Here is a 121,896-nt window from a genome sequence, read left to right as displayed (position 1 = left end):
TTCGTTTATTTTTCATTAAGAATCAGTAAAGTATGGCAGCATAGCTTGTTGACATTCCTTCTCTGCAGAGAGTGTTGGTGGGCTCCAGAAGAAAATCAGTTTAGTACCTCTAAAATTTTAGGAACATCATTGTTTCATAATTATATTGTGAACTTGCTCATCACTTAGAACCCTAACGGGTCCCCTTTCATCCTGGATTTACTTCTCCTGTGTTACAACCCTGCACCTCTCCATCTTTGTGTGCATTCTCTTTTGAGAAATTTCTTATAGCTGCCATTAGGTATGGTAATGCTGACACAGATAGCAAAACATCATCAATAAAAGCGACAGATGTTGCTGTTTCCAGGATTCTTCACCAGAGACAGTGTATGGCATGTATCACAGACTGGCCACAAGCAGGGAGAGAAGACTATATCTTACCATCTTTTTAATCAATCCATTGCAAAATATAGACATACAAAAGGCCAAACTGGCATATATAAAAATACAAATAATACACACACACATATATATATATATATAAATATACATAATAATCCACATTTGGTGAACATGTGCTTCTCTGTACATCCGTAGAACTGGATAGACATCCGTACAACTGGATTCTGATTAATGACAATGGGACTTGAAGTTCTACGACTGCCTAAGCTGCTGCATAAATCATTTATTGCATATTCCTTTCTATTGCAGAAATTATACTGCTGTCAAAATCATTCCCATGTATTCATAATGGTTCAGAGCTATCCCAGCTCTGTATTAACTAAAAGAGAATCCTCATGCACAGGAGGAGCTATATCAAAGAACTGTTATGGTAACAGACCCAGCAATAGGCATAAATGTAAAACAGATGTATATAGTTGCATTGGTTTATGCTTCAAGAATCAGTTGCCCACAAAGTCAGTACACTCAAAGAATGAGGTCTTCCGACTAGTTTGTGAATGGGTACAGGTTAAGTGAAAGATGCAGAAGACCAAATCTTTGCATATTCATGAATATATGGAGCACTCTCATGTCCCTTCCAACAATGTTCTGCTGTAAAGAAACAGAATATTTTGGAGCAAAAATGTGAATACTGCAAACTCATGCGAAATGCAAAAGTTATACTGCTTTTAAATATGCTACAGCAGAATATTAAGCATTAGGGGCATGGAAGAATTAATAGACAATTCAAAAAGAATATAGAAGGTTTTCCTGCCAAGGGTAGATTTATTTTCTGGAAAGGTTGATGACGGTAAACAGTCCTTCCTTTGACTGAGTAGCTTGAGAAGGCCAAGACCATTTGGGGTATTGTTTGGTGCCACCGTGCATTATTCCTCTTGATGCGGCTCTGGAAAACTGTGCAGATCTTCGCCTATAAACTCACTCACTGAAAGAGAGAGTGAAAGACAGGAGATTAAAAACCTCTGTGCCAATATAACAGTGCTGTTATCCCAAGTAGGCTCTTTGTCAGCAGGAAACTGATTTAGTTATTAATAGTTCAAAGTAGTTTTGTCTAGATCAGGAAAACAAAATCTCTCTAATTTACAGGCAGCCCAGAAACCAAGGTATTTATAAAGAGCAACAACATGTATTTGATTCTGTATTTTAAGCAAATGTATAGGATCTGTTATTCAAAGCTTATTCTACAAAGTTCCAAAATACATGAATGCCATTTCCCTACTTAAGCAAGCAATTCTAACAAATTTACCTTGTACTTGATGGGAACTAAATTGTATACATTCATTTTGGTTACAAAACTTTCCAATTGGGTTTAAATGCTTAAATGTTTATGTAGTAGCCTAAAGGAATAGTGATCCAAATTACAGTCTCTTTATCCCCCCCACTCATTCCACATAATAGATGTATGTTGTTTGGTGACATCTAGCTATTGTTAAGATTTATCTATACTGCTGCTATTGCAACTTACAGAGTGTAAGGTAACCCAGTTATTAGGATTAAGTTACAACTGCACCACAGTTGCACAAAATTGGATGCAGCTGTTGTTCAACTTGAATCTAACATGCTCCTTGAACTTTTGTAAAGTTAAGCTTGGCACTTTTGAGTCTGTCCTGTCTCCTGTTCTGAATTGCACACAAATATACTGACAGAAGGAAACCCCGAAGCTACTGCCACTTTCAGTCTGGTGGTAATTCAAAGATATCTAATGCGGCCTGCAAAGTGGCCTGCAAAGTGCAAAGTGGGCTTGAACCTAAAGAATCACGTATAGACGTAATTTTTAAGCAGAGCATCAATAACTACCACATTCAGGCTGTGCCCATTAACATATTGGATGCAATTGGCCATCACAGTTCTCCCTAAAAGTGCCTTAGCCCTCAAAGGCTTAAACAGCTGAGAACGCTATATGCTAAATTGCACCAGTGCAGTTGCCCGTAATGGGGCTATTTGCTCATTCTTTATGCCATAGATAGATGCAGCATGACACCCCCTCTTGCACTGATTTTTCCCTTTTTGCTTGTTCAAGAATTCTTCTGTCCAGGAATCAGTCTTCTGCTGTCTTCAGCCTGGATGCTACGTGCTGATGACTATATTATGTGTTATAACAGACCTCAGAGAACATTGCTGACCTGGGCTTTTAATTAAGTGAATAGTTATTTTATTAACTCTATTATAGTGCAGAAAATCAATTATCTATCTGTGATAGTATTAACATAATATCTAGCAGGTATTTGCTTAAGTTATAGCATGTATAATCTTTGTATGAATATGTCTGCGTTGTATAAATAAAGGATAATAATTAGTGATGGGCGAATTTATTCGCCAGACGCGAATTCGCGGCGAATTTGCGCGATTCGCCGCCAGCGAATAAATTCGCGAAACTCCCGCGAAAATTCGCGGAAAAAATTCGCTGGCGTCAAAAAAATTTTTTTCGGAAAACGTGCGCCGGCGTCAAAAACGGGCGCCGGCGTCAAAAACGAGACGCCGGCGCCGTTTCGCGAATTCGCCCATCACTAATAATAATTATAAACGTACCTTCTTCCAGTGTGATCCCCTGGATAGGTATGGGATGAAATGTTCTTTCAAACTCTTGCCCATCCTCTTTTGCCTTGTCTTTTTCTGTGCTGTTTGTTGACTTTGGGTAATCTTTGGAAAGCTGGTTGAAACAGGCATCACCCTCTTTCTTGTTTGGAGATAAGGCATGAGTACCATCTCGATTCAGCTCTGAACTTTGATTAGGATTGATGGATATAGAAGGGGATGAAGGGGATGAGAAGGGAGAAGGATGTGAAGAGGGACAGAGGGAAGTGAGTGAAGAAGCTCGACAAGAGGATAAGTTATGGAAAGTAGGAGCAAATGCTTGGGGTGGAGATGCCTCTTCTGACGGGGGCAAACCTGGAGATGCAGCTGCAAATACTGTCTGAACTACTGCTCTGCCTTTCTGTACCTGTAAATTTAAGTGATTGGTTTGGTGATCTGGGATAGAGTTTGAAGGAAACTGTTGGACTGGAGTGCACTGATCTACTCTGCTCACTATTGGAATAGTAGAAGACTCAACAGTTTGTGTTGGGCCCAACCTCTCCCCATCACCCAAAGTGGTATAAGACGGAGGGGCACAGGCTGTAAAGGGTTGATAAGTGGATGAGAAAGGATGGGCAGTGGTATCAAATTCTAAGGCTGGAAGGTTTGGAGAGGCTGAGTAATCTTCCTGTGACACAGCAAGTCTTTCATTCAATTTGCTGGGTTGAGTTAAGTGGGGTAACAAAGGACCCCCAAATGTAGAGCCACATGCAGAATGGGATGAACAGGGTTGTGGAGACCAAGGAACAGGACTGGGAGGGAGAGCAGGATTGGAGTTAGAGTGGAAAGGCAATGACAGTGACACATCACACCCATTCTCAGGATATGATGGAGGACATTTAAAATCTGTAGGTACCGGAGGATCAAAATAGCATCCCATGAAAGAGCTGCTGCCAACTGCACAGTCTGAGTCACCTGGATAAAAATGCTCTGAATGTGGAGATGTGTAATATGGTGAGACCTCCATAGGGGTATCCCCCAAGTTAGATTGCAATGGAGGCAAAAAGGAAGTGCTAAGTTCCATCTGCCCTGAATCTACTGAAAGGTGACATGAATTAGTCAGAGAGGAAGAGGGGAACCTGTGTAGAGCTAATTCCGGCAATGTCTCTGCCTTAAAAATAACTGAAAGCATTTAAGGAAAAGAGTAAAAGGGGGATGAATATGACAGAGGGAAAAGTTTTAGAAGACAAAAATTAATAATGTGATCACAAAAATATACAAATAAAGATACAGGTTATGTGCAGTACTGTGTGAGATCAATACTGTGTTTTTGAGCATATGTGAAAATGTAAACCAATGCAGCAACCAGGAGCTACCAGGGATCATTTAATTCAGCATCATCTTTTAGTTCAGTTAGAAAAGGGAAAACAAATGGTTACAACACTGCTGAGCCAATTTGCACCAATAATAATAATTGACCGGTTACTATTGTTTAATGCAACTCTAACTAGATTTGCAAAGAAAATGAGCCCTACTGATTATGACAAGCTCGGTTTATGTTTGGTTTACATCCCTTTGTTATGAATAAAAGTAGAGAGCATGCACTGTTTTGTATTATGTTCCATGTGTTCCATAGTTTATATAGTTATTCCATAAATATATATATAGTTATTCCATCAAATTCAGTTATTCCCCCAGGTCATTCATTTTTACATGATGTCTGATTCAGAGGAAGGCAGAATGACCATCACTAGATCACCATAATAATAGGAGGTATTATTAGTAACTCTGTATTTTCTCACTTTGTAATGAGGCACCCAACCCTTTCTCTAATAAACAGTTTAGTGTACCCGCACTTTAGGAAAGTTATTTCACAGCTGAACGGTCCTCCCCCCCCCACACCCCATATTTTGCACATCATTTACATGCACAAGTTACGGAGCATCAGGAGCCACAGTCTACATAATGGCCCTGTCCTTGCCAGATTTCTGATCCAGCTCCAGTGCACAGACCAGCAACCCAGACCAAGGGGCCACTAAATTCGAGTGAAGGATTCGAAGTAAAAAAACTTCGAATTTCGAAGTATTTTTTGGGCTACTTCGACCATCGAATGGGCTACTTCGACCTTCAACTACGACTTCGAATCGAAGGATTCGAAGTAAAAATCGTTTGACTATTCGACCATTCGATAGTCGAAGTACTGTCTCTTTAAAAAAAATTCGACCCCCTAGTTCGGCAGATAAAAGCTACCAAAGTCAATGTTAGCCTATGGGGAAGGTCCCCATAGGCTTGCCTAAGTTTTTTTCATCGAAGGATATTCCTAAGATCGTTGGATTTAAATCCTTCGAATCGTTCGATCGAAGGAATAATCCTTCGATCGTACAATCGCAGAATTTGCGCTAAATCCTTCGACTTCGATATTCGAACTCGAAGGATTTCAATTCCTAGTCGAATACCCTCGATATTCGACCCATAGTGAATCAGCCCCTAAATGACCCCTTGTATGTGAAGAATATAAAAAACGAAGCAATAAGGAAATGTGTATACGATTTAAGGTATCGTATGGTAAATAGATTTTACAGCTCTACTTGAAGGAAAATAAATCATAAAATGCACAATCAGTGATAGATAATCTGCTATAATGTATGGGTTACTGGGAATTCATTAGCACCCTTCTATATTTTGTGGCATTACTGCACTAATATCAGTTGAAAGCAATGCGTAAAGTTGCTTATTATTCCACCCATAAACTAGGTTGCACTGTGGTACAGGCATTTGAAGCAGTATATGCGTCTTGGGGCAGTTTCCTACTTGGCTTTTAGTGAAGGGAACATGTGTGCTCTTAACTGTTTGTCAACATTTCAGTTCTTGATTAAAATCTTGGTGGGACCCACTCTGATTAGGTATAGCAAAAGACACTTTGTACTCACTGGGTAAGTATCGAAAACTCTGCATGGGACTCCTCTTCCTGCGCCCATTAGAGATGTAAAAATAGACTTGCAAAGGTCGTGTTATCTCCTTATTACAGTATTCCGGAACTTGCACGGACAACAAGGACTGTAAATAAACACATTAGAGTATACCAGTTATTATATTATAGCTATTTTTTCCCTGCATGTTAAATAAAGAACGGTGCTAATATCCTATTGCAAGAGGGTTAGTGGCACCCTGTCCACTGAGCTAAAAGCAGCCAACAGGAAACAAACAAGCATTTCTGTAACTGCCAAGCAAATGACAAAACAAATTAAAGGCATTTCGTTTTAAAATGGTAGAGAATCAGCTAAAGTATATTATATATGGTGGTTTATTTTGCTCTATAGTAGGAATGCAAGCACACTTTTTTTTCTATAGATCCCCTTGAACCAAAACAGTGTCCCTAGTAATTGTTAAACCAGCAAAGGTGCTACACAGATGTACATTTACCTCATTGCTCTTTAGTCTGTTAACCTTTGCTTCTTCTTCCCATTGTAACTTTCCATCTATTGACAGTAAAGGAAAAACATAATCACACATAATCTGCATCTAAAAGTTCATGCATATCTTTTTTTGTCTTTCATACAATTTGGAGGCGACGCTGGGTCTAAGAACCATTGGACCTTTGCAATCAGATGTGTAAAAAATATATATTTTTGCTATAATGTTTTATATTTCTGCCCAGGGACAAAATGTACGGTATCACCCAGATACACAGGCATAAACAATTAGGTGGCCAGTTAAAAACTAAATTCTGTTCTAAAATTATTATGTTATTAGCCAAACTATGTCACTTATACTGTAGCATAGTAACTTACCTGGACCTTTTTCTAGGAAGTTAACCTTAGAGTCAGAAAGAAAGTTGGAGCCACAGATCAACAGTTCTTCCCGGCCATTCACTGAGCATGCACTAAGACTGTAGTTCTCCACCTGGGGGAGCTCCTGGGCTGAGCGCTGGGCTGAGAATGAGAGAAAAACTGCATGAACACAAGGGCACATTATTTACATTTACTATACAGTGCCCCAGTTAGGCAGTACAGAGACAGACAAATTACCCAGGACTCAGTTCTGTATAAAATTAAACCAAAGTACTACAATAGAGGGCACACATATACAAATAAATTTAGATATATACAAAATGCTATAAAAGGTGCAAACAGCCCAAAAGTACCCCCCATACAGAGTATTTACATATTGTGGGCACACTCAAATACATTTAAAACACAAGGTGGTATCACAAAGAAAAATGACTTTATATAAAGGCAATACACAGTATATCGAACAAAGAAATGGTTTGTCATAAACATATGTGCATAAATGGATCAATTCAATCCTATTAGATAACAATACATACCACCCAAATGTGTATCCAAGGCAGAAAAAGCAACAAGAAGCAGATACATTTGGCAATGTATCATCGTAATAGTCTTTGTCAAGGGGAATTCTGATGTGCAAAAGGATTATCAAAGGTATAAATACCCTATTAGATTGAATGCCAAACCTCTGTATTCAGTTGTGCATTATACTTCCGGGTCACGTCCACCTAGTGATGTTAGTGAACATGTCGTCACAAACCCGTAAGTATAATGTGCCTTTGCTAAAGAATCAGTTATTCCCATTTACTCTTTAAAGGAGAAGAACTAGGCCAGAAATGTTGTACATTATGTTTTGGACTTCTGTACCAGCCTAAGGCAACCACAGCCCTTAAGCAGCAAAGATCTGTGTCTCTAAAGTTGCCCCAATAACTCCCATCTTCTGCTATTAGTTACTGAGCTCAGGGACTGACTTGAAATATACAGTACACATACACTATAAATGTCACAATAGAAGGCTGATTAGTAATTAATACAGATAATTACTATATGGCAGCACAGAAATCAGAGCAACTAATACCAGAATTTAATCAGCCTTGTAGCATCAGCTTATACTACAATCTCATTTTCTGCTTGATAATTTGCAATGACCCCTAAGCTCAGCTGCTTAGAGCCCACTGAGCATGTGAGTGTCGCCAGACACTTTCCAAGATGGTGACCCCTGCGACAAGTTTAAAGTTCTGGATCATTGCTGCTATATTAATTTTAAGGGTTTAGTTCTCCTTTAATGCCCAGTAAATCCTGTTCTGTACAATCAAAAGCATATTTGTCTGCAGGCATAATGGAGCTTTAACGCTGACAACACAGAATATGCCCTCCAAGGTTTACTTACAGCATTCTATAGGTATGGAGGCCACCTGCAATGAAATTCCTTTGCCAGCTCCTTGTGGAACATGTACCCGAAACACAAGTTTGACCCGGGTGTTCTTCCGACCGATGTCTGTTTCCCCTTTTCTAAGCTCAATGTCAGAATTTCGAAGCTTCAGGATACCAGCACAGTCTATACTGAATCAACAACACACAATTATCCATCCTTTGTCCTAATAACGTTTATTACCAAATTAATGCTATACACATATCTTCCCAAAATTATCATATATATGCTGTCTATACTTTTGAGAAATTTCTAAGGGCTAATGGAGGCATGCATTGCTCAAAAATTTTTCCTGTGCGCAAATGTAATTTTTAGAGCCTGCCACTGCATTTATAAAATCCGCCAATTTTTTACATTTATTACATTTTCCCCATTAAACTGAAAATGAAGGAAAAAATGTTACACCTATCTCTCTTATATCATAGTTTTTTATGCCTGAAGGATGAGCATGCACATTTTCAGTTATTCTAGTCCATAATAATTTTTTGCAGAAGGAGAAAGGCTAACATTAAGTTGTGGGATATACTTAGCAGGTTGCACTGTATTTGCCACTAACAAATGATGACCCCATTTTACCTAGAACAGTTGATGTGATTAATCTATGAGAATGTTAATCCCCAATGGCTAGAAATACTCCCAGGCCAAACAAGGATTGACTTTACATTCGGGCTGATTCATTAATGCTCGAGCCTAAGAATCCTGATGTCTAATGTGGCTTCCTTATCCTTTTGGTAGTACCCGCATAGTGGGCAAATCAGCAACTAGGTCTGTTATTCATGCAGAAGGGACAAATGCATCTTTTATGCTTTTACAACCAATGGCTGTAGGTCAGTATAAGGTGAAGTTTATTTTTGCAGCAAGGAAAGAGAGGGGGCAGCTAATCATTTAGAAAAGTCTGTTAGTGAAGTGTAAGAGCATACTGGTTTTGTCCTAACTAATCTGTTCTAATGACAATGCTGAAGATTTACACAGGTATTGGATATGTTATCTGGAAACCCGTTATCTGGAACACTACGAATTACAGGAAGGCTGGCTCCCATAAACTGCATTTTATCCAAATAATCCAAATGTTTAAAAATGATATCCTGTTTCTCTGTAATAATAAAACAGTAGCTTGTACTTGATCCAAACTAAGATATAATTAATCCTTATTGGAAGCAGAACCAGCCTATTGGGTTTATTTAATGTTTACATGATTTTCTAGTAGACTTAAAGTGTGAAAATCCAAATTATGGAAAGATCTCTTATTCAGAAAGCCCCAGGACAATCTGGATAACTGGTCTCATACCTATACTGGTTTTCTCTTGTTCCTTTATGACACTGCTCATTGCCAACTACACATGGGCAAACTAAACCTTTTTAGGTCCCACGCAATTGTTCTGCATGAAAATATACAATACAACATCCTGCTTACTTGGCACACATGTTGTTCTCAGGGAGAAGCGACATCTCTAGTACTTTGGTACTTCCCACCAGAGCTTCGTAACTTGGCGTTGCCACCATTTTACCAGTGATTCTGTGAACCTGGTAAAATGCATGGGGTCTGAGGTTGCGTTCATCTGACGTGCCAATAAACATTTGAAGCGTAATTGGTTTCTCGTGATATCCTGAGAGCTGGGGGAACAGTAAGGGAGAGGAGTTAATAACCAGTGTCCAACAGAAAAAAAAGATGAGTTACAAATTTTCCATTAACATCCATAGTTAGAAAAACCATTACATTAATATCCCCTGTCATTAGCTATTACCCAGCTGATAACTAAGTGCAAATATGCTGGCCAGTTGTAACCACAATACAAATGCTCTTCATGTTCACCCTTTCTGCAGAAAAGTGGGATCACAGAAGAAAATAATTGAGAAAGTGAGTAACATACAGCAGAAATGTATACGACACAAAACAAAGAAAATTATTATTTCTCTGTTGATCTTTTACCACAGTTAGACTCTTAGTGCATTCTATTTTGCTCCACTTACAGAGTAAATTATACCATATACAGAATCCTCCTCAACACAGACCTGCCACAATATATGTTAAAGGAGAACTAAAGCTTAGCTAAAGAAATAAGGCAAAAATGTTGTTCCTCATCTTAATGTGTGCTGATTCAATACACATGCTCTGTGCTGCTGTCACCTACTGATCTTAGGGCAACCTCCTTTTCTGCTTGATGTTTTATCATGACTCCTCAGTTAGTTTTTCAACCGCTGCTCTATGCCCATTGAGCATGTGCATCCTGCAGACACTCCCAACAAAATCCAAGATGGGAAACTCCTGTGACAACTTTGAATGCCTAAAAATCATTACTACAATATAGATCCTGAACCTCTACTGCAGTGACTTCTGGGTTAATGCTGACTGTTCATTTTCTAGGATGATTATTGGCCTTTCTGAGGTTAATGACGTCCATTTTCTACTGTGGTTAGTAGTATTTTTGGTTAATGCTGATTCTATGATTACTAGCATATTTGAGGTGCAAATAGCAGTGGTGTTGCTGAAGTACAAATAACTAGCAAAACACAGTCCGTCAGCAATCAAAATGTCACATTTGTACCAACTATGGATCTAAGTAAAAATAACACCATTCCTTATCACAAAACTTTTTCCAGGTTGGTTGCTACTTTTTCCACTTGGACTGAGTTATTGTTAATAACTATGGAATACAAAAATGGCTTTGCTTTAAAGTGGGTGAAGCTTATTATTGTGTGCAGGTCTTATTTTCTTGCCACTAAATGAGGTGTAGATTATATCCCTCCACTTTGTATAACCCAATTCAACCCACTGCTTAGGGATCAGCGGTTACTATACCAACCAGGTGACTAGAGAGAGAAAGGGGGCCAATGGGGCAGAAGGCACCAAAAGTAAGCATGAATGCCAAACCCCCGTGAACGATGTCAATGAGCAGCGCTAGAGAAACCCAGAATCTAGGAGAGAGACACTGTGTACTGATGGAAGTAGAGCGGCCCAGAGTTTGTGGAATGAGAGAGAGGGCTGGTAGCCAAAGTGTTGGTAATGCTACAGTGGGTTGCAAGGAGGGAGACCTGAGGCTGCTAGGAGAGCAGAGGCTTGTTGAATAAAAGTAAGTAAGTAATTGTGCAATAGTTTAAAAAATATGCCAAAATATATTTTGTAGTTAGATAAGGTAGAGTTAAAGTGATAGGATGAGTTAACCTGCTTTTTATTTGCAGCTGACATTGTGCTTTGACTTCATGGGAGGCTGTTGAAGATGTTGTGAACTGATATGATGTGTCAGATAAGAGTAGGGCGTAAATGTTATTTCAATATCATGTAAAAGGAAAAGGAAAATGGTGATTAAGAGAAGAAATTTGAATTGTAGAGATATGATAGATAGGATAAAGCAGTAAGATGATGATAGATGGAGAAAATGTGACACGTAAGTGGATGAGAGATAGTTACAAGGACGTATCTGATTTCCAAAGGGGCAGAGTGAAAGGAGGTCAAATTTATTTTCAAGGGCTGGTTTACCTTTACGTAAACTTGTAGTATGTTATAGAATGGCAAATTCTAAACAGCTTTTCAATTGGTCTTCAGTTTTTGAATAATTTGCTGTCTTCTAACTTTTTCCAGCTTTCAAATGGGGGTCACTGACCCCATATAAAATGACAAAAATGCACTGTAAGGCTACAGTTGTATTGCTATTGCTACTATTAATCATGCATTTATCTATTTAGGCCCTCTGCTATTCATATTCCAGTCTATTATTCAGGGTAATCTGGATTTCAAAAAAATTAAAATTGCAGATTTCAAAAATTGAAATTCAGAGCTGCTAAATAAAAAGCTAAATAACTCAAAAACCACAAATAATACAAAATAAATCACTCTCTACGCCATACTACAAGTTAACTCAAAGGTGAACAACCCCTTTAATTTGAAATGTATATAGTTAGGCAATATTCAAGTTACCCAGCAGGTGGCACCAACCCTAAAGGGTTGGTCTGTAGAGAGTTTCCTACAGGAGTCTATATAAGGGAGTGCAGAAGCCAGGAACTTCCCCTTTGACTTAAGGTCATCAGCAGGCAGTACAGACTTGCACAGAACCAGACCAGGTGGGATGATGTACCTTGTTAGGGCTAGAAACTTAGTGGGATAATTATGTCACCTTACTCTAGGGGGCCTATTTATTAAACGGATACTGTCATGGGGAAAAACATTTTTTTCAAAATGAATCAGTTAATAGAGCTGCTCCAGCAGAATTCTGCACTGAAATCCATTTCTCAAAATAGCAAACAGATTTTTTTTTTATTCAATTTTGAAATCTGACATGGGGCTAGACATGATATCACCCCCTTCCTTTTTCCCCCCAGCAGCCAAACAAAAGAACAATGGGAAGGTAACCAGATAACAGCTCCCTAACACAAGATAACAGCTGCCTGGTAGATCTAAGAACAACACTCAATAGTAAAAACCCATGTCCCACTGAGACACATTCAGTTACATTGAGAAGGAAAAACAGCAGCCTGCCAGAAAGCATTTCTCTTCTTAAGTGCAAGGCACAAGTCACACGACCAGGGGCAGATTTCAAAATTGAATATAAAAAAATCTGTTTGCTCTTTTGAGAAATGGATTTCAGTACAGAATTCTGCTGGAGCGGCACTATTAACTGATTCGTTTTGAAAAATTTTTTTTTCCCTTGACAGTATCTCTTTAAAGTGGACCTGTCACCCAGACACAAAAATCTGTATAATAAAAGTCCTTTTCAAATTAAACATGAAATCCAATTTCTATTTTTTAATAAAGCATTCATAGCTGTTGTAAGCTCATTTAAAAATCTCAGCTGTCAATCAAATATTGTCGCCACTCCTCTATGCCCGTGGCATAGAGGCGGGGCAGACAATTACTTTCCATTCAGCACTTTCTAGATGTCACTGCTCTCCCCACATTCCCCCGTTCTCTTAACCATTTAATTGTGTAGCCAGGGCATGGGGATGGACATCGGGTCTCCCATTCTGGTGCACAAACAAGATTCTGAGATGATACAAGGCTTGTCTTAATAACAGTGTCTACAAAATGGCTGCTGCCTGTTTGCTATCATTTTGAAATCCCAGACTGAAGGATGCAAGATTCAAATAATTGATATAGTGTAATTAAAGTTCATTTTGCTTGACTAATGTGATAAAATAGGAATTTGAATAATTTTTTTGGGTGACGGGTCCCCTTTAAGCCTCAAATTTTGCTGGTAGAGTTTTTAAGTGGGAAAAATTTAACATTTTTAACGTGAAAAAAACCCCTAGAATTCTTCAAGATTTATTATTCTCCAAGCTGCTAAAAATACTAATCTGAAAATACTCCAGTTAAAACTTGTCAAAGTCGTGTAAAAGTCAATGGCAGATGTACTTTTTAAAATTTTTAGATGTTTTTTGCCTTCAAGGAGACATTTTGTGCAAAAAATAAGAATGTACCAGTGCTTTATACTCATTTAGATATAGATAGATATAGTGCTTAAAAAAGTAGTGTTTCAGGCTGATTTATTGAATATTTCTGCAAAAACCCTAATAAACCCTCCCTTCCACTTTCTGCTCCCTGAATTCCCAGGCTGTGCAGGGGAGCCGGCAGCGGAACCAATCAGCAGCTAGCAGGACCTGATAGGGAACTGAAGTCTGTCTGTGCTTGTGTGACTGCAGAGCTGTGATTGGCTGTCCCCCTCCTACTGTGCTTCTGGCAGGGACCGTTAGGACTCGCCCATCCCTCATTTGAAACACAGACAGGGACCAGAGAACATCCATAGGGATGTTCAATAAAGGGGCTATTTTTAAAGATAATAATGTTTAGCACCATGTAAAAGCAACACCATATATTACTCATAATTGCCTACGAAATTAGGGTTTTTTCATTTATCCTATACTGTATGTCTCCTTTCAAGATTTTCAAGGGGTTTGGGTTGATTGGTATAGTTGAACAATTTTGTCGAGACTTTTCCCGCGTGTCCAATTTGGGATGGCAGTTGAATTTTTATTTTTAGAATAATGAGAAAAATTTGAGTTTTAATGAATACCCCCTAGGAGTGAGAGATAGCCAGGTTACCCAGCAAGGACAACCTGATGTCCCAAAGGAATGAGTGTTTTGTGGTAGAGCCCTGGGCCAGTTAAGAAACTGGAGCACTTAGGAATAGGTTACTGGATACCTAGGGAGTTGTACTGGGATGACTTGGGAAACTCATGCACTCATTCTGGACATAACTGAGAAAAAGGGGGAACATATTACTGAGAGAGTAAGGCTAATGGTACTCTGCTGTTGTCATGCTCTAATACTGATGCCCAAGAACAGTGCCAGAATTAGGGGTAGGCAGAAGAGACATGTGCCTAGGGCATACCTCTCAACTATCCCGTTTTTCATGGGACAGTCCCGATTTTGACAGCTCAACCCGCTGTCCCGGGTTTGTTACCAAATTTCCCAACTTTCACTTTGATCTCCTGCATTGAACAGCCAGAAAAAGATACAAAGTTTCTAACTTAATTGGCTTTTGACAGAGAGCCCAGAATATGCAGCAGTTGCACTTAAGATACTTTTGAAACAATCTAAGATAAGCAGGTCTCTTGGGGAAACTGGCTTGCAGCTTATAGGGCAATTCACCTTCATTAACAAAACTGTAATAGCTGAAAAAAACACAGAAATGCTAGGGTGCAATGGTGGTGGTGGAGGAGAAACATACTGTACCTCTTTTGTCACCTACCCCAAGTCCAGGGCCTTGTCCCAACTACCTCTGACTCTCATTCCCACCGCTAGTTAAGGTGCACATGTGAGCGCACAGGGGGTGGCCAGAGGGCTCAATGACCCAGACAACCTGTATTACATTATTAGAGCAGCACAATTTATTTGTTAGTCACTAATCACTATAAGCCTTGTTGACAATATATTTCACCAGGGTATTCTTATTCACCCCACTGCTTGAATTTGTCAGTTTTCAAAGTGAACGGAATGTTAGTTTGGATACTCAACCTACAGTTTAAAACATGTTTATGAACAGTTACTCTGTTATGAATGTAACAGGACTACATGTAGCTGGCAAGGCCTTTACTCAAGGGGGCTGCACCAACTTTTCCAGCTCTCCAACAGTTACTAGGGGTGGCAAAAAGACTGAAAGCCAGTGTTGGACTGGGATGCCAGGGGCCCACCAGAAAACCTTAGACTGTGGGCCCACTTTCCAAACTCTTATTCCGCCTCTCCTCACTCAACCTCTTTATTCTCCTAGTCTTTTATATCTACTTACTATATTCTTCCATTATTAAGCATTTGTCCCATAAATAAATAGGGAATGACCATGAAATAGGCTAAATGGTTAGAAGCAAGAGGGCCGACTGACACCTGGGCCCACCGGGAGTTTTCCTGGTATCCCGGTGGGCCAGTCCGACACTGCTGAAAGCCGCCTCAGGTGGCAATATGACCAGGATCAACCTTGCCTTTTCTGTAGAAATTAGACATGTCACTAAATAAAGCAATGTATCAAGGCAGACTTTATGGAATAGCTTCTGACAGGTGTAGCAAGGACAGACCGCATTTACTGCATTAACACAACTGCAATTATGAAAATTTCACTCATTAGTAGATTGACTCATTTAAAGAGACTGCCTTTTAATAAGTGAAAGTCATAATCTAATTTATTATGCCATCCTAAAATATGTGTGCTCTTATATATCAGTGCAACGAAACACTCAACCAGTCAGTTCCAAACATAGGAAAAACTGCCAGTTCCAGTACATTTATTTCCTGGAATGTTGTCCTACACACATGTACGTACCACAGATCATCACATAGACATTCTGATATCCAACCACATAAATTTATAAATGTACAGAACTGGGGCAAGTGGGTATACATAATTTATAATTATTTACTTTGTACTGTATCTCTACCTCACAGAGACACACACAAACTTCAGACACAAAATGCAGTTCTGTGCTCATATGGAAGATAAACTGCCAAGCATAGCTCCAGGCCTCTATTAAAAGCTCAGAATGTGTTTATATGGAAGGAGGGGAGGGACTGGGCTGCTTTCACTGCATACTTCCTACTCCTTTGTGTCTCTACCATTCCGATATCTCTGTCCCAGATTCTTTATAAATCTTCTTTTGCCTTTTTTGTACTCTTAATGATCAGTTCATCCTTGATTAAACTGCAGGGCCTCTGGTAGGGTGAAGGTAATAGGACAGGGAACAGGCACAAGAAGAAAGGACAGTCACGGGTACAAGGGACTATAAATGTCCCTCCAGGACACAGTTTTATAAAGTAGGAGCGTGGGAAAGAAAAGAGGAGATGGAAACAGCTGGGAATCATCTAGTCACACAGTGATCGAAGCATCAATGTGACATCTCCTTGGTTGAAATACAGTTATCTAGCTGGCCGCCATGCAACCCTCACTGTCTGATGTGGCTTCTTAGCCCTCTCTTTGCTTTATGGCATCCAGCTGACCAGAAGTTTTATTTTTTTATTTTTTTTAGAGAAGAACATCTGCCCATACCATCAAATAAACAGCACACGTAGAAACAAGAATGTGCCTAAAAAAAAATTCTCCATTCTACCCCCTACCCTTTAAAATCCTAGTTATTTTTTTTGTTATTTTCATTTTTAGGTCTGTGTAATTGCCTCAACGCCTTAACATATGAATTCTTCTTTTAATGTTTTAGTGAGTTTACTGGGAGTTTATTCCATGTGTTTATAACTTTTAAAGTAAAGCAGTGCTTTTTTATGTTACACATCAGTCTTCCTCAATTTATTGCAAAACTGTCAGCCTTTTCTATATTTCTGTCATAACATAATTTGTGCAGATGATCGCATAATATGCTAAAACCGGGTATAATGTACTGCCCTACACATCATGAAAAATAGGCGTGTTGTGTAGGTATGTGCATATTTAACTAAATGTTAAGTAAAAGCAGGCGCAGACACTAATTTCTGGCCATAAGAATAAGATCACTAAAATTCTTCTGTGCAGTTGGTCATTTTTTCAAGTAGAGTTTTTTTTAGGGACAAAAAGTCCAAACCAGGGACTTATACAGGAAATCAGGGGCAAATAATAGCTATGTTTAGAAAATTATTATTGCAAGTTGACAAATGAGTGGAATTGGGCATGATTTGACCATCCATGCTCTGGGCCAAATGGTAGTGAGTCAATGGCAGTAGACTGGTGCTTAAAGAGGACTGATGGATGAGGAACTCATAAAGATTCACTTCTTGAGCCCAAAAAGCTGCAGTCTTGGTCTAGAGGGACTGAGGAAGCAGCTTTTGTCAATCTTGCATCAATCTTGGAATAATTTGTTGTACAGTGAGAAGTTTGTCACAGCAGGGACTCTTTCTGACACAGTCATTTTTTTCACCATTGCAGGGATTTTGATGTAGCAAAGCCAGGAGTTTGGGCAGGCATCATTTGCAGAAAACAGACTATGAAATATTAAATGTAATGGTGTAATTTAATGAAAACCATTTTGCCATTGCACAAATGAAATACAGTTTTTGGGAATCAAGGCACATGTCACCTTAAGAAATAATTCCAAATCCTATTTTATAATGTTAGTCAAGGAAAATAAACGTCACTTACACTATAAGCATTGTTTAAATATTGTTTTTTTAGTCTTGGAATTCACAATCACATTATGCAGGCAGGTGCCATTTTGTGGACATGTTTCTTAATATTATAGTAAGTATATTAAGTTTGGATGATGCCAAATCTTGTTTATTTGCCAGAATGGGGCATCTGATGTACATGCCCATGCACTGGCCACATAATAAGATTGTGAGGAGAGAGGGGACGGGATCAGGTCAGTGACACCTAGGAATTGCAGAAAGGAAAGTGAAAGTAAATGCCTGCCCCACCTATGTGATTGACAGCTGAGACTTTTAAGTTTTCTTGTGTGTGGGTGACAGGTCCCTTTTAAAATATTTAGCTACCTTAAAGGTTAAAAATAACATTATTTTTGCACAAAGAATTTTCCACCATTATGGAGGGATTAAAAATGTCTACTGTGAAATATTACCCTCACCCCAGACCCCCAATGAGCAGATCCTAAGAAGGGTGCAACTAATTATAATTGTACAATGCATGCAATGCTAAATTGCAGCATAACCATCTTCTAGAATACAAGGAGAACCATTTTAATATTCCCTGACTTTAACCAACTGATGTTGTTGGCAAAAACACCTAATTACATCATATGCAATTTCCTGCCAATTATTTTTTTGTACTAACCTCTTACTATACCACAATGAAAAGGATGCCAAAAATGTCAACGCTAGTTTTTTAAGAACAAAATTATTAATATAACTGGAGTAAATTATTGTGCTGCAGTTTATTCATATCATACCATTACAAAAGGGGAGCTAGGGGCAACAGAGGCGGAGCAATTCTGTGTAGGGTGTGTGTGAAAAGACATCTTTATTGAAGTTAAATGCCTAAGTACAAGTTACACAGGTAAAATTGGTAATTAAGACAAGTGTGTTTAATATGCAGCTTTTGGTATTTTAATTATCATGTGGTTATAAAGAGCCAACATATTCTAATGGCCAGTACAACAGAAAGGTCTCTACATGATATGATGATATATATAATGATATATATCTATATCTATATATATATATATAAACATCCACAAACCAGTGCACTCTTAACCCAATAGCCAACCGCCTGGGTGCCGGTCAAAGAAAGATAGTATCCATACAAAAAAGCGTGCGGCTTTTTTGTATGGATATATATATATATATATATATATATATATATATATATGTGTATATATATATATATATATATATATATATATATATGTATATATATATATATATATATACAGTGCTACGCAATATGTTGGCGCTATATAAATACATGTTAATAATAATAATAATAATATTTAAATATATATATATATATATATATATATATATATATATATATATATATACATATAAATGATGAAGGATGAGCACACTCATTTTATCAAGATCCCCAGGTGGGACCGAAATGTCGAATTCAATGCTGTGTTATAAATAAACACCTCGTTCACAAGATTTAAATGAGTGTGCTGATCCTTCATCATTCTGCATTTAACACATTGATCGTGCACCTCATTCCTCATAAGGAATTGTGTGCGGACACCACCACTGTTATACTTTTTTGTGATACAATGGGTGTTTATTGGACACCATGGGGTTGTGCTTATATTACTACAGTTAACTCATTATGTGCATGTGGGCAGAACCTATGCCTATGACCTTAAATAGGATGTGATGTCATTGTAACCATTTATGTTTGAAAAAGAAGCGGGAGCTTCAAAACATTGCATATTCTTGCTTGGTAAAAACCTTTTTGTTACATTAAGCAAGTTGTCTGGACTTTTTTTGTTCGATATATAATTTGTCCATGTTTTGGACTAAGTCACGGACTGGGATCACACTCCACTCCACTTTGTACAAAAATATATATATATATATATATATATATATATATATATATATATATATAGCAAGAAAAAAACTAGCACTCTCAGGTCTTAGCATTGAGTATAAAAGTCAACGTTTCGGCAAACACTCAAGCCTTTCTTGGTAGTTTATGTGTTACTTGAACAGTTAAAGGAACAGTAACACCAAAAAATTTAAGTGTTTTAAAGTAATGAAAATATCATGTACTGTTTCCCTGCACTGGTAAAACTGATGTTTGCTTCAGAAACACTACTATAGTTCATATAAACAAGCTGCTGTGGAGTAATGGCGGAAATTGAAAAACGGCTATATGGCACAGGTTAACTAATGGATAACAGATAACACCATTAGACAGACAGAGCTTATCTGCTATCTGCTGTGTAACCTGAGCTTTTTCTCCTTTAAATGGCTGCCCCCATTGCTACACAGCAGCTTATTTATATAAACAATAGTAGTGTTTCTTAAGCAAACACAGCAGTTTTACCAGTGCAGGGCAACACTGCATTATATTTTCATTACTTTATAACACTTTTATTTTTTGACGTTACTGTTCCTTTAAGACAGAAAACTGTGACTTTTGAGATCTATAATGCACTTTTTGCAAAAGTTGTAATCAAATTTGTCATGACTATTATGGTTTTTAAACATGCAATTTAATTAAGTATGCTCCACATTCTTTTTGTACATGAATATAACACCATTGCTGCAAAAATAAATGTAGTTAAGGAAAATGGTGCTGTTTTTGGGACACCTCTACCAGTGCATTTATTTTAAGTCCCGCTGATAGATAAATATGGTTAGTGGCCCTCCAGGCTCACCTGTGAATTCACAATGCAACATGGCATGGAGAGTTTTATCCCTAATATCTATTGAGGGCAGACTGGGAGGGAAAGTCAAGAGCCCTAAATAGGCACCAAGCTGCATCAACCCCACCCGGATTCTAGCCCAGTTGCCTGGTTGGCTAAAGGCCAACAATAAGGCCCTTTATTCACATGGAATTAAGACATGCACATTTTGGAGTAGTATATGTGATAATAATATCTGAGCTATGAAACAAATCATCCATAAAGTGATTAATTAGTTAAAGCAACAAAGTATGAAAGCACCCTGCAGATGGGCAGAGATATTTGCTGTGGATGCTCTCTCTAGTTAAAATAGAAACATATGGACAAGGTTCATAAACAACAGGATGAACCAGAAACCATTTCACAGTCAGTGATGAAAACAACTCCATACAATGGCATCTTTCTAGCTGCCAGAAGCAAAATATTAATAGCCTTTACAGTGCTTTAGTCCTTCAGCCAGCCAATTTTGGAAACTAACCTGAAGCCCTTATATACAGTATATATAATAATCGGTGTATATGTCCCTATGATGTCCCTGTATTAAAGTTAGTATCATTAGCAGAATTCCAGATGGTGTGACTAGATCTGTACAATGACACAGAGCACTTCTGTGAGCACTGTCATAGCTGTGATTCCCCCAGAGAAAATAGCTGCTATCAACACATCCCATATTGCATTGGCCTGAACTGTTTCCTTGCCAAGCTTTAGCAACAGCTGTGATACTGAAAGCTGCCTATGCCTGAGCTTGGTCACTACTTGTATGTGATAGTACAGCCACCTTGTACAAAAAAAAAGGTATTGCAAACTGAGAACTGCAAGAACAGGCAGACTCCATATGCACATGCTCTCTATGGGTTGAGTTTTTGAAATGGTTATGGTTGAATGTAATAATAATCTGTAACGGAAAATATATTTGCAATGTGAAAAGCTATGCTTTTGCGTGAACAAATTTTCCTTTGTGTGAATTTAATATATGTTTTGCTACCCTGGAAATTGTTTAGCAACCTCTAAACCGACAGTGGAAGAAGATTTGCGAATTTTCTGCAGCAAGTGTAATAAAAGTTCGTACTGAGAAAGTTATGTTTGCCCCAAAAGATTACAACACCTTCAAGCACTTCTTAAAAGTGTGCAATTAACATTTACAATGCAATAACTGTTTAAGGAAGAATATTTAATTGCCAAATGGAATTTTTTTTTCTTCTTATTTGTGAAAACTGGTTTTCTCTTTGCGACTTTTATTACATTCCCCCATAAGTGCTTTAGCACTAGCATCTGGGGTCATAGTAAATCACCCACCTTTCAATCTTAGTCATAAACATGACAGGACTGCTGCCGAAGTGTAGGGACAGTGTTGCCATCCTTTAGAAAAGTCTGAGCCCTAAAGTGGCCCTGTAGGTACCTAGTATAAGTCTAATGGAGTCAATACACAAACCTAGGTATAACTAATGAGGGCTACAGGAGGAGTTAATAAACAAAATAATTAAGGACATTGGTGTCTGTATATTCCCAGTGAAGAGGTCAAAATACAGCCATATATGAAAACCACCACCACATATAAAGAGCCAGAAATGAATTACAGGACACTACACAAACAAAAAAGTGGATATGTTAAATAAAACACTTTCTTATTATGGTAATGTATAATACTATTATTTCCCTTTTCTTTCTGTTTAGAGTAACATATTGCTTTCCTGTAACATTTTCACTTATTTGTTTTTCAGCCCATCCCTCCCCCACTAAAAAAAGGAAATGGTTTAGATATTTCATGGGCCTTCAAGCATGACAGGCAGTATTGCACAAGACATGATAAATACACATGGCTTAAATGCACAACAATACTGTATTTACACACACAGATACTTGCATGTAGCTTACTGCTCTAGCACTTGAGTCAGGGGTCTTACTACTTACACCCCTAAGATTTGTAGTCTTTTAAGAAAAAAGCTCAGTATTTTTTTTTTTTTAAAGTAACAGCATTATAAAAAAAGTAAAAAAAAAAGAAAGAATGGGGGAGGCACATGGGCGCAGCTGACCAGGGAAGATGCACCTGTAAAAGCTCCGCTCCCAGCCCGCTCTAATAAGCAATAATTAGTGGAGTAACCTGCCCGGATCGCAGCATTGAAGCAGCGGGCATGGCACAATGGGACCCCCGTCCGGGAAAAAAAAGCAGCAGCCACAAACGCCGCCATGTTTCAGTGCCACGTGGTGGAGAACTCACAGCTGCCATCTTTGTCCCCTTGAGCAGAGCACAGCTCCGACGTAGCAGGTGAGCAATGCAGACACGCAAGCAGCGTTACAAGCAGGACAGAAACTGTTTAAAACTGAGCTCACAGCAGCAGTAAACAAGTTTGCATGCCACATTCTAGATAGGGGACAGAGTAGATCAGTTAGCGAACAAGGCGGACTCCCATGCAACGGCCCTACAGGAGGATCACAAGCAGCTGACTCAACACCTGGCCCAAATACTGTAGCCTGAAAACACAATAGAAGATCTAGAAATTAGATTGCAAAGGGGCAATTTAAGAGCAAGGGGAGTCCCAGAAACAGTGACTGATATAAGTATCTAGCTTAATGAAGGAGGTATTACTTCAGCTTCTCCCAGACTTGCCATCGGAACACCTCCACATAGAAAGGATCCACCGGGCTCTGGGGCGACCCTGAAACCCTAACTTCCCAAGAGACATTGTCTTAAATGAGAACTAAACCCTAAAAATAAATATGGCTATAAATGCCATATTTTATATACTGAACTGATTGCATCAGCCTAAAGTTTCAGCTTGTTAATAGCAGCAATGATCCAGGACTTCAAACTTGTCACAGTGGGTCACCATCTTGGAAAGTGCCTGCGACACTCACATGCTCAGTGGGCTCTGAGCAGCTGTTGAGAAGCTAAGCTTAGGGCTCGTCACAAATGATCAAGTGGAAAATGAGGTTGGTCTGTAATATAAGATGATGCTACAGGGCTGATTATTACATTCTGATGCTAATTGCACTGGTTTCTGTGCTGCCATGTAGTAATCACAATCAGCCTTAAATTGTGACATTTCTATTCTATGTGTACTGTATATTGTGTACTGTATATTGTGAGTGGGTCCCTTAGCTCAGTAAGTTACAGCAGCACAGAGCATGTGCAGTGAATCATCAGAAAAGAAGATGGGGAGCTACTGGGACATCTTTGGAGACAAAAATCTTTACTGCTAAAGGACTGTGGTTGCATTGGGCTGGTACAGAAGCACAAACTATAATGTACAACATTTCTAGTTTACTTCTTTAGTTTAACTTTAGTTCTCCTTTAAAATTACACCATGTAGAGGTTAAAGACTATGCACTACGAGCGGCGCGCACAACCAATAAGGACAATTTGCCATATAGACTACAGCTATATGCTGAGGTCGCACCAACAACTCTGCAAAGGAGAAGGCTTATGAAGCCGGGCACCACTCTCCTGATACAGCAAAAAGTGAGATACCGAAGGAGATTCCCGTTCTCCCTGATATTCACTTGGGAAGGACGGCAACACACCATTACTACAAAAGAGGCAGGACTGATGCTCCTAGAAAGCTTTAGGACCAACCCCCGATGGAAAACCGCTCACCATCTAATTTGCCTCTACCAGACCCGGATTCCACCTGAATAAAGACAACAATGGAGAGTCCAATGTACAGTCCTCGCAATAACACCATATTTAAACATCAAAAAGCAGGAAAGGGACATTGCTGACCCACGAGAGCTCCCTTGTTATACCCCCCACCAGAAGGAGAACACAACTAAAGAGAGATTTAAAATACAATCCCAGCTAGAAACAGAACTAGCCAACCTAGAGCAAATCAATAGAGCATCTCTTTCAATTGACAAAAGGAGAAAAATAGAGGAAATAAGACAAAAGATAAAAGTATGCCAAATATAAAAAGCAGAGAAGGCAATTCGTAGGACCAAATATACCTTATATAAATATGCAAATAAACCTGACAAAATGCTAGCAAACCTACTCAAGACTGACAGAAACAACAATAAAATTCATAAGATCAGGTTAAATAATGGTCAGCTATCCACCAATCCAGATAAAAAATAGAAACATTTACAAAATGTTACAAACAATTATATTCAACTAAAGAGAAACCTAAAGAGCTAGACTACTACCTAAAAAAATATTCCCCAGGACCCCTCACCCCAGAGATAGTTAATGGATAAAGATGTAACATATGAGGAAATAGAGGAAGCAATTAAGAGGCTAAAATTAGGCAAAGCATCAGGGCCAGGTGGCTTTACCTCACTCTATTATAACCACTCACTCTATTATAACCACTAACCTCAACACAACTCATGCAGAAATATAAGCCACCCCACAGGCATATAGGACTACACAACTATTAAACTATGCAAGAAGGAAAGCTAAGTGCTGCGAACATAATACCATAACAACATCTAACTTTGAAACAATATGCAGGTAGATGCCACTGGCTCCAGGTGCAATGAGCTTTACATACAAAATACTTAATCAAAAGCTACCTAACAACGCTAAACTGGACTACATGCTCAAGAGGGAAAGAGATCTGGGGTTAACTTTAACAACAAACTATGGTCCCAGCGTAGCCTAATAGCCAACCGAGGAAGTACCTGTGTCACTAACAGGAAAATATTGATAAAAGTGATACATAGAACTTAACTGGTTCTGGCTCGGCTAAATAAAATATACCCCTCATGCGATCCACACTGCTTCAGAGGATGCAATGAAGAAGGCACAATGCTCCACATATGGTGGAATTTCAAAATAGCTTCTGCTTTTTGGGACTCTGTATGCCACTAGCTGTCAAAAGTACTACACACTCCAGTCAAGAAAGAACCCCTGGTCATACTGCTAGGGTGGAAACGTCATAAATCTACAAACTCAGCACATAGGCTATGACAGCATATTCTAATGGCGGCTAGACTTATCATTGCAAGCCACTGGAAAAAAGCCACCCTCCCCCTGACAACGCTGAAAGCCAAAATAATCAATATAGCAACCAACAAAAAAACGTATCTATATGCTACAAAATGACATGGAAGCATATGACAAAATTTGGCTTCCCTGGCTAGCCCATAAAAATGTTCCACTGCTCTTCCCCGCCACTACTGCAGGATTGGTGAATTGGAGGTGTGCGGTAGGAATCTAAAATCATTGAATCTAAAACCACTGCTCTTCCCCGCCATGCATGAATAAGTCCCTCGTTCAATCAGTGTGAACCCGATGTTAGAATACACATTGATATATATACTCCTAGCTAGACAAAACGAGAATTAAACCCAGCTACCGCTTTATCAGAGGCGATCCTGGCCTCTCCGCCGCCTGAAGCAGCAGCAGTTGCTGCTGCCCCCCCTCCCCCGGAAATTCGCTCTTAAAGTACCAGGAGCAGCATTTTTGCTGCCCCTGGTACCTAGTGGGGCGCTGCCGCCTGAGGCAACAGCCTCAACTCACCTCATTGGCGAAGCACCCCTGCGCTTTATAATGTTCTATTTTTGAATTTAGCCTTTTTTGTTTCTTTTCTCTTTTTTCTTGACTTTTTTCCTCTTACTCCAAGTCTCCATTTAGCAATATTCTGTGATGTAATAGGTACAGAAAAATTTATTTTCTTAACATACTTTTTGTGGAGCTTGATTTCCATGTAAAAGACATTTCAGTTTAAAAAAAAAGAAAGAAAGAATGACAGCTGACTGTGTATATACAACATTCATTTTTTGCATGTTCTCCATCCATTTTTTTGCATGTTCTCAATTCATTTTAGAACATTTGGATATGCTAATACCACAGATGTCTCTGAGTGCCACTGTCATAACTACCAAGGAAGTTTCTTCTGCAGTATGTGGGTTTGTAAGATCTTTGGTAACCTGCAGGTTTGTGCTCTGGAGGAGCTTTGTGGAGCCGCAAGTATCTGTTGCAGAGGGATTACTGGTCACTCACTATTAAGTACAGAGCGGGCCCAAAAAAATGTTTATGGAAGGGGTCTGGGCCCTGAAGTTATGGTAGCTCTGGGTGCATTAGAAAGCAATAAAGTGTTATCCTGGTAATCCTTTGTGTGCATTAATTAAATTATATAAAGCTTTTTATACACATTTACAAAATTAAACAACATTATTTTTACCTTAACTACGGGATGTCCCCCTGGAGAAGCCTTCACAGCTCCCCTACTTCCCTCTGTTTCATAATGAGCGCGGTGATGGGTTCGTGGTTGCATCTCTACCCTCAGCTCCAAACCTTCAAATTGGCTAGGCAGAGGCCAATCCAAAGGGGGAAGAGAGGAGGACCTAAGAGAGAGAATCAGATGTCAGGTATTTGCATCCTTCTCTGAAGACACAAAGTTGTAAGTGAATTATTATTTCATAATGATTTAGCCAACAATGTATGGGATGTATTCTATACATTTTATAAGATTACACTGTTCACCTTCTGTCCAGAACACACAATAGCCAATTTCTTATCTTAACATTTATCCACACTCATTAACACTTAATTACCTGAATATTGGACTTTGCCCTCCAACCCTAGCTTTTGACCATGCCAAAGCTGAAGGAACAGCTAGATAATCCATTCCTGCATTTTCTTTCCTGTTTTGATGGAAGACACCAGTGGCCTCCTCGGATAACAATGTTCCTGGAGGAGAGGATTTTACAGGACTTGTAGATTCCTCAGGTCTAACTGGGGCCACAGTCTGTTCTGCTGAGGTTCTCCTGGCCTTTTGTGGGATGTTATCTCCTCTCTCAGTAGATGGGGTTGGCATTGGTTGCTGGTTATCACAAGGCTTAGGCGAAACATCTCTTTCTATTGCATTATTATCTTCACCAACACTGCCCCTTCGAGAGTGGGCTGGCGAAGTAGACCCAGTTAGTTGCATAACCTCTTCATTAGAATTTGAATATCTCCTTTTTCCACAGGGAGATGTAGGTCTGGACACCTGGGCATGTGGGTATGGCAAGAGCAACTCTTCTCGTGGTGTAGGTGAGGGTCCTGAAACAGAACCTATTGACCAAAAATCATCACTTTGCCCACCCCATGGTTTTGGAGAACCCCTTGGAGATCCAAGTGGAGAAGCCAAAGTGAAACGTGAGGCAGCCTCATTTAGTTCTCTCTCAACCTCCTCACACATCTGTCCCAGAGAATCACAAGATGAGGCTTCAGAGGACAAAAAACTCCATGAAGAATGGCTACTTGCTGGACTTGGGCTCAAGAAGGATTCACGGTAACCAAATGGATCTGGAGGAAGGAAAAGCTGATCCCGAGGGGGTCTATCATCCCAAATGTCTCTCCTGCCTTGCTCCTCTGATTCCCCATCACTGTTTCCTGGGGAGTCACTAGTAATGCGTATACTGGGACACTCTATAAAACGTGACCCCCCTAGAGGAATAAAACGTGATGGCTGGCTGACATATGTCCCATTGAGATCTTGTTCAGAGGCGCGTCTTGGAGGTGGAGAGTGCATGCCAGCCCTAGATATACATCCAAGTCCCCCTCCATCTCCTCCAGCATTAAGGGTTACTGTAGAGTCAGAGGTAATGTCATGGCTTAAGGAAGGCTCATCAGATTCTTGATCTGCTGTGAAACAAAGGGGAAATATTTCTGAATGCCTGTTAACCATTTATGACAAATCAGTGTTTTTTGACACACAAGAATAATCAGCAAGCAATTAATCATAATGAGGCTTAAGGGACATCGGCAGTGAGGTTCAACAACCTAAACACTGTACAAAATAACTGTTCCTTCAAGCTCCTTACGGGAGGGAATCTGACCATATATAGACAAATTCCGTAGGCTTCAAATGGGACTAAAGTCATTCCACAAAAACTATGGGAAAACTTAGCCATTAGGTTTTCTGCCCTCACTGATCAATTGTGATAAAATGCAATCCTAGTTTTATAAACAATCTCCTATAAACACAGTGCAATGTATTTTAACGTCCCACTGGAGTTCTAAAGTTGTTGTGAGACAAAAAAACTAATAAAGCCTAAATATATCTTGAAAAATGGAGAACTATGTATAAAAATCATAAATTCTGTTTACAGATAAATATATAAATCCAGAAAGCTCCAAATTGTAGGAAGGCCAAGTCAGTTTTAAACAATTCTAATTTTAAAAAAGTATTTTCTTTTTTTTCTCTGTAATAAAGAAATACTATAGTATCATGTACTTGATCCTAACTAAGCTGCATGGATCATATTGATGGCAAATAAGTCCTCTTTGGTTTATTTCATGTTTAAATTATATTTGTTAATGTTAAGGTATGGTGATCCAAATGATGGGAAAAAATCCCTATCCAAAAAAAACTCAGGTCCCAATCATTGTACAGAATAAATCCCATACCTCTATAGGTGAATATTACAAAACTCTTTCATATATGAGCAGCTATAACTTTATTATTATAGATATTACTAATGCAATAATATTAGTATTTCTATATACATTTTTAATATATTTCACAGTTAAGTACTACAAAATAAATAATATAGATATGACTTAACAAGAGTTAAAGGAACAGTAACACCAACTGTCCTAAAGTAATGAAAACATAATAGATTGTTATGCTGTGAAGCCATGGAGGCAGCCATTCAAAGCTGAAAAAAGGAGAAAAGGCACAGGATTCCAGATAAGCTGAGTACTGCTTCAGTATTTGGTATGTACTATGTATCCTGTGCTTGATTGGCTGCCCCCATGGCTACACAGCAGCTTGTTTACTATAGTTGTGTTTCAGAAGCAAACACACCAATTTTACCAGTGCAGCACAAAGGAGGTTCATGTTACATCTCACAGTAGATACTTGCCATGGGGCAGTAAAATACAGATCAGTTGTAAGACCAGACTGAATACCATGCCCAATTGCAGGCCCGGACTGGCAATCTGTGGGTTCTGGCAAATGCCAGAGGGGCTGCTATAAGGTCCCATAGAAAGTCAGTATTTAGTGGGCTGGTGGGGGCTGTTTGGGCCTCAATGTGGGCTGATTGGGCCTCTGTGTACCTGAAATGCCCGGGCCTATTTTAATTCTCAGTCCGGACCTGCCCAATTGACATTGTAGTAAATAATTATTATATATTTTAATGTGGGCATATCGGGGAGAGATCCGCTCATTAGGCAATGTCGGGCTGATCCAATCTATGGCCACCTTTAACCAATTTTTTTCAGCCAAACTTTACATCTTCCATATAGTCAACTTTCTGACCTCATCCATTTAAATAAAGTCACATTGCTTACAAATACAAAAACCTGAATATCCTATAAAAACTATATTCTAAACTAAAACACTGCCTTAGAGGTTCATTTTAAAATTAAAGGTAGCAAAAGAGGTAAAGATTTCCCAAAGTTTACAACAGCTGGGGTTATGAATTGGCCCATCTATGACTGCTGCACCATATATGGGATAATGTAGCCTCTAATGTCAAATACAAGGATGTTAGAAGTCACTAAGGTGTTCTGTGACCATATAAAGGAAGAAGGACAAGTGCTTTTCATACAGGTCGTACAGGAGGTATATTTTCTTTTACAATACACAAGGTTTTCTGGTAAAAATTATAAGTTTGTTCAAGAGTTGGAATATTCTAGATAGATGTATATATGTCTGCAACAGTATTTGCATAAAAGCTAACAATAAATGTAGAAATTAGAAATGTGATTAACAATCACTAAAAAGGTTGATCTTGCAACGGTTAACCTGACAATACATACAGTATGTATTTTGATGACCAATTCTATAACTTAACTGTAATTAAAATATGCGATACACAAATATCTTAACTCTTATGTGCTCCTGAATATGTCCACAAAACCTGGTCTGTATATTATAAATATGTTTGAAGGATGTACATATATGTTTAAAACGACTAATGCAGAGACACCTACCACAAAAGCATTTTTGTTCTTAAACAAGCCCTGGCCAGAAGATATAATATATAAAAAAAAATAAGCCCAGTACCAGTGGGCAGCAAGGCAAGCAAGCTAAATTAGTCAAAAGAGGAAGGTAGTCCTGAGATATTTTGGTACCAGTTGGAGAGCAAGAAATTTCACATGAGCCATTGGTGATGCAGGCAAGTGGCGATGCCGATGGAGGATGTATAGCAAGAAAATGATCTTCTTAGTCAGGGAACAATGACCCGAGAGAAGCAGGAAAATGTGATGTGCTAGAGCAGTGATCCCCAACCAATAGCTCGTTAGCAACGTGTTGCTCTCCAACCCCTTGGATGTTGCTCCCAGTGGCCTCAAAGCAGGAGCTAATTTTTGAATTCCAGTCTTGGAGGCAAGTTTTGGTTTGGGATGCACTGAATCCACTATTTTGGATTCGAACCGAATACGAACCTTATTTGCATATGCAAATTAGTGGTGGGAAGGGGGAAACATTTTTTACTTCCTTGTTTTGTGACAAAAAGTCATGCGATTACCCTCCCCACCCCTAATTTACATATGCAAATTTAGGATTATGATTCAGTTTGGCCGGGCAGAAGGATTCAGCCGAATCCAAATCCTGATGAAAAAGGCCGAATCCTGGCTATATCCCGAAACGAATCCTGGATTTGGTGCATCTTTAGTTTTGATTAAGGGAGTTGCTCCCGAAACGCGTCAGGTGTTGTTGGTTTGTAACCTGTTCCAATAAACCACCTCTTCTATTTACCGGAGTGCCGCCTTTCCATCCTTTTGCATAAACATCCCTAGTTTTGGTTGTATAAAAACCATGTGTACTGCCAAACAAAGCCTTAACGTAGGTTGACAATCCACATATGCGCTACCAAATGGCCAATCACAGCACTTATTTGGCACCCCAAGAACATTTTTCATGCTTGTGTTGCTCCCCAACTCATTTTTCTTCTAAATGTTGCTCACAGGTTCAAAAGGTTGGGGATCCCTGTGCTAGAGCAAAAGCAAGCAAGCAAGAGCACTATGCTAATGCTGAGCAACAAGCAAGAGCACTATGGTAATGCTGAGCAACAAGCAAGAGCACTATGCTAATATTGAGCAACAAGCAAGAGCACTATGCTAACATTGAGCAACAAGCAAGAGCACTATGCTAATATTGAGCAACAAGCAAGAGCACTATGCTAATATTGAGCAACAAGCAAGAGCACTATGCTAACATTGAGCAACAAGCAAGAGCACTATGCTAATATTGAGCAACAAGCAAGAGCACTATGCTAATATTGAGCAACAAGCAAGAGCACTATGCTAACATTGAGCAACAAGCAAGAGCACTATGCTAACATTGAGCAACAAGCAAGAGCACTATGCTAATATTGAGCAACAAGCAAGAGCACTATGCTAACATTGAGCAACAAGCAAGAGCACTATGCTAATGCTGAGCAACAAGCAAGAGCACTATGCTAATATTGAGCAACAAGCAAGAGCACTATGCTAATATTGAGCAACAAGCAAGAGCACTATGCTAACATTGAGCAACAAGCAAGAGCACTATGCTAATATTGAGCAACAAGCAAGAGCACTATGCTAATGTTGAGCAACAAGCAAGAGCACTATGCTAATATTGAGCAACAAGCAAGAGCACTATGCTAACATTGAGCAACAAGCAAGAGCACTATGCTAATATTGAGCAACAAGCAAGAGCACTATGCTAACATTGAGCAACAAGCAAGAGCACTATGCTAATATTGAGCAACAAGCAAGAGCACTATGCTAATATTGAGCAACAAGCAAGAGCACTATGCTAATATTGAGCAACAAGCAAGAGCACTATGCTAATGTTGAGCAACAAGCAAGAGCACTATGCTAATATTGAGCAACAAGCAAGAGCACTATGCTAACATTGAGCAACAAGCAAGAGCACTATGCTAATATTGAGCAACAAGCAAGAGCACTATGCTAATATTGAGCAACAAGCAAGAGCACTATGCTAACATTGAGCAACAAGCAAGAGCACTATGCTAATATTGAGCAACAAGCAAGAGCACTATGCTAATATTGAGCAACAAGCAAGAGCACTATGCTAACATTGAGCAACAAGCAAGAGCACTATGCTAACATTGAGCAACAAGCAAGAGCACTATGCTAATATTGAGCAACAAGCAAGAGCACTATGCTAACATTGAGCAACAAGCAAGAGCACTATGCTAATGCTGAGCAACAAGCAAGAGCACTATGCTAATATTGAGCAACAAGCAAGAGCACTATGCTAATATTGAGCAACAAGCAAGAGCACTATGCTAACATTGAGCAACAAGCAAGAGCACTATGCTAATATTGAGCAACAAGCAAGAGCACTATGCTAATATTGAGCAACAAGCAAGAGCACTATGCTAATGTTGAGCAACAAGCAAGAGCACTATGCTAATATTGAGCAACAAGCAAGAGCACTATGGTAATATTGAGCAACAAGCAAGAGCACTATGCTAACATTGAGCAACAAGCAAGAGCGCTATGCTAACATTGAGCAACAAGCAAGAGCACTATGCTAATATTGAGCAACAAGCAAGAGCACTATGCTAACATTGAGCAACAAGCAAGAGCACTATGCTAATATTGAGCAACAAGCAAGAGCACTATGCTAATATTGAGCAACAAGCAAGAGCACTATGCTAACATTGAGCAACAAGCAAGAGCACTATGCTAATATTGAGCAACAAGCAAGAGCACTATGCTAATATTGAGCAACAAGCAAGAGCACTATGCTAATGTTGAGCAACAAGCAAGAGCACTATGGTAATATTGAGCAACAAGCAAGAGCACTATGCTAATGTTGAAATAAGCAACCATACTATACCAGTGGAAGATTAGACAGGAGTTTATCTGTTTTGTTCCTCCAATCAGAACACATTAATCATTAATTTTTGTGTATTCACACAGTAGACTCTTTTAATTGTACTCTTGCATGTCCCTCTGTGTTTATGGATGCACATTCTTTTGGAACACTGTTCCAAGACACACAACAGTACTACAATCCTTCCTTATGTTGCTCCCAAATCTTCAACAGTGTGATCTATTCTCTGTGCTTAATGTTTGATGGTGGCATCAAAAAAGAAAATGTCATGCTTCCTAGCGAGGATAAGGGGGGAAGCCAGGGCAGTTTGTGGTTATGGCAGAGCCTTGGGTCTGTGTGTCCCTATCTCACCTCACTAAAAGATTTTCCTGCATTCTCAGTCCCTAATCAGAAGTTATTCTCCACGCTGCTGCAGGCAGTGCTGGCACATTCCATGTTCAAGAGCTAACTTTCTGGCACAACTCCACAGTCTTTCTGCCTAGTACTGCAGCTTCTGTATGGGGGAGCCCCACTAAATTCAGGGACAGTGTCAGTCCTTCCTAGTTGCTCCCTCCTAAACACAGCTTTAGGTTAAGTAAGGACACGAGAAGGAGTGCCACACGGGGCTGATTCTCTGCCTGCAAATAACCCCAGGCTGAGACTTATTCTAACTGCTGGCCTCCACTCACTCTCACTACTGTGTCTGCACTCACGCACCTGTCTATGTGTACAGATACAAATAAATGCAAATCAGATGATCCGCTGGCCTCCACTCACTCCTGTGTCTGCAATCACAGGCACTACGTTGGCCTGGAAGCAGACAATCGGATTTCAGCACGAAAATGCGAGGGCAAGCACTTTTTATGCAAATGTAATTAATGTAAAAGATCATACCTGTGTGGTACTAGCCTTAGGCTCAAAGTTCAAAGACCTCTGCACTACAACCTGAATACCAGGCAAGATTCTGTTTTTCCCTTTTGCTGCTCTTCCTCTTTCCTTCTGCTTATCATGATATTTTCCAGACATTCAAAGCAGGGGAGAGAAAGCAGTCAGAAGAAGACAAAGGAAAATCAAACTAAGTACAACACAGCTAGGAAACCATCATACTGGCTGCTACTGCTAAGACCCTGGTGATGCTGATTCTCTTGTCATGTGCACACACTGGAAATCAGCAGCAGTCAGTGTGCAATGGACCTCTATGGGTCAGTTTATCTGCATTCTATATTCCATGTCTTCACTGCCTTCCTCATTTTCTGGAGGAGAAAGTATGGGGAGGAATGTACATTTGTAATATCCAAAGGTTATGATAGCCATACTGAACTATCTTCAGAAATAATATTACTTCTATTACTGGAAATTCTGAGGTTAATATAGTTGATCAATTTTCTGCAGTGATTAGTGGAAAAATGTTGAATGCTCAATAGATGTGGAAGCGCAAATGCTCTATAGGGATGTGAGCATCATATCGGAAAACTTAAAACTGTGAGAGAACAGTGACTGTGTTGAAATAAAAAAAAAAATACTAGTGTAAGAGATGGGCGACTCCATGTTCCTTCGGTATAACACTTAAAGTGTACCCACTATATTGATGAACTTTATCAGTCCTTTTATGGGTCGTTAGAACTAAAGTAACTAATTAAGATTCTCGCATCTAATAAATTATATATATAAGTATTTTGCATTGATTATTGCTCATACTGCAATGAAGCAATGCAGTGTAATAAGGGCTCTTACGGACGAGTGTTTGAAGCTGCGCTCCCCTGCGTTCTGTTTTTATGCGTTCAGCCGCAGGGGAGCGCAGGAGTAGACGCATTCAGTTTTTTTCAATGGGGCTGTACTCACACAGGCGCATGTAGACACCGAATGCAGGTTGAGACGCAACATGTTGCATTTTACCTGCGTTTGTCGCCTACATGCGCCTGTGTGAGTGCAGCCCCATTGAAAATAACTGAATGCGTCTACACGCATAAAAAAGGAATGCAGGGGAGCACAGCTTCAAATGCTCATCGAGCCCTAAATCACACAAGTTAATTACATAATTGGTACATTTATATTACTATAGTGTGTTCACTAAGCAATGTATAGGACAAAGACTATATTTTGCTTGTTTTTTTTTTTCTCTTGCCTGATAATTATGTAATTGTGTCATTCTGTGTAACGTTAATTACACATTTTCTCCAATCATACTGGCATCTCTAGGGAAATGCAATGCCCTTGTGCCATCATCTACAGAGGAACTCTGGCTTTTCTGGCGTTAATATAATGTTTTAAACCTTTTTCTGCAGTAGTCTTATTGGCATGTCTAAGGTTAATACAATGATGTGAATCCATTTTCTGAAGTGATCTTAATAGCAGGTCTTGCATTAATATGAAGCCTTTTCTAGGGTTAATGCATGTTAACACATTTTCCACCATATGTAATAAAGGCACAGAGATTGTCCAGGTCCTGTAACCCATAGAAATCAATACAATATTTTCATTTAAAGGAACAGTAACACCAAAAAATGAAAGTGTTTAAAAGCAATTAAAATAGAATGTACTCTTGCCCTGCTATTATGTGCTTGCATTAGAAAAAGACTGCTATAGTTTATATAAATAAACTGCTGTGTAGCCATAGGGGCTGCCATTTAAGCTGAAAAAGGAGAAAAGGCATAGGCTATTTAGCATATAACAGATAAGTACTATAATAGCATACAATAGTTTACTACAGAGTGCATCTGTTATCTGCTATGTGACCTGTGCCTCAAATGCGGGCGATGCTCAACTATAACTGACAGGTTGTTGTAGCGTCGGGTCCAAGCTGCTGGTCCCCCTGCCAGGAAACCACTTATAACTCCAAGAGTGTTTCTTGGAGTACATTATATTTTAATCACTTTAAAATGCTTTAAATTAGAAGACAGACATCGCACTGAATTTACCCACATAACTTATGTTAAGAGGAATATTGATATTGCTTGATATTACTATTTTCTGAATCTGGACAACAAATCAGAAGTGTTAAGATATTACCTATATAATAAACAAAAGCCATGAATATCTTGTAAATTATATCCTTATAAACGGTGATTTCTGTCATTAGTTATAAATAGTGAGTTCTGATGTCATTTCTGTCACATGACTCGCTAAACTTGTGAATTATAATAAATAAAGTACCCCCAGTTGCAAAATATGAGGATATTAGAAGTTACCTCAGAGTTCCATGACCTGTTCATGGTCATGAAACTCCTCGGTAACTTATAATATCCTTATATTTAACAAGAGGGGGTACTTTATTCACTATATATTATAGCATAAACAATATACAGTATATAGAGGGGATTATAGGTGTGAACAGTGCAGGAGTTTGCAGCCTGAATCTTAGTTGTGTACAATGCAGGGGTCAGTTAATTTCTGTACTGATACCAAATCTTACACAAGCTAAGCAGTCACAGCAGCCAGATTTTCATGTGGAGGGCCAGGGCATTTAAAAGTGATTACAATATAATGTACTGTTTCCCTGCAGTTGTACAACTAGTGTGTTTGCTTCAGAAAGACTACTCGTTTATATACAGATGCTGCTGTTTATCCATGGAGATGGATATGAAAAAATAATGAAAGGAGACCACCTTTCCATAATTCCAATACACCTGTATGACATTCTGTATAGTGTAGGGGTCCCAGCAAGATGGTCTAAACTTGGTCTCAGACATGCTGAGGCTGTAAATGAAATTAAACACTGTGGCATAGGGTAAATTGGACAGGGTATGGCTTTTTCCATACCTATAAGGTTGTTGCTAGTATGTTGGTACACTGGTTACTATGAACCTACATATGTTGCATTATGGAGTGAAATGGACAGGGACAGAGATGGAATTGGTTTGTTTGCCTTAAATGGGTCAATATTTCATCTATTACATACTGTATATGCAGCCTGTAGAATCATATAATTAACATACAGTGGCGTAACTACAGCAGACCCTGCGGCTGCAGGGGGCCCAATAAGTATAGGGGCCCCATGAGGCCCTAATTCATATACAATATCAATAAATATTGGAAAAACAGGTCAATCTCTAGACATTATATGGGCCTTAAAAATACTGCTGTGGGGCCCAGTGATTTCTACTTATGCCACTTCAACATATTTTTTGATGCATGGCTGAGGCATACTACAACCTCATCCCTTCAATAGCAGCCACAAATGAAATCCAGTGCTGCATGGCACGGCTAAAAGAGCAGTGCACAGTTAGCATTATGTTAAAGCCTGGGGGTTTTGTGGGGTATTAAAATCAATCAAATTGGTCGGACAGCTTTGGGTTTCCCACATAGGGAGCTGGGGGCGCAAGGACCCAGGGTGCCCGCGCTGAGAGCGCCATGACCTTTATTGCAAGCACAAATCGTTTTTCCTTACAGACAATATGCAACTCGTGGGATCCCTCCCAGTTTCCCCATCAGCTCTATAAAGTTATCCAGAAGTTCAGGGACATGTGCACCTAATTACACCCCCACCCCAAAGCTTCACTACGCCAGTTGAAATCAATGCCTCCATGGCAACGCTCGCCTGCCAAACCTCAGAGGGACTAACTTGTACCACATGTTTTGGGAAGATCTAAATAAGAATGATATTCTAAACAAGCAGTAAGGAAAGAGGGTGGGAAGAGGGAGGATGTGAGCCGAGAGAGGTGGGGAAAGAAAAACTTGGGAGAGAAAATGAGAAGGGAAAAAAAGAGACAGAGGGAGAGATGGGAGGGTGAATTGTTTATAGGAAAGAAATAATTGAAGCAGGTTAACTGTTTCCCTGCTGCGGTGGGTTTAAGCTGTCTTGTTGCAGTTATAGTCACCATACAGTACTTTCTGAATGGAGGGTTTTATATATATATCACCTAACTTGTGGCCAATGTTCCAATTTCTTTTCAGCTATGTGTGCAAAAAAAATATTTTGTGTGCACATTTTAAACTTGTGTGCGCATTTTTAAAAACTGTATGCACAGGTCAAAATAAATGCAAAATATTGTGTTTTCACACAAAATTCTTTGTGCACACCACAATTTATTGTGGTCTCAAAATTTATGTTTAGAGAGAACATTGCCTGCAGCCCACCTGCCACTGCCCAGAGGTACAGCTGCCTGCCTGCAGCACACTCCCCTGAAATCCTAGTTGGTTTGCTCCTCTGATTGTAAAGGGCAGTTCTTAGCTAAACACCGAAGAAAGAAAGGGGAGGTAGATCAACTGAAGGGGGTACAGAGTGTTGAAACATTATCCGCTTCTTGAGTGCTAGGGCTGCCATCTTTTATATAGAAAAAAACATTTGGAGTAAAATACAAAACAATATACTAAAGGTTTTACTGTATAAAGAGCTGTGGCTGCTGTGACTGTTGCGTTGGCCTGTTCGCCAGGTTTCAGCCTAGGTGTACGGGGCTGTACATCTGTAATAAAAGGTGTTCATTTGCAGTGGGAGTGGTTTGGGGTGTCTGTGCCATCACTTAATAGAGTATGTACTCTGACCCTGTTCAGGCTATGGCCCTAGTAATGTAACTGTTTGCAAAGCAACTGAATGTCCAAATGCACATTTCTGCTTATACTCTACTGTAGGAGTAATATGATATTCATGTGTGATTTACTGGAACTTTACTTTTTCGTCTCTGTACACAGAGTTAATACATGCAGCAGACAAGCAGCACAGGCAGGTCTGTGTCCCAGCATCCGGATCTTTAGAGTCATGGATTTTACATTAACAGAGCAGGCGCTTATTTATTTTCTGTGACCCACCACTATATCTGTTTTTTTGGTCCCAGTAGACACCTCCTGACATTTTTATTCCTAGCAAAACTATTGTTGTCATAAAGTAGCTTTGTGTTATTTTAAGACTGATTGGTTTTTTTCCTCTTGCACATCACTAAGCCCTTTTGACTGCATTTGTAAGCATGTGTGGTTTATTTATAATTTCATAACCTTGGATATTTTACAGATCTAAGATGCCAAAAATGTATTGCCCAGTTTGTAATCCAAGTAGTATGGGCCTTTTATAGCAGACTATCCTTCTCCCAGCAAATGTATAAATAGAATTTTAAAGAAGCTTCTCCTCCCTAGTCCGGCTGTAAAAACTCAAACTCTTCATGATCTTTGGCCTTGTAAGACCATTATTCTTGCCAAGCATTTTGGAGCGTCCTGTGTAAAGTCTCTACCACCTCTACTGGAAAGCTGGTCCATGAGATTAGTATTATTTATGCAGAAAGGCTTTGGTGCTTAAAACTACAGCCTCTTCCTCACTGTCTGAAATATGTCACCTGCACAATCTCTTAATCTCTCTGACAGATAATGTTAGTTTTACACATGCTTGGCTGCAGACTGGCCAAATTAGGATTCCTTTCTTGTGCAAATCTAAGCAATTCCTTACACATAGACTTTGTATGTAATAAAAAAGTTTAAAAATTATGCATTCTCTGTCCTAAAATCCAGCAGTCCAGTGTCACATATTAACTCACCATTTGCGTGCAGGGTGCCTCTTGGATAAGTGGTCTCAGAATCTTCTTCACCAAAAATCAGACGAAAATCCAGCTCACCATCCTGACATACTGCAGCCCCCATGGGGACAGAGACGTGGTCAGTAAAGAAAATATGTAAAAAAAAAAATGGATGGATTTGAAAAGATGCAGAAAAAGAGTAAGAGGAGAATGGAGGGTAAAGTTCAGTGGGAGAAGTTATTAAAGTACAAAATGAAACTTTAAGGTAGCACTAAACAGTAAAATTAAAGGAAAGAAGGATTTAATTGAGAGGAAGAAAGAGAATGATAGGAAGTTATGGATTAAATAATAAAGGCTAGAACACATATAAAGAAAGAAGAAGACCAGTGCCAGGGGATTCAGCTAAAGTGGATTAGTGGAGAGACAAACGAGGCTCAGAACGAGGGGATGGGGAAAGTGAAGAGGAGGAATGGAAACAAGTTACTATATATGCTGAAGAAGTAAAAATATATACAGGCACGCAGACAGGGGGGATTCCTCTAGCAAATCCTAGAATCCCCACACCCCTGCTGCTTTTCACTTCCCCACACAGCTCTGTTCTATGCATTCCTTCACTCAGAATTCTTTTCCTTCTGCCTTTTTAATGGGAAACTTATAGTTTTCTTTTTTTTTTGTTCAAGGGCAGGGAAAACCCAAAAAAAGAAGAAAGGAACTTTTCCAGCACCTCCCCCTGACATTTCCAATTGGCTGGACACCATCCTGACATCATTCCAAACTTTTTTCCTACTTCTGTCCTCTACTCTTTGTAAAAATACAGTATGTCACTGGCAGGGAGGGAGTTTTTTGTATCCCCCTCATTTTATTGTGTGTGTATAAAAGAACCATGGATTGGATAGGCCTAAACGTGATTGGCTGGGGAGACATGGGTCTGTTCTTTTAACCTAGTAAATTAATTACGAGTCATGGATGCTAGACATTAACCATTCGATCATTGCAAATACAAATTTAGCATAAATAAGCACACATTTAAAATTGTATATACAGACACAGCTGCAGCTACCAGTCCTTGCAACATACTGTATATTTTTTCTATGAATTGCTTCTTGAAAGGTTCTACACCTAGGCAGAGATTACCAAGATGAGCATTTTGCACCTTTTTATAATTTTTCCCCTAATAAACATTTAGTCACTAGTGTACTAGCAGGAGGAGAATATGGGTGAAATATCTGTTGAGTTTCCACTATTTAATGACAGCTACAGCACTTGTCACACCATATCTGAAGCTTTCCATCGGTTGATGAAGGTAAGTTTTTTTAGTATAGCACTAGTTGTAGGGCTTGAACATGACATACATAAATTCCATTGAGTATTTGTGGGGTTTATACTTTTTGCATACAGATATTCACAATACTGGTAAATAATAATGTAAGTAACCATACTACGTTTTTGGCGAGCAGTGAGTATCCTTTCTCTTTTGTCACTAGCTGACGAGTTTAAGAAGCAGTAGCTGCAAACTGCCCTTGTTGGTGCCTGGGTGGGGTCATACGGACTCATTTACCAAGAAGGTTAGCAAAACACATTTTCTGGCCAGACATCTTTTAAGGCAGGTCTAGAGAAACTTGGCAGGACTGTGTGAAGACAGCTCATTGTAGTGCACATTGTTTGGTGCTGCCTTTCTCACGAACCTCATGTTTGGCAAGATATGTATTGAGTGTGTTCTTTCATAGGCCCTTAAGTGTCTTTTCATTGATTGATATGCAGCTTTCTCTCTGAGTATTTTATGGCCTTCTTCCACCAAAGCAGTATGAGTGTTACATCTAGTAGTAATAGTCAGTATCATATTGGGTTACCAGGGGTCTGCAAGAGACCTCACCCAACGGGCCCAAGCATGCCAGTAAGATCACTGCAAAAATGTATAATGACTCCATTAATCTCACATGTGCCAGTCAACTCACTGCATAAATATGCAATGAGCATATTAATCCTAGATATAGAACCCAGAACAGTAGCAGGCAGTCAGCAGGGTCCAGTCAGGGCCCACTGGGATTTTTCCCAGTGGACCATTCTGACCATGGTAACAGTTTCAGTGAGTTTGCTGTATCCCTGGCTGCTGAAACCTTTGTTGCTGTAAAAGAATCTGGAGAAACAGAATTACAAATGTATGCTAGTTTGCCTTGTGTGGGAAATCAGTTGTAGTTTAGGTTGACATTTCTTGCCCATTTACTGTACATCGCATCACTGCTGAGGAGCAGCAGGCACATAAATACTAACTTGTATTAAAGGAGAAGGAAAGGCACTCTTTACTTGGGGGTGCCAAAAGTAAGGCACCCCTAGGTGATTATATATACTAACCTCACACCCCTGGCTGGTGCTCCTATCAGCAGAAAATTTCCAGCGCAAAAAGTGAACTTTAACGAAAAGTTGGCTATTTAGTTCTGCCCCAGGAAAATTAAAGAAAGAAAGAAGAAGAAGGAAGCTAATTGCTCCGGGGGGCTCGCTGGAAGAACCCTGGACCGGTGCAGTTTTCTCCTAATAGGAGCACCGGCCCGGGGTATGAGGTAAGTATATATAATCACTTGGGGGTGCCTACCTTTTGGCAGCCTGACATTCTTTGAACCATTAACATAATTTAACTCATTTAAAAAAAGGCATTGCGTAGCCGTAGCAGTAATATTTGGGCACTTTAGTGAAATGATCTGCAACTTGGTCTATACTACTGCCTGTGTGCCGAAGGTGTTAGTAATAGACAAGTACTGGCGTGTAGTGAAGTGCTGCTTTATTCTACTGTACTGGCATGTCAGTATGCTTATTGCCCCTTCAACCCTAAAGAAGTATGCGAGAGGGGCACATCACTACGTGTCTATTGCCAACAGTATAGACCAAGTGCCAGATAATTTCACTAATGTGCCCAAATATTACTGCTACGGCAACGTGATTCCTTATTGCACTGTGCTGGGGGGCCACATTATTATTAATTTCATGACGGAGGCTGAGGGCCGGTGTAAATTTGAAAATGGGCCGCAATTGGCCCCCGGGCCTGACTTTGGACATGCCTGTTATATGGTATATATGAATGATGTATGTATATAAAGTAGCATTTTATCCAACGTTTCGAGTACAGAATAGATATAGACAAATACAAGAGGTCCTCTGTACTCAACCCATTATAAATATATATAAGACACTGATGTATTTTGTGCATACAGCTAATAAAAAATGCCTTACCCTTTAAGTATAATATGTTTGTCCATATATTGCAATATATTTAAGATGGCCAACTACGTCAAAGTCATCCCATATCTGGCCAGTCCTACGCTCAATCTTCACAGGGACTAAGTTTTACCTGCAAACTTACTTGTTGCTTTCAAGGTTAAAACTCCCAAACATGGTTTCCCTTTTATTGGCAACCTCTGGGATCGCCTGACTATAGCTGGGATGGGTGGGAGCTACAACATGGAGCTGGCCACTGCTCCTGTATAAACTATAACACACAAGGGAAAGTTGTGCTCACCACTAATTTTTAAAACCATTAGGCGGGGGTGCAATGAGGCTGTGACCACAGAATACATATAGACAAATACAAGAGGTCCTCTGCACTCAACCCATTATCAATATATTTAAGATAATCCCTGTTTTGTTTAAAGGGTAAGGCATTTTTAGTAGCAGTATGCACAAAATGTCTCTGTCTTAAATATATTGATAATGGGTTGAGTGCAGAGGACCTCTTGAATGTGTCTCTCTCTCTCTCTACCTATCTATCCCATCCCGCGATGTGCGTTAGTAAAAAAAAAACGTTTTAAAAAAAAGGGCCGGTAACCATCTTCTGTTGCTTCATATTGTCTTCGGGTCTCAATGCTGATTTGCGCATGGGTATTTGAAGCCAATTCCTGACTTGGCCCAACTGCACATGCTCCAGCAAGCTTTGTGTTGACAAAGAGATCCAAAGACAATAAAAAGTGACCGGGAACGCCACTGCGTAATAATGCACATTGTGGGGAGGGAGAGGGGAGGTGGGCAATGCCAGGAAATTTAAGGGGGGTTTTTGGTACAGGAGGATTTAGTTCTCCTTTAATACATTATAAGACTGCTAACAGAAGCAACAGGGTGAGTTCTGAAATGTATAGGTCTCAATTTTCTCAAATTCAGCCAAATGCTTGAAAAATGATAGGAGGGTGTTTCTCAGTACAGTATGGTGTTGGAAAGGGGAGATGAAGTTATGTGGTCAAACGTGGGTCACAACCCCAGGTTGGCATGGGTGATGATAAAAAAGATGCCACAACAAAAAATGAAGAGAATATTAACTAATTAATTATTTAAAAATTATTTCTGCTTGTCCCTTCTTATGTGCAGAAGCTTCACAATAACAAAGCAAGCATTTACAAATATTGTGCAGATAATTGGTCATTATACATCGATTAGAAACACTGCTTTGTATGAGCCAGGTCTGATACTGTGTGTTACATTACACTGAACCCTAGCTCTGTCAGCACTTGCCCTGATAATCAGTAGTTGCTGACCACACACAACATGAGTCAAAGCCACTATTCAATTACAATGTATTTTTCTGAATTTCTACCTAGGAGTATAGTGGTGTTGGCTTTTTAGCAGTCTGGCTGGCTCTGCTACCTACTGGCACAGAAATGGAGTAAGGGATGTGGGAATCCCATACACATTCTTCAGTGAGTGATGAGGTGACAATCCTCTAATAGAAGGGAGTGTACTCTCAGAAAACTGGCAAGAAACAGCGAGACAAGCCTCAGACAGCGGTGCATGTGTGATTAACTAGTTCACAGCAATGTACTGTAGGCAGCAGGGTTTGGGCTAAAATTATATATACAGGTATGGGATCTGTTATCTGGAAACCAGAATTACAGGAAGGCTTCTCCCATAGACTCAATTTTAAGAAAATATTTGCATTTTTAAAAAACGATTTTCTTTTTTTACTGAAATAGTAAAACAGTACCCCTATCCAAAAAGCTCTGAATTATAAACCCATCTCCCATGTTAAGATTTTTTTGTCTGTAGTAAGACTTTGTTCTTGATGATAACTACACTGCATACATACATACATACATACTGAAAAACATTTCTATTGAGTTTATTTCATGTTTACATTTTTTTAAGTTTTTTTTCTTGGTTTTTGTTAAAAGTCAGGAGCCAAGGATTGCGTATTACAGGTCCCATACTTGGAATCCACTGTTACATTGTAATTAAATAACAGGCTAATAATGGTAAATTATTTATGTATAGCAAAGTATAGAGCAGGTGCATTGCCTGTCACCCGGTACTTTTCCTACAACCAGTGACGTGCCCACAGTATGGAGGGAGGGAAGTGTATAATAAACACAGTCACGGGATGTGTAATGATTACATGTAATGATTACACTGAGGGTGTAGGAAAGTCTGTAAGGCGGAACTGAACTATCCTGAATGGCATGGTAGGGTAAACAACTGTATAGTTGCCCTTCTGCCCTACCCTCACCTCTCTTCCTCTCGTGAGGAATGTGCCATTTCCTCCCACAACCAGCACATGATATAGAGGAGATGGACTTTCCATGAGCGGAAACAGGGAGAAAATTAGCAAACGTCTGGCACTGACACAGGGCTTACCTACTGTATATAGAGTCCAACTATTCATTTACTATAATAATAAATTATCATATGCACATACACTTTATTTACAGTGCATAGTCACCTTACTTATAATGTCCACTACAGTATAAATGATACACTCAAAAGAACCACAGTACAAATCAGGCAGCCTTCATGTTGTTAAGAACTCAACTGGACAAATAAATTATTATTGCTAATATTATGTTTTATAGCCTGCAGTGCTTTACACGGAGTCTACCTTTTATGTCATATCATTTACATAATTTACTTCGAAAGTAAGAAGTTCAGCGAGACATAAAAATGTTGGCCTGCCTATCTTGGTGTGCTCTGTATAAAAACCTTTCTTTTGTCCATTTACTTAGTTAGCCCTTAGTTAATCCTTGTGAGCTTGAGGGCATTGGGATTCAATGGGAATATTTAATTAGGACCCTATAAGGCTCACTGACATTAAAAAAGGAGCAAACAGCCATCTCTGCTTCAGTTTACACCTTACTTCTCACTAAGGGGCACATTTACTAAGCTCGAGTGAAGGATTCGAATGAAAAAAACTTTGAATTTCGAAGTATTTTTTTGGGTACTTCGACCATCGAATAGGCTACTTCGACTTTGATTCGAACGATTCGAACTAAAAATCATTCAATTATTCGACCATTCTATAGTCGAAGTACCGTCTCTTTAAAAAATACTTCGACTACATACTTCGGTAGTTTAAACCTACCGAGGTTCAATGTTAGCCTATGGGGACCTTCCCCAGCAATTTTCGAGGTTTTTTTTTTTTTTGATCGAAAAAAAAACGTTCGATCTATCGATTAAAATCCTTCGAATCGTTCCATTCGAAAGATTTTTATTCAATCCATCGACCAAAGTATTTGCACTTAAATCCTTTGAATTCGATATTCGAATTTGACGGTTTTTACTTCGAGGGTCAAATTCGAGGGTTTATTAACCCTCGAAATTCGACCCTTGAAAAATTGCCCCCTTAGTGTCCTTGATGAATTCACCACTCATTGTATTAATCAGTAATGTACAGTATTTATTAAAAGTGGCTTAATGTGGCACTTGGAGTTGGACGCCCACTGTGATGCTCCCTATTTTGCCAGTTATTCAGATGTGCAGGGAACACCAGCAGACACAGGGTACTACAAAGCCCTATAATAATGCCTAATGTCTGTCTTATGCAGATAGTGTAGGCCTACATTGTGGCCATAGCACTTGTACATTGGACCCTGCTCCGAGAGCATAAGGTGCAGGTTGCACACAAACCCCCTGCCTCGAGTGTGCAATAAATGTACACTTAGAGGCTTGCGGCAGAGATAAATAACACCATATTCATTTACCCCATCATTTTTCTTGGTCTGATTTTTTCTTGGACAAGATCAATCTAAATTTGGAAGCATTACATTCCTGTTTTCTGCGATTCCTTTTCATAAATGATTTCCAAAACAACAGTTTTAAGGAGGGAGATTGTTTGTGTACACTGATTTGACACAACACCATAGAGTTAAGTGGAATCAGCCAAGCTGTCAGTTTTTGCTGGATCAGTGGAAAGTTACAAAAGTATCCAATTCATATTTTCCTTCCATCCCTGTAAATTTATGGGCAGAGCTCTATGCAATGCAAACTGTCCAGGAAAATTAGAACAACCATAATACTGGTGTAACCCGTACCTATAATATATATATATATATATATATATATATATATATATATATATATATATATATATATATATATATATTTATATATATATATATATATATATATGCACGTCATCTCTGACTACCTGCACATCTTAGATCTCAGTTAATCCCAAGGATCCAAGCTCCACATTTTTAGATCTCTTGGTTCCATTATATAAAATAAGCATGCCTAACTAGGCTCAGTTTAAAACCCTCATAACAACTATTAAGGGTTTACCAAGCACTTCAGAGGCTCAAGTGTGTAATTTACCAAAGCTAAAATAATTTTACTAAAAAAGTAGCAAAGATTCAAAATAAAGCAAGGTGCAACCAGTCAGCAATTACCTTTGATTGATCAACCATACGATCACGATGAAGGCTGAAGTTTTATTGGTATGCCGTACAAATACACAGTAAACAACGCCTAAACCTTCGCTCACAAAATATATTGATAAGGAACAGCTGTCTATTTAGTCATGATATGAGTTTGGGTGGCCCTTTATGAAAATTTGCACTGGACAGGAGGAGGTGCAAACACAAACAATGTGCCTTGTAGACATAAACTTTTTTTTGCTATTTGGCCCATGTAATTACAAATTCTAATCCACTAATACAAGGATTTATTTGTTAAGTATTTTGAAAAGATTAAACAAAATAGAATTTAGCGTTCCTGAGATACTGTAAAATGTTACTTTAATTTTTGTTGTGTGTGATTATTGACATAGAGACCAGTGCTACTGGGGTAGATTCCCCTTCATATTTTAGTTCAGAAGAAGGTCAAATGCAGAACAAGTTCGTTCAGTATTTGACCTTCTTCTGAACTAAAATATGAAGGGGAACAGTTAGTGATATAGCTACTTAAAGCATCATCTGTATAGCTGGTTGTGTGTACTAAAGGTGTGGGTGCCAAGAGATTACAAAAGTGATCCCAGACAGAATATATGGAACACCAGCAGAGACATTCTCATTGTTGGAATAATATCTAGAAAGACTCTGGAGAAGCAAAATGAACTTTAATTACACTTTATAAATTATTTGAATCTTGTTTCCTTCAGTCTGGGAATTCATAATTATAAAAAGTAGGCAGGAGCCATTTTGTGGACAGCGTTATTAAGACAAGTCTTGCATCATCTCAGAATCTTGTTTGTGCACCAGAATGGGGGACCTGATGTCCATCCCCATGCCCTGACTACACAATTAAACGGTAAAGAGAACGGGGGAGTGTGTGGAGAGCAGTGACATCTAGGAAGTGCTGAATGGAAAGTGAAAGTAATTGTCTGCCCCGCCTCTATGCCACTGGCATGGAGGAGGGGCAGACAATGTTTGATTGACAGCTGGGATTTTTAAATGAGCTTACAACAGCTATGAACGATTTAATAAAAAATAGAAATTGGATTTCATGTTTAATTTGAAAAGGACTTTTATTAAACAAATTTTTGTGTCTGGATGACAGGTCCACTTAAGGACAGCAGAGGTTTCAGACAGAATAAGCAAAGTATATATGCCTAGTTTCAGTACCTTGAGCAGAGCGTAAAGGTAGAAAAAAGTGAGCAAAAGGTGACAAGACAGCTCTTCGTAGAAGGCTAGATGAGAAGTACGCAGACTGATAGACCATGCCTACTATTTTTGTTTGCTTTACAATTTTCTATTAAAAATTTATTTATATAGAGGGACAGAAATACACCACCATTAATAAACAAATACAGTTCCTAATATCCAAGCTTATACCAAATCCTCCCACTTTTATGTTAGTCTTTTAATTGGTATTGCACACAAAAGACTTTGAAACTAAATAAGTACTAAGAGGTACTATGCTACTGTACGTGATCACTTTTCGACCTTAATTCTTCATCATTGCGCTTAGTATATAGCAAAAGTCATTAGGATATTATGAAACCTAAATTTTCCCATTAGGAATATAAAAAGATTCTGTGATACAATTGACAATTATAGGATCTGACCTATAACTATTGAGGAATTAGACCCTGCAACAGCTGGGAGCAGCTACAATAAGCAACTGCAATATATGTTCATGGAATGTCTTGTTCTCAAAGATTACAGCCCAATGATGTTGCTGTGCTGTGGGACCCAATAACTAGTAATTCTACTGCTATGAAGGTGTTCATATAATTCAATATAAATTCTTAATTATTCTTAGATATCATGTATATTTAACAACAATTACTACTGTGTCTGTGCAATGGCTGTAAATCTATGTATAGGAAATAGCATTTCAACATCAGTTTAGTGTTTCCCAATCCACTGAAACGTCATTAAAATTCTTCCTGTAGGGCAGCAATGAACTTACTACAGGCCTACAGATTTTTGTGGCATCAGTTAAAGCTAAGATCTAGTTATAACTGCTTGTTTTATTTATAATCTGATTGCAACAGGGCAAAGTGACTGGACCAGGAAGGGAAATGAAAGTTCTCATCCTTGAATGCAGAAATATAGAAAATGTTTAGAAATTTTTCAGAGAATCTCTTACAAACGGATGATTCATGTTGTTCCTCATTATAGATTTGCAGCTGATATCTCAAATGTACTTGACATTTCAGCATTAACCACTTCCAAGTACAATTCTATCTTATTTAGTAGAAGATCTAGATTTTTTTGTTGCAATGAGATCACCATAGGGTCAGGCCCCAGTAATGGTTATAACCTCTGTGCCCCCGTAGTTACCTCTAGCTTTTAGACTGTTCATTAGTTTGAACTTGGTTGCTCTGTGGAATCTTCACATGACACAAAGCCAGACATCCCATAATAAAACAGGTTTTCAGTTTCAAACAATTTATCTTCTAATAAGAGCCACTAAATTTTTCTCATAATCTGTTTCATGTGCTTAATCTATATTTGTCCTTTTGCTCTAAATTGTGGGGGTAGTGACACATCTATTGACTTTTATAAAGGAATAGTAAACCAAAATTAAAGTATATAATATACTGTTGCCCTGCACTGGTTAAACTGTTGTGTTTGCTTGAAAAACACTAATATAGTTTAAGATTATGTGTAGCCATGGGCCAGATGTCACAGTTTATAAAGAAGAAGGAAAGCTACCGAAGCAGTTTATTGCCAATAGATTAGCAACAATAGTGCAAGCTAAAACACTATATTTATTCTGCAGAATGCTTTACCATATCTGAGTAAACAACTCAAAAGCTCTCTCTATCTGTTTAGGATAGCAGCTGCCATATTAGCTTGGTGTGACATCACTTTCTGCCTCAGTCTCTCCCTGCTGCTCAAAGCTCTGGGCTCGGATTACAGCAGGGAGGGGAGGCAGGGAGCGGGAGGGGGAGAGAGGAGCAAACTGAGCATGCCCAAGCCCTAGCCCTGGAGGTTTATGCTGAAAACAGGAAGTCTGATACAGAAGTCCATGTGTACACAATAGAAGTTAAGAAATGTGGTATTTCTTTTGACAGAGAACTCAGAGCGGCATTAATTTGAGGGTTTACTGGTGTATTTATATAGACCTTTCTGATGAAGCTTACTTAGTTTTAACCTTTCCTTCTCCTTTAACAGTAGAATGCTGTTAAACTGTAGAATACAATGGGTTTAGATTCATGTATAATAACTAAATCAAGTGATCCAAATTCTGAAAAGAAGGTCTCTTATTCAGAACACCCCAGGTCTCAAGCACTCCAGATGCTATTTATTTATTTATTTATAAGGAAAAAGTACCACACTCACGAGAGCTCCTTAAACAAAAACTGTGTTTTATTTACAGAAATGTCAAGGTTTCCAACACAATCTGTGCTCTTCCTCAGAGACAAGCCAACCAACAGACCACCACCCTACCAAAAACTTATATATACTGGTTAAACTGGTGTGTTTGCTTCAAAAACACTATGATACAAGATGATGTGTAGCCATGAGTAGTGATGGGTGAATTTGCGGCGTTTCGCTTCGCCGAAAAATTCGCGAAACGGCGCCGGCGTCTCGTTTTTGACGCCGGCACCCGTTTTTGACGCAGCGAATTTTCGCGGGCGTTTCGCGAAACGCGCAAATTCGCCGCGAATTTGCGCCTGGCGAATAAATTCGCCCATCACTAGCCATGAGGCAGATGGCACAGGTTTAACAGTAGAATGCTTTTAAACTGTAGAATACAATGGGTTTAGATTCCTGTGTAAGAACTAAACCCATTGTATTCTGCAGATTCTATTTGTTATGTGATCTGCTGTGTAACCTGGGCCTTTTCTCTTTTTTCAGACTGAATATTAAACTCATGGCAACACAGGAGCTTATTTATATACAATGTAAACTATAGCAGTGTTTCGGAAGCAAACACCTTTTACCAGTGCCGAGCAACAGTACATTATACAGGTAAGGGACCTGTTATCCAGAATGCTCGGGACCTGGGGTTTTCTAGATAACAGATCTTTCTGTAATTTGGATCTTCATACCTTAAAGGGATACTGTCATGGGAAAAATTTTTTTTTCAAAATGAATCAGTTAATAGTGCTGCTCCAACAGAATTCTGCACTGAAGAGCAAACATATTTTTTTATATTCAGTTTTGAAATCTGACATGGGGCTAGACATATTGTCAATTTCCCAGCTGCCCCAAGTCATGTGACGTGCTCTGATAAACTTCAATCACTTTTTACTGCTGTACTGCAAGTTGGAGTGATATCACCCCCCTCCCTTTTCTTCCCCAGCAGCCAAACAAAAGAACAATGGGAAGGTAACCAGATAGCAGCTCCCTAACACAAGATAACAGCTGCCTGGTAGATCTAAGAACAACACTCAATAGTAAAAACCCATGTCTCACTGAGACACATTCAGTTACATTGAGAAGGAAAAACAGCAGCCTGCCAGAAAGCATTTCTCTCCTAAAGTGCAGGCACAAGTCACATGACCAGGGGCAGCTGGGAAATTGACAAAATGTCTAGCCCCATGTCAGATTTCAAAATTGAATATGAAAAAATCTGTTTGCTCTTTTGAGAAATGTATTTCAGTGCAGAATTCTGCTGGAGTAGCACTATTAACTGATGCGTTTTGAAAAAAAAACATGTTTTCCGGTGACAGTATCCCTTTAAGTCTACTAGACTTAGAAGTCTATTATCTTGCACCTCCAGCAAAGGAAGCATAGTGCATCTATCTGCTGGATAAAATCCTGGATGCAGTTATCAAAATGTATATAGTAACAACAAAACTACTACACTCACAGGACTATTATTATATTTATATTATAATTTATTTATTTAAACCAATCCAATGTTTTGGTCTCCTCTGAGACCTTTTTCATAGTTACAGACTATTAGCAGAACAAACATAAATACCCCCCACCATTGGAATTGGAGCCAAAACACCATATGTGGTTGCCATGGCAATCCCAATACACAACACAAACATGAGAAACTGTAATTCCCCACAGTCAACATAAAAATCAAACAGTGCTGACGGTCACTATACTTAAAAAAAAAATAGATAAGTGAAGCAACTAATTTAAAGGCACACAGGGTCAATGCAAGTAAGCTGCCTTGCGTGTTTATTGCGAAATGCAACGTTTTGGGGTCACCCCCCTTTCTCAGGGAGTGACCCCTAAACGTTGCATTTCGCAATAAACACGCATGGCAGCTTGCTTGCATTGACCCTGTGATCCTTTGGATTCATTTTACTAAGACTATTTGTGAGGCGGCCGATCCTCTACCTTTGTGCACCATGTATCGTTCTTACTAATTAGCAGAGGGTGTGCGGGAGCCAAAGTTGAATTACTGAAGCAACTAATTCAAGCCACATGGGCCACCTTGTGCAAATCAAAAATGCATTTAACTTCTAGTTTCAAGAGATTCAAGTCTCTGTTACCACCCCTTCTTGGGAGGGGGGGGTGAACAATGATCATGTGCCTGAATTGTGGAAGAGAATGTTGGGGTGTCAGGAAATGCTTTGATACAGGTGGCTTGTTTCAATCTTTTTTATATGTAGTAGCTGTTTTGCCAACATATGTTAGACTGCAATTGATACAACATACTGGTATACTGGTACATGTCTTAAATATATTGATAATTGGTTGAGTGCAGAGGACCTCTTGTATTTGTGGTCACAGCCTCATTGCACCCCCGCTTAATGTTTTTAAAAATTAGTGGTGAGCACAACTTTTCCCTTATAATTTATAAAGGAGCAGTGGCCAGCTCCATGTTGTAGCTCCCACCTTTCCCAGCTATAGTCAAGTGAACCCACACTGGTGGCCAATAAAAGGGCAGCCAAGTCTGGGAGTTTTACTTTGAAAGCAGCAAGTAAATTGCGGGTAAAATTTAGTGCCTTTGTTAAATGTATAATGAAGCAATTGAATTCTTAATGAATCAGATGAAAATTGAGCATAGGATTGGCCACACCAGGGATGACTTTGACGTAGTTGGCCAGCTTAAATATATTGCAATATATGGACAAACAATCCTTGTTTTGTTTAAAGGGTAAGGCATTTTCAGCAACTTAAGGCAAAAAATGTTTCAGTGTCCAATGTTCAATGAACCATCAGCCTTTCTCAAAGAACAAAAAGTGTAACAAACGCCCACATTAATATCCCATTGGGTGGAAACCCACAGTGACGTAAGGAGAGTGAAAAAGGTGTAAAATGTATAGACATGAGAAGCACCACCCCCTCTCATTCCTTACTTAAGGTTGTATCCCTGAACCTTTATAAGTGGAAGTAAAAACCACCTTTGATGTAGTTCAAGAAATATGGTTTGATACTTAAAGGTAAAAAAGTAGCAAGTAAGCCCCTATCTTAACTTTGTAAATACTGTAAGTGAAACCTTCCCACATGAAAAACTTGGGAGAGAACACCATGTGTGGAAATAGTAGCTATTACACAAGTGAAGAATAGGGGTTACCACACAAATAAAGAAAAAGAAAGTGATAAGATAAAACAGGAAAAAGGAAAAGTAATAACCACTTTAGTAACAAGGCCATTTAAAACTAAAGATTTACAAGGCACGATAAAGGGTAGTCTCAGGTTGTGCCATTGTGTTAGCACACAAGTTTGGTAACTGGATAATTAATGGTTGCGGCTGGAGAGTCTGTTATAATAACACCCAGGGTAATGAACAGCTCTCCTGGCCTACACACCCAAAGTAGGTGCACATAGAATGCAGGGCCATAAATACAGGTAGAGTTAGTAACCCTGTCTGCATCACTGCGATTATAGGGTATAGAATAAATGTAGGGGATTGGTTTGTGTGAGTGGTACCCGCACCATATATAAATAGGGGACCCAGACCAAATCACCATTCCAAATATGTCCCCAATGCCAGCCGCGGCTAGTGTGGCTTTTACATTAGGCAGTGTGTCTTGTATAATAGATCAGTATTCACAAAATTATAGCCAGCCTGGCAGAAAGTGCTGCACAACTCTCAAGACTTCAATGCAATATGACAATCGGATGGACCAAGTGGAAGAAAAAAGGGGAAAGTCATAAACAGTTAGAGAGACCTGCTAATTAAAGACCAGAATCACCAGACAAAATTTTGCCCATATGCAACTACACCTTTAAAGGGATACTGTCATGGGAAAAAAATTTTTTTTTAAAAAATGAATCAGTTAATAGTGCTGATCCTGCAGAATTCTGCACTGAAATCCATTTCTCAAAAGAGCAAACAGATTTTTTTATATTCAATTTTGAAATCTGACATGGGGCTAGACATTTTGTCAATTTCCCAGCTGTCCCAAGTCATGTGACTTGTGCTCTGATAAACTTCAATCACTCTTTACAGCTGTACTGCAAGTTAGAGTGATATCACCCCCCACCAGCAGCCTAACAACAGAACAATGGGAAAGTTACCAGATAGCAGCTCCCTAACACAAGATAACAGCTGCCTGCTAAAGTGCAGACACAAGTCACATGACCAGGAGCAGCTGGGAAATTGACAATATGTCTAGCCCCATGTCAGATTTCAAAACTGAATATAAAAAAATCTGTTTGCTCTTTTGAGAAATGGATTTCAGTGCAAAATTCTGCTGGAGTAGCACTATTAACTGATTCGTTTTGAAAAAAACATGTTTTCCGATGACAAGTTCGGCTTTTCCTTCCACGTCCCGTCCAGACGTTAATCGTGCAACTATAACTTTCTTAAGGAAGGACCAAGACCAAGCCCAAGCAGCAATTTACTGCAAAGTACCATTATTGTGTGAATAAAAGTACTTTGCAGTAAATTACTACTTGGGCTTGGTCCTTCCTTAAGAATGTTATAGTTACTTTTTATCACCATTTTTTGATGAAATGATGGACTGTTAATTGCAAGCAGGAAGTAGGGATGGGTGAATCTGTGCCGTTACCGCAAAATTTGCAAAACGGCGAAAAAATCTTGAAACGCATTGACGTCAATGGGTGTCAAAATAATTTTGACACAAATGACAATTTTTCTACGCGTGACTTTTTGGTCCAAATGCAGTAAAGTCAATAGGCGTTGGCATGATTTTGCCGCACAACAATTTTTGTGACGCGGTGGATTTTTTGTCATCGAATTGTTTCCACAGTTTCACGAATTTGTTTGCTTATGGTGAAACATGGAAATTCGCAACGAATTAGTGTCTGCCGAATTTATTCACCCATCACTAGCAGGAAGCACTTTGCAGTCTTTTTATAGTCTTCTCCATTTTAAGATCCTCCTTTAGTTAATTATAGAAGCCCATGGTTGTTGAGTGACGGCCTAGGTTTGGAGTTTTAAAGATTTTATTTAGCTATTTTTTCATAAATGATCCACTCTGGTGTCCACACTAGTGGTGTTTAATATATATATATTAATATATTATGAATTTCCCCTTCTGGAGCAGAATAACAGAGCATTTCTGTTACCATATAACACTTATTCATCTCAACATTTTATATTAAAAATATGTTAAAAATGCTTTTACATCCAAAATGCACACTGGAAGTTTTACTGAACATTTTTGTGGAGAGAATTGTATGTGATTTTCCCTCTCCCCTTCCTTTCCAAGAACTTGCGCCTTTAAAGTGGAGAAAACTGGTTGCTTTCTATGTTTATTCTTTGTGGCAATTTTAACAGTAAATTTTTCTCTAAATGTAGACTCTCTGGTTTTGTAACAGGGTCAAGCAAAGCAAGTATCTGCAGTTTTCAAATTTGAATAGCCTCCAATATTGGTAGAGCTTTAAGTATTGCCATAGGGTTCAAATTTGCATTTGATTTTTGGTGGCACTGGCACCCTGCAGTCACATCTCTGTGCTCTATGTTATTTGCACCCAAATTTATGTTAATACCCACCATTGAACAACAATGAAATTCTCAGAATTAGGCAGAACAGTGAGTAAGATCAGGGGTAATGGCCTAAGGGATAACAGGCTAGGAACAAAGCAGGATCCCGCACACCCAACAGATACAGAACAGATTTGCATCGCACTCCGCATTGAAATAAATTTTTGAAGATTTCTCACAGTCCTGTGTGCCGTTGGAATTCCTTTGCTGTACTAAGGGATAACAGGGCGTAGCTAGAGGCATTAGTTTGGCCAAGCTTGGCCAAGGCACTTTTAATATAATATCTCTGGATTGGTGGCTCAGCAGCATATGAAAAATAGCAGAGATATGTCCAAGGAAAAATGCATAACTGGAATGTGCATTGTTAGCTTACAAACCTTCAAAAGTTCCCAGAAAATTTGGAGATAAGAGGAGTAGTTGTAGAAGTTGCAGTTGGGACTTTTAAGGTAATGCTGGGTAGTAAATACATTTATAAATAAATGTTCTGCATTCTCCCATAATAAACAATTTCACTAGATTTGAAATGGGACCGTAATTTCAGTTGTGAAGGTGCATCGAAGTAGTGTTGAATAAAACAACTCTATGTAAGTGTGTTGGGTGTCCATGATCAGAGATAGGCATGAGAAATGGGCAGTCACATCATCAATGCAACTAGTGTCTCAAAAACAACACAGTACAACAAGACACATCAGGCTCTTCTTTTTTTCAAAAGGCTTTTGTAAACATTTATATAAAGTGTACAGAAAACATATTTTTTTGTGTGCACAAATGTCCTCAAAAGTATTTTGACTAGAATATCATCATATGGAAGTTTATTCAGATAAAATTTAAAAAAAGGTTAAATATAACAGATGATTAATACTGACATTTTAATAAGTCTGGGGCAAAAACTGTTTTCAATCTATGCTCCTAAAAAGACTTTAACAACCATTTGGAATATTTTATTCATCTGTTTTAAGCACCAATTGTAGCTGAGCTCATATTACACTGAAAATACTGGAACAATTAAACAATGTCCGGCAGGAATCTTACATAATTAATGATGGGTTTTAGGAACGAAAGATAATTACTCATAATTAAGCCTTAAAAAAATTATTTCAATAAAAGAAGAATGCCTTGGAGAATAAAGACAGGGGTGACTGGAAGTCAAATATTCCACTAACATTAGTTGGACGAATACAGTATATTCCTTTTACTGACCCTGGAGGCATGGCTTTAGCTGTAAATCACAGCTTAACAGATATTATTTCAATACAGTATAAAGGAAACATTTTCAATACAATCATTGAACCATAGGATTCCATGATTCCATATTAGCTTTATATAGCAGATCATATCAACGAATACTAAAAGCTTTATACAGGGATAAATAAAACATACTTTTATCCCATTCCATTATAGGATGGGGCGTGTTAAAGGGGTTCACCTTCCACACAATTTTTCAGTTCAGTTGTTTTCAGATTGTTCCCCAGAAATAAAGACTTATTTCAATTTCTCTCCATTATTTATTTTTTACGGTTTCTCCGAAATCTAAGTTTAAAGTTTAAAGGGATACTGTCATGGGAAAAAAAAAAAATTTCAAAATGAATCAGTTAATAGTGCTGCTCCAGCAGAATTCTGAACTGAAATCCATTTCTCAAAAGAGCAAACAGATTTTTTTATATTAAATTTTGAAATCTGACATGGGGCTAGACATATTGTCAATTTCCCAGCTGCCCCTGGTCATGTGACTTGTGCTCTGATAAACTTCAATCACTCTTTACTGCTGTACTGCAAGTTGGAGTGATATCACCCCCTCCCTTTTCCCCCCAGCAGCCAAACAAAAGAACAATGGGAAGGTAACCAGATAACAGCTCCCTAACACAAGATAAAAGCTGCCTGGTAGATCTAAGAACAGCACTCAATAGTAAAAACCCATGTCCCACTGAGACACATTCAGTTACATTGAGAAGGAAAAACAGCAGCCTGCCAGAAAGCATTTCTCTCCTGAAGTGCAGGCACACGTCACATGACTTGGGGCAGCTGGGAAATTGACAAAATGTCTAGCCCCATGTCAGATTTTAAAATCAAATATAAAAAAATCTGTTTGCTCATTTGAGAAATGGATTTCAGCGCAGAATTCTGCTGGAACAGCACTATTAACTGATTCATTTTGAAAAAATTTTTTTTCCCATGACAGTATCCCTTTAATGTTCCTTTCTCTGGTGTTTGAGTCTGGCACCATTTTGCAACATTTAGTTGATCATTTCTCAGCAGCATCTCTTGAGGATTATCAACTATTGTATCAATTCTATCAGCTGCCTGAAATGAAACTCAGGGATTCTGCTCAGCAGGGACAAAGATAAGAAATTGATCAACTAAGTGTATCGATTTAGAATAGCTTACATCGTCGGCGACCCCCCTCCTCCCAGAGCTGCTTTAGAAGGTGAAAAATGACACTTATATTAGAAAAACTGTGGCACATAGAAAATATTAAGTAATTGAAAAAAGTCGTTATTTCTGGTGATCTATCTGAAAACAACTAGTTGTTTGAACCTCATTAACAACCATAAATGAAATTACTTATCAAGCAGATTTTAACATAGTTACTATTATTGCTACTTAATGGACACTTATTCTATACATGTGTTTAAACATGCCAAATAAGGTCATCAGTTATTACCTGGCCTGCATACAAACAATAGGTTACATCAGCCAAAAAATGTACAATGTAAGTTAATAAATATGATAGGTCTGCTCCTGTGTCTCTTGCCATTGTTTATAAAGGAACAAGAAAGTCACTCTGTTGGATTGGTAGAAAATGTCTTGCTCTCCTCTAATGTCCCTCCAAGTTTTCCAAGCTCTATTGACTCATTACGACTCCTCTGCCTAAAGGCTTGGGACACTTTCTTGAAGCTAGAGACCTCAGAAGCGGTTCCTTCAAAGAGCTTAGCCATGAATCCCATCCCTGCAGTTCTGATAAAGGAGCCACCAGCATATGCATACAGTACTGGGTTTACACTACTGCTGAGGAAGGCCAATGCTGTAACATTGGGTCGGGCTGTACGTGCTGCATCTATCAATTTCTGTGCCGTGAGGCCTGTAGTAAGTGCTCCAGTTACCTGTATGATATTCACCACATGGTAAGGAAGCCAAAACAAGCAAAAGGTTGCAACAATTAGGGTAACCAAGCGGTTTGTCTTATGCTTGCTCTGAAACTTTGCAGTACGTAAACGCAGGCAAATGTAAAGGTAACAGAAAACAATTATAGTGAATGGGATTACAAACCCTACCATAGTCTCAAATAGATACTGGAATACTATGTGCTTGGGACTTTTGTGGAATGGCATGCAGATGAACCTGGTGTGAATTGTCACCACAGTGCGATAAATTGGCATGGGAATAGAACAAAGAAACGCTGACAGCCATATTACCAGAACTATACCTCTCACTGATTTCTTTGTTCTCATAAGCTGAGAGGTAAAAGGTTTAGCAACAGCTAGAAAACGATCCATGCTCATAAAAGATATTAGCCAAATGCTTGCATACATGCTCAGACAGCCGATGTAATGGCACATTTTGCAAATAATTTCCCCAAACACCCAATTGCCATTGTTTAAAAAATTAAGGAAGAATGGTGCTGTGAGGATTACAACCATATCCGCTATTGCCAGATGCAAAATAAGAATACAAGTCACAGTGTGTTTCTTCATGCGTGTCAGCACGGTCCAGATAATGAAGGCATTGCCTGGGAAACCAATGATGAAAGCCAAAGAGAGGATGGCAATTCCAAGACGCTGTGAGGATCCAGACGCTGACATTGGACGCTGAGTGGCATTTACAAAACTGGAATTGATAGTCGACATCAGGTAATCCACTGTGTACTGTATATTAAACAAGAGAAACTATTTTAAGAGCTGGAATCATTACCAAAGAGAGGATTATTCTATATATAAATATGTTTTTTCTCTTCTTTTTGAGACAAATGCAATTCTTTTCAATATAGATCAACTGATTTACTAACCTAGGTGGTAAATTTCACAAGTGCAGTTGCCAGTAGCCACTAATCGACTATTTGTTTTGATTTTTCCACTTTCGATATCAATCTTGCACCTAGGGTAATAAATCAGCCCTAAAATGCTTTAATAAATATATTTCTGCAACATTGTATCCTTGTATCAAAAATGGGTCTCCATGGTATTTTAGTAACATTGTAACATAGAAAGTTAGGTTGAAAAAAGACACACGTCCATCAAGTTCAACCCTTTAACTTTTATTTAACCTGCCTAAAGCTGGCCATAGACGCAAAGATCCGATCGTACGAATCGTGGATTCGTACGATTTTCGGACCATGTGTGGAAAGTCCCGACATTTTTCGTCCGTCGGAGATCGGTCGTTTGGTCGATCGGACAGGTTAAAAAATTTCTGGCGCCTGCCGATAATATCTCTGCATGTATTGCCGATCGTACGATTTTCAGTGGGAGACTGTCACTAGTGTTGTCAGGCATAAGTATCGTACGATTGCTGTCAGGGGCAGAACATTGGGTGATCTGTTCTATTTGATCGGAATGGTAAAGACTTTGATCTGAATGGTTAGTGGAGGGTCGGGAGATGGGAAAGTCCGATTGTACGTTACGATCGGATCTTTGCGTCTATGGCCAGCTTAACTCCCAGTTGATCCAGAGGAAGGCAAAAAACCCCATCTGAAGCCTCTCCAATTTGCCTTAGAGGGGGAAAAATTCCTTCCTGACTCCAAAATGGTAATCGGACTAGTCCCTGGATCAACTTGGACTATGAGCTATTTCCCAAAACCCTGTATTCCCTTACTTGCTAAAAACCCATCCAACCCCTTCTTAAAGCTATCTAATGTATCAGCCTGTACAACTGATTCAGGGAGACAATTCCACATCTTCACAGCTCTCACTGTAAAAAACCCCTTCAGAATATTTAGGTGGAACCTCTTTTCTTCTAAATGGAATGGGTGAACTCATGTCAGCTGGAAAGACCTACTGGTAAATAAAGCATTAGAGAGATTATTATATGATCCCCTTATATATTTATGCATAGTTATCATATCTCCCCTTAAATGCCTCTACTCCAACGTGAACATCCCAAATTTGGCCAGTCTTTCTTTATAGCTAAGATTTTCCATACCTTTTACCAGCTTAGTTGCCCTTCTCTGTGCCCTCTCTAATACAATAATGTCCTGTTTGAGTGATGGAGACCAAAACTGTACGGCATATTCTAGATGGGGCCTTACCAGTGCTCTATACAGTAGAAGAATGAACCCTTCCTGCCGTGAATCAATGCCCCCTTTAATACAGCTCAAGACCTTATTTGCCCTTGATGCTGCTGACTGGCATTGCTTGCTAAAGCCAAGTTTATCATCTACAAGGACTCCAAGGTCATTTTCCATAATGGATTTGCCTAGTGCAGTCCCATTAAGGATATTTTTACATCCCAGGTGCATGACTTTACATTTATCAACATTGAATCTCATTTGCCACTTAGCTGCCCAGATTGCCAGTTTGTCAAGATCATGTTGCAAGGATGCCACATCCTGGATGGAATTAATTGGGCTGGATAGTTTTGTGTCATCTGCAAACACTGATACATTACTTATGCAATCCCCTAAGTCATTAATAAACATTAATAAACAAGTTAAATAAAAGTGGACCCAATACTGAGCCCTGGGGGACCCCACTAAGAACCTTACTCCAAGTGGAGAATGTACCATTAACAACCTCCCTCTGTACCCGATCCTGTAGCCAGTTTCCTATCCATGTGCAAACAACTTCATTAAGCCCAACAGACCTTAGTTTAGAAAGCAGTCGTTTGTGGGGCACAGTATCAAACACTTTGGCAAAATGCAAATAGATCACATCTACTGCCCCCCCCCACACTGTCCAGCATCTTACTTACCTCATCATAAAAAGAATAGTTTCGCCATATCTACAACTTCATCAGGGGAATTGGATTCAATGTTGATAAATGTAAAGTCATGCACCTGGGATGTAAACATATCCAAGCTACTTATAGCCTTAATAGGACTTAACTAGGCAAATTCATAATGCAAAGGGACCTTGGAGTCCTTGTAGATAATAAACTTGGCTGTAGCAAGCAATGCCAGTCAGCAGCATCAAGGGCAAATAAGGTCTTGAGCTGCATTAAAAGAGGCATATACAGTATTTGTGGGAGGAGGGGGTCATTCTTCCACTTTATGGAGCACTAGTAAGGCCCCATCTAAAATATGCTGTACAGTTTTGGTCTCCATCACTAAACAGGACCTTATTGAATTATAGAGGGTACAGAGAAGGGCAACTAAGTTGGTAAAAGGTATGGAAAATCTTAGCTATGAGGAAAGACTGACCAAATTGGGTATGTTCACGCTGGAGCAGAGGTGCTTAAGGGGTGATATGATAACTATGTATTAATATATTAGGGGATTATATAATAATGCTTTATTTACAAGTAGGTTTTTTGAGCTGACGCAAGGTCATCCATTTCGATTAGAAGAAAGGAGGTTCCGCCTAAATATTTGGAAGGGGTTTTTTACAGTGAGAGCTGTGAAGGTGTGGAATTCTCTCCCTGAATCAGTTGTACAGGCTGATACATTAGATAGCTTTAAGAAGGGGTTGTATGGCTTTTTAGCAAGTGAGGGAATACAGGGTTATGGAAGATAGCTCATAGTATAAATTGATCCAGGGAACTAGTTTGAATGCCATCTTGGAGTCAGGAAGGATTTTTTTCCCCTCTAAGGCAAATTGGAAAGGCTTCAGATGGGTTTTTTTCCTTCCTCTGCATCAACTGGCAGTTAGGCAGGTCATATATAGACACATGAGTTAAAAGGTTTAACTTGATGGATGTGTGTCTTTTTCAACCTAACTTACTATGTTACTATGAAATAATGCCAAATGTTCTGAATTACATGTAAGTTAGGGGTAGTTTATATGCCATGCATGTGCTGACCCTCCGGTGTGCGGTGCTGCATACAGTATGAATCTGAGGTTCAAGTGCAGCCAATGATTTTCAAGGCAAAATGCAAAATTCATGTTGCTTTTTTGTACCATATTAGAAAAGAAATATAATGGTACAAAAAAGTATTTACATTAGGGATGCACCGAATCCACTATTTGGGATTCGGCTGAATCCCCGATTCCTTGGTGAAAGATTCGGCCAAACCGAATCCTAATTTGCATATGCAAGTTAGGGGCAGAAAAGGAAAAAGTGGAAAAAATTCTTCTTTTGTGACGAAAAGGTATGTGATTTCCCTACCCGCCCCTAATTTACATATGCAAATTAGAATTCAGAATTGGTCAGGCACAAGCCAGGCACAAGGATTCGTCCGAATCTGAATCCTGCTGATTCGGCATCCCTAATTTACATATTTATGTATGCTTTGTAAATAAAATCAGCAGTGTGTTGTATCATTTTATAAGTGTAAGTTGAATGGAAAAAAAACTTACCACTTCAGTCATGATTCTGTTCTTCTGTCTGAATGGGCTTGCTCTTGTCCTACAAGTGAATGAGACCTGCTAGTGGATGAATTTCTAGACATAAAAAAAAATCTTATACATCAGTTTGCACAAGCGTTTTGGCAGGATGTTACATAAATATATATTCTGTATTTTACAGTACTTTAAAAGCTTCCTGTCTTCATGACACAATTAAACCGTCCCTGTTGCGTAAGTGACAATACTAACACTTAGTATCCTGGCCCCTCCGCTGCTTGAGGCAGCTGGCTGCTGCCACCCTCTCCCCTGCACACTCAGCTTACTGCCCTGGAGGGGGTTGAGGTGGGTCCATAATGTTGGCAGAGGGGTCCAGGAGGCTAGCGCAGAGAGCACAACTGAAAACTGGAAATTTGGCTTTTAAAGTTACATCAGCTGCATTTTTGATGCTCCTGGTAACTAGTGGTGTCGCTGCCGCCCGAGGCGAGTTTCTCAACTTGCCTCATTGGCGCAGTTTCCCTGTGCCCACAAAACCCTTTGCTCAATTCCACACAAAGTTAGAGTGCTCACCTGTTACCAATAGACCTTTTCAGGTGCCAGGTGCTAAGCAGTCTATAAGACCCCCTGCTCAGGGTCAAAATATCATAGAAGTCCAAAGAAACTGTAGCACACTGGTCCAATATATAGTGCAAAGAAAGTGCTTTTATTGGCTCAAAGTATTTCTATTTCCCGGAGAAAGCGAGGAAATGGGAGGTCACCAGAAGGAGGGGTTTAAGGGTATATTGAAACACACCTCTGATATGTACATAAAACAACTGGATATAAACAATTCATTGATTAAAAGTCCTTTTGTCTCCATCGAGATAGAGAGTAAAGTCCATGAGTGTATTAAAAGTCCATAAATTACATATATATGAAAAAAGTGCAGAAAACAATTTATTTGTATCATTTTATTACACAAATTCAGATCAACTCAAAGTGCTTCTTCTAAAGTTAAAAAGATTTTTTACAATATTGAATGAATGAACTGAGACACAAATGAAGTACCTCTACTGCATACTTTACCCATTTGCTCTCTCTAGTATTCCTCAAGTTATGCAGCTGATGGTACCCGCACTAAATCAAGTAAACAGACCATGCTTCCTGAGCAGAGTGAAATATGTTTTTCAAGTTCAATAGTTCGCTGTCCATAAATCAGCCTGATGTTTTGTTGTTATTTTGCAAAAAACTCTGAAAAATGTTTCAGAAGGTTTAGAAAACAGAATGCAGGGATTCATTGCATTGGCACAGATTGATTTAAAAATTGTATTGTTACTGTTCTCAATTTATTCCTATAAAGCAAGAACTACCCTTTGTGGACAGATTGATTTAAAATTATATTAAATTGTTACTGTTCTTAATTTATTCCTATTAAGCAAGAACTACCCTTTGTGGACAGAAGTAAAGAAGTTAATAGGAATGAAGATAAAGCCATTTAAAAACTATAAGACTGTGGGAACAGAAGCTGCATTTAATGAAAACAAACACTATAATAAATGTTGTAAAAAAGCAATCCAGAAGGCAAAGATAGAAAATGAGGAGCTCATTGCTGCAGAGGCTAAGACTAACCCCAAACATTTTTAAGTATATTAATAGTAAAAAGATACCGGTTGAGAGTTGTAACAGATACTGAAAAGGCAAATAGGCTAAATCAGTTCTTTTCTTTAGTGTATACAATAGAGAGTCCCCGGACCCACATCATAGCTGCACTGTTGGCTCACATCAGACTGTGGCTGAATCTGGATTTGGTACATAAAATTGTATTAAATATGAATGTGAACAAGGCACCAGGGAGAGATGGAATAGACCGCAGGGTACTAAGAGAGCTTAGTTTGGTTTTAGACTGGATTTTCTTAGACTTGCTTTCATCTGGTATGGTACCTATGGATTGTAGAAAAGATGATATAATTCCTATGTTTAAAAATGTATTAGGATTAGTGAGGAGTAAAAATTTTCACCAGATTTCGACACATTTTCGCACATCAAAAAAAAAAATTGCCGCCCATTGACTTTAATGCATTTGGCAAATTTTCTGCAGTTCTTGTAAATTTTTGGTGAAGTGAAATGGGTCAGATTCACCCATTACTAATTAGGATCACAGCCTGGCAATTATGGGCCAGTAAGTTTGACATCAGTGGTGGGCAAATTATTTGAAGGGATCACATTCAAAATTGTGTTCTGGTGAATGGCATTATGAGCAGTAATCAGCATGGCTTTATGAAGGATAGGTCATGTCAGACAAGTTTGATTGCTTTTTAGGATAAAGTAAGTAAGATGCTGGACAGCGGGGGCGGTACATATGATCTATTTGGATTTTGCCAAAGCATTTGATACAGTGTCCCGCAAAAGACTGCTTTCTAATGAGGCTTAATGAGGACATTTGCACATGGATAGGAAACTGGTTACATGAGCAAGTACAGAGGGTGGTAGTAAATGGTACATTCTCTTTTTGGAGTAAGGTTCTTAGTGGGGTCCCTCATTGCTCTTTATTGGGTGCACTTTTATTTAACATGTTCATTAATAACTTAAGGGAGGATATTGAAAGTAATGTATCAGATGACACAAAACAATGCAGCCCAATTCATTTCATTCAGGATGCGGCATCCTTGCAGCAGGATCTTGACAAACAAAAAGTTATGCACCTATGCAAGCCACTTGTACCGATAATGGGACTCCACTAGGCATATTCATGAAAAAGAACCTCCTTGTAGATAATAAACTTGGCTTTAGCAACCAATGCCAGTCAGCAGCTTCAAGGGCAAACAAATTCTTGCTCTGTATTAAAAGGGGCATAGATTCATGGGAGGAGGGGGTTATTCTTCCACTTTACAGAGAGTGCTGGTAAGCCCTCATCTGGAATATGCCATAAACTATGGATAAATATATAAGGGGATCATATAATATTATCTCCAATGCTTTATTCACCAGTAGGTCCTTCCAGCTGACATGCTGGCACCCATTCCGATTAGAAGAACTGAGGTTCCAGATATTCCAGGCATTATCTCATTATCAGTCGTACAGGCTGTTGCATTAGGTACCTTTAAGAAAGGGTTGGATGTCTTTTTAGCAAGTGAGGGAATACAGGGTTATGGGAGATAGCTAACTAGCAGTTAGGCATGTTTTATATAGACTTAAAAGGTTGAACTAAATGGATGTGTGTCTTTGTTCAACCTAACTTACTATGTTAATATGTGTGAAACAGGATATCTCTGCCCACCTTAACTGTTGAAAAAAATCTAAATTTCACACCAATTACCAAACACTTTAAAGATATACTGACACCAGAAATTAAACCTTTTTTACATATATTATAACATTGCCTTTGCATGCTATTTGTAATTTTGCCATTAGTCTTTTTGTCTGATGCTTTTACATTATCCATTTGAACCCCCCTGTCCCTCTAGGAGGGGGCAGTTATATTTGTACAACAGTAGTCCTTTAGCATTAGAAACTCTGACAGGTTGAGAAGTGACAGTCAGGGTGGCAAAACAGTCAAGTTTAGGAACTTCAAGTAACAGTCACTTACAAAGCAGTCCTATCAGTGAAAATGATCAACATGACTTTGATATTTCAAGGGGCAGATTCACTAAGGTTCAAATGTTAAATGTGAATTCAAATTTTTTTTTGTCAAAACTCACAAATTCAAATTTAAAAGCACCAACTAGAATTTGAATTTGAATGTAAGATCTCAACCCTAGAAACAGTTCTAATTTAAATATTCTCCACCTAAAACCTGCCGAGTTCATGTAGAATTCAATGGCAGAGGTCCCTTGAACTACTTGAAGATGTCAATAGTAGTGATGAGCCAATATTTTGCCAAGTTTTGCACAGAAAATGACGCTCCATAGACTCCAATTTTTAAAAAAAATCTAGATTCGAATTAGATTCGAGTTTTTGGGTTGGGACTATTGGATCTAATTTTAGATATTCAAATTTTTTCATAAATGAAAATCGATTCAAATTGTAAACAAAATCTGATTTATAAGAGTTTTAGAAAAATTCACATTACTCTGACCTTTGATAAATAACCACCTAAATGTACATTCATATTTGAAGAGTAGTTTTTAGTGTCAGAACTTTAAAATGATGAGACATACACCGGCCCCGATTTATGATGGCCATACACAGGCCTATAAAGCTGGAGATTTGGGCTGGGTTGACAGTTTATTGGCCCATGTATGGGGACATATGACAGGCATGCACAACCGATGTCTGGTCATATATCAGTCATATTTGATTAGGACCACATAAGCTCATTGAGGGCCAAGGGCCAAACGATCACACCAGCCGGATATCGATGCCAAACAAGTGGATCTTTAAGGGGCCTGCTTATTTAGAGTAAAATAAACTTTAATTTTTTGAGATTTATTAAACTCCAAAGCTGCTAAAACTCCAAAAATACTCCAGCTAAAACCTGAAATCATGTCAATGGCAGATGTCCCTTTAACAATTTGAAGATGTTTCTTGCCTTTATGATCTTCGAGGGTTCGCTAATCTGAAAATGTTGTGTTTTTCAGCCATCAAATTGGAAATTAGACTTTATGCAAGATTTTGTCGCAACTTTTTCCCACATGTGCTTTTTTGTTCTGATTTATTGGTAAATTAAGGAGATGCAGTTTGGGAGTTTGGTCTAATTTTAATATAGAGAGAAAAAGTTGAGTTTTAGTAAATACCCCCTGTGTGTATGGCCAGTGTCACATCTGTTATCCTAAAACTCAGAACAATCCCCAAGGTCTTGGCTCATGCTTCTGCCATTAACAACTGACTTTCGCTTTGGGAGGAGCCCTGCGCTACTCTGATGCCACCAGGTCTTATTTTTTTTCACTTGAATTTTTATTATTTTTTGGATTACAAATAGAAAAGAACAAAGATCACTATACACAGCGATTAAAAGAAAATAGGAAAAAAACCCAAAAACAAATAAACAGGTAAATGGGGGGGGGGGGGTGATAGTACATAGGAGGGATAAAGGGAATGGGGAAATAAGAGGAGGGGGATCTCTCCAGACAGTAGGTTGATTGATTCTTCTGGCTGCTTTTGTTTTTGTCTTTATTTATATTACTTCTACTAGTCCAAGTGTTTAAAATTCCATTCCTTCCCCAGTTGCTGGAGAGTTTGAATTTTGATGGAAGATAGTTTGCTCTTCGCTATTTGATATTTCAAAATGTAAGGTTGCCACCAGGTCTTAAAGCGAGATGACCAAAGGGGATTTCCTGGGCAGACAAGTGAACCATAACTTATACAGGAAGGACAGGAAACAGAGAGTGCAGTTGTGGAACAGGCAGGGACAGTACTAATCAGATCACTATTTAGAGTTTAGGCAGTGATACAGCAAGGTCAAAACAGGCAAAGGTCAGGAACAGAAAATCAGACAAGAATCACAACCAGGAACTATGGAACATAGTTGTATATTTATCAAAAAGTGAAGTTAGAAAACTCCACAGTCCTCTGGAGTGAAATACCAGCACTGATGAATGCACCTTTCAAAATCCTATAGAAATAAATGGAGAGTGGCGGAATTTCACTCTAGAGGAGTGATAAATATCCCCCATTGACTTACATTGGGCAATGAGTAGTGGGTTTTATAGCCAGACTAATGGCTTACACAGATCACATGTCTCCAGATTGACAACAGGTGAAACAAGCCAAGCCTACCAACAATTACATGGAAAGCAATAGAAGTGAACCAAGCTCACAAAGCACAGTGGAAAAGCAAACAGCAAAGAAACATCAGGTCCCTGATTCAATTCCAAGCAGGTTGTTACAGCCAGCTTTGGAGGTGGGCGATTACCCAAAGAGCATGGAAAGACAACTGCTTCAAACAGAATTATATTGAATTGATATATTCCCTAATGGGAGTAAATAACTCTCTTTGTTACTTTTTCTAACAAAATACAACACAAAAGAACACAATCCTGGGACTCTTGATTCTGAATGTTTATTATTCAGAGTGGTAGTAGGATAACACACAACATTACACTCAAACTAAGGATTTTTTTTCACACAGAAAAAGGAACAAAAAGAGAGAAGAGGGTATGGAAAGGAATTGCAAGAAAAGAAACCCACAAGTGACACGTATAACACAGAGAGGTTGCTACAACAAGTTTGCAATCTTACTAACAAATAATTCATTAACACAAGCATACAAAAGAGAAAAATAACTTAGAAGAGTACAGAAAAGAATAAAAGAAAAAAATAGCTAAAACACAAATAAATAAAGAGAGGCAGTAATTTTAAGATGTTTCCAGAAAAATGACTTTTATGAAACTTGTTTTGCAAAGAAATAATTACATTATAAAGCATCAAGTTAAATCTGGAAATGAGCAGGCTCTACATTGATTCATACATACATATTAATATTATATTCATATGGAAAAGAATTGAAGAACAACTCATTAACCTATAAACCTCTATAAACTTTTTGCATAATCAGGATAAACAGAAACATACAAAAACTTTTTTAAAAAGGCCTTCACTAATAATCATGTTTTAACATGACTACAATATGTGAACCCCTACTGAAACCAGAGAGCCAGTGAGCCAGTTGGGCACAACACTAAAGTAAGAACATATTATAGCTGTGGGTAGTTTTAATGCGGCATTACTTATATTTGCACCAGAGTTATTTGACTGTGGCAATTCTGGCTTTACAATTGTGTTAGTAAAAAGAAAAAAATGCCCTTATTATGCCTTCCGTTGTCACCCATTTGTGATTGAAGTCCTCGTGTAACATAAAAAGCATTTTAGTAGTTCTGCACAAATGAATGGTTTTTGGCAGTATCAAGACCTGGCTGTCTCTTTCAACTTCTACAATTTCTGTCATCAGAACAACTATCTCACTGCATCATCGGATTTGCAGACTTTAAAACCTTCTAATACCTCTGTATGTCTCTGTAGAAATCATTGGGATGATCCAGTTGCACTTCATCTATGATTTAATCCAGAATTATTGCTTCACTCAGTGAAGTTGGCCAGGTCCTGAATAAACAATGTTTCATCATCCATGATTCATAATTCATCATAAATACATGGCAGATTAACTCACCAAGCTTTGCATTTCTCTGTTTGTTTCATCACAAATATTCCTATAATTCTCTGGAGGAAATTTATAGAAAAGGAGGCCCCAAAGAATGTTTTTAAAAAAAAACGTTGGTGGCAGGGGCCTAAAGAGTATTAAAATAATACATTGGTGACCAGGGGATTAAAAAAACCCAAAAAACACACATTGGTGTTCAGAGAAATTGAACTTGTGGCTTCAGGACTTCAACTTCGCCTCCTTTCATGACTTCGGGTTTCTGTGACTTTTGGTCTTTTTGGCGATTCAGGAATTAAATTTTGAATTTTGGCTGCTTTGGCGCTTCAGGACTTCAATTTTGGTTGCTTTCGTGACTTCTGGTCTTTTCGCCGATTCGGGACTTGGGCTATTTTCGTGGCTTTGGGTCTATTCTCGGGTCTACTCTCTATAACTCTATTCCTCATATGGGCTCTGTTTCCTTTCCTAAAATATTTATATTAGCTACCGTTTAATTTCTGTGTTTTTGTTTTTTACACAGTGAAGCCTGGCGATGTGTGGTGTATTATCCCATCTTTTTTACACAGCATATTAAATGTGCCCCTTAGACTTTCATATGAAATTATTGTCCTTCAGTACCACCTTACCTAGCTTGAGATATTTTTTTTCAGCCATCTCAATGTTGATGGAACTCCATGGCCTTCGATACACTTTAAACACTAATGGGATATTTCGATTATGGTCACCGTTCCATACTGAGCCTTTCAGATCTTGGATTTTGTGTCCCTAATTGTACATTCCCTTAAAATGGACATATTGTCCCTGCTATACCAAGTTTTACTTGAATACTAATCCAAACTAACCAGCCACTACCTGGTATTCAACAGAATGGGGAAAGAGCTGAGAAGGACAGAGGGATAAAAGCATAGCCTCTTTGCCCACAGTGACTCTACAAAATTAAGGTGGAAGATGTTTCTGTGCACTATGACATCTCTACTGTAGATCTGTGACATCTGGGCCACAAGGCAACATATACAGTGGGAAAAGTTCAAGTGTGGCCTCTTGTGGGAGATGCAGCATGTATCTTACAACACTCAATTTATATCACAGTACATTATTGTGCAGCACATTGCCAAACCTTTCCCATTCGTAAGGGTTGGGTGCATGTAGTTGGCTTGTCAGTTTTTACAAATCAAGGGACAAGCCAACTCTCTATTAAAAGTCATTGGTTACGGGTTTTTAAGAGTGTCAGGATCTTCCACTCTTAAAGGAGAAGGAAATTCGCTGGGCACAAAAACCCTCAACCCTCACCCCTCTGCGCAGGTCCTGTCCACGGAGTTCACAGGCGCCATCTTCTCCCAAGCGGTCTTCTTCCTGCTTTCACCGGCATTTTTCCGATTTGACTTTGTGACTTTTGGCGCATGCGCAGTAGATCCGTACCGGTAAAATGCTCCTACTGCACATTCGCCAAAAACGCCGGTCAAAGCAGGAACAAGACCGCTTGGGAGAAGATGGCGCCTGTGAACTCTGTGGACTGGACCTGCGCAGAGAGGTGAGTAACAAGTTAGGGGCATTTGCCCGGCGGGACAGGTAGGCCAGGGGGGAGGAGGGAGGGTAGGCAACACAGGGGGGAGGGATTTTTGCGCCCAGGGGGTTTCCTTCTCCTTTAATGATGAAATGCAAGATTCCTTTACATCCAATCCTTTTCCACCACACGGCCAAATTGACTACTCACAAGACGATAATATGATATAATCACCTTGGTGTTTGCTGATCTCTGTTCCCTTCTGGGTCGGCTCACGTGTTCCAATGTGGAAAATACAAATCCAGGATAGTGTAATACCATTTATTAATTTTAAAAAAGATTTACACTCACATTTGTTCAAAGTCAATCACACATATATTGTACAGGTTTTTTCACTCCTTGAGGGAACCCTGCCAGCGTGTATAGTTTCCTAGGGGCTCTCCCTCTGATCCTAGTGTGACTTCACCAAGTGTGGCCTCTTGTGGGAGATGCAGCTTGTATATTACAACACTCCATTTTTTATCACAGTATATTGTATTGTGCAGCACATTTCCAATCCTTTCCCATCAGTAAGGGTTGGGTGCATGGATTTGGCTTGTCAGTTTTACAAATCAAGGGACAAGCCAACTCTCTATTAAATGGCATTGGTTAAGGTTGTTTTTTCTAATAAGTAAAAAGTTGTATTTCAAAACCTGCCAAGTAGTTTACCTAAGGCTATCTAGCAAATCCATTGGTAGGACATTATCAGAAAGACATTGGATACATGAATATTTTTACTAAAATGTACCTCTTGCTCTGACTTGTTTGTCTTATGACATTGTTGCTTTTGTTTATGCAATGAGAATGCATTGTGTAATACTAGCTTGAGCATGTTAGCGTCCTACTAACAATATCAGAAAATGTCATGGATTCAATAGAGGACTATTGACTGCTTGTGTACCCCATCCAAATAGTCATCAAAATGATTTCGATCGATCTTTTACCTAAACCTTACCTGGGAGCTAAAATCACAGTTGTTTCTGCTTTTTCAGTATCCTTTTTGCTTAAGGTGATTTCAGATTTACACTATGGCCTTATGTGTTACATGCAGTATGTGTTATAGAAAACAGTTATGTAATCACAATAGTAGATGTCATTCTAAGCAAAAATATGTGATAGATGTCCTTGTACTATTGCTTTTCATCAGACCAGTACAAAGCTGATGGATACTAATATAAAGTAGCCATACCATCCAAATCTTTAATAAAGATACAGTCTTATTCCTGAATAATTGAGGAGGGCTGCACCAAAAAGAACTGTTTAGAATACAAGGAATTTTAATCTGAGTTTATGTCCTAGAGATTTAAAGAGAGAGTCCAAAGCAAAAAATTAAGTTGTGAGAAACTATATCAGGATAATAATAAAACGATGAACCTAAATGGACAGGAAATAGCCACATACTGTATAACCCATTAGGAGGTGGGTACAATAATAAGAAGGCGTTAGGAAGTATTAAGAGTGATAAAATGTTTTTGTAATACGCCTCCTTAAGCAAAAGTACTGTATATTTGCTGCTGAAGGCATGGATCCATCATTATGCATATGGTTACACAAGTTAATCGCCAAAGGACACCCATGAACATAACTAGTTACCTAGTTAGAAAAGTAAATTGAAAAAAAATACAGATTTCACACACACACACATATATATATATAAATGTCCAAGGCTTTTGGAAATAGTTGGCGCAAGCAAAGCGGATCCTGTATAATGTAACTGAAGAATGAACAGAATTATATTGTGGATATTTGATTTCATTTGATCAGTTGCTAAAACAACATTATTTATTTTTCATTTTAGCGGCTTTTGTTTAATTATTAATGATTACATACTGTAACAGAGCATTGTCAAACCAAAAACAACATGCAATTAAAGCTGAATGGAGAAACCTAATATCAATCAAATTGCAAATAGTCCGTGAATAATGTCACAAAGACAGCATTTTACTGTACTTCTAAGGATCTCCTGGTTCTTGTGCAATAGTAATACATTAACAGGCAAATGAGATGAATTCTCTGTAACCCAGAGATTGCTGCTAATACTATGTTGATTTTTATTTTGTTACTGGGACCCAGCCAACATAATCTTTTGTGGCACACAAGTTTAAACTCTCTTCTTTAGTGTGGAGTATTTTTAATGACGTAAATGGTACATGCGGTTTAAATTTGAGTGTAACTGCCATTGATTAGATTATATTAGACAGTAAAAAAGAATTACCTTGCTCGTTTTTACCCTTCTGCTACATTACAGTCTCTCACACAAAGCCAGTAAAGGTGGCCTTTATACTACAATTACTTGTATTTTACAAATAAAAGATTATTGACATCTGGCTTCACAGCTATCAGTGTAGATTGCTGTACAGTTTCCAGGTAGGCCTCAGGAACAGGTCCAGATTTGGTCAAAAGGTGGCCCTCATGGAAAGATAATATGGTCCCAGTGGTCACATGAAACATATGCAAACCCCATTTTAAACAGAAAATTTTGATCTTACAGCAGAAGAGACTGGCTCTGCTACCTAGGATGAGCCCTGCACAAATAGCATCTTTCATCATCATCATTTATCATCATCATTTATTTATATAGCGCTGTCAAGATACGCAGTGCTTTACTGCAGTTATAGCAAACAGGGAATAAATGGTGGATAACAAGCAAGGATTACAGAATACAATAGGGTTAGAAGGACCTAGAGATTAGAGTCTACAAACTAAAAGGTTAGGGTACAATCGAGACATTAGGATTATATAAACATTTTTTCATTTTTGATACAGCAATGATTAATAAAGGTACATCAAATAAGCCTCTTTAAACAGATGGGTCTTTAAGGAGCGCTTGAAAGTTTGGAAAGAAGGAGGAAGTCTGACAGCTTGTGGCAGAGAAAAGCAGAAGCCTGAGATAAGTCTTGTAGACGAGAATGGTCAGAAGTGATCAGAGGAGAAGTGAGGCGAAGATCAGAAGCAGAGCGTAGGTTTCGTGAAGGAGTGTATTTGGAGATTAGAGATGAAATATAGGGAAGGGTTTCATTATTAAGGGCCTTGAATGTGAGTGTAAGTAATTTGATTCTAGAAGAGATTGGGAGCCAGTGAAGGGACATGCATATGGGAGCAGCTGATGTTGAGCAGCTAGCTAGATGAATGAGTCTAGCGGCCGCGTTTAGAACTGATTGGAGTTGTGAAAGGTGACTTGTTGGAATACCTGTGAGGAGTAAGTTACAGTAATCAAGGCGGGAGATGATGAGAGACTGAATCAGTGTTTTAGTTGATTCTGAACTGAGATATGGTCGTATTCGAGCAATGTTGCGCAGTTGAATACAGCAAGATTTTGCAAAGTGTTTGAATGTGTGGTGAAAAAGACAGATGAGAGTCTAAGATAACTCCTAGGCAGCGTGCCTGTGTGGTGGAATGAAAGGTGGTGTTGTTTACGGTGAGTGATATCTGAGGGACAGGGGAAGATCTTGGAGGAAATATAATGAGTTCTGTTTTAGAAAGGTTCAGTTTCAGGTGGCGCTGTGACATCCAGGAGGAGACAGCAGAGAGACAGTCTGTAACTTGGGAAAGGACAGAATTAGAAAGATCAGGAGTAGAGACAAGTAGAGTTGGGTGTCATCAGCATAAAGGTGATACTGAAGTCCAAATGACTGAATAAGTTGTCCTAGGGAAGTTGTATAGAGCGAGAACAGCAGGGGGCCAAGAACAGAGCCTTGAGGAACTCCAACAGAGAGTGGGAAAGTAGTAGAAGTAGAGTTAGAGAAGGAAACTTTAAAGGAACCGTCAGACAGATAAGATGTAAACCATGAAAGAGCAGTGTCCCGAATGCCAGCTGAGTGTAGAATGTCAAGGAGGAGTGTGTGGTCAACTGTGTCAAAGGCTGCAGATAAATCTAGAAGGATTAGAATGGAATAGTGACCTTTAGACTTTGCCAATAGAAGATCATTGGTTACTTCGGTGAGTGCAGTTTCAGTCGAGTGTGATGGGCGGAAGCCAGATTGCAAGGGGTCGAGGAGGGAGTTGTGAGTGAGATGCTGGATCAGGCTTTGTAAACAAGCCTTTCTAGTAATTTGGATGCGAATGGAAGAAGGGAGACCGGTCGATAGTTAGTGGGAGAGCTAGGATCAAGGGAAGGTTTTTTGAGGATAGGAGTGATTAGTGCTTGTTTGTATAATGATGGAAAGGTACCAGTAGAGAGTGAAAGATTAAATAGGTGGGTAAGTGCAGGAGAGAGTGTATCAGAGATTGGGTGGAGGAGGCGAGAGGGTATGGGGTCAAGGGAGCAGGTGGTGGGTTTTGAGCTGGCTAGAATTTGCTAACTTCATCTAGAGTTGCAGGGGTGAAGGAGTGCAAAGTAGATGTGAGTGGACTGCACGTTGGTCTGAGATTGTTGTCGGGCGGTATGCTCAGCCTAATGAGATCGATTTTTTCATTAAAGAAATGAGCAAGGTCTTGGGCGGTAACATTAATAGGTGGACGGGGGCATAGGAGTGAGTTAAATGTGGCAAACAGCTGCTGTGGTTTGGAGGACATAGTAGATATTAGATAAGAGAAGTATTGTTCTTTGACTAATGATAGAGCTCGGTTATAGCAGGAGAGCATGAATTTGAAGTGGATGAAGTCAGGATCAGTTTGTGACTTTCTCCACCGTCGCTCAGCTGATCTACTACATCTTCTGAGGTACCGAGTTCTAGTGTGCCAGGGTTGGGGTTTAGCTGGCCGGCTGTGACGGGTGGTAGAAGGTGCAAGGGAGTCAAGTGCTGTTGAAAGGGAATCGTTGTAGAGAGAAGCTGCCATATTGGGACAGGAGAGAGTATTAATATGAGATATGGATTGTGCTGATACTGTTGATAATTGTTGTGGTTCCCCCTCATTCGTTGTTTCTGTCTGTGCAGGTTGGCAAATGGCTAGTACAATTTTAAGGAAATAAAATATGAGGTTATGGGGGTAACACTTTAACAGTGTTTTATGTTGTAAACCTGACATCCCTACCAGTACACCTCTGCCTCTGAGACCACCAGCACCCTAACCAATATGTTTGTAAGGATTTCTCAGACCACAGGCAATGTACACACATAGAAATGTGTTTTTTTGAAGGCTCCTATAGTGTATATAGCAGTAACTAATAATACTTATACTATACTAATACTTATAATAATAATACTTATAATAAGTATTATTACCACTGGATAAGCAGTACATTATGTCTTTTTTAATGACATCCAGCCAACCTGGTATGGCAGTCTCAACTAGAACCTTCACCTTTGCCCTCTACCTAATTCCCATTTTACTACAATGGTCTCATCTTTGTCAACTAGCTTGCCTGATCTACTTTCTTTCTCATTGCTTACGATATCTCACACATGCCTACTACCACCAGTAACCCGATGACACGGGGCACAGCCTAGGGAAGCAGGGGCATGACAGGCTCGGAGGTGCAGAAGCCCCTCCTAGTGAAGGTACAGGATTGGGTGGTTGAAGGAGCGGGCCAGGGTGATGTAGGCCAGGTTAAAAGGAAGGGGACTGAGGTTGCTGCCCCCTCACTCCATTTTGTAGCAACATCAAAACTCCCACCCTCCCTCCCCTATAGACCTATGGTAGGTGGCGATGGGGTCATGGAGTCCAGGGACCAATAGGTGTGTGAGCATGGGAGTTGCAGGTTTAATGGGTAGCTGGAAGGCCTGGCACCTTAGGGGTAACAAAACACCACAGGAATAGGATTTGGTTGGGTAGCCGGTGGGTTAAAGGCTACTATGACAGCTGACAGAGCTGTTGCGTTGTGTAGTTATAAGGTTTGCTACAGTATGTAATCAAAAGTTAATAGTTTGTTATGTTATGTTATGCTATGTTGATGATGTTATCATTTGTCATAGTGTGTTTTGCACTAAAATATCACTTGTTATAATAAAAATATTCTACGGTCTTTTCATCCAAAATGCATATAGGGCTTTTTATTGGAGGAAAGGGGGGCTGTTGGTTATTTGGTAAGTGCTGGGCAGTTACCGATGTTGCCTCTGTCATGACCACTATGTTACTAGTTCAGCATACTACTCACCTCTCCTGCTTTATAATTACTGTGAATCCGTGTAGCCCTTGATTTTTTTTAGCTGCATTTTATACTCCTGTGGTCCAACCAATATGATTCATAATACATTTCCCTGATTTTACACAATTTTTTTCTAGCCCTGCTTAAAAAAATTAAAATGGGGCTTCTATTGCAAATGAAAAATGCTGCTCATCGTGGACCACTATAGCTCACTATTGCAATTCATATCCAGAAGGAGAGAGTGCAGAGACCTGCAACTAGAGGGATAGAAGACTTAATTTATGAGGGTAGACTGTCAAGGTTGGGGCTGTTTTCTTTTCAAAAAAGACACTTGAGAGGGGACATGATTACACTTTACAAGTACATTAGAGGACATTATAGATAAATAGCAGGGGACCTTTTTACCCATAAAGAGGATCACCGTACCAGAGGCCACCCCTTTAGACTAGAAGAAAAGAACTTTCATTTGAAGCAACGTAGGGTAGAGTCCTGCAGCGGGTCGGGTACCCGCGGGTACCCGCGGGTTACCCGCAAAAACCTGCGGTACCTGGCGGGTTGTGCTGAGAAGTTCCAGGTGCGGGTATACCCGCGGGGCGGTGATTCTGAGGGTGTGCAGGTCCTGGGTCGGGCCGCGGATCTTCTCATTAACGATATTTGCACCTTTTTCTGGTCACGCCGTGTCCCGATGACGTCACTTCCGGTTTACAATGAATGTACTTCCTGTTTTACTTCTTTTTTCCTTATCATATCGACTTCTGATGATGTCACTTCCGGTTTCTAATGACAGCACTTCCTGATTCTTGATGGTCAGCGGGTCGCGGGTCCGGGTTGCGGATAAGGTACTTGCGGGTCGGGTCGGGTAGCGGGTCCAAGCGGGTAAGAATGCGGGTTGCGGGTCCGGGTTGCGGGTGCGGGTTGCGGGTACGGGTCGGGTACGGGTCCCAAAAAATGGACCCGCGCAGGACTCTAACGTAGGGGGTTCTTCACAGTCAGGACAGTGAGGTTGTGGAATGCACTGCCGGGTGATGTTGTGATGGCTGATTCAGTTAATGCCTTTAAAAATGGCTTGGATGATTTCTTGGACAAGAATAATATCCCAGGCTATTGTGATACAAAATCTATAGTTATTATAGTATAGTTAGTATAGATATGAGTATATATAATTTATGTGAGTGTAAGGAGGGGTCAATGTGTACATGTATGGATGCTGGGTTTCATTTGGAGGGGTTGAACTTGATGCACATTGATGTTTTTTCAACCCGATTTAACTATGTAACTTACTGTAACACAAAGTGTAAATAATTGTCAAAATTAAAAAATATAAAATGGAGTGCAGTGACCTATGTTCCTCAGATGGATACAGCCTTGCCTATGTTCAGCAGCACTGAGGGGGAGAGGTAGGTAGGTGCCATTGTGATGTGTGCAAATTTTAGAAGCTTCTGGTGCAGACTGCAATAAAGCTCCGTAGTGATGGACAAATCTGACCCATTTCGCTTCTCAAAAAATTCGCAAAATGGCAAAAAAATTGCCAAATGCATTGAAGTCGAGGGGGTTTTTGCTCAACAATTTATCTAAACAAGCAACATTTTTTAAACCATGCAATATTTTTAAATTATCCATTACAGCCTATAGGTGTTTTCTTCTCAGCGAAGCGCAGTGAAATATTCACTCATCCGCTGGTGCTGTTCTCTGCATCTCGCTCCATTTTGTAAATCCATGATGAGGCACAAAGGGCAGCCAGACTCAAGTGTTTTTTAAATGAGCAGCACTAAGTTATGTGCTTTGTATAAATGACCCACCAGTCTCTTGGAGAAAATGCTTAAGAGACCATGCAGGCTGGTGGCCATGTGTTTGTTGTTTATAACTAAATAGCAGTGTAACCAATGCTTACACATTTTATCACTCAGTCCAGCTCCTATTTGTATATGAAGGATGCCACCTTGTGGTTGTATTGCAAAATATCTAACTGATGTGGTTTTGCAACAATTCTGAAAGGAATTCTACAGGGAATGCAAACACAATTTCTCTTAAAATGTGTATACAGCGTGTTGGAATAAACCAAGTGATTTTCTTCTTGGTGCTGTCACGCAGACGTTGTGTAACATTTATTCACGCTAAGCACGGCTAGCAAGATGCTAATGCCACACAATGGCACCCTCTGCTGGGCTTTCAGTTGTCTGACAGGAACTGCTCCACGGTCATTCAATTGACTATTCACCTGGTAATCCTTATTGAAAATAAAAATATTATCATCCATACATTCTCCTAATGATTTTACACATAGGACATGTAAATGCTTCATGATGTATAGGTCACAGATGGGCAAAGAGAGAGACTCTCCAGTATTATGAAAAAGGCAGTTCTGTACAATCCTGGCATGAGTTACTGGAAATCGTTATACTTTTCCATAATATGGGCCAAGGGTGACGCAAACAAGGCAGGTAGCAACAAATGCATATTGTAGCATAATTCCTCTCATGCCTCATCCAAGAAAAATATTTGCAGGCTCAAACTAAGCAATTTCATTATTAGCACTTCATTTCCTCTGACATACTAAGGCCAATGCCATTCCCCTTCATCATGTGCTTGCATTTTTGGCCCCTGACCTTATTAGCTGTATATGATGTAATGATCTTCTTAAATGAACACTAATGGTAGATATAATTTAATCTTGCATACAACAAAGAAAAAGGACTTAGAGAGATAAAAGACTGCAACCTTCTGTTGTCATGTCACAATGCTATAATTATTCACAAATATACTATATATTATATTGTATTATAAGTTATCACAGCAGTGACAGTGCCACTTGCAGGAAGAATAGGCAACTGTCCATCTCTGAGCAACTGAGCACTAAGTGGTGTGTAATATACTCCTGCTGCCTACTGTGCTTGAGAGGAGGAACAGTGCGTTGTACACTTATGAGCATAAGTGTCAGAATGAATCGGAGAGAAAATAATTTTTCCACGGAGCCCTTTACCTCCTTCTGACTGTGCTCCCCTGGCAGTATCTTATGTACCGCAATGACAACATTCCTTGGTGACAATAAAATGACATAGATGAAATATAATGAAAACCTAATGAAAACCTATAATGAAACCTAATGAAATCATATAATGAAACCTGCTTTAAAGGACACCTATTATGCACAAATGATTTCCCCCACCAGTGGTGCGGGTTTAATATATTAGTAAGTAACATTATCAAGTGAACCTCCCTCATGAGTGCTTTGCTGCCCACTTCAGTAGGGAGCTCGCAGCGCAGGAGAATATGTTGGGCACACACCTATGTATAATGAGCATGCCCCAGCTTTATAATTCTATAAAAAGGCATTGTGCTATGTTTAGACACACAAAGGACAGTTTTTATGCCAAAATAGTATGCTTCCCCCAACCAATGGAGGAAAATATTTTTGTATCATAGATACTTTTTAAAAGGTGCTGAAAATTTTGGCCTGGGCCCAATACTGGTCACTGGCTAGGCATTATAGTTTTTATAAACGTTTCATATAAAACATGGTTGATAAAATATTATATTTATTTTTTATTACATTGGATACTTGATTGCATATGAGCAGATTCAATCAGACTAGACATAAATCTATGCCAAAAATGTATAAGTGGTATGGCTCCTAGAACAAAGGGAAGAAACACACTGTCAGTAAAACTTAACTATCCCTGTTTTCTTATAAATTATACACTTGTTTATTGGATTAATGTAACCACTGTCGGTTGGCTGTTTGCCCAATTGCTTGCATGCTTAGACAGGATCACAATTTAGAGGCAACTTTGGATTTGAATTTTATTTGAATCATATTTGAAATGTAATTTTAATTTTGACTTATGCATTCATTAATTTTACAGGACACTGTTATGGGTTACCTATTATCCAGGTTATTACATTAACCTTAGACCTTTTTGATTCTTTGCCTTTGGGGTTCGGCCAAGGGTACAAAGAATGTTGGCTTCCCTGTGTCTGCATTTTTTTCCTGCATGCTGAGAGAAGCGCATCAGATCTCTTCCACATCTCCATGTGTCTGTACTGAAAAGTGCAGCTTTTGTCTGAGTGCATGGCCAAGGAGTAAAGCCATTTTGTGGCCGATGTCCACTTGGTGTTTCTGCACTCCGACCAAAGTTGTACTTTTCAGTGCAGACACACAAAGATGCGGAAGGGAGCAGATCCGCTTCTCTCGTTTAGCAGAAAAAAAACACAGTCTGAGAACAGTGGATCCAATTCTCTGTTGTGCCCTTAACCTGTGGTTCAACATTAATCACTGACATTTCTAAGTGTATGCCATCATAAAAATGCTGCAAGACCGCATTATTGTTTTAATACTGTAGGTTGTATTGCACAAATGACAAACTTATAAAGATAATCTGATAGTGTTTAACCACAGGAATGTCAAGAACTGTAAAATTATTTTCTAGCAGAGACTGCATTTTAGATCGTTCTGATTACTCCAGTCATGAAATGAAAAAAACAAATGTTTAGGTCAAATTCAATTCACTGTATCAACTATAAAGAAAAGTATCCCACATTTAATATTTTTGCACCTTAGCTGACAAACAACAAAGTCATTGGCATATAGTTTACTGGATTTCCATTACTCTGGCAGTTGATTGCCATTCAGGGGTGTGTCTTTCAAACCATTCCTTACTTCCAGATCCACTGATTCTCCACAACTCCCAGCCCTGACAAATCCTTTTACAAGATCTCGCTGAGACTTAACTCTTTTCTGTATCTCTGCCACTGTCCCCTCCAGTAGTTTGGCCACAAAGCCTACCCCAAATATCCTGAAAAGGTCTGAGGCTACAAAGGCATAGAGCAATGGGTTGACACAGGCACTGAAGAAGGCCAATGCCGTCGCGCCTGCTCTGCTTATTTTTGCAGCTTTTTTTAAATTCTCAGACACCTTCCCAGAAGTGAGATTAGAAGTCACTTGTATGGCATTAACCACATGGTATGGAAGCCAAAGAATAGCAAATGTCACTAGAATAGCAGCAATCAGTTTTTCAATCTGTGAGCGCTGTCCAAAGCGACTTGCTTTCAGTTTGACCAGTACCAATATGTAGCTGAACAATACCATGGAGAAGGGAAGCAGAAAAGCTACAAGTGTCTCAAAAGTGTAGTGGAATATGGATTCCCCGCGGCTTGCATGGCAAGGTTCACAAATCTTGGCATTTAATTTTTGGCTCTCAATTACTTCTCTATAGGCAAATGCTGGAAGGGCTAATGCCCCAGCTAGCAGCCAGATAGCTATGAGTACTTTTGTCACCGTATCCTTTCTTCTAAGGGACTGAGCCATATAAGGCCGGAAGACAGCAAGGAACCTGTCTAAACTCATTAATGCAATAATAAATATGCTGGCATACATGTTGAGACAGCATAAGTAATAAGCCAATTTGCAAACAGCACGACCAAAAATCCAGGTTTTTTGGACTAAAAAGGTTATAAAGAAAGGAGTGAGGAGAAGGACCGTTCCATCAGCCACTGCCAGGTTAAGAATAAGGATGCAAGTCACAGACTTTTCACGACCTTTCATCTTCCAAAGTATGCTCCAGATGATAAAGGCATTGCCGGGGAGACCCAAGGAGGCTGCCAAAGCTAAAAAGATGGTCCCTGACATGCGAGAGGCCTGGGAGCTCAGGAGTGTGTCATTTCCAAAACTGTTTACGCAGTAGTTCATGGCTGATATGGCACTACCTGTGGGAGTGGGACAGAAAAGTCATAAGTTAGTACAAAATTCTCATTTTGCAGTCATGCCAGCATGCAACCTGGAGTTACAAATATGCTGAATGAAAGGTAGACTACATCTCACAGGGGTATGGTAAACAACAACCAACCAAATAACCTAGTAGAGCAGAGGATCCCTGTGCACCATACTTGCTCAATTATAAAACTAATAGTATCAAACTACCATGCTTACACACTCATGAATCACAATCAGTAAACACTCATATTCTTACAATTTTGATTTGTACACAATTATCATAGCGTTTGACTTAACCCATATATAATAATAGGCACAACATGTGCCCAGGAGCACTAACCCATAGTAACCAGTTAGATGTTTTCTTCTAAACAGATGCTACTTGCTGATTGATTGATATGTGCTCTGCCCATTTTATTACATAACTAGGCAATTTTATTTATAGCACTTGCACTGAAACACTCAATCACTGTCAGTCGCACATTCTCTTATTCTAAGTCTCTCAATGACAGTCAAACTCTGATATTGTGTAAGATACTCTGAGTGACACTCCTTTCTCTTTAGTCCCTGATTTAAGAAACCACTTTTTCTGGCATTCATTGAAGCATCTGAGAGGAATCAGTCACAAACCTTGAAGGCTTCTTGAGAAACCGGAGTAGCCAGTAAAATTGCAAAAACTTGTATATTTTGCAATATTTTCTAGCTATGCTAGTAACAACATGGATTTATAAACTTGCTCCACTTTCTGTGCCATTTTCTCCTATGGTTTAACAGCTTCTTCTCTTTATATGAAACATGCTGTGCTCTTACTGGACTGAAAAAAAGTGTATCAGAAAATAGTTCTTACACAGTTTTATAAATATACAACTTAATAAATATTGCTGGATTCCCCTTTATTCAATTTCCCCCAAATCTAGCTTGCTTAAAGAAGTCTAATAGCAAGTAAAAGACTGGTGAGGAGAAAGTGAGAGTACTTTTGCCATGTTTCGTTGGGAACACATATAGTTGTTGTTTTTTCCACTTAAAAGTGTGATCTGTCCCCAGAGCATCATACAAGCATAGCCCTAACACAATGTGATACAAGTTATTCATTATATAAACAGGATACATCTGCTAGGAAACTGAACCTGCTACACTACTGTGGTGTTAGAAATTCACTATAGATTAGCAGAATAGGATTTATTTCCTAGTGTGTCCCCTTCATGGATTGGTTCCCTCATTTATTAACACAGTAGTGCAATAATCATCATCAGCTATTTCTTTATCTTCCATTAATCAAACTGCACTAGAGTGATAAAACCAAATACCTGATTGGTTATTATGTTTTACTGCTATTCATTCTTCAAATTAACCCCCACTGTGCCACTGAAAACTAGTAATATAAAATATCCACATAATTAAAGGAAGAATACAGGAGAAATCATATATGAATTCACCCTTTCAATTCAGTAAAGGAAGTTGCATCCATTGACGCTCTTTGCACTTTGGTATAGTTGTGCTAAGCGCAATAGGGTCCATCCTGTGTCTTCTGTGAGGACAGTGTTAACTCTGTGGAGCTCTGGAGCTGCCATCACCCTAAATGTGGAGGCAATTACAGGTTTCCCACAGCGGGTTGCACCAATAGGCACAATACACTTAACAAAGGAATCACATGCAGATAAAATTTCATCACAAAGTGCTGAAAGTGACCCTATCTCAACTCTGAAAATGTTGGCTGCAACTTGTATCCAGTTTGCCACCACACTTGCTCGGTTGTGACCCAGGCAGGGGGAGTAACTTCCTTTGTAGTTGCATTTACGTGGGAAAATGATTCATTATGGGTAAAAAATAAGACAACTTTCTTTTGAAATTGCACACTGCACTTGCAGTTGTAAATAAGCATTAGCAAGTTATTATATAGAGTAAACACAGTTCCATTCACCTGTTGCTACTTTATCGAACATTATGCTAACATTATACCTGCCATTTCCTCCAAGCCACGTTTACCTGCCCTGTGGCCAGTGTACTCTGACAGGTAAGGCATCTGCCTGCGTATAGACCATGGGGCTGGTAGGAGCGGATTGATGTTTTCTCTGCCTTGCATGACATTATATTAACTTTGAGATCTCCACCAGATCTGTGGGAAAGCTACAAAGGCCAGGGCCTAGGGCAGCAGGATTTTAGGGGCAGCATGCTGCCAAACCACATCCATATTGATTCTGAAGCACTGGGGAAGCCCAGATTAGTTGACAGATTTTTAAATTTCCCATGAGTGACAGGGAGGCTACAGGGGAATGAATGGCAGCAGGCCTAGAGGCTCCCACTATGTAAATCCGGCCCTTACCACACCAGACAATTATCAGTATTGTAAAAGGTGGAACTGCCATTGGATATCATGTCTTAGGCTGGTAAGTAAAAAGTGGAAACTTTCAGTGATTGTGACAATATGTTTGTGAAAGTTCCCATTCATCCAGGTCATGGTATATCTCTAGTAATAGGTCAAATCAACTGTACTTGCTGTGTTTTTCTTGAAGAAGTTTCACCGGTCATCCAACTGGCTTTCTCAATTCAGAATAACTTATACATAGGATCTTGCTATATGATCTGGAATGTTGCTCCAATCAGCATAATCTGTTTATCATAATCCACAATGATGTCATTAAATCAGGTGTTAAATTAAGTTAGATTGGAGTTTTGATATGTTATTAAACCTTCCAGGTAGAGGTGCCAAAACGGCATTGTATGTGATGTGACAATAATTGAGGCCTGACACAATATGATTCTTCAAATAAATAGACAAAATTTGTGAAAACAAAGAAAAATGCAATTTTGAAAACTGTAGTTTCACTTTATTGGACATTGATAAATCATTGAACAAACCACATCCCCGCCAAACTTCTAACATAGTTGATATGGGTTATTAGACCTAGTACACTACCTCCGATGCACAGATGCTCCTTTTTGGCAGAGTAAAACATTGCTTATACTGACCCTTCATATTCAGCATGGACCTTCTCTTGGTCTCTGGGGGGAAATAAATAGTCTCACAAAAAGTGAGAAGGCCATCTTTTTCAGGGTACTTCTGGCACTCATCATGAAGATCATTTTGCAATTATTATTGGGCCAATACTCTAGTGGTAGCCATCAGGTTGCTAATCCTATTAACACTCTTCAATGAGGCTTGCAACTGTCCAGTTCACTAGTACTCACTGGTGTGCAGAACTGTAGCCCTTGCACAGACTACTATAACCTTCATGGGACCCCCTCCCCAGTTTGAACTTTTTTTTAAACTTTTCTAGAGCCTTTGTGAGAACCACCATCTGTATTACTCACCGAGGGGTATTTAGCAAATCAACAATGGCTCCTTCAGAGATGTTTATAACACTGAAGAAGACAACTGAATCTACCTGCACTAGATAGAACTCTATGGAAACATGGCATTGCAGGTAGGCTGCTCATCCTATACTGATTAGATCATGTAAGGCTAGTGCTACACACGGGTGATATTAAATTCAGTACTCTGCTGTCCTCTATTTGATCCTGTTTGCACTAACAGACACTGGCGTAGGCCTGGGTGCAGACGCTGAGCAGATTTCGGTGCAAAAATGTGAGCTGAGGTCAGTCCCATGTGGCATTGGGACTCTTATTTTGTGGAAATTTAATTTTTACCACATTACTCCACAAGCAAAATCTTAAATATGAAATATATGAAATATCCAATTTGATATATATTTCTCAGAGTGTCATTCTCTGTGCCAGTAAAAGTCACTTCCAATTGACTGTCACACAGTATACTACCTGCATGACTGGATTCCCCTAACTGGGGTTCTGTAAGTATATATGTAAGCAATTCGGCTTAGTCCTGGAACATCCTACTATACCTACCATAGGTTTTTGGGGTTCAAATTTGCTATAAAATATATCCTTAACATGATTGCTTTAGTAAAAAAGGTAGAGTGATTATTGTTTTAAAGTATCCAGTGTGAGAGTTCTAACTGAACCCCTTTTCTGGGTGGAGCAATGGGTGTGGGAAAATGAAGCTGAATAATTTGTACTATATCTGTGAGAGAAAGAAGGAAAGGAAGGAACTTTGACACTTCTAGAATGTTCCACCCATTTATTTGATCCAGCAAAATGGGATAACTATATTGATTCTATTCAGCCAAGTGCTGCTATATCTAAATCAGTTATTTGTGGCTTTGATTTGTCATTATTAACTTATTTTTTTTGGCAGTTTTTATTACTAAAAATACTGTAGATCCAGTCTACCTGCAACTGGGATGGTTCATATAGGATGTGGAATTTGATATTTCTGTTAAATGGAAGGAGAAGCCATGATTACAATGGGAATTGCTACGAGTAGCCTACTCAGCCTACTGTTGGCTGCTCGTGTTGCTTATCTTTGCCATTTCCATTGTTTTTTTAGTGGAACGAATAACTGAGATTTCCAGTGCTTCTAGTAACACTTCTTATTTATAGTACAGGTATGGGATCTGTTATCCGGAAACCCGTTATCCAGAAAGTTCTGAATTACGGAAAGGTCGTCTCCCATTGACTCCATTAAAATCAAATAATCCAAATGTTTAAAAATGATTTCCCTTTTCTCTGTAATAATAAAACAATAGCTTGTACTTGATCCCAACTGAGATATAATTAATCCTTATTGGAAGCAAAAACAGCCTTTTTCTAGTAGTCTTAAGGTTTCTCAGCAAGTCAGTGCTGGTTTTGTTGCAATTTTGTAAATAACTGACATTATGCTTAATGCCAAAGATATTAAAAGATAAAAATATATAAATTACGGAAAGACCCAGGTCCCATACCTGTAATTAAAGTGTCACACTAATTTTCTATAATAGGCAAGACATATGTATAATGCGTAGGGAAATGAAAATTATGATATAGAATACTGTACATTTTTGTAACACGTTATTTTGCTGCCCATTTCTATGCCACAACAAAAACCATGCACTCTAACCAAGGATATCTCAGTTTTACAAATATTCACTTATCTAATATTAGTTGAAGACATTCATACACAATCTCGTACACAGCTCTTCCAGTACCATGGTTATTATATTTGATATGCTTTCTGTTCTCTTGCCTTTGAAATATCCCATAAGGCCAATGTTATAAATGAAGCCTTGAAGCAAATTATTTAAGTAGAAAAAGCACTGCATCAAAACAGTGATTTTCCTTGCAAACAATAATCAGAAGCAATTTAGAGAGTTTTATTCCATCCATCTATTATAGTGTTCCTTTTTTCATGAATAAATAAACATAAAAAGAAATAATAGAAGGATACTCACTGAAATGTAAAAACTGGATGTTTCAGGACTTTTAGGAGCCACTAGTATCCCAAGGGTTCTGCCTCTGTAGCTTCTGTCACTGAAGTAAGCAACTGGGAGAAATAAGGTGACTAACAGCTGGGCAGCATCTGAGTGTGAAGCCTTAATGGCCATAAGTGGTCAGAACATTTGGACTTCCTTTGGCTGACCCAGTGTCTTTTCTTTATGGCATTTTTGCCACTGTCCCTTAGCGAGTGTCTGTTTCTCTCTGCTAAATCTCTTCTCTGTACCTGTGAGCTGTTCTCTGCTAAATCTCTTCTCTGTACCTGTGAGCCGTTCCCTGTCTCGGTACACTTCTCCTCTATCACTCCCATTCTCTGAGTCGCCTTCTTTCTCTCCAGTTGAGACATGCTGCATCAAAGTCACGCCCAGCTTGTGCTTAGGCAGCTTGGGACTGGAATGTACAAACTTGCCTTCTTGTCTCTTCCCTAAACAAATCTATCTTTGCCCTTGGGGCCTTCTAATTCAAACATTTATTTATATTGCTTGCAATTTGTTCTTTTCCGTGTTCCTGCTGTATCCAGTTCCTTCTACTACCCACATTTCTTTGAAACAATTTTCTTTATAATTGAGACACTTGTGTTTTTCCTCCTTTTATCTGCATCACATACAGAGCCTCAGATGGCTCAATGGCAATGATAAAGCCAAAATACTTTTAATAGAATTTAGGATGTCAGGCTTAAAACTTTAAAGAATTTTCATTCTCCTGGAAGCAAAATTGCTTGTGTATAAATGTAGTATCATAAACATGTGTATTCTAGGTATATACTGTGATCTATATAAAAGGACTGATACAGTTTTCTGTTTTTTTTCCTTGCTTAGTAAAAAAAAAACCCTGTCTGAGATATGCTTGGTTAAAAATATTGCTCTGGTGAACCAACCCAAGTATTCTTCCATTTTCACAACTATTTGGTCCCTGGAGTGGACTCTATGGATGAGAATATGTAGCTAGAGTAAATGTGCAGGTTCCCACTCTAGTGAATGAATACACATACAGAGATAAATAAGGTTTCTTGGCAGCAGAACTAACTGTCTGTTAACAGGATGAACTGGAAATTTTGGGACATTTCTAGGACTACAAGAGATTTGCAAAAGGGATTTAATTAAAATCAAATGTGCAAATTTTTTCTTGGCTTGGTCCTGGTTTTTAAGAGGATTTGGAAAATAGATTCTCATCTTTTAAAATAAACATTTAGATAAACGTAAACCTTATTAACAGCTACGGTATTTCTTCCATTTTATGGACCAGTGAATAATGAACTTTTTTACAAAGTCAATTTACAGTTTTATTTAAACTTTCATTGTTTACTGGTTTTCAGGCCATGTCTATTCTTATCAACCACAGCTCCCTTTACAAGAAGCCAGCAGTGGAATGACCCAATATATATGACAATGTAGAAAGGCAAAATAGCTCCCGGTGTAATTAAAGTAAAAGCATTGCAATTGTGATTTTTAAATGTGGAGAGAGACAGATAACACTATACCATGACATATTTCATACAATTTAGTGGAAAATGTTAGTGTCCTTTAAGCTAGATAGCACATTGCACTTTTCTATTTAAAGCATTCAGTTGCCGTCTTGAAGCACAATCACAAATATGGGACATAATGTTCAGAAACAAGAGCCTGACTTTTTAGTCTAAATTAGTCATTTCCTATTGCTCACTTAATGGCTGATTGTAAAAGCTATCAAGCACTAAACTCTTTCATTTGCTTTAGTTTTTAGCAGTTTGATACTTTTTTCCCCTTTAGTCATCACATTTATATTTTGATTTATTTATAATTATATACTTATTAAATAAAAGACTATTAGATTAAAGTTACTTGTAAGCCTGGGTGTAATATTTTATTCTGGTACTTATTTTATCACCAAAGAATGCATGTGATTTATTGTTACAGGCACTGTATTAATTACAAAGTGGGGGGGTCGACAAAATTGAGGGCCTTGTTGTGAAACAATGGACTTGACCCCTAAGGATTTCGGACCCCAGTGTCTCTGGCTATACTGTGGATTGTTCCTTTCTGTATGACCAATGCATGAGGCACATTAATAACCTATGTCAGGTATGTATGTGTATGGGAGACGACCTTCCCCTCATATGGAGCTTTTTGATGTCAGATTTCTGTATACCGGGTCAACAGTCATCCCAAATATAGATTTAGGGTATAACTAGTTGAGATATATTGTGTGGTAAGTAGAAAGTGAATTAATACCAGGAAAGTAGAAAAGTGAATTAATACCAGGGCTATCTTGGTTGGTTAGATATATTGTGTGGTAAGTAGAAAGTGAATTAATACCAGGGCTATCTTGGTTGGTACCTCTTGGCTGGTCTGATCAAACGGTATGAAGAGAGATAATTGGAGAGAGAGAAAACTATGCTCACAATGCAAACCACAGCAAATAGTACACAAGATGTCCCAGCATTCATTTAAAAAATGTGATCCTATATACTAACCGAAGGCCTATCTATGTCCCGAGTGGAGGGGAGGCAGATGCGCACGCAACTTCGGTTAGGATCTATGAGATGCGCGCGCAACTTCAGCCGAAAGACATAGATGCGGCCTTCGATTAGCAGATGTGCTGGAAGGTTAGGATCAGAACAGGTTAGGATTGGGGAGGCAGATGCGCTGGAAGGTTAGGATCTAGGGAGGCAGATGCGCTCACCGTCTCCTTCTGCCTCCCGCCGCCTCTTCTTTCCTGCTCACTCAGGCGGCGACCGCTGGAAGGTTAGGATCTAGGGAGGCAGATGCGCTCACCGTCACACTAGGGGAACCGGTTGCGTACCTGCACGAAAGTCTGTATAAGCGTCGGCCATCTTGCTACTCCTCTGCGACTTTGTCATCCGCCCACTGCCAAATCCGCCCACTAAAGTCTGTATAAGCGTCGGCCATCTTGCTACTCCTCTGCGAGTTTGTCATCCGCCCACTAAAGTCTGTATAAGCATCGGCCATCTTGCTACTCCTTTGCAAGTTTGTCTAATGGCGGCGCTAGCGTCACTCTAGGAGGGGAACCGGTTGCGTACCTGCACGAAAGTCTGTATAAGCGTCGGCCATCTTGCTACTCCTCTGCGACTTTGTCATCCGCCCACTGCCAAATCCGCCCACTAAAGTCTGTATAAGCGTCGGCCATCTTGCTACTCCTCTGCGAGTTTGTCATCCGCCCACTAAAGTCTGTATAAGCGTCGGCCATCTTGCTACTCCTTTGCAAGTTTGTCTAATGGCGGCGCTAGCGTCACTCTAGGAGGGGAACCGGTTGCGTACCTGCGTGGGTGGCCATTTTTAGCAAAACGGGCTATATTATCTCCAAAAAATATTGATGTTGACATGATAAACCACCAAGTGATTGCATTACTTCCTGGACAAAGCTGTGTCTTTCTGAGTACTGACTGTATTGATTCTGAAGACGAAAGTGAGAAACTTAACTTCCCATTAGAATATTTAAACACTATCAACAATGCTGGATTACCACAACACAATCTTATACTCAAAGTAGGAACAATAGTCATGCTGTTAAGAAACCTTAAGGGTAGGGGCACACGGCGCGATTTCGCCGCGATTCTGCGCTAAGCGAGTTGTCGCTGCGTTTTTTAAGCCGAAATAGCTTTGCTAACTTTGGCGCTGGCGTCAATGCAAATCGCGGCGAAATCGCTGCGCTAATTCACACGCGGCGATTCGTTTTCTATTGTCGTCCGAAGTTGCCTCGCTGAGCGTTTCCGGGCGACAGTAGAAAAAGAATCGCCGCGTGTGAATTAGCGCAGCGATTTCGCCGCGATTTGCATTGACGCCAGCGCCAAAGTTAGCAAAGCTATTTCGGCTTAAAAAACGCAGCGACAACTCGCCCAGCGCAGAATCGCGGCGAAATCGCGCCGTGTGCCCCTACCCTAACACTAAGCAAGGTTTATGTAACGGTACACGGTTGGTTGTGAAGAGCATGAGACAAAATGTTATCAAGGCAGAAGTGCTTACAGGATCCCATAGCGGTGATACTGTTTTGATTCCCAGAATTGACCTTACCAGTTCTGACCAGGAATTACCTTTTAAACTTAAACGACGACAATTCCCCATTAAGGCTGCATTTGCCATGACAATCAACAAATCACAAGGACAAACATTGGATAAAGTCGGCATTTACCTATCTGAGCCTGTGTTTGGTCATGGTCAACTTTATGTTGCATTTTCAAGAGTGCAGCGTTCATCTGATGTTAAAGTCAAGATTTTAAGTACAGCTCACCAGGGAGAACTCATTCAAGGACAGGAGAACATTTTCACAAAAAATGTTGTTTATAAAGAAATTTTTCAGTAACACTTTACTACCAATAAACTCAAAATTTAAGAATTCTAATAGCAGATAGGTAATAACAAGCAATAGGCACAGATTCACTCTACATCCCCACAAATTAGCGTCGCCAGTTGCTGCCTGGGGATGCCGAGTGAATCAGCACCCATCGCATTTTGCTGCCTCACTGTTGTTACCATTCTTTCATTAACGATTCTTTAGAGAATCGGGGGTTTACTGGTAATGATCTATTTAAGAGTGACAGGGTGGACACGTTGAGCCAAGTGAGTCAAATGAAAGTACCTTATAAAGTTGTCTGTATCTGTAGTTACCTGGACACAGTATGGGACATGTTAATCTACCCCTATTGTTCGTGGACTAATGGTCACTCATATTATTCAGAGAACTTTTTGCGTGGAAATCAAAAATGTACATAATATATTAATAAATTAATTAAGAACATCTACTAGAAAGCTCCTCCTTTAGGAACTGACCTTGGATTTTGAGCTCAGTATTGAGATATTCTGTCAGGGTTAGACTTTTGGCCTCATAGATTTTAGGGAGGGGGTGGGCGAGTAAAGGAAAGTTTCCCAGCCCAGCAGAGTTGCATATTTAAGCAAAGAGTATGGCTGGGTAAACAGTGGCATATTAGATCTAAATATATGCCTGAAAAAAAAACTAAACTAAAAAAAAAGTATGCTAGTGAGTACAATTTGTTAATGTTAAATTATGAAATATTTTTCACAGCCATTTTATAACTTTTAGAACAGACAATTTTCACTCCTTGCGCTTCCATACATTTGCAATGCTGCCATCCACCTTTGTTTACTGCAATTTGTCTGTTTAATTATCGTTCCTTGGTGTTGTCACCCCCAGGTACTGTACATACTCCGATCCCACTAGGTGGAGGCACTGCCACATAACTTCCACACTTCTTCCTGTTACAGTTAGAGCTGCAGTATTTCTGGTCAGGTGATCTCTGAGGCAGCACAGGGGATATCATAAAATGGGGCTCAAGGGAAAAGATGATATTTATTTAAATATATATTCCAGTTTGGTAAGATTCTTTAATATGTTACTTAATATGATATAAACTATCTGTTGCTTAAGTATTCATTTTGAGGGTAAAATTTTCCTTTAAAGCCAACTAAGAAATCTATCTATTCAAACTCTCTTGCCGTGAGCTCTATTTTGCCAGAAAATTATCGATAATATTATTACCAATGCTTAAATAATGTAGGCTTTGTGTACCTACTAAAGCTAAGAATATTGCTTTTTACTGTTTTATAAATAATTTAGCCTGTATACAACATAGAGATAAAGCATATTAATGCTATATAGATTAGATATTTTCCGTGATATGAAAGACAGGTCCCTCATTACCATTAATTTAAAAGTAACACAAAAATGCATTATTAAGATAACCAAACGAATTATTATATTGTATTAGTTCCATAGGAATCAAGTACCTTGTACCCACATAAGCCCATTGTAAGCCCTTAGGGGCAGATTTATCAAAGGTCGAATTTCAAATTCTTTTTTTTCTAATAGATTCGAATGTAAGCAAAACTCGAATGTTATCTTATTAAAGAAAAAACTCGAACATCTAAATTTGAATTTGAATAAATTTGCGAAACTGTGGTGGAAATTTACCGGCGTCAAAAAAAAATGGGGGACACGTTGGAATAGTTGCTTGCGTCAAAACTGTCACGCATCAACATTATTCAGATGGCAGGCGTCACAATTGACACGGGCGCCAAAATTCACCTGCCGTGAATTTCTCCGGAAATTCACAAATTTTTCGGCGAAGCAAAACGGGAAAAATTTGCCCATCACTGTTGCAGACCATTTTGAGATCTTGTAGCACATGTAGCTGTTGCTACTGCCGGTGTTCCTGTTCTATTCTTTTGTGGTTAAATGTGAATCAGGAACAATTGCTCAGCTTCAGTGAATTTCTCTGTATAAGGAAATGTGGCAGTAATAAAATGGCAGTCTTTTTTATTGAATCCTCGATTAATGAGGAATGTCTATCCTATGTACAATTATGATGTCACGGACTTGAGAAAGTTTTGATCTGCCGGGAAAAATATATTGGCTTTTATTTGATCCCTAGAGGCTCATGGAACAAAAAGTTCCCATAGTGCTTTCCTGATTTTAAGAAAAAGGAAAAAGTATCATTTTGTACTTTGTGAGTCATTGGATTCCTGTTTCATTACTAAAGAAAGTGTTATAATAAATTGAAAAACATTCTACAGTGAAAAAAAACAGAAAAGAAATATTATGCTGAGTTTAATGTTAATATTACGAAGAGCATTAACAGATTAAAATAATGACCAGGAAAGAATGCATGGAAAAGACATTATAGTATTAATGTCTCATCAGAAGCTACAAATACTGGGCAGCAGAAGACCTCGATTTTTAGTATTAAATGGTCACTATACAATAAAAAATGTAGATCACAATTAGGGCACATTTATCACTGATCAAGGTCTTATTAAAGTATTGCAAGTGCACTCTGAATCGACTTCCCCCTTGATGTGGTGCAATGAAAGGAAAAACATAAAACTCTGTGCTGATAATGCCCAGGTCTAAGGGTGGGCATTCACAGACTGATCAGATAGACTCTCTGACCAACTGGCCCATGGAGAGAATAGATAGCGAGTGTAGAAGGGGCTGTACATGGCTGTCTTTCTACAGTTCCAGTCATTGGGGCAAACAGTCCAAACGATCAAAGCAGCACAAAGTTCACTTCCTCATCTGTCAATGCACCACACACTGACCAACAAACCACATCAGTAAATGAAAATTAAATTTTCAACCATGCCAGATGCCCTGACTGACCAATATCCATAGTACATTGATATTGATCAGGAATGATGAACTGCTATACATGTACCAATCATTATGTATTATGTACTAATCATAAAATATTATTGGTACATGTACCGCCAGCTTAAATCACTTGCCACCATGCTTTCCAAAGAAGCTGTGCTAATACAAATGGTAGTTCTATTATTGATGATCTGATCAGTCAATTATATGAGCTATTGGTAATCAGAACCATGAGCTGTAAGAACAGTGGAAAGTAGAAAGAAATTAGAAAGTGTTTTCAAATAACTTATACTTGTATTTAGCTCATGCATGCTTGAAAGCATGTTTTAAACGAATAAAAAAAAGTAAAAATAAAGAGAAATAAAAACTATACTAATCTAATTTGCAGTGTCTTTGCAAGACACCTCAAAGCCCACATATTATTATTATCATTATTAATTAACATGTATTTATGAAGCACCAACTATTTCCTGCACTGTAAAATAAATAGGTTTTAAACTGTACACTGAACATACAAAATTACAAAGATACTGATATTAGAGTTGAAGAGGGCCCTACCCAAAAGAGCTTGCAATATATGACTTGTGTACTAATACTACAGTATGGCACATGTGGCATTTTGTTCACTCTGGTATTTTGCTCATTTCCTAAACATTGAGTATGGCTAAATCACCATCTTTTTTTTCACAAATGTTTTTATTTGTTTTTCAATACGCATATAAGAAAAAAATTATAAGGAACAGAAGGAAAATAAAATAAGGTAAACAGTCAAGTACAGATTCGAATGTAATAAAGCAAGATAGACAATAGTAATCTAAAGTCTGGTCAAGTGATAAGGAAAGGGGGAAATGGATAGGTATACCCCTAATTGTAGATATTGAAAGTTACTCACGGTGTTATTAACTGTAGACGATAAGACAGAGCATTAAGGTTTATGATCAAGATAGAGCGGTAGTAAAGAGTTAGTTAAGATGATGACTCCTGGGTGGTCCCATAACAGCTGATTGTTGCGGATTTCCCACGGATCTTAGCAGCTGTTTCGCCTCACAGACAAGATCGGTCCCCAGCAGCAGCTCCCGTTCATACCATGTGGTAGTTTGAAAAGTTTGGATAGTGAGTAGTTTTGTAGGTGGAGTGAGGGCGTTAATGTAATTCAACCAAGTGTCAAAAAACCATTCTGTGTTTTTCTCCTTATTTGTTAGGGTTTCAATCCAGTTTCTGGCGCACCAAAGATAGAGGCTGAGGAAGTCGGGGTAGCCAGGTATGTAAGATGGCCTTCCTGGCTGCCGCCGCCAGTCTCTCTGCTAGAGCTTTCTCCGGCTTGGAGATGTGAGGGGTGGATTGCAATTTGCTAAATATAGCCCATGTGGCGTTAACGGTAATCGATTTCCCTGATAGGTTTTCCCAATAGCTGGCGATTTCCTTCCAGAACTGTTGTATAAGAGGGCATGACCATAGACAATGTATCATATCGGCTCTGGGCGCTTCGCACTTCAGGCAGCTATCTGAGTGTGTTGTGCCTATATGAAATGTATTTAGAGGTGTGAGGTAAGCATGGTGTAGCAGTTGCATGGACATTTCCTGGTATGTACTAGCAGGCAAAATTTTCATCATTCGTGTGTGATGCCGAAGAATATCCACGTTTTCAGCCTGTGGGATGATTCATTTCCATTTCGTAAAGGCCATAGTGGTATTATCCGGATCGACAGTTGTTCTAATTTGTTTGTATATATGTGCGGTGGATCTGATAGTATCATGTTTTGGCCATAATGAGTCAATTGGGTTGTTCTTATCTTTGTCCGTTAGTTTGGCCCATCATCGTGTGACGAAATCTAAGAGCTGGAGCAGTGAGAATTGGTGCATCTGCAGGAATGGGTACTTTCGAAGCAAGGCCGAAACGGGTTTGACTGTGTTGGTAGGGGTAATCACGTCTTTAATATTCTGTAAGCCTTCCGTTTGCCAAGCTCTGAAAATCAGGCTGTTTAAGCCCTGAGAAAACGTTTTGTTGTTGAGCCAGGTGAGAGTTATCGCGTTAAAAGGAGATAAGTTTGCTTTTTTCCAAATGGAGTGCCAGGTTTTATATGTGTGGATGAAGAGAGGATTTTCCTGCATGTTTTTGGGGATGTCCGGGAGTGGAGTGTGTAATAGCGAGTTAAGTGATAACCCTTCAGACAGGGCAGTATCTAAAGATATTGTGGTATATATATTCCGGTGGTGGAGCCAGTCACCGACATAGCTAAGAAGGGCAGAGTCATTATATTTCATTATGTTGGGGAGGTTGAGTCCACCGTCATGTTTCTGGTGTTGGAGTGTGGTAAATTTTATTCGTGACAGCAAACAAGAAACGGATCCGCACACACGCTATTATCAGCAGTTGGGGGGACACCCCTCTTTATTATATCACCTCGTGATCAACGTTTCGGGGGGATAAACCTCCCTTCATCAGGTTTATCCCCCCGAAACGTTGATCACGAGGTGATATAATAAAGAGGGGTGTCCCCCCAACTGCTGATAATAGCGTGTGTGCGGATCCGTTTCTTGTTTGCTGTTGCTAAGGGACCTGGCCGGGGTCAACGGAGAAACCAGCACCACCAACGCAGTGAGAGGAAAGGCGAGTGTGCGGTAGGAACATTTATTACAAAATTTTATTCGTGGACGTTTCTTATTCCATATAAAGGTCCTTAAAATGTGTTGAAGTCTTTTGCTGTCAGTCGTGGAGATACGGTAGGGTAGCATCTGTAACTTGTAAAGTAATTTAGTGAATAATGTCATTTTTATAAGATGAATTCGTCCTGAAAAAGTTAGGTTCGTGTGTAACCACTTCCGAGTGTCTTGTTCAATTTGGTCAATAGTGCGTCTAATGTTAGATTTGTATATGTCTTTGTGGTTTTGCGTGAGATGGATTCCCAGGAATTTGATATGGTTTTTGGATTTTTTAAATGGGAATGGATTGGTCCAATCTGACGGAGTGGTATGTTGTAGGCGTAGGGCCTCAGATTTCCCCAAGTTGATTTTGAATCCAGCTATAGTGCAAAATGTATCGATCTTTTGTAAGATTACTGGTAATTCAGTACGAGGTTTATGTAAAAAAAGGAGAATATCATCCGCATACACTATCAGTTTTATCTGTTATGTGCCTACTTGAATGCCTTGAAAGGTGTCATTGTTAAGTAGGTGTTGCAGTAAAGGGTCCAGAGCTAAGTTAAAGAGCAGTGGCGAAAGGCGGCAGCCCTGTCTAGTGCCTCTCCGTATCAGAAATCTATGCGAATTCAGTCCATTCGCCGTGATATGAGTATAGGATTTGGAATATAAAGTTCTAAATGGGTTGAGCATGTGTATGCCAAAATGTTTGAATTTAAGTAGTCTTTTGATGTGAGTGTGCCTTATTCTATCAAAAGCTTTATCAGCGTCTAGATTTATTAATATGCCATGTTTTCTCTTTTCCAGGTTGCATTGATACATAGTAGCTATTGCTGTCCGGAGAGCTTGGACTGGGTATCGTCCTTTAAGGCATCCTACTTGATGATTGGTAAGTATGTGTGGGAGAATGAGCTGTAACCTGTCTGCCATGATTTTAGTTAAAATTTTTAAGTCCTGGTTCAATAGAGAAATGGGTCTATATGAGGATGGGAGAGTGGGGTCTTTGCCCTCTTTTGGGATTAATATGATCTGCGCCTCATTTGCCTCATTCCATAGGGGATGGCCTTGTAGAATGTCATTAAAGAGCGTGGTGAGTAAAGGGGCAAGCTCTGGGAGGAGGATTTTGTAATATTCCGCACTCAGACCGTCAGGGCCTGGGGATTTTCCACTTTTTAGATGTTTTATCGTTGACATAATTTCTCGTTCAGTTACAGGAGCGTCTAGGATCTCCCTATCTTGTACTGAGAGCTTAGAGAGTTGGGCATCTCGCAGGAAAGAAAGACCTTCCTCCGGATGATCCTGGTTTTCTTCGTATAATTGTTTAAAGTAAGATTCAAGTTCCGCTTCAATGGTTTCAGTGTCTCGAGCCCAACCCTCCCCTGTCTTTAGTTTCTTAATGAAATGGGACGTGGTGTTAAGCTTGGTTAATCTAGCTAAAAGCCTGCCTGGTTTGTTTCCCCATCTATAAAACCTGTTATTTGTGTGAGAAATTTTGTATTGTGCACTGTCATGTATTAAAGTGTTAAATAAAGCCTTTGCGTCAGTGTATTTTTTCTTGTCTTCCTCGGAATTTGTACGTTTGAAGGCTTTATAGTGTGTCGTAAGTTCTTTTTGCAAAGATGTACATATACCTGTCTTTGAAGCGCCTTTTCTGTTTTATTAAGTATGCCGTGATATGGCCTCTCAGAACAGGTTTGGAAGCTGCCCACAGTAGGTTATGATCGTCCCAGTGCGGCAAATTATCATCCAGGTAGTTCGTCCAATGTTGCTTAAGGTAAGTTTGGAAATCAGTATTATCAGCCAGATAGGAAGGAAACCACCATTTATGTGATGCCGTTTTGGAAACAACCTGTTTCAAAGTCAAAGTGACTGGGGCGTGGTCAGTAATAGCTATATTGCCTATTGTGGCGTCTAAGATGTTAGAAATTTGGGATTCAGACAAAAAGAAATAATCAAGTCTGGAATGTGTTTGATGTGCCCCAGAATAAAACGTAAAGTCCTTGGTGTCGGGATAGGTGAATCTATATGTATCATGCAATTGTAAAAACTCACAGAATGTATGCAATGGTGTGATCCTTCTGCTCGGGTAGCTGGAGGTGGTATCCGATCTGTCCATGAAGCGATCCCACACTGTATTCATATCTCCACCAATTATCAGATTAGTGGGTCCCCAGGAATCAATCCTTTGCATTAACTCTGAAAAGAAATGTATTTTTTGTCATTTGGAGCATACACATTAACTACAGTATTTCGTGTCTGGCGTTTCAATATCCACAATCAAATAGCGGCCATTTTTATCTTTGTATGTTTTAGTCACGGAGCCATGTAGTGATTTACTCAGTAAAATTACCACACCCCTGGATTTAGTCGTATAGGAAGCTGCTATTTGCTCCTGTATCCAAGAGTCTCTCAAAATTGTCTGGTCAGTAATTTTCCAGTGTGTCTCTTGCAAAAGGGTAATATGAGCTTTTTCCCATTTTAGAAAGTCCAAGACCTTCCGTCTTTTTATCGGGTTGTTTAAGCCGTCTACGTTCCATGAGAGTAATTTAAGGTGTCTGGGCTGAGTATTCAGGTTCACCCATGGTAGCAGTATTAACCAATTCCCCGTTTAGGGGCAAGACGGGTGATCCTGTGTAATTTGGGGGTAGGCAGTCTGTCCCAGGGAGCAGATGCCATCCTGGGGTAACCTTTACGGTAAGTATGGAAGGGGTGCGTGTGGAAATCTATCTTAATCACTTGACAAAGTAAGAACAAAATAACTATATACAGTGAAAAGAAAGGGTATTCTAATTTGGTCGTAATAATCGGTAGGTGCCGAATACAACCTCACTGGTAAGTATAAACATAATAAAGTTGTCATTATAAACGGAAGAGTTCAATTGAGTGGACTAGTATCTTTGCAATAAACAAGTCATATGGTAAAAGAGAAGAGAAAAAGCGTGGAGACATGCAGGAAAACAAGGAAAGGTAGCATCATTTGCATGGTACACACAAAAAAGGAAGAAAAAAAAGAAAACCAGGTAAGAACATTCTCAGATAACAAAAACTGAGCGGTAGGAGGGTCAACAGAGTCACAGAATCTGGTCAAACCATGGAAGAGTGGAGAGATGTGGTCAATGATCCCAGGGTTTAACCAGGCATGGTGACAGTTCACTGACCCGAGGTCATATCCAAATAGCCACTCAGCGGCAAAACGTCGAACCAACTCCCTGAGCAAAAGTCTCCTAAAAGTTAGTGCAAGTGAAGCAACGTCCATGAAGTGGGGGCATCAGCACTCAATTTTGTGATTTAGAGTCAACGTATCTGGATGCTAGTTTGGAGTCAAAGATATGAATCCTACCGGTATCTCTCTCAACTATTTTCAATTTCGTCGGAAACAATAAGGAGAATTTGTATCCTGAGTTGTAGAGCTTTTTACAAACAGGTGCAAACTCTCTGCGTTTAGCCGTTACAGAAGCAGAATAATCCTGGAAGAGTAAGATAATATGTCCGTCATAGTCGAGATTGCGTTTCCTTCTATAGGCTTCTAATAATCTGGTTTTATCAGTGAAATTCAAAAGTTTGAAAATGACTTGTCGTGGACGTTGTGCGTCCTTAGCAGGCGGCGGGCCAATTCTGTGAAATCGTTCCACTTAGTAGGGAAGATGTTGATCTTCAATGCCAAGAGCGGTAGGAAGCCATTCATGTATGAGTTTCTCCAGGTCTTTGGTCTTGACTGATTCGGGGATCCCCACTAGCCTCAAATTGTTTCTTCTATTACGATTTTCCAAGTCTTCGACTTTGTCCGATAGAATAGAGATTTCCTTTTGTTGTAGATCAATAGTAGATTGTGCCGTAGTTAAATTGTCTTCCAGAGTTGATATTCTGTCTTCCGCCTGAGTCAATCTTTGGGATTGATTGGTCATTTGTTGTAGAATTTCGGAGACAGATTCCCTAATGCCAGCCAGTTTCTGGTCCAGCAGAGGGGCGAGGACATGGACCATGTCGTCAATTTGAGAGGTGGTAGGATCATTTTGAATCCCAGTTTCCGTGTCACTTTCGGTCTGAGCGACTTCCTGAGGTTGTTTTTTATCTTTAGGTTTAGTAATTGTCCTGCGCGAAGTCATGGTAGTAGGTTGTCCAAGGTATTTGTCCATCACGTGATGGGGATCCCAGAATATTGTAGTGGAGAGCCTATTCGAGGGAAATGGTGATCAATTGAACATGGTTCCAGTGGTTGTATTACTCAGGGTTGTTACATCATGGTAAAAGTAAGGTACCGTAGCAATAAATCGTATACCATCCCTGTAAGTATCTTGACTCTAGGGAGGAAGTTGGAGGGTGTGCAAGTAGAGAATAATTGATGTCCATCAATTGTCACAGTACAGTAAGGATAAAATTAAGTATGTGGGTGTACACCCTGTCAAACAGCACAAAGAAGCATTGTTAATGCCCACATATGAGAGAAGTTTATGACCACTTTGTTCCTATAGGGCAAGGTGAGTGGTGAAGCAACTAGATTGGCTGTATTTCAAGAAATGTCCTTTTAGCGCCCTCTTGTGGTTATGGTGAAAGTCCCTGTTGCCACTATTGCGCAGTGAAAATAAATTTGCAGCTGCGTCACTGTTCAGTTGCGTAGTGAATGGTGGTTGTGACATAAAAGGGTCCAATATAGGGCTTAAGAGTGGTAGTGGTAATAGCCAGCAAGTCCGTTTCCAACACTTCTGGGTGGATCAAATAAACAGAGCCCACAATAATTAGTACCTGTGACAGACTGCTTCAGAACAAAGTAAAGTGATCGCAACTGATTTGCAGCAGACCATGAAAGTTATGAGCAAGTGTTTGTAGATGTAGGTTATAAAGAGGCACTGCGCGCAGTAGTTATTGCCAGACAGAGGCCTCGTGAAAAATTGGGCCTAGCAACTGAGTCCCGCCACCACACAGATGTCAGCAGATATAATCTGTGTCTGGTGTCTGGATGAGGCCCCCCCAGGAACGGTATACTTAGCTGTTGGTAATGTGTACTGCTCTGGGGTCGGGTCGCTGTCCGCACTGTAGAGAAGCGTGAGCGGTAGGGAGCTGGAGTTATGCAATCCGCGCCCAGCAACTGTATGCGCAATGCACTGGCTTCCGGGGTCGCAAAAGAGGGGAGAGTCGGGAGATCACAGGTCCCAGTTTGCCCCCAGGTATTCTGCTGCGATGTCACCACCTTTGCCTTGTTGTTTCGGTGAGTGCTGGATCGCTATAAACACGGATATAGGCAGGTTATGGCGGAGCTCAGGTAAAATGCGGCCATTAGCTGTGGCACGCCCCCCGGAAGTAAATCACAACTTTGCCTCATTGGTGGATATCCTTCCTTGACTAGCAGGCTGGGCCAGGCCAGGCTGGCTGGGTGCCGCAGGCAACGACTACCCCCTGCGTGCGCGAGTACGCTCACAGATGAGCATGCAAATCAGCAAGATCAGACACACATCTGTTTGGTGTTGGAGAGTGGACCTCGGCTCAGCTGGACTAAGGTATGTGCCTGGCGCCCCCCAAGCTTTGCGTCTGCACAACTTCCTCCAGCTAGCAATTCTGGTCTTTGAGTGGTTAACCTGTATTCCTTGCCTTGCTGTCAAACTAATACAATTGTATTTCCTCAGAGGCTGACACTGCAACCACAAATGTGGCAGACTAAATTGGAGACAAAATTAAGCTCACAGGATGTTAATTATCAAAGATACTTGTCCCATACAGCCTGCAGACATGCACCAAGATCAATCAAAAATAAATGCTGTTATTAAAGTTGTTCACAATGGTGCAGTGGAAAAACGTGAAAAAAGTTTTTCCCAAAAAACTTGCACACTAGTTTGCGTGCATAGTAGCACATCACTATGTGCATTTGCCATCACTATGGATTATGCTAGTTTAGTTACCGTCAAGGTAATGTTTTATCATTGCTGAGAAAAAGGAAATGATTAAAAGAATAATAGGGTTAATGTTATAAAAGGTCCAACCATTTTTTTTTTATGTTTGCTTTTAAACAGCTGACAAGTAAATGCTATCAGATACTATTTATAAGGCCCATTTGTGACTTCAAGCATAGTTGCATTGTGCAAATCTCCCCACATTCAGTTGCACTTAAAACCCCATTCATTAAAGGTATTAAATGCTCTCTTGCATTTCCATTTACTGTAGTACACAGCCACTGCCTTCATCCTGCTTCTTGCTCCAAACTGAGTGCTGCTATGCAGGGGAACCCTGGAGCTAATACAGGCAGGATTCCCTCAATGCCCTCCATCAACAGCTAAGAAAAGAGAAAAATGTAGGTAGGCAGACTTTACTAATTGCTGCAACTCTAATCTGCCATGAACACACTCACAGATTCCATAAGGCACAATGGGCCAGATTCAATTCCATAAAAAAATTTAATTTTATGGTTCATCACATGAAAACTCATGAGAAAGATTCAATTTAAAAAAATACTTTTTTTTCTAATTCAGTTTCAGTTTTTCCCATATACTTTTATAGAGTTTTCATGTTATAAGCCACAAGATAAGTTTTTCTCATTAAAGCATATATGGCTCTACGGGGAAAGTCTGGAATTGAATTAGGAGATAAGCTTCTCTCGTCAAATTGAATCTGGCCCAATATCAGATAGGAGTTGTTACTGGAGAAGCTTCTGGCTTTAGTTTATTATGGAATTCTTTGAATGAATACCTGCATTAACCGTACCAGTTTGACATTTTTGGTTCAAGTACTGTGAAGTCATGTAACTTTAATACTAGCTGGGTCTTGTCTCTTTATTTAGTTTGTGCATCATTCTTTTTTCCTTCCCCTTCCATATAACTTTCCATAGAAAATGTGTTTTGGAATATAATGAAATATAATCAGACACAGAGGTGCTGCTGTCATGAGGCGAGTTGAAAAGGGGTGGCCAAAAGATGATCCTAGATTTTGTGGGTAAGATTTTATCTGATCTTGCAAACCAACACCACGTACCAGAGATTAGTTGGATTCTACAATATCTGATCTATAGTTAAAATGTAAAGTCAGATCAGGTAAAGTTGGATGGTGCAGTTTGTTCATGCATCTACATCCCACATTCAATGTATTTCACTGGAAAACAAAAAGTCGATCAAACAACATAAAATTTGATCTTGTCGGATGAAGACACAGCATGCAGCAATCACATCTGACAGTCGTGTTGTGCCAAATGGGACAAGTTCCATGTACTTTGTATCAGTCCCATTATATTTTTTATCAAATTGACTACATCTGACTTGTCAGATACATTTTGTTGATCTGTCACTAGTGATGAGCGAAATTTTTCTACAGGACACCCATAGACGCCAATGGGAGAAAATTGTGGAGTGTCAAAATAGGTTTGACAATTTTGTTTGAAGGCTATTAGATTTCTTACTTGATAAAACGTGCAACCTATTTGAACCTGCCTGACAGTTTTATAGCAAACAGGCTGTGATTGCTTATTGGTTTGGTGTTCGACCTCTATTCACTTATTCTAATTTCTGTGTGTTTATGTGTAAGCGCCTTTGACTTCTGAATGTCACATACCAGGGAGGCACAGGAAATGGGAGAGGCTGCGGGTAACTTACATAAGGAGGCAGTAAGTACTTTACAGTAGTTAATACAAACAATACATATGTAAAGTGCAGGTAAAGCATAATTGCAGTATAGTTATTCTGTACTATGTTTCTAATAATGTAACATTGACATCTAGTGGTTAGACTATTTTCCACAATTAACTTGCCAGTGATAGAAACCTGTTTTCAAGACCAAATGATATGTTCAAGGAAGCTAGAAGAAAAATATCAGGATCTGTTAGATAGGGGTTTCCAAGCTGCATGTGAGCCACATTCAAATGTAAAAAAAAGTTTGAGAGCAACATAAGCATAAGTTCCTGGGGTGCCAAATAGGTAATGTAAATAGCTATTTGGCAGCCCATATGAGGCCTTGCAGCCTATAGGAGGCTCTGTTTGGCAGTACACATGGTTTTTATGCAAATAAAGCTTTCCTTCAAACCAGGAATAAAAACATAAGCACCTGCTTTGAGGCCACTGGGATCAACATCCAAAGGATTGGAGAGCAACATGTTGCTCACGAGACACTGGTTGGGGATCACTGTGTTAGAGGCTAGAGATCCTTTGGCAAAGAAAACTCTATAAAATCATCAAAATGAAAAGTGAAGTAATAAGAAACATATATCATGAAAATTAGTCTCAGCATCATCAAAAAACAGGGGTCATTTACGATTTCCCCAAGCAGCAATACAAGAATGTGCTCCTTAGTGCTTATTTAGGCAACACTTCTGCCTAAGTGTAATAGCTGCACTGTGCACCTTGTGCCAAAAAAGAAATATTGCTAGGTACATAGTGCTTCTTCAGAGAGGGCCAGACAGCCCTTCCCTTACTGCCTACCATAGGGGGGGGGGGCTGGGCTTAAACCCCCCCCCTGCCTCTCATAAGTATAGTGCTGACAAATGCAATAAATTGTATATTTTTGGAGGCAGCTGCAGGTTTAAGACTAACACATGGGGTGGTTTATCCCCTGTTGTAGAAGTGCCTGAAATTGCCTGTACTTTCTACTACTAATTTCTGTAGGAAATACCTAACCTAAATTGAACAGACAGCCTGAAAACCTACCAGCACAGGACTGAAAACTGCCTGTACTTGTAGTGTCGGGTGCAGATACCTTATGTACCATTACAAAGTGATATGAAACAAAACAGGTATTTTAAAGCTGTGATGTTCTCTTTACTTGTGATTTAACATTTCCATCACCAACACTGACATCAGTAGGCAGAAACCATTTCAAACTTAAACTGTTGTATATTTATAAAAGTGTATAATTTGATTTTGCCTTACAGCTAAACCATTATTTTGATGTGAAATTCTTGTGTAGACAGTGGCACTCAAATGATTCAAAATAAATGAATAAATAAAATAGCTTGAGACTATTACCATTGACTTCTGTATATAACCTTGCCATCTTTTACTAGACAAGTTTTTTTGGACGATTTTTTGTGGTTTTTCTCTTTAACAAATTAATACTGTTCAAGGTTTCAGAAAACACTTATGCAATTATTCTCGATTAATCTGCAGGCTTTCTGATTCCAGAAAAAATCTACTGTAAGCAACAATTTCATACAAATTGAGCATTACACTGCATATTATTTTATTTATTCAAAGGAAACCATGCTTAGGATGCTTGTAGATCTGGCGAGGCTCCAGAGGACATCTGTCATGTTTACATGTGAAAAAAAAACGATAACAAACATACAACATCAATAGTTACAACTTATATCATAAGCATACCTATATAGACTTTTGTCTTCACAGTACATAAAGGTTGTCACTTCACAAAGGGGGGATACTGGCAAGACCTATGTTTATCTTGTGTTATGGGTTCAGTCACTTTATTCTTTCAATCACTTTCATTTTCGATAGTAGAGATTCACAGAAGGAGCTATTCTAGATCTAATGTGTGTTGTAGAATTATGACAATAGTATTCCAGTAATTGGAAAGTAAAACACATATACACTTTTAGGGCAATCGCACACAGGGAGTTTTGTCGTTGTGTGAATCACATCTCACTTGGATGGCAATGGATGCCCATTGACATGTAGAGATAAATTAACTACTTTATACTTTAACTACTCTCTTTATGTATGTAATATGTTGGGCTTTAAATAGATTGTTCATTACTCACATCAATCCAAGTGGAGCTTAAAATCTACGGTGTCTTGCTCAAAAAATGCTAGGTATATTTCATCAGAAGTCAACTAGTAACCTCTCTGTATGATTTTGAAATGTTCCTGGGTGGTTTAAACTTAGAATTCCAGCACTGCAAGGCAACAGTGCTGATCACTGAGCCATTATGCAATGAGTATAAAGTTTATAATATTTAAGATGTTCAACCAACATAATGGGTTCCCCAACCAAACACCCAGGCTGTGCAGGTTCTTCCTTATCATGTCCTGTTCTGATGGTTACCAATGGTTAAATAAATAAATAAAGAACATAGAAAAGGAAGTTGGATCCAAGCAGGATAACTACTTTAGTGCTTTAATAACATGTTTACAAGAACCTTTAATCAAGTGTGATAAAGGGTTCTTGTTAACTCACAAGAGCTAGGGCTGCGCAAATTCATGAAGATCAGAAATTGCGCACAGGTTACCGAACGGTTGCGAAGTTGGGCTATCGATAATACGATAAGCAGTCCGAAGTTACGCTAGCGATGTCTAATTAGCATACGACGTGCAGTTAAAGTACAATGGAGGTGTATGCTGCAGCAACTACATTACACTACACAAGGCCAGGGAAACTTAATAAAATTAAATAGAGGTATTATATTGCCATACACATGTGCCCACTGTATAGTTTAGGTACCAAATGTAAGGGGGAAGGAGGGTACCCCAATCACCCAGTAAAAAGTAAAAAAAGCCAGACTTTTTTTGACAAACTCCTATCTAGTCTATTGCACTTCGACTGATCTAAGCTGGCAAAGTAAAGTCTGTCACAAGAGGTAACGTTCAGCAAAATCCGCAACTCAGTGAATTAGCGTAGTTACGTCCCTTCACCAGAGCGCAACACTGGTGTAAGAGTGCCAAGTACCGCTAGAGTCTGTCTACTTCGCTAGCGAATTTACGATAGGGACCGTTAGTAAATAGGTGAAGTGGCAAAATTACATCATGTTATGTGCCCTAGACCCTCTAACAGCAGAAAGACCCCCCCAAAACAATATATTTTTGTAAAGTACACATTCTGACGAATCGAAAATTGCTAAAAATTAGTTTGTACTCCAAATGATCAAAGTGCAAACGACGCTAAAAAAACAACAATGCAAACAACAATGCAAGCATAAAATCATAAAAATCAAAAACAATTAGGCAAATCAATGAAATTACAAAATAACTGATCCGACAGCGTGGTTAGCAGGTAGGATGCTTGATCCAATAGTCACGTGGTGAAACAACAGTTTTTAGTAGAATAACAAGAAGAAAACTGATAAAATGAAGAACTAAAATTTTTTTTTAAAAAATATATATGTGTGTGCTTGTGTATGCATGTGAGTACAGATGTAAAAAGTGTGTAAATGTGTCTATATGTGTATGTAAGTGAATGTTAGCGTAGTTACGTCCCTTCACCAGAGCGCAACCCTGGTGTAAGAGTGCCAAGTACCGCCAGAGTCTGTCTACTTCGCTAGCGAATTTACGATAGGGACCGTTAGTAAATAGGCGAAGTGGCAAAATTACATCACGCTGGCGTTAGCCACTTCGCCCTTTAGTAAATTTGCCCCAATGTCTTACAAACAATTGTAAAACACCCTAAATATTGATGCCAAGAGTCTAATGAACAGTTTGATGGCCAATATGCATAGATATACCCAAGCAGGTGGACATGTGCGGACCCCAAATAAAAATCTTGCATTGAATTTTCTCGGCTGTCGATTCGCCTTCTGTGGATAAAGCCCTCAGACTAGGTATTATGTGTTCAAGACCCTCTAACAGTACAAAGACACCCCAAAACCATATATTTTTGGCAAATACACATTCTGACGAATCAAAAATGGGTAATTAGGTCTTTCTACTCTACATACTGCAAAGCTACGCTAAAGGCAGCGGTTTTTATGACATTTCTGAAAATTACCTAAAAATATTGCAATTGGCTGCATTTATCTCACCCAATTTCTTACATACAACTGGAAAACACTCTAAATATTGATGCCAAGGGTCTACTGAACAGTTTGATGCCCTATATGCATAGATATACCAAAGCAGCTGGCATGTGTGGACCCCAAATAAAAATTGTGCATATGAATTTTCTCCGCTGTCGATTCACCTTCTGTGAACAAAGCCCCTGGACTGAATGTTATGTGCCCAAGACCCTCTAACAGCAGAAAGACCCCCCCCAAAACAATATATTTTTGTAAAGTACACATTCTGACAAATCGAAAATTGCTAAAAATTAGTTTGTACTCCAAATGATCAAAGTGCATACGACGCTAAAAAAACAACAATGCAAACAACAATGCAAGCATAAAATCATAAAAATCAAAAACAATTAGGCAAATCAATGAAATAACAAAATAACTGATCTGACAGCGTGGTTAGCAGGTAGGATGCTTGATCCAATAGTCACGTTGTGAAACAACAGTTTTTAGTAGAATAACAAGAGGAAAACTGATAAAATGAAGAACTAAAATTTTTTTTTAAATATATATGTGTGTGCTTGTGTATGCATGTGTGTACAGATCTAAAAAGTGTGTAAATGTGTCTATATGTGTATGTAAGTGTGTAAAAGTATGTGAGTGCACAAAAGACATAAAAACAGAAAAGCAAAAAAAAAATTTACTTTTAGTTACATGTGTAGTGTGAGTGTATATACTGTACATGTGAGTATGTAAATGTGTGTAAATCAGAAAATAAATGCCATTCCCATTTCTGTGGCTGGGGGAGTCCTTGAAAGCATTGGAGGGCCCAGCATCGCTCACAGGAAGTGAGTGGGCGGCGCTGGATCGGGTCCCATGAGGTCTGCGACTTTGCTCCATTGTGCCTGCATGTAATTATCTTGAAGTCGGGTCCTGTGACAATCGCGCCGCAGGACAGAGGTGGCAGCCCCCTTGGCTCATTGCCTAGGGGGTTGGGGACACAACAGACTCGCCTGCATGCCGGCAAGAGCTGCCAGTGCAGCGAGGGACCCCTTGAATGGGCAGCACGTAGGTACTCCATGCTTGGCAGTCAGAGAATTTTCCTGCCAGAACGTAGTACCTACATGTGGCTGCGAAAGGGTTAAATATATTGTAATATATGAACAAACAGTCCCTGTTTTGTTTAAAAGGTAAGGCATTTTAGTAGCTGTATGCACAAAATATCTCAATGTCTTAAATATATTGATAATGGGTTGAGTTCAGAGGACTCTTGTATTTGTCTACAAGTGTGATACTGAACAGGAGGGGATAGGAGACAACCTTGGTGTGTCCCATTTCTAATGTAAATGGGTTGGTTAGAAAACCATTATTTTGAATGCACACTTGAGGCTTTGAATATAGGCTGTGCATATAGGCTATTCATGCAACTAACAAAGTCAGGTACAGTTCAATCCCATGACACTCTGTCAAATGCCTCCTCTGTGTCAGTTGACAGTAAAGCTAAGAAAATGTAAAATGTAAAGTCTAATAAAAGGCACAACGTTTGCCCAGGAGCTCTAACACACCAATCAACCAATTAAATGTAAATGCTACCTGCAAATTGATTGGTATAGGTGAGTTGGCCAATAGCAAACTTTACACCTTTTATTGCATAATATCTTAAGAGTATTGTCACACTTGGTGGTTAAAATGTGATATCAGCACTTTTTGCCATTTAGTTTTTTATCATGTGGATCTTTCCCCTTCATGTGAAGCAGGGTTATATGGGCCATTGTTGCATGAGAGGCATAATTCCTGTAAGCTGGGTAGCCCGTAAACTCTTGGTGAAATGTAAGAGGAGGACTGATGTGAATCCCATATATTAAATGTTAGTAAAGTCATCTGGGCCTGAGGCTTTACCGACTGGGGTTGATTTCAAAGCAGCTACAATCTCTTCTTTTGTGAAATAAGCTTCCAATCGATTGCAACAGACTATAGATATTTGGGGTATGGGTAATGTTCGTAAATATAATTCTGTTGGTGATTTTTTTTCACTAGGCTGGATAGACTTTATAAATATAAATCTATAGAATAAATGTTTTTGATAAAAAAAAATGCTTTCTCCTTATACCTAGTCAATCATATCTTGATTTCTTTCCTGATTGTTGTGACATTTATCATTTATAATTTATAATCTGGGAATACTTGTATTGTTGTTTGTGGAGTCTGTTAGATAAAACCAAACTGCTATATTTCTGTAAATGTTTTCACTATTTTTGTGCATCTACTTTAATTAATTCTCCTCTTAGCATGCACTTGTGTGCTTTCCATTTTGTTTGTAAAGTTGTATCTGGGGTGGAACTTTCTTTGATGTAGTTGAGTGAGCAAGGTTTCAGCAATCTGTTTTGTTGTAGAGAAGTAGTTTAGCAGGGATTTATTAAGCCTCCAATGACATTGGCCAAGTACAATTTAGGAATACTAATTTGTGAAAATAGCATTACATGATCTGACCAAGATATTGATCCTATGGAGGCTTTGATGATTATCGAGAGATGTGGGTGGGGTACGAAAAAGTAGTCTATTTGAGAATACTGGCGAGGTACACAAAATGAGTCATTTTATTATTTCCGGATCACTGTCATCTATTAATCCTTTAACCGCATTGTAGTGGCCATGTTTGTCCGACGTTCCTTCCATGTGGATGTACAGTCCGCCCCCTTAAGGACAGAATTAGAGAGCACTTAAATGCTATAGAAAAATGTGACATGAGATCACCCATTGGTAAACATTTTAATTTGTGTAGTAAACAGTGTTCTTTAGATCTAGGAGTTAAGGTTTTTGAAAGGATACATACACCTTTGAAAGGGAGAGATACGTTATGCTTATTGAATACCCGTGGAGCGTACTGGATACATACCTTGAATAATCCACATGGACTTAACACCAGACTTGATATTTCTCATTGTATAAACCAAGTGATTTTTTTGAATATATTTTTCTGGTTTAGTATTTCACCTTTGTGTTTGAATGGATATTCTTTAAGTTTATACATAGTATCTATGTAATCTGATGTGTAATTAATTATTGACATTGATTTTTGTTTTAAAAATTTTTGTTTTTTGGAGACAGTTTGAAATAGTCGCGTGATTCAAATTGTCACATGGTTTTGTTGAGACTTTTTTAATTCTGATTTTTTAGTAAATTAAGCCAAATTGTGCATAGGAGTTAGCTTGAATTTTAATTGTTTTTTAAAATAATGAGAACATTTAGAATTTTTAAAAATACCCCCTTTAAGTCTAGGTGGACTGCCTAGGTTTTGGTAAAATTGTGGGATGTCTTTTGTTATAGTAAGGTAAAGGACTGACCTCCTAGTTCTGCTGAACGGGAAAAGGTGATATCTCAACCTTTTTTTAAATTCCTTTGCATCTTTTATTTTTTACTGTTTCCCAAAATTTAAGTATAAAGTTTAGTGTTCCTGTCTTTGGTGTTTTGGTCTGGCAGCTCAGTGATCCAGGAGCATCTACTAGAAAGGAAATTAAAAGTAGCAATAACAATACATTTGTAGCCTTACAGAGCATTTGCTTTTTAGAAAGGGTCAGCAACGCCCATTTGAAGGCCATTTGAATCAGAAGAAAAAGGCAAATTATTATAAAACTATAAAAATAAATAATGAAAACCAACTGAAAAGTTGCTTAGAATTTGCTATACTATGCATACATACTAAATGTTACCTTAAAGGTGAACCACCCTTTAAGAATGGAAAAAGAATGTGAGGTTCCCAAAAAATCAAAGAGAAAAGTTTAAAAATTCAAAATAATTTATTAGGACATAAGGAAAGATGGCTTAACACATTTTGTGCCTATTGGGGCACTTATTTAAATCTTGAACTCTCTTCAAAAAACCTTTATCCGCATAGAGACGATGATTACTAGTAGTAGACATGCTCCTTTAGATGTGTAAAAGTTACTATTGAGGGAATGTGTGCCAAGATATAATTTGTGGTAGTAGGCACAGTCTCTAATTTGACCAATGATTTTAGTAGGTAGTTAGGATGATTTACCCAGTTTGCCTCAATTGTAATCAATACCTCACTTGGGTATGGCTTAACTTTGAATAACTCTTCTCTCACCAGGCAGTAGCAAATGCTAGATTTGCTGTCAGTTTTATTTTTGCGCTCCCTATTGTAAATGCTGTGAGCCCTTGTCTTCTTTTTAAAAGTATCCAATAAAAATTACAGTTCACTGCTCATTTACAAAACTGTGTTCTAATTTTCATAATGTTTGACTTAATATTTCACATTGGGTGCACCCTATAGACTAGTTACCTAGAATCTCTTCTTTACTGTTTTATTGGCAGGCTGGTCACAATCTCACTCTTACCCCCAAAGAAATCTTGTTGTGGAAGGGGTATAGCCTTTTTACCCCCTGAGGTGTGAAGAAACACAGGGGAAAGGAATCAATTAATGGGGCTGTAAATAGCACTTATATTCTAAAGAGAGATACAATCTTTGCCAGTCTAAGTATTCGCCTACTGGAAATAATTATGTATAGTGGCAATTTAATATTTAAAATACCCACGCAATGTGTAAAAAAATGAAACGAGTAACAGTCAGAATCATGATGAACTGATCACTGAGGATAGGCTTTAGGTATGTTAGTACTTATAAAACTTGCCAAAATGGCCCATTTTCATATAGTTTCTCAAACAAACAAAAGAAAAACTTAACATTAAAGAATGGAAACTTCACCTATAGGAAAACTTCTCAATTTAACATGCTCCACACTTCCCTCTACCAAAAAGCCAACATCTTTGAACATGGCGACAAAAATGGGAAACTTTTAGCTCTGCTGGCTAAGGATGACAATATTTCTATAGCTATTCCGGCAGTGACATTAGTTACAGGGGAAACTGTCTCTACACCAATAGGAATAAATTAACAGGTTTGCAAATGATTTTGCAGAATTATACAATACCAAGCTAACCACCTCCCAAGGGGAAATTTGAGATTATCTGGAAGTCATTAATCTATCCAAACTAGATAGGCATATCTCTAATTTATTAGCAACGGTTATAACCCAGAAAGAGGTGGAGAATGCCACGAATGCCTCTCCAATCGGGAAAACGCCAGGTATGGATGGCATACCTATGGAGTGGTATAAAAAGCATGTTGAACAAACTGCTAGTACAACTATTCAATGGGGTGCTTGAAGGGAAACATATACCTACCTCCATGAGAGACACTAATTGTTCTAATCCATAAACCGGGTAAGGACCCCATTGAATGTTTGTCATACAGACCACTATCCCTAATTAATGCAGATGCAAAAATTCTGGTGTAAGTATTAGCCTCCGGGCTTGCAGAACATCTATCTACTATAATTTCCCCAGACCAAACAGGCTTTATGCTGGGATGAACTACGGATACTAACATCAGAAGAATATATACAAATGTGTCCATAGAACATGATAACCCAGCTAATAGATTAGTGGCCCCATTAGATAATGAAAAGACCTTTGATTCAATATAATGGGAATATCTTTGGACCACTATGAATCAAATGGGAATCCACCCCAATTTACTACTTCCAGTGGCAAATACTACCTTTGAGTGGCAAAAGTTTGGACCAATACCAAAGTATCTGATATCTTTCCAATCACCAGAGGTGACAGGGGTGTCCCTTGTCGCCACTCTTATTTGCAATCGCCATGGAACCTATGGCCTGTCGCATTAAGCACTCCCTAACTGCTGAAGGACTAAATCTAGGTCCACTAAGAGAGGTAATCTCTATGTATGGGGATGATACACTCCTGTATCTAGCTAACTCGGATTGAACCTTACCACTTGCTTTAAATCTCATTAATATGCATACTATCTACTCAGGCCTAAAAATTAACTGGTCTAAATCAGTACTCTTCCCAATTGACCCTCTCCTGACAAACTCTCCCACACACTTACATGGCCTACAATGGATGGAAACATTTAAAGGGATACTGTCATGGGAAAAAAACATTTTTTCAAAATGAATCCGTTAATAGTGCTGCTCCAGCAGAATTCTGCACTGAAATCCATTTCTCAAAAGAGCAAACAGATTTTTTTTATATTCAATTTTGAAATATGACATGGGGCTAGACATATTGTCAATTTTCCAGCTGACCCAAGTCATGTGACCTGTGCTCTGATAAACTTCAATCACTCTTTACTGCTGTACTGCAAATTGGAGTGATATCACCCCCTCCCTTTTCCCCCCAGCAGCCAAACAAAAGAACAATGGGAGGGTAACCAGATAGCAGCTCCCTAACACAAGATAACAGCTGCCTGGTAGATTTAAGAACAGCACTCAATAGTAAAAACCCATGTCCCACTGAGACACATTCAGTTACATTGAGAAGGGAAAACAGCAGCCTGCCAGAAAGCATTTCTCTCCTAAAGTGCAGGCACAAATCACATGACCAGGGGCAGCTGGGAAATTGACAAAATGTCTAGCCCCATGTCAGATTTCAAAATTAAATATAAAAAAAACTGTTTGCTCTATTGAGAAATGGATTTCAGTGCAGAATTCTGCTGGAGTAGCACTATTAACTGATGCATTTTGAAAAAAACATGTTTTCCGATGACAGGATCCCTTTGAGTACTTAGGAATTAGGATCCACAAAGATCTTAAAAAATTTGTGGAACTCAATATTAATCAGATTCTTATATATATAGAACAAAAAACAGAAGCCTGGTCTCGACTACCCTTATGCGAACCCTTATGGGGTATATTATTCTGTTTAAAATGGTGATTCTACCAAAACTAACTTATTTATTTAGACAGGCCCCAAATGGAATACCGAAAGCAATATTCACTAAATTAAAAAGCCTCATGATTACCATGTTCTGGAATGGTACTCCCCATAGACGTGCCCTACACACATTGCAATTACCAACAAGCCTATGAGGCTTATCAGCCCCAAACCTATTTCTTTATTATCTTGCAGCGCAGGTGGCAGTGGCCCGCCAATGGGCAACACCAACTCTTACTAACGCAGCAACCCTCTCAGAAGTACCTCCAAATCAAACAAAAATACTGGTGTTAAGTATTGGGTGGAGAGGAGTGTTGATAACTTATCTCTTGCAGGTTGCTCCTAATACAATCCAGTTTTGTTCACTTAATTACAATTATCCAATGTGGAATACTGCTTTTATTTGCTTAATAAAAGAGATGTTAAAAAAAAAAAAAACATCCTCCACACTTAAAGGGCTTTATTTAAAATTCAAGTAGGGCCAATAAATAAATGCCATTGTGGCACCCCTAACATAGGCATAATGATTTTTTTCTCATACGTTCTCAATACTTCAGTATTTGGTATTTCAACATAAAGTGAAATTGTAAACTCAATTAAAAAGAAAATTTTGCAACATATAAAAATATATGCCTATAGCAGATTCATGTTACGTGACATGTCCCCAATGTTTCCACTCTATAGGTTGACAATCTTTTCTTGAATGATATCAGCAGAATCTGTAAATTCCCCTAAATCACTGTATATTATTAGGACTGGTTCTTGTGGTTTTTAGCAGTCTGAAAAGTTCTTTGCCACAAAACCAGCACTTCTGCAAAACTCTGCCAGGCAAGGTAGTATTAGAAGAATCAAATAAAGGATGTATATGTATAGGATGTTGTTGGGTACTGATTTCCATTAGAATTAAGGGGATTGGGCATTGAAAAAATACTGCTATTTGCCCTAAGTTTTCTCCACCTCACCATTCATGGGGGTAAATATAGGGGACCCTAAGTCATGAATTCTCTGTGATTATTAAAGAGAAATTATTTGTAACCATAAGTGAAATGCAACTACACCTGAATGTTGTGTTGTTGTATCTTTTCCATGCATTCCTTCAACCTAATTCAACAAATTTGCATTAAACATTTTATAAAAAATGCAAGGTAAATTTGAGATGGATTCATTTAATTTTATTTTTAAATTAATTTTATTTTGGAACAGCAAATAAAGAGAATTGAAACAAACACTGTCATGGCACAGTACTCTCAGGGACAATTACATACATTATACTTATTATAGTGTTATAAGAGGGAAGGGAATTATAAATATTTCCTATGGGACTTATGTTTCAGCGTTAAAATCACCATCACATAAAATGTGCATTGAATCCAGCAAAAATTGCAGCGAGTAGGAACAATGGTTTTATGTTTTTAACACATGTTGAAAGGCATGGCTTGTAATATAATGTTTTGTCTAATTAGAGGCCAAGCTTTTTATAAGTTGACATAAATACAGTAAAGTTGTCCTTAAGTTTTTGTTTTTATTTTTAAAGAAGAAACCTGCAAGCCATGCTGTCTGTTAATCAGACCACGTTTACACTTGTAGGATTCCATTTTGATTACCATGTTCTGGAATGGTACTCCCCCTAGACTTGCCCTACACATATTGCAATTACCAACAAACCTAGGAGGCTTATCAGCCCCAAACCTATTTCTTTATTATCTTGCAGCGCAGGTGGCAACACCAACTCTTACTAATGCAGCAACCCTCTCAGAAGCTCAAGTACTGGGATCTTTGGAGGAGCTAAAAAACTTACTATATCATGGTACAAAATATACTAAAAAATGCTCCCCACTTATGAGAGCAACAGTTAAGGCCTGGAAAACAGTTCTTTCATTCTTCATTGTGGAGCAACCCACAATTACAATACCTGCATAGTCAGCGCCGGATTCGTTTGCCGGCCGTCCTTAGGCCGCATGGTCCTAGCGCCTGCCTACACTTCCCCTTCCTTTCCGCCGGCGCAGCTGATGTAATTGAATGGGGACGCACACGTCCCCATAATGCGGCTGGGCGGCATGCCGCCCCTATTTTTTGCCGCCCTAGGCACAGGCCTATGTAGACCTCGCCACAAATCCGGGCCTGTGCATAGTATACCGGATCCACAATCGTGTGCTAGGTTTAATATTAAATATATAGCAGATGTACTAAGGGAAAGCAAACTGCTATCATTTCAAACACTTGAACAACAGTTTTCACTTCCCAACCACATGTTTTTTTTTTCGCTATCTACAGTTAAGGCATGCAATGGAAGGCCAATTTGGGAAACTACCCATAGATACAACACCAAGAAGACTGGAACTGGGAATACACTCAGTAGAACTAAAAAAAAAACCCTTGTCACAGCTCTATGCACAATTAATACAAGCAGGATTTTATTTGCTTAATAAGTAGGGCCAAGAAATAAATGCCATTGTGGCAACCCTAACATAGGCATAAGGATTTTTTTCTCATACGTTCTCAATACTTCAGTATTTGGTATTTCAACATAAAGTGAAATTGTAAACTCAATTAAAAAGAATATTTTGCAACATATAAAAATATATGCCGATAGCAGATTCATGTTACGTGACATGTCCCCAATGTTTCCACTCTATAGGTTGACAATCTTGTCTTGAATGATATAAAAAGAATCTGTAAATTCCCCTAAATCACTGTTTACTATTAGGACTGGTTCTTGTGGTTTTTAGCAGTCTGAAAAGTTCTTTGCCACAAAACCAGCACTTCTGCAAAACTCTGCCAGGCAAGGTAGTATTAGAAGAATCAAAAAAAGGATGTATATGTATAGGATGTTGTTGGGTACTGATTTCCATTAAAATTAAGGGGATTGGGCATTGAAAAAATAGTGCTATTTGCCCAAAGTTTTCTCCACCTCACCATTCATGGGGGTAAATATAGGGGACTCTAAGTCATGAATTCTCTGTGATTAAAGAGAAATTATTTGTAACCATAAGTGAAATGCAACTACACCTAAATGTTGTGTTGTATCTTTTCCATGCATTAGTTCAACCTAATTCAACAAATTTGCATTAAACATTTTATAAAAAATGCAAGGTAAATTTGAGATGGATTCATTTTATTTTATTTTTAAAGAAATTTGATTTTGGAACAGCAAATAAAGAGAATTGAAACAAACACTGTCATGGCACAGTACTCTCAGGGACAATTACATACATTATACTTATTATAGTGTTATAAGAGGGAAGGGAATTATAAATATTTCCTATGGGACTTATGTTTCAGCATTAAAATCACCATCACATAAAATGTGCATTGAATCCAGCAAACATTGCAGCGTGTAGGAACAATGGTTTTATGTTTTTAACACATGTTGAAAGGCATGGCTTGTAATATAATTTTTTGTCTAATTAGAGGCCAAGCTTTTTATAATTTAACATAAGTACAGTGAAATTGTCCTTAAGTTTTTGTTTTTATTTTTAAAGAAGAAACCTGTAAGCCATGCTGTCTGTTAATCAGACCACGTTTACACTTGTAGGATTCAGTTTAGGTCTCCAGATGCAGATATGCATGTTTATTGTGTTCTTGGGAATTTATTTAGTGTCAGTGATGGGAAATGTGGTCATACTGGCCGTGACTTCTCTTAGAAAAAGTCTCCACACCCCTATGTATTTCTTTCTCTGCAACATGGCAGTTTTAGACATTGGCTTTATCTCATGTACTTTGCCCAAGTTGCTAACTATTTTGTCTAGTAATAACAAATCAATTGCTTTTATTGGATGCATCCTTCAGCTATACTTTTACATGTGTCTTGGCAGCACTGAGTTTTACATGTTGGCTATTATGTCTGTGGATCGGTATGTTGCCATTTCTTACCCATTAAGGTACAGTACTATCATGACCATGAACGTATCATTGTTGTTGATCCTTCTGTCTTGGGTATTTGGATTTCTTGCATTCCTTTATCCCATTGCTTTGCTGCTTGACTTGTCATTCTGTGGTCCATTTGTTCTTAACCATTTCTTCTGTGAATGCTCAGTTCTAGTAAAGGTCAGTTGCTCTGACACACAAACATTTGACATGCTTTTCTCCTCCTGTGCCTCAGCTATTGTTTTGCTATCTTTTACCATAACTGCAGTGTCCTATACTAACATTCTTTATACGATAATCAGAATTCCATCATCCAGTGGAAAGAGAAAAGCTTTCTCTACATGTGCTTCTCACTTTATTGCTGTGAACTTAGCATATGTAACTGTTATTTTCCTTTATGTCCGATCAGCTAAAACTGCCTCTCCTGAGTTGACCAAAATCATCACCATTCTGAATAGCATCCTGGCCCCTTTAACTCATCCTTTCATTTACACCCTTCGGAATAAACAAGTTCAAGATGCCCTAAGGGTATCTATAAAAAAAGCTTTAGAGAGCAGACTTTAATGTTACAAATGCCCATGTACTTTAACTGTAATAAAAATATATTTTTTCAACTTTTCTATTTTCTAAGTAGTGGATTTCAGAAAAGTTCAGGCATGTCTTTGTATTCCTTACCTATATATATATATATATATATATA

General features: G+C 39.0%; 3 protein-coding genes and 1 long non-coding RNA gene across 6 annotated transcripts; 1 reads left to right on the top strand and 3 right to left on the bottom strand.

The window, feature by feature from the left end:
- Positions 1-414: 414 nt before the first annotated feature.
- On the bottom strand, positions 415-40,308 carry nfatc4.S (nuclear factor of activated T cells 4 S homeolog). 3 transcript variants are annotated; one of them, XM_018243950.2, is made up of 10 exons: positions 39,602-40,308; positions 26,932-28,006; positions 26,559-26,721; positions 9,590-9,789; positions 8,134-8,306; positions 6,747-6,887; positions 6,379-6,434; positions 5,886-6,012; positions 2,971-4,137; positions 415-1,366 (listed from the first exon to the last, which is right to left on the bottom strand). In XM_018243950.2, exons 1-10 carry the CDS (start codon positions 39,702-39,704, stop codon positions 1,308-1,310), a joined length of 3,264 nt encoding a protein of 1,087 aa, XP_018099439.1. In that variant the 5' UTR covers positions 39,705-40,308; the 3' UTR covers positions 415-1,307. The 3 variants fall into 3 exon arrangements, with proteins under 3 accessions (XP_018099439.1, XP_018099440.1, XP_041436138.1); XM_018243951.2 differs by having other exon boundaries at positions 26,932-28,003; XM_041580204.1 differs by lacking the exon at positions 39,602-40,308 and adding an exon at positions 34,035-34,126 and having other exon boundaries at positions 26,932-28,003.
- An 18,235-nt stretch (positions 40,309-58,543) lies between these two features.
- Positions 58,544-63,623, bottom strand: ltb4r.S (leukotriene B4 receptor S homeolog). The gene is made up of 2 exons (XM_018242902.2): positions 63,529-63,623; positions 58,544-59,946 (listed from the first exon to the last, which is right to left on the bottom strand). Exons 1-2 carry the CDS (start codon positions 63,538-63,540, stop codon positions 58,861-58,863), a joined length of 1,098 nt encoding a protein of 365 aa, XP_018098391.1. The 5' UTR covers positions 63,541-63,623; the 3' UTR covers positions 58,544-58,860.
- LOC121399458 lies at positions 59,852-100,517 on the top strand. The gene is made up of 3 exons (XR_005965043.1): positions 59,852-59,931; positions 99,746-99,827; positions 100,147-100,517. It is a non-coding gene; the product is annotated as an uncharacterized LOC121399458 (long non-coding RNA).
- ltb4r2.S (leukotriene B4 receptor 2 S homeolog) lies at positions 81,676-89,738 on the bottom strand. The gene is made up of 2 exons (XM_018243949.2): positions 89,152-89,738; positions 81,676-83,859 (listed from the first exon to the last, which is right to left on the bottom strand). The coding sequence occupies exon 2, from the start codon at positions 83,840-83,842 to the stop codon at positions 82,760-82,762; it is 1,083 nt and encodes a 360-aa protein (XP_018099438.1). The 5' UTR covers positions 83,843-83,859; positions 89,152-89,738; the 3' UTR covers positions 81,676-82,759.
- Positions 100,518-121,896: the final 21,379 nt, after the last annotated feature.

This window comes from Xenopus laevis, chromosome 1S, assembly GCF_017654675.1.
Source record: "Xenopus laevis strain J_2021 chromosome 1S, Xenopus_laevis_v10.1, whole genome shotgun sequence".
Classification (NCBI taxonomy): domain Eukaryota; kingdom Metazoa; phylum Chordata; class Amphibia; order Anura; family Pipidae; genus Xenopus; species Xenopus laevis.
Note: the sequence above shows the minus strand (reverse complement) of the source record. Positions and strands in the feature narration are given on the sequence as shown.

Bases quoted from the DNA above. Each gene is read 5' to 3' on its own strand.
- ltb4r2.S (XM_018243949.2), bottom strand. From the start codon at position 83,842: ATGAACTACTGCGTAAACAGTTTTGGAAATGACACACTCCTGAGCTCC.
- nfatc4.S (XM_018243950.2), bottom strand. From the start codon at position 39,704: ATGGGGGCTGCAGTATGTCAGGATGGTGAGCTGGATTTTCGTCTGATT. The intron at 6,013-6,378 runs GTAAATGTACAT...GTTTATTTACAG, and splicing joins ACAGACTAAAGAGCAATGAG to TCCTTGTTGTCCGTGCAAGT. The intron at 4,138-5,885 runs GTGAGTACAAAG...AAATGCTTTCAG, and splicing joins GAGTTTTCGATACTTACCCA to TTATTTTTAAGGCAGAGACA.